This window comes from Panthera pardus, unplaced genomic scaffold (genome assembly GCF_024362965.1).
Source record: "Panthera pardus isolate Hobbes unplaced genomic scaffold, ASM2436296v1 HiC_scaffold_10, whole genome shotgun sequence".
Taxonomy (NCBI): Eukaryota; Metazoa; Chordata; class Mammalia; order Carnivora; family Felidae; genus Panthera; species Panthera pardus.
In genome coordinates, this window is record NW_026526655.1 from 22,207,904 (window position 1) to 22,352,082 (window position 144,179).

Below are 144,179 nucleotides of genomic sequence, written 5' to 3' on the forward strand. Positions count from 1 at the left end.
TCTGAGCTGGCAGCACAGAGCCTGACATGGGGCTCAAACTCAGGACTTGTGAGATCATGACCTGAGCTGAAGTTGGATGCTCAACCGATTGAGCCACCCAGGTGCCCCAAGGCTTAGTATTTAAAAAACAAATTCACAGGGTGCCTAGGTGGCTCAGTCGGTTAAGTGTCCAAGTCTTGGTTTCGGCTCAGGTCATAATCTCACGGTCAGTGGGTTCTAGCCCTGCATCGGGCTCCACACTGATGGCATGGAGCCTATTTGGAATTCTCTCTCCCTCTCCCGGTCTCTCTCTCCCTTCCCAGCTTGCACTCATGCTCTCTTTCCCTCAAAATAAGTAAGTAAATAAAACTAAAAAAAAATTAAAATAAAAACAAATTCACAGTTTTAAAGTTGTTCTTCCTGCACTTCTATTCCAGGGAATTAAAATACTGATTTTCACAAACATGAACATTTTTAACTTTCACTGTATTACAAAAAAAGAAAGAAAGAAAGAAAGAAAGAAAGAAAACATACCAAACCTTGCAAAATAATTTAGTATATTTTGATTCGAGATTTCTTCTTGGCAGTGTGATATACAAACCATTTGTACTAAGTAGTACATGGAGAAGGAGAGAACATGTTAAGGTACTTTAAAATACAGAGGCTGTAGTCACATCTACTTGGAATATGATTGTGCTTCTCTTCCAAGAAGCATGGTGCCATTTTTCACCTTAAGTTTTTCCTTTAAGGAGTGCATTGTTTGGAATTCATATTATTCCCTTAGCAAGGTCAGGTTCTTTGTTGTTTTGACAGGATATGGAGATCTTGATTCATGTTTGCATAGAACTAAACTATCACAGTATATCACACCACTACTGAAACTATTTTACTGGCTTTCTGTCACATTACAAATTGATTTTAAAATACATTTGCCTTATAAAGGCAAAAACTGCATTGCCTGTGTTTAAACACCGCATAAACCAAATTTAGTGATCTGTTTATTCTTCATGCTTGCATGGCCCAACTTGTTTGCACTTCCCAATGTCCAATCGTCTGCAATAATTTACTGCTGAAAAAACTCTTTCCTCTCTAGAATCTGTAACTCTTTTACCTTATGAATTTAAGAGTGAGTCAGTTTAAGCTTATATCTTACGACAATAATTTATTTAATGTATGTGCTGTTATATTCATAGACATTGGATCTTAGTTGTAATGTATAGAGGTTTGTTCTACGCTTACTTGGTTGTAAATTTAAGTACAGCACAACAGAGAAACGCATACACATCCTGATTTATTGACAGAGACTGTAAACATATTTCAGTTTAAAGAAGAGAAGATGATGTATTTTTCTATTTTATTGTCTTATGAGGTCTATATGGGTATCCTTTGTTTTCAAAACTTAATGGCAACTTTATTTAGGAAACCAATGGATCAAATACTGTTTTAAGTTGGTATTACCACGACTTCAAAATGGGTATGCTTATGAACAAACAATACTTGAAATACAAGAAATACTCATTTCAAGTAATACTTATGATTTTTGAATAATTATAAAACACTTAGCAAAGCTGAGTCAAGATTGCATGTCAAGATTGCTTGATCTGTGTGTTAGTGCTAGAATTTTATTGAAAGAGATAGAGGATTTAAATGAGAATAAGAGGAGATATAGGGCTGTGGTTGTGTTTGGTTTGATGTTAAATTTATTCTGAGTGAACAGATTAGTTAATTCAGTATGTAAAAATTAAAAAAAAATTTTTTTATTTACTTTTGAGAGAAGTGAGAGAATGAACAGGGGAGGGGCAGACAGAAGGAGAGACACAGAATCCAAAGCAGGCTCTAGGCTCTGAGCTGTCAGCACAGAGCCCCATGCAGGGCTTGAACCCACACACTGCGAGATCATGACCTGAGCCGAAGTTGGACACTTAATTGCCTGAGCCACCCAGGCACCATGTTAATTCAGTATTTTAAAAATTATCTTTAGGGGTGCCTGGGTGGTGAAGCTGGTTGAGCGTCTGACTCTTGATCTCGGTAGGGTCATGATCTCATGGTTCCTGGGTTCTGCGCTGATGATGCAGAGCCTGACTGGGATTCTCGTTCTCCTCTCTGCCCCTCCCCTGCTGTGTGCATGTGTGTGCTCCCCCGACCCCCCCCCCCAAACAGATAAATAAAGTTAAAGTTTTTAAAAAATTATCTTTAGGAATGCATTTATTCCTGTGTTATACTGTTGCATAATAAAAAATAACCTGAAGTCTGAGAATATCTCTATTCAAATGAGTTTTTTGTGTTTGTGTTTTGTTTTTGTTGTTGTTTTAGTCTGTGGTTCAGATTCAAAAACAAGAGTAAGTGAGATTTTGTGATTCTCACCCAATGTTTCAACTGTTTATTCTGGCACCCTATGATTCAAGAAAGGAAATTTACTACTTGGAAATGAAATATAGAGGAAAACTTTCAAAGCAAGCTGCATTGTCTACGATTGTAATTAGGAGTTGGACAAAACCTTGATAGGTTTTTTTTAAAGAAGGTATTTTCTTCTACAGAGGCAATTGTGCACTGACAATTGAAGTTAATGATTTTGTTTTTTTTTTTTTTTTTTTCAACATTTTTTATTTATTTTTGGGACAGAGAGAGACAGAGCATGAACGGGGGAGGGGCAGAGAGAGAGGGAGACACAGAATCGGAAACAGGCTCCAGGCTCCGAGCCATCAGCCCAGAGCCTGACGCGGGGCTCGAACTCACGGACCGCGAGATCGTGACCTGGCTGAAGTCGGACGCTTAACCGACTGCGCCACCCAGGCGCCCCAATGATTTTGTTTTAATGTTAACAAATGTGGGGTTGGCTGAGTACCTGTTAATTTGAGTTTGGACCAAGAGAAGTATAATAATAAGCTCTCACATGGATGGGTTACAAACTGCTTTTACATAAACTCTTCTCATTTGATCCTCATGGCAACATGAAGAGAAGGCAATTATTATTTCCTCATTTTAGAGTCGATAAAAGAGAAGCGCAGATTGTAAACTCTATGAGGACAGGGTCAGGTTGGTCTTATTCACCCCTTTATTTCCAGCACCTAAGATAGGGACTGGCATACGATAAGCTCTCAAGAACCACTTGATGCATGAGAATAATTGGAAGGGTGCATTAAATGGCTTCAGTAAGGTTTAAAAAAATGTAGTAAATGGAAGGCCAGGGCATGAACATATACCTTCTAGTTCCAAGGACACTGCCCTTTTTGTTTTTGATTTTGTTTGTCTATTCATTAGTAGTTATCCCTTCCCTCTTGTTTTCTCCTTCCTGCTCCCCGGCTCCCAATAGATGCTTATGAATTCTTTCAAAACTCTGTGTACATTAAAAATATATTTCTTCCTTTAGGTTTAAATACTTTTAGCCAATAAAAATAACTGGGAAACAAAGGGTACTTTTTCTTTTTCTGTTCTTTCTCAGTTTTGATAATTACTGCTATCACAGCATCCACATTCACCCAAAGCAATAAGGCTGAAAGATGTGAAAATCTTTGACATCAAGTCACTGAGTGTGAAAATAGAACTCTATTGAGAAGATAATATGATCAGAAAAAATTTCAGGCAATATATTTTACACACAAGGACTGTCATTTCTTGCTCTGGAAGGAAAAGCCTGCATTTCCTGGGTTATTTGGACACTTTTGAGATGATAGAAACCCGAAATACCTTCTAGCCCTTCTAGCCCCAAGGCCTTTGCCCATCCTGTTCTGGTAGCAAAATATTTCCCCTTGGGGGGCAGGAAGTAGCTCATGTAACAAAACACAACAAAACAAAACAAATAAAAAACCCAGAAGACTTTCTTACTTAGCCCTACAGAGGAACAACAAAAGATCAGATTTCAAACCAGACTTTCACAAATCTGAGCTCTTACCACCTTTGCTAATAATTCATACGTTTCTAATCATTTAAAGATCTGAGTTTGCTAACCCCCACCGCCGTACACTTTTTTTTTGTCCACATAATGATGTGCTCTGGCTCTGATATATAAACAACAGCGTGTACATGTACTTCACTGCATGTTCAGACAAGAGACACCTACCTGTTCAGACAAGAAATACCTTCTTCTTTACATTCAGTTGCAGAGCTTATGTGACGTGTTCGAGGGAGCCAGTCCCCATAAATCCACAGACTTCAGGTTTGTTTCCACAACAGTCCTACATCCAGCTAAAAGCAGTCCAGAGTTAAAGAGTTGTTCTTAAAGGTTCTCAACCACCCAACTCCTGAGACTTTTCACTGGCTGCATTTTCTTGTAAGTCCAATCTCACGACAATGTTGTTGGCTCCTCTCCCTGTCTCTTCTCCTTTTGTTCTTCCTTCCTCCTTTCCAGGCCCCAAATCTAACGTCTCTCTCCTTGTCCCATGGAAAGTAGTTTAAACATTGTCCATTGCTGCTCTGGCTTTTGCTAATACCCCTCTCAGCCAAACATCTCATCAAGAATTTTCTCAAACTCTTTCAGATGAAATCTGGTCTGAAAATGCATTTTTACATTTTGATTTTACATACTCAAAGGTTTTATTTTCCTTCAAACAGTTCTGTTATATTATAATGTTCTAGTCACCACTTTGGGTATGGTTGGGGGTTGGTGGGGGGGAGGGGAATCTAAATAGCACCCACAACAAAGAAGAATTTAGGAATAGAGAGCTTGTGAGGCACAATTGATTTAGAGATCTCTAGGGGGGAAAAAACAAACTATTTTAAGTTCAGAGAAAGTAGAGCAAGTTTGGTCCAGAAATAATGTCCCCCCATCAAAGGGTCAATCTGATACCGACTACAACACAAGTCTGACATTTTGTCCTCATTCATTCGTTCATTCATTCATTCATGTGAATACTTACTATGGTCCTGGGTGCTGTTCTGGATGCTGGGGATAGAGCAAAAAATAGACAAAAATCCCTTGGAGCATGCATTCCATAAGGAAATACAGGTAATATATTAGATAAGTAAGTTAAATATATAATGTGTTAGCTAATGATACCCGCTAGAAAAACATAAAGGAAGTGAAGTAGGGTCGCAAGTGTTCCTCAGACAAGCTTCTCATGGACTTGTGATGTGAATTGTAAAAAGCACAGCAGAACAAAAAGAGCCAATTTCATACAATAATTCTGAGATACTTAGGGCACAAATCAACACCAATTAGTTCAGAGTAAGTACAGAAAAATAGGGGAATAGGAATTCTGTTTGAGTAGAGCAGTGTTGACATGGAGTGCGTTCCAAAGGCAGCAGCTAGAGTGAGTTTGGGACTTGGAAGTGTTGTGGAGCTCAAAGGCGTGAAGATCTTAAGACTTCAGAGTATGCCAGGCTTCTGAGTGAGGCAGCAGAGGTCACTGTGGGGCTCAGAATCAGAGCCTGGATGCCATATTGTAGCCAATGGCACTGGGTTTGTGAGTAAATGTCAGTCACAGCCTGTAGACTTCCACAGGGGAGCAGGCAGAAGAGACACCAGGTCTGATGTCTCGTAGATGCGTAGATGCACTGATGTGCTTGTATATGTTGAACAGCTGGCTTTTGAGTGTAGGTCTGACACACATGTTAGTTGATACAGGTGTTAAATTCATGAGTTAGACAAAAGTAACTTGTTTGCCAATGATGTGGGTGAATTGTTTGCTGAATAAGTTTTGAATATTGGAAGAATCAAATTTTTTGTGCTTCTTCACAATATAAAAGCTATGGACTTGACATAGTAATCTGCATTATTAGCATCTTCTTCATCTAAGTATAAAAAACCAGCAAAACAATATATCAAACCCTAATTTGTAGCATTGGCCAATATCCATGGTGTAAATACTTGTAAAAGTTCTCACCATGGTTGATTTCAAACTACCAAGGAACATGGAGTCAGCAAGAAATATGCAAAAACGCACTGCTATATACTATAGCATTTCCACCGTAGAGATGAAAAAATGTCAATCACATCAAGAGGATAGATAATAAAAGAAAGGTGGTAAAGTACTTAGGAGGTGATGAGTTTTTAATATTTACTACCTTTGCTTTAAGAAATAATATATTTAATTCTAAGCTTACACAATATGGTTGATTATTTATTTGTTTGTTTTTGAGAGAGAGAGAGAAAGAGAGACAGAGTAAGTGCATGAGAGCAAGGCATGAGAGCACAAGCAGGGGAGGTTCAGAGGAAAAGGGAGAGAGAGACTACCAAGCAGGCTTCATGCTTAGCATGGAACCTAACTTGGGGCTCAATCTTGTGACCATGAAATCATAACGTGAGCTGAAATCAAGAGTCTAACGCTCAACTGACTGAACCACTCAGACACCCCCACAATATGGTTTTTAATAGTGGCTATGTTTAACAAGCAGCTAATAAAATTTCTGCAGGGTTAATATTGGCTCTTGCAGGCCAATACAAGCCAGCTATCACATGCCACTCATAGATGGCAAACTATATAAATATAGGCTATTATTCATAATGTGACTTAATTTTTATTCTCAGGCTCAAAGTGCTCTGAAAAGGCAAGTTTAAAAAAAAATGCTTTAGGGGCGCCTGGGTGGCGCAGTCGGTTAAGCGTCCGACTTCAGCCAGGTCACGATCTCGCGGTCCGTGAGTTCGAGCCCCGCGTCAGGCTCTGGGCTGTTGGCTCAGAGCCTGGAGCCTGTTTCCAATTCTGTGTCTCCCTCTCTCTCTGCCCCTCCCCCATTCATGCTCTGTCTCTCTCTGTCCCAAAAATAAATAAAAAACGTTGAAAAAAAAATAAAAAAAAATGCTTTAGTCCTTTAATTTTACTCTGCTTGCTTTGATTGCACTGAGGCTTTTCTTTGAATATCTAAGCAACAGATTTCCAAATCTCTCTTAAGGTACATAAATGAGCAGATAATAATCTCAACCATTATTTGTTGTTTCCTGCTAGCTTTCCTCTCAAGAAGGTGACTTTTCACTGATGACTCCCCAAATTCTAGGAGCTCTTTATTGCATTCAGCTAGGTAGTATCTATAATCACTACTATCTAATATGTATTAGGTTGAGCCAGATGGAATCACTGTTATCCAACCATTTTTGACCTAGAAAAACAGTAATTTCATACGCCTCACTCTAATATCTTTGCTCCAGTCAAACCGGTGCCGATGTTCCCTGTCATTTGTGTCTGCGTTCACACGATTTTTCCCATCAGAAATAATCTTTCTTCTCCCTCCTACTACTTCAAACCTCTCATCTTCCGAGACTTATCTCCTACTTTCACCTCTCCCACAAACATAGCTATGATCACTCAAATCTTCATTAAGCAATTTTAAGCATTCTCTCCCCTGACCTTTTGTGATACTTCTATGTACACCACATAATTGAACACAATTATAATCTGTCTCATATTATTTGTATTGTTTCTCACATTAGTCTTGTCTGTAACTAGACAGTCAATTCTCTGAGGGGAGAAACTATAAGTTAAGCTTCTTCTGTAGCCTTTCAATGAATAATTGTGCTGAAAATCAATATGTGCTCTGGTATTTCAACTGATTTGGACTTAACATCCTTCAAAGTTGACCTTAATTAAACCTGGGTTTATGTAGGTGCTTAAAAGTTGAACTTTAGAGTTAGGTAGACTTGGGTCTATTTCCTTGCCCTTTCAATTATAAGATGTATGCCCTTGGGATAGTTACTAACAATATGAAGCCCCATTTGTTCCTCTGTCAAATGGAGAGATAATGATGTCAACACTGTTGGGTGATGTTAGGGCTATAGACTCTTTTTTGGAAATTTAATATAAATGCAATGTATTTTTAATATTTTGAGTGATTCCAGGAAAGGTAAGATTATCATTGTGTAATTCTGGGTTAAGAATGAAAAGTATTGTTATAGTTATTTTAAAGGTAATGCTTTTTGGTTTGACTCAACCTCCCAAGCTTCCAAATTGATACCTAAAAATGGCATAGATAGATGTATAGATAGATAGGTAGGTAGATAGATAGATAGATAGATAGATAGATAGATTTTGGGGGAGTGAGGGGCACAGACATTTTTAAAAGTTGAAACACACTGGATTCCTGTCTAGTTGAGTACACAGGATGATATTATGTCTCTTATTACCTAAGAATAAAACTCTCATCATTGTATCATTCTTGAACCTGGAGTTTTTTCTTTTGCTTTGATTTTGGAGAGAGAGTAGGCAAGCAGGGGAGAGGGGGAGAGAGAGAGAGAGAGAGAGAGAGAGAGAGAGAGAGAGAGAGAGAGAGAATCCCAAGCAGGCTCCCTGCCCAGTAAGGCTCCGGATGCTGGGCTTGATCCCACGACTCTGGGGTCATGACCTGAGCCTGAAATCAAGAAACCGACACTCAACTGACTGAGCCACCCAGGCACACAAACATTGAGGCTTTTGTACAGTAATAAGTGCCAGCATTTATTAAGAATTTACTATGTTCTAAGGACTTTACTAAGTGTATTAGCTTATTGTATTCATACAACAGCAATAAAATATTTTCTATTATCCTTATTTCACAGATGAAAAAATATCTATCTTTTGCTATAGTGAGAAAAGTAACTAAATGAAGGGATTTGCAAAAATATGAGGAGAGATTTAATGAACTATCTCTCACAGAGAGTGACTTTACAACAGTAACTAAATTTTAATTCAGCTTTCTAAAACTCTAGAATGTATTGCTGAAGGGCTATTAAGGGTTATTACCAATACTAGTAAAGTGAATCCAATATGAACAAGGCATAATTTCTAAAGCAGTATATATAGATGGAAAAAAATAAAACTTTGTAATGACCATTGCTTTCAGGGATAATAGTATATAGTCATTCACTCATTTATTCTTCTTTTTATTGAACACATACTGTATACGAGGCATACTTAAACATACTAGTTACCTCTTACTTGTCCATTGAAAGAAATTTAAATTATTGTATGGATGTTGATTAAGCTGATTACAAAATTTTGAAACACAATAGAACCCAAACTAAGGCCAATGCTCATTTCCTAAATGAACATTTTATGTGCAAACAAACAGCTGCTGGAATTCAACAGAATTTAAAACAAGCTGTTTGTAAATTTTACTGACAGCTGTTTTTGGTGATTTTTGTCAACAGAATTTTCCTGCTTTGCATCGCAGCATTTTTTTATTATCATGTCCCCTCGAAGAATAACTTGCTTGCTTTAATCACGTTTACAGAGATTTATGACTTGATGCTTATTCAGTGGTAGAGCTTCTCAACACAAAATGTCAGTGAGCCTGTTATAAATTGCTTCTGGCATTCCTACTCTATCTTTTATTTGGCTGGGAGTATTTCCACCTGAAAGTGATAAATTCCTGCTATAACCACTTTATGTGCTTCAGTAATTACACTGTACAGAAAAAGGGGGTTTCTACTGAGGTGTCTCCTTAAAAATAGCAAGCAATAAAAGGCAGTGGAATGGGCTGAACTCTGAAGTCTATTGAACAAAAAACAATGACCAGTGAAATATCTGTGTCAGGCTAAATTTGATAAATGGTCAGGAAACACAGAAGATACCAAAACCTTTAAAACCACTGCTATAGGGACACATTAATGTAACTATGTCCTTAGACTAGTTACTTTTGAGCCTGTGACAGAAATTTGGCAGATGCCCACAAGAATGGAGCTAACACTCTTTCAAACACCATCTCAGAATATCTAGATGCTTCTAGAGACTTGAGTAATTTTTCAGTAAATGTCAAGGTCTATGTGACATTCAGACTCTGTCCTTAAGTGCAAGTCTGAGACGGCAGCATGTCAGAAAAGTTCGGTATAATCCATTGCAACCAATAACTCGATCATATGCACAATTGTGCCAATCCAGAAGAGATCCACATCGGTCATGATGGCATGTATGAGTGGTGGGTCCTGATTAGTTTTGGCCACACTTTTTTGTTTGGTTCATATAAGCTATCTATAGCACACAGAACAAAGTTACTGTTTTTAGTTGCTGAGGATGTTTTGCTCTTAGAGGATGAACAAAATGTTGTAAACAATTTCCAACTTAATAGAACAAACACTATAAAGATTTTTTTATTATCTAGTACTAACATCATTCCATGGATGGTGTTAGAAATCCAGTGGACACTTCGAGATGATACTGAAAGAGATTAGTATCGTTAAAATTCAAGCTTCCTTTCAGAGTTATTGAGTCATATTTGCAAAGCAATTACTCCAGCAAGTATCTCTGATCCAACAGTCATGAAATGAGTGGCTCCTTCTTACTCAGAATATGCACTCTTAAGAGAATTTAAATTTTTTAATTGTTTATTTATTTTTGAGAGAGAGAGAGAGAGAGAGAGAGAGAGAGCATGAGCAGGGGAGGGGCAGAGAGAGAGGTAGGCACAGAATCCGAAAGCGGGCTCCAGTCTCTGAGCTGACAGCACAGAGCCAAATGCGGGGCTTGAACCCACAAACCGCAAGATCAAGACCTGAGCCGAAGCTGGACGCTTCACCGACTGAGCCACCCAGGCACCCCTCTTAAGAGGATTTTAAAGCAAGTATAACTGGCTTAGTGCAGCTCAACAATGCCAGAACTAGTCCTATAATTGGGAAAATGTATTCCATGCCTATTGTGAATTAAGCTTTGATGTATTATTAAAGCTCAGTCCAGTCCATCATGAAGGGATTTCCATTGGTTGAGCTACACTACTGGTTTAGAACATTTTCACAATTTGTAATTCCTTTCTCACCACAACCCTACCAGTGTGAGGTTGGGAGACGTCAATCCTAAATTTACAAGAGATGAAACAAAGTTCCAAAATAGGTTAACACAACGGGCCCCTGGGTACAATCGTAGGAAATGGCAGGACTTGGTTTATAACCCAGTTTTGCTTCACTCCAGAGCTCTATGCACTTAATCATTATGCCACATTGGATTCCAGAAAAAATAGCACAGAGCTTATGACTTTAACTTAGGTTAAGAGCACTTTCACGCAGGAAGGCCAGGTGAGTCAAATGTAGAGAGCACAGACCACACTCCCGGATGCTGTGGAGGTTTGTTCCATTCAAGTGTTCCTTATCGATTGTTCTCAAACTGCATTTTTTGCAGGGACGGGGGGAGGGTCTAGGTTTCACAGAGGTCCTTGCAAACCAAATTTATATCTGAAAAAGAGAATGCATTCAAAAGAGTCAAAGCAGTTGATTCCACTGTGTGACACCATAATTCAACGAGAAGAATTTGGGTACATGCTGAATTTGTGAGGTAGCTTCGCATTCCACGGGAGGAGAGCCTTGGCATTATGTCTGTCCCATTTTGCTTGTTAAATATGTTTATCCAAGTGCATAGGAGGGAGATTTACTATGTGAAATCCTTCACAACACAACAGAAGAAAGAAATTAGCATTTAGACAGTTTGTTTTCAACAAACTGTTATATTGAGCCTGAAGATCAGGAAAGAGACCAGACCGAGATGCCTTTGGAGTATAAACAGCACTACAGATGGTAATCAATGCAGTTAGGAAGGGCATGAAGAGAGAAGGATATATAAACAGGCTAAAGCAAACCAATTTGTCTGCCTCACAATGCCCGTAGGACCCAAATGTTGCACTGGGTGGGCTGAATAATTTTGGAAGAGTCTAAGGTACTGCTTAGCTGGAAGAGAACAGACTAGGAGCAAAATGGAGCAACGAACCTAAACTCTGATGTACTCGGGAGGTCCTTGCAGGGACACAAAAAGGGAATTAAGACATTTTAGTCCCTTTTAAACTGAAGACAGGATATTGCTAATACACTAAGCTAAGGCTTTACCAAGACCCCATAGATGGAATGGATTTTCCTGGGAAGTTTTTCCCTGGAAGCAGAGTTACAGGATCTTAGGCATTCTTGGTGTATCTCATCCTGGATTGGCCCGTCTTTTGTACACATAAACGCACATGGGAGAAAGGACTGGCTTTTATTTTTTATGTTTAAAAATTGTTTTAACGTTTATTTATTATTAAGAGACAGAACGGGAACAGGGGAGGGGCAAAGAGAGAGGGAGACACAGAATCAGAAGCAGGCTCCAGGCTCTGAGGTATCAGCACACTGCCCGATGAGGGGCTCGAACTCACAAACCGCAAGATCATGACCTGAGCCGAAGTCAGACACTTAATCAACTGAGCCACCCAGGCACCCCTAAAGGACTAGCTTTTAAAATTCAGGATCTAAGCCTGGGAGGAAAGGTTGATTAAAAAACACATATCCCATACCATCTCACACCTGTCAGAATAGCTAAAATCAAAAATAGAAGAAAGCATAAGTGTTGGTAAGGATGTGGAGAAAAAGGAATTCTCATGCACTGTTGGTGGGAATGCAAACTGGTGCAGTCACTATGGAATACAGTATGAATTTTTCTCAAAAAATTAAAAACAGAATTATCATATGATCCAGTAAGTCCACTACAGGATATTTAACCCAAAGAGTACCAAAACACTAATTAGAAAAGATATATGTACCCCTATGTTTATTGCTGCATTATTTGCAGTTGCCAAAATAGCCAAGTGTCCATCCATAGATGAATGTATAAAGAAGACTGATCTATCATCTATCTATCTACGTGTCTATCTCTATCTACACACACACACGCGCGCGCACGCGCACACACACACGCGCGCGCACGCGCACACACACACACACACACACACACACACAGTATAATACTACTCAGCTATAAAAAAAGAATGAAATCTTGCCATTTGCAACAGCATGGATCAATCTAGAGGGTATGCTGCTAAGTGAAATAAGTAAGTCAGAGAAAGATAAACAGCATATTATTTTAGTCATATGCAGAATTTAAGAAACAGAACAAATGAACGCAGAAAAAAAGAGAGAAACTGAGAAATAGTCTTATTAATAGAGAACTGGTGGTTGCCAGAGGGGAGGTGGGTGGGTGGGTGAAATAAATGAAGGAGATTAAGAGTACACTGTGATGAGCATTGAATAATGTGTAGAATTGTTGAATCACTATATTGCACATCTGGAACTAATATAACACTGTGCTAATTATACTAGAATTAAAAAGGAAAGGTAGGGGCACCTGGGTGGCTCGGTCGCTTAAGCATCCGACTTCGGCTCAGGTCATGATCTCACAGTCCGTGAGTTCAAGCCCCGCATCGGGCTCTGTGCTGACAGCTCAGAGCCTGGAGCCTGCTTCCGATCCTGTGTCTCCCTCTCTCTCTGACCCTCTCCCGTTCATGCTCTGTCTCTCTGTCTCAAAAATAAACAAACATTAAAAAAAATTTAAAAGGAAAGGTAAAGTGGGATGCCTGGGTAGCTCAGTTGGTTGAGTGTCTGAGTCTTAATTTTGGCTCAGGTCATGATCCCAGCATCCTGGGATTGAGCCCTGAGTCAGGCTCTGCGCTGAGTGTGGAGCCTGCTTGGCGTTCTCTCTTCTTCTTTCTCCCTCCGCCCCTCTTTTCTGCTTGTGTGCTCTCTCTTTAAAAAAAATTTTTGGGGGGAGCACCTGGGCAGCTCAGTTGGTTAAGCGGCCTACTTCAAGTCATGATCTTGCAGTCTGTGAGTTCAAGCCCCACATCGGGCTCTGTGATGACAGCTCAAATCCTGGAGCCTGCTTTGGATTCTGTGCCTGCCCCTCCTCTGCTTGCACTCTGTCTCTGTCTCTCAAAAATAGTGACAGAGCAGCACCAGAGGAAGGCAATGGAAGGGGAAGCTGCAGATGAGAGAGTAACCTTGCTTATTCTCTTGATGAGTTTACTATGGCTGCCATCAACCAGCTGCTGAGAATTTCATGAGATGTAGTGAGAGGTGATGGGGCAATGGCAGAGGGAAAGAAGAGGAAACTAACAGCAGGAAAACCTCACTGCCCCTGCACCACAACTCATTTAACAGCACTGTACAGATAGTTCAGTAACAACTGTTTGGTCCAAAGTGTGAAATTTGCATTTACTCTGCTCAGTTACATTATGTCCTAATTACAAAAGCATCTGATAAAAATATTCAGTGTTATTCTGTGGTAAGTAAACCATTAACAGTACTAGTTATGTATGTCTCCCTCTCTCTCGCTCAAAAATAAGTAAACATTTAAAAAAAAAGTACTGGTTATATACGTAAGCATCTTCATATTACCTACCATATATTGACCACTTATGATGCAGGTGATTTTACATTTATCTCATTATAATCCTCCAGATCTACAAAATAAATATTCCCACTTTACAGATAGGGAAACTAATGTTCAGAGGACTTAAGACTTGATTTAAATCACACAATTATTTAGCAGAGGAAGTGGGATTAGAAGTAGGGATGTCTGGCTCCTGAAATCCCCAATTTACTCCATTATATACCATAGCATCTCTAAGTGTATTTAATGTTTTAACTTTTCTAGAATTTGATTTCTCTGAGGCTCCGCAAAGAGTAAGCAATGGCTCAACAGGGTTAATAATCAAAATCAATTTCTTGACTGCCTGTGAGTTTAAGAAAATATTTGGTTAGTTTAATATGCTAATATAGGTCAGTTAAAACACCCTTTAAGATCTTCCTTAGTTTTACCTATTCTGTTTCCACTAACCAAGTGGTTATTTGGCAATGTTTTAGATGGCTACAGTGTAGCCTAAGGATTGGAGGGGACTTGGGTGGACACAGGGATATCAGCCAGAAGGCTACAGCAACAATCTAAGTAAAAAATGAGACAAGGGGCCTGTGGTGGAGTAAAGACAGAGAAGTGGGTAGATTTGAGAATAAGTCAGAGGGGCAAATGCAATGATTTGGCAGCGGATTGGATGGAGAGGGTGAAGGTGCTCAGTAGGTGTTATCCATAAAATATGGTGAGCAATGAGAGATCATTGTGCGGATCTGATGAAGTTTTGGGGTGATGGTGGGGTGGTTCGAAGCCGAAGGCCAAGTAAGGATTCTTGAAGATGTCTTTGGTGCAAAAATGGGATTTTATTAAAGCATGGGGACAAGACCCATGGGCAGGAAGAGCTGCACTGGAGTACTGACAGGTAGCTCATTATATATCCTCAGGTTGGGAGGGGGTCAGGGATAGAGTAAGAGTTTAAGGAATTTTGGAAACAAGGTTTCCAGGACCTTGAGGGGCTAGCTGTTGCTAGGGAAACACTATTTATTACCATTTAATAAAACTTCAGCCATGAGACCCTTTAGATATATATCTAAAGGAGGGCACAAACTTGGAGTATGATTGCCAGCATGTATCTTGGGGTAGCTGAGATAAAGGAAGTTGACTTACAGGATCCTGGAGTTTGGGACAATGTTAATTTTCTCTTTTGCCCCCCAAAGTGTCATCCTTGAAGCAGCTGAGCTCCTAGAAGGAGGTCACTGCTTGTTTCAAGACTTGTCAATGGGCACTAAAGGAATTTAATTTTTCATTTCCTTAGTTTCCCACATTACGGCGGGGCAAGCACCTAAACCCCTTTCCTTTGTTCTGGGTAGCCAGGAAGTGTCTGAAGATTATCACGTTTTCCACCTGCGCCTGGGGGTGGGTGGTGGCCAGCCTGTATTTTGCCTTTAGCTTTCCCCAAGCTCCCTCATCATATCTTTAACAAAACAAAAAAAAACCTGGAAGGGGGAGGGGAAGGAGAAAGTTAACTTTGTTAGGAGTGAAGAAGGTGGCACATTCAGTGTCAGGACCAAAACTTTTCCAAGTTCTATGGTAGTCAAAACAGCACTCCTTAGAGATTAGTCTCTACTAAAAGTTCCTCGCTTTGAGGTCCCTAAAACCCACGGTTCAGAAAAGTCAAGGACTCGCTTTTTCGCATCTTCTTCCCTCTAGGTGGCCTGGACCCGTCCCCTTTCCCGCCAACTGCAAGCCCCACCCCTCCGGCCCCGCGCGCGGGACTTTTGGCGCGTTTCCGGGGCTCCGCCTCCCAGGGCCCCGCCCTCCCAGCGTCCCGGCCGGCCCAGAAACTGGGACCGTTCGGGCTGGGGTCGGGTCGGAGGTTGGTCGCGTCTCGGTCGTTGCCCGAGCCCGCCGAACCCGCCGAGCCCGCCGCGTCTCCAGCTCTGGGAAGAGCCCTTCCGGCGAAGGCGGGGCGATGCCGGGGAACCGGCAGCCGAGGGTCCGGTCCGGGAACGAGCCTCGTCCCGCGCCCGCCATGGAGCCGGAGGGGCGCGGGGCCTGGGCCCACAGCCGCGCCGCGTTCGACCGGTTGGAGAAGCTGCTGCGCTGCTCGCGTTGGTAAAGATGGACCCTCGGGCGAGTTGCCGCGAGGGCGGGGGGAGGGGATCTTTTCAAACTCCAGGTTCTCTCCTTCCATTCCCGCCCCGCAGTCGGGTCGGCGAGCAGACTTTGTACTTGCCCAGGGATCTGGTGTTAGTTGTCCCCTCCCTCGCTCCCATCCCCTTCCTTTCCGCGCTGCTTGCTTGTCTTTTCGTCGTCAAACCCGACTAAGGTGGTAGTTGTCGAACTTTAGCGGGCCGAAGACTCGTCTGGAGGTGTGGTTAAAAAAAATGCAGATTTCAGGCCCCGCCTCCATACTTTGAATCTGTAGGGCTGGGGTGGGGCTAAGGCATCGGGACTTTTTACTGGGCCTGGAATCCCTCCTGCCCCGGGCTGCGCAAGTTTGAAGGGGCCCGCTAAGCTTCAAGCAGCTGTCACTCATTGCTGAGCTGATCCTTTGACCATTACTCCGTAGCAGCGCTTTCTTGGGAGAGGAGAGTTTGGGGGACCCTTGCTGGAGGTAGATTGAAGATGGCAGTGTGATGGACACCGCCATTCTATTTCTCACTCAGTTTCTCATTTCCTTGGTTTAGTCAAAAGGCTGTATGGCTTGGGGTTCCGGCTCTTAGAGATGCTATTTATTATCATTTTTTGCTTCTTATTTTCCTTCATGCTGTTGCACCATGGGAGCCCTCTCACTTCAAGGTTTTCATTATATCTGAAGACATCATGTTCATGACTGGTACTCCATGCTTTTCCTGTAGCTCTTCCTAGTATACAAACCAACAAGGGCTTGTCACCCTTATCATTTCTTCCAAGAGCATTGATTGAGCCCCTGCTGTGTGCGCAGCTCTGTATTTCTGCATGGATATAACTCAGGTTTTCTCTCTGCTTGTAGCTGGCCTGACTTTTTTGGACTTTGTTTTGACTCCCCCCCCTCCATTTCCAACCCGCAGAACTTACATAAAGCACAAGTTACCGCAGCTGTTTATTTAAAAATGAGGACTTAACTATCACCGAGTTTTGCACTTATATTTGGTTTTACAAAAACTTAAAAAAATCACCGCGCTCCTTAGAAAAGCGGCACTTTTGCTAGAATACATGGAGACATTCTGAGTTGTGTGTGTTTTTTAATAACACAGGGGTCCTCCATCTGAGAATAAGAAATTTAAAACTAGCTCTGCTAGTTGCTATAATAGAAGCAATTATAATAACACCTTAGTAGTTAAACAAAAGTTAGACATTCAGATGGGACATTTCTGTATGGAAGGCACTAAGGCAACATCATAGTGCTTCACTTAGAGTGTAGAGTCAGGATGCCTGAGTTCAGGTTGCAGCTTTGACATTATGGCCCAAGTCATTTATTTATTTATTAAAAAAAAAATTTTTTTCTTAAATTTATTTTGAGAGAGAGAGAATGCATGAGGTGGGGAGAAGGGCAGAGAGAGAGAGAGAGGGACAGAGAATCCCAAGCAGGCTTGTGCTGTCAGCACAGAGCCCTATGGCGGGGGGCTTGCTCCCAACAACCCTTTGATCATGACCTGAGCTGAAATCAAGATTCTGACGCTTAACCGACTGAGCCATCCAGGCATCCATGTCTCAAGTAATTTAATTTCTGTGCCTCAGTTTCCCCACCTGAGTGATAATAGTGCTCTGCTCATCCACCTATGGGGATTCATTACTAATAAAAGATACTATTGAACACCTGCAAAGTGCTATTTTGGCGTTGGGGATTCGTTAGTGAACAGAGCAGGCAAAAACCTCAGTCTTTAGGAAGCTAACATTCTGTGGGGGGGGGGGGGGGAACTAAATGAAATTATATGTGTAAAGTGTTGAGTATGGTGGTTGTTATAGAATAAGTGATAAGTAATAAGTGTCTTATAAAAATACAAAAAAAGCATAGCCTGCTTGCTGAATGGTTTGGTGAAGGCAAAATAGGTGCTTTATAAAAAGAAGAGTAATCCGTAGGTTGTCCTGAACTATAATACAGCCAATTTCACTTAAAAAATTTTTTTTAATGTTTATTTTTATTTATTTTTAAATTGTTTTTAAATTTTTTATTTTTTTTAATTTTATTTATTTTGAGAAAGAGAGAGCACAGGTGGGGGAGGGTCAAAGAGAAGTAGAGAGAGAATCCCAAGCAGGCTCTGCAACATCAGTGCAGAGCCAGATGCAGGGCTTGAACTCAAACTGTGAGACCATGACATGAGTGGAGACCAAGAATCCGGATGCTTACCCGACTGCGCCACCCAGGTGCCCCGTAATGTTTGTTTGTTTTTAAGAGAGAGACAGAGTGTGAGCGGGCAGGGTCAGAGAGAGAGCGAGATACAGAATCCAAAGCAGGCTTCAGGCTCCAAGCTCCTATCTGTCAGCACAGAGTCCGATGCGGGGCTCGAACCCACGAACCGTGAGATCGTGACCTGAACTGAAGTCAGACGTTTAACCAACTGAGCCATCCATGCATCCTGCCAGTTTCAGTTTTTATCCCTGCCAAATATTTTTCTAGTTTCTAACAAAAGTGAGCAGACAATAAGAGCCAGAGGACTGAAAGTAGACATCAGTAACTAGGTCTAGACTTTTATTACAACTTATCCTGTTGGGTGGAGAATAATACTGAACTCTAGTGAATTTTCTTAAAAAGTTAATATATGAACCACTGATGGAATAACAACTAAATCTCATGGTGTCTTTGCAGATTTTAACCAGGGCTTGGCAAACTTCTGTAAAGAGTCATATAATAACTGATGCTGACCACCATCTGTGTTCTTACTATTTTTTGTCTTTTACAACCCTTAACAACATAAAAAGCATTCTTAGCTCAAGGCTGTACAGAAACAGTCTACTGACTTGATTTGGTGCATAAGCTATAGTTTGCTGAACTGTTTTAATAGGTAGAATGTCTTAAGTTTAAAAATCCTCAGTGTAAAATTTTATATGACACGGGATTTAATATTTAGAAGTGATTTTGCATTCCTGTTGGTGTCTCTATATGTCTTGGCACTGTCTACAGTGTATAAAGCGTGGCCCGTTTCTTCTTACCCAGGGAAGATATATCCCTTTTTTCCCACCCACGCCTTTCCCTGTAGCTGCCTGACGCCATTGCTTCAAAGAACAACTCAGGATGGTCTGCTTCTTGCTTTGCTACCTACCATTCCTGGCAGTGTCCTGTTACTTGAAATTGTGTGTCAGTATGCCCTTTTACAGAGTTTCAAAGTTCTACCCAGTGGACTAGTGATTACCCCGATTACCCTCACATTCAGCTTGCAGCTGTCATCTATATTGTGTTCCCAGGTGTCACCTGTCTTATACAGCATATTGCATCTGTTTTACGGGAAGCATTGCTTGTGGGTGAGGGTGGATTGGCTACATTACAGGGCATCGTTTCTTGACCTTTAACATAAGTAGGACTCCAAGGTGAAGCTGATGAAATTTTTTCAAGAGGCCAGATGTGACATTTGTGTTAGGTCCAAGCCCCACAACCAGATAGAAGCTATTTAAAGATTTGGAAAAATGAGACAGGAAGACCGTATCATTTGAGAGGCTGACAGAAAGCATAGTAATAATGTGTTCCTAAAGGAAGTAGGAAAAAATAATAAAGGCTGTAATGTAAACCCCAAGTGTCATATGACACTATTTTGTGAGTTAAAATTAGGTACCTCTTGACATTTTTAGGTGTGTGCAGGTTGACCTCTACTATAGTGTAATTTGGAGTTATAGCACTTTTTTTAAAAATTTTTTTTACATTTGTTTATTTTTGAGAGACGGAGTGAGACAAAGTGAGAGTGGGGGAGGGGCAGAGAGAGAGGGAGACACAGAATCCGAAGCAGGCTACAGGCTCTGAGCTGTCAGCACAGAGCCCAACACCGGGCTCGAACCCACAGACCATGAGGTCATGACCTGAGCTGAAGTTGGACGCTCAACTGACTGAGCCACTCAGGCGCCCCTGGAGTTCTAGCACTTTTTAAATCAACTTTTAGTAAAAAGTAAAAAAGCAATCTTGTGATTTTTGGCATAGATGATTTTATTTTTCTAAATTATTTTTTGTCATTTTAAAGGCGATAAAGATTATTTTCTCTTATAGCATCACTTAGTGATTAAGAACATTAATTTTGAACCCTGGCTTGAAAGCCTGCTTCAGTGATTTTTGGGTAAATTAGTTTATCTTGTATGCTTCCTTTTCTCATTTGTGAAAATGAATTAGTAGTAGTTTCTATCTTATGAGGTTACCAGAATTAAATGAGTTAATATTTATAAGATTCTTAGAGCAGTGCCTATTATGTTTTATGTGCTATATGGATGTTTGTAAAATAAAGGATAGATTTCTTGACCCCAGCATTAAGCTTTTGTCTTCATTAGCTTTGCTCAGAAGCACTTTACTAGGCCAGTGATCCTTAAGTGGGATGATTACTCCTTTAGCTTGCTCTGATGCTGGTTCTTCTTTAGGACCATAAGTGATCACTGATGGACCACATTAGTGGTGACATGGTGAGACATTTTTTACCTTTAAGGAGCACACGCTTAACTATAAGGGGTAAAATGCACACAGAGTTCAGGGTAAATTATGATGAAGGCCAAGGAGATGTAGAGAAGTGTACTTGGATGGTGCCAGTGGAGGAAAGCTTCATGGCTTTTGAATTGGGCCTCGGAAAGAGTTTCATAGATGGAGACTGGTGGAGTATGCTAATCACAATATGCTAAAAGGTACTGTAGAATAAAGGGGAAGTGAGTCAGATGGGCAGAGAGTAATTGGTAGCCTAACAACTGACTATTCAGTTGGTTCACATAATTCCTAAGTAGAGCAATTTGTGTAACTTTCCTGTCACTCTGATGTCCTCATCTATAAAATGAGGAAAATGGACAAAGGGCTTTCTAAGACTCCCTCTAGTTCTGCAGATTCCATAATTATGAGTTTCCTTTGGGTACAAATTATTGTTTAAAACTTTCTATTGACTTTTAACATACATCCAGAAAAGGGCACAAATCATTGGTGTTCAGCATGTATCCTATATCTCTTCTAAACGTAGAATGTATTTACTTATGTGGTATTTTGATTCTTTGATACACATTTCATAAAGACAGGTTCACATTTGTGGCCACAGTGTTGAATTCATGGTTTCTTAGCGTTTGTTAAATTAGTGCATTAAAGAATTTAGGTTAAGTTAGGATCACATTTAAGGAGTCTTTGCAAGTGGGAATACCATAAGGACCTGGTTAATTTCACTTGACTCACCTAGAATCCTCTGTAGGTTCCTGGGGTTAGTTACCTATAGTAAACAATGACTAGGGTCTTGAGCAGATGTAGAAGCCAAGGTCTTTCGCCCTGGGAGGTAAAGGTAGAACCATGAGTTACACAGACCCATTATAGGCCTCCACATACCTGGTGTTCTATAGTGCTTGTGTCTGCCAGAGAAACTTACCAGAGACATTGAGCACCTGTTCCCCATAGCATTGGGGATGGTCTTACAAGTGAAGTTCTTGTTAATATGAGCCTGGAACTTTGAGGAGAGATTTTATAGGCTGGGAGTGCACTCTTGACAGTCATCTGCATTAGATGGTTTGAAAGCACACTTCTGGAAGTGAGCAGGGAAGAGAATATAAAGAGCCTTAAAATCAACATTTGAGCATTAGGTGGAAGAGGTAAAGCTTTAAGGACAGTTACTTAGATACTGTTTTGCTTTGGAAGAAAAGAAATAAAGGACAAAATAACCAGAAGTATTTGAGGCAGGTATGCATAATATTCTCTGTGCTCATCTGTCTCATAACAATAGATCCCATTATAATCAGTCATTAATAGACAGGAGTCTATTGCCCATTTGGCTTTTGGGATATTGGCTCCTTGATTTATTCAGTATTTGTCAACACTAAATAATTAGACATGATTAAAAATTTTTTTTTTCCGTGATTTACTTGAATCTGGCATACAAAATACATAGAATAAGATGCCTTTGTGTCATTATTCATATCCCTTGTTAACAATTTTGTTTATTCTGAAGACAAATACAACAGATTGTTTAATTGGCTTGAAGAGCCTGTGCATTTTGGTGTTAAATGTGTTGGTCCACACTTAAAAATAACTTGGCGATTTTCTAAAATGTAAGAGCATTGTGGTAGCTATCTTGCCTAATGTTAAGTAGCAGTTTATCTCAGTAAGCTTAGGGAGCCATTCTGTTAAGAAATAGGTCTGCCTCAGTATTGTAATCTCAACTGAATTTACTTTCCTTTTCTTCTTTGCAAAGAAATTTTTATATCAATAGGCCCTTTTTAAAAAAAAAAAATTGTTTGTTCTCCCTACTTAGTTCTTCCCCAAGTTATAATCCTCTGACTGCGCTGATCTTTCCAAATCAACTACATGTGAAGTAACAGAAGTATGACTGCAGATTGGAAAAAGTAGAGTAGCTGAATTTTCAAGGTACAAAAATCCTGTTACCATGCAAATGTCTTTTCTTATTCTTCTGGACTTTTTTCTTTCTAATATATATGTATATCAAACAAAGAATAGGGTAAAGATAAAATAGAATTCTTAATATAAATTCATTTTTGCATGTACTCTTCCATTTGCTTCATTCACTAAGGATTTATCGAAATTCTGCTGTTCGTATAGCACCATGCTAGGGAGGTAGTGGTGGGGAGCTCAGAAAAAATGAAAGTCAAGATCTCTTGTTTGTAGGGCTAGAATCTATTTGGAGACCAGGGGGAAAAATAAGGAATCAAGCAGATAAAATACAAAATAATTTAGCTTTCAGCATTGATTTCCAGGGCTCCAACTAGAAGCCATATCTCTGGAACTTGAGAACATTTTGTAATTCTCTTAAATCATACACTAACTTGGCTTATCAGATTACCTAGTTAGATTATAAGCTCCTTAATATAGATTGTATTGCAGTCAACCTTGTGTTCTTTACATGTATGGTGCAAGGTACAGATTTTGCATGAGTGATGGTATGGAAACTAAAATTCAAGAATTTCTGTGCTTTGTTTAGTGTCATTTTTATTATATCATCCTGTATAATATTTGGATAATGTGTTGGGCTTGAATAGTTTTGGGAGTTGTGAGGAGGAAGTGTATTCTAGGATGGGAGAACAGCCTGAGCAATCTGGTTTTGGATCTTGGGTATTATTTGAGAAATGTTACAGACACTGGCCTGCTGAGAGCAGAGGTTTTTTTTTGTGGAGGAGCAGTGCAAGAAAATGTTGCTTGCTTTGGAGTTAACTGGATTGTGAAGAACTTTCTAATATTAAGTTTTTAAAAATTGAAATAATACATGCATTAAAATATTAAGGTATATGGTGATTAAGTATTTAAGGGAATGACAGGTGGGCCTGAATCCTTTTCTTTAAGAACCCACTATGATCAATTTATTATGTGTCCTTTAAGAGGTTCTCTGTGTTTGTATAAGCATTGTAAGCCTCAGATGAGAAGATACTATACGTCAGGGAGATGTATCATGATTTATTTAACCATTTTCTTGTTGGTTAAAATTTAGATTGTTTCTGGTCTTTGGCTTTAATAAGCTGTGCTGGAGTGAATATCCTTGTCCATGGCCTTTACAAAGTTTTAGTTGAAATTATTTGTGAACAGGGTGCCTGGCTGGCTCTGTCAGTGGAGCCTGCAACTCTTGATCTCAGGGTTGTGAGTTCAAGCCCCATGTTGGGTGTAGAGAGTACTTAAAAAAAATCTTAAAAAAATAAAATAAAATTATGCATGACTATAATCAACAGTCATTAAGTCAGAGACATAATAAAAATATTCATTTGCTTCATCTGTACTCCAGATACAACTTCTTTCATCTCTTAGTTCTTCATGGTTTACATCTACATTTCCAAATAATAGGTTTCTATTGCTACCTCTTGATTTTTTCCATTTTAGACATTATTTATTAACTTTCTAACTTCCTGCACTAAAAGATCAGTTTTCTTACTATTATCTGTTCACTTTCTACTGTGGGAGATGACTGGGTATAAAATTTGAAGGACAAAATAATTTTCAATCATTATTTTGAAGGCTGGGTATCCCTTGTCACCCTTGGGATGTCATATGCTGTTCTGGATCCTTAAAACAAGAAATATTTATATGCATATATGTATATATATGTGTATATGTATATATATGTGTATATGTATATATGTGTATGTATGTATGTATATGTGTATATGTATGTGTGTGTGTGTATACAGACATATATATATGACGTTTTATTTCTTAATCTCTGGAATCTCTTTATTATCCTGTCTAGATAGACATCTTTGGTATTTTAGAGTTTCAGTTTTGCAAGCACCTGAGTATCTCTGAAGGATAAATTCCTGACACGGGAATAGTTGAATTAAAAGTGGATGCATTTAGGGGCGCCTGGGTGGCTCAGTCGTTAAGCGACCGACTTCGGCTCAGGTCATGATCTCGCGGTCTGTGAGTTCGAGCCCCGCATCGGGCTCTGTGCTGACAGCTCGGAGCCTGGAGCCTGCTTCAGATTCTGTGTCTCCCTCTCTCTGCCCCTCCCCTGCTCATGCTCTGTCTCTCTGTCTGTCAAAAATAAATAAATATAAAAAAAAAATTAAAAAAAAAAAGTGGATGCATTTAAAATTTTGATACTTATTGTCTGGTTGTAATAAAAATTGTTTTATTGCAGAGTATCTTCTCCTCTAAGCTCTAGCCATTGTCTGAAAGCCTGGCTTTGACAGAGATCAGTGCCACTCTTTATCTGCTCTGTGAGCTCTTCATTAACAATTTTTTGAACTTGACACCACACCTCCCTCTCCCAGTGTTGGGTATAACACCCTTCTCCCTGCTCCTTCCACTATGCATGCATACATACTTTTCTGCACATGCATATACTTCTCTGTCAGTCTTCCAGTGTCCTTCCTCATCTGTTAACAGCAACAAAAAATATATTCTAGCTCACTAATTAGAATTAGTATAATTTATCAATTATTCATAGATACTAGAATCATTGCTAATCACACTATAGCATCTCATTGCTAGGGTGAAGGGTCAGAACCAGAGATAAAGGGTTCAGAGTCATCGTAAAAAGGAAATTTAAGTTTAGAAATAGAATCAAGGCATTGAGTCGAGTACTGCCATAGAAAGCCAGAAGACTGTGAACTGCGTCCTGGGGATAAGCCTACAATTGAGAGACAGGAAAAGAAGCAGCTAACGAAATGGTGGAATAGGCGGATAAATGTGCTATAAGAAAATTAAAACTCAACAGAAGGAAAGGTTTCAGGAAAGAATGTGAGATCAGTGTTGCCTCACAGAGAAGTCAGGGAGAACGAGGCCTAAAAATGCTTTAGGGAATAGTTTTCAGCAGAGTTGGGAGTTCAAGCTAGGGAGATAAGGAGATGGAGAGAACCATGTAGAGCACTTTCTGAGGACTTTACATCCACAGAGAGGGGAAGAGCTGGGGCTGAAGGTAGAGTGAGGCAGGAGCTGAAGAAAGGGCTACTTTTTAGGGTGGAGGAGGGAGTACCTGTGCGTGTTTAGTTGCAGATAGAAGAAGAAATTTTGCTGAGTATAATGATGAGAATCGACTACTTTACGAGACAGGGAAGATACTGGATCTAGGGACAGGGAGAACAACACATTTTAAGAAGGAAGAATGACTTCAGGACATCTTTCCCCCTGAGCCCAGAGGGAGGGACAGGGTTATGGGTGAAGAGGAGGGAATAGGCCCAGGTGGTGAAAAGCTCACAGTCAGGTTAATGGGATTTAGGAGCATGGAGATTGTTTTGAATAGCCATCTATTCAAGCATTTGTTGTACAAAGGTGAAGAAAGTACCAACTGAATGTATAGAGACACGTGTATATATCTGTCTGTATATATCTGTCTTTTTATCATTGTTATTCATCCCCTGAGAGTAGGCAAGGAAGGAGTGGACTGTGGGGCCTATCTGGTATTCCTGGCATCTGTGAGTGTCCAAAAGGTCAGTGCAAATAGGGTGGTGGTGGAGATGTCCGTGAAGTAGTAATTGTGGCCTGGGAATCCAAGGAGCTAATGAACTGAATGGCCTTGTCTGAAGGCAGAGAGCAACTGAAGGTGGAGGTTTGGTCAGAGTGGTGGAATAAAAAAAATATAGGGAGTATATAATGATAGGAGGAAGTGAGATACATCACTTCTGAGATCTTAGAGCCAAACTTGTGATGAAGTAGAATTCAACACACTTGATCAGGAGAGATCAGATTAGATTTGGTGGGTGAAATAGTGAGCAGAAATTATAGGAGGAGCGTGAGCATTGTAGCAGAGATCATCTTCATTGCCAGAGTCACAAAAGTGCCTGGCACTTCACAAGTCATATTTTTACACTGTGATCTGTGTGGTGGGATAGAAAAATCAGACATTGTGAGTTTTTAAAAAGCAATGGGTTTTATAATGTCAGTGAGCACCATTTTTGGTATCTTGAGGATAACATTATAGGTGTGTACTCTGTTTTTAGCATTCTTTCTGAAAGCTCAATTTCACTTTAATGTTCACATCTATTAAATGTGCTATTTGATACTTTTGATCTTTCAAGAAATGTGGAAAACTGTTTTTATTGATATGTGGTACATATACAGAGGTAATTGGATAATAATGCTGTAAATACCTAAAGGTCCTAAGGTTAGTGTAATAAACCAAGCACAAAAAATATTCATCCTTCAAAAGCTTTATTTTCTCCTGTTTGCTCTTGCTGCATTACGCTCTCTGAATACAATGACTTGATGTGTTTATTAATAAGTACGTACTGTTACTTTCTGAGGATTATCAAATGTAGCACGTATTTTGATGGACAGTAATTGTGTTTCTCTCTCTCTTTCCCCAATGCCATGACTCTCATTCAGTCTGTAGAATGTCAACCTGATGATTCCTGTTTGCAGTTGCTTAACGAACAAAACAGTCAGTTAATTGTGAACTGAAAGAATGGCTGTATTTTTGACAAGGCATCTATGTAAAATAAATTGCCTCTTAACAATAGCCAGAAACCAGTGTATTCCTATGGGAAACCATGAATGCTTATGGTCAAGGTGGTCAGATGTTCTGATTTTCCTGGGTCGGTTCTGGTTTACACCTGCTATCCCAGTGTCCTGTTTAGTTGTCATGCCCTGTCACTCCCAGAAATGTTCTCATTTGGACAATATGTTATATGGTCATTCTGCCTTTTAGGCCTTATTTTGAAATTTATGGTCTATACTTTGAATCATTAAGCGAAGATGTATCTTAGTAATTGAAAGAAGCAGTCAGTGGTCGGTTTTGCCATCCTGTATAAAGGTATAGGGATACTTACACAAAGTTCCTTCTTTCTGAATTCCCACTATATGCGTTATAAAAAATGTTACAGTTTGCACTGAGTTTGCTAGTAGCTATTTGAATTCAGCAGATGTGTGATGATACAATATTTAATCAGTGAGTAACAGCCTTTCAAATAAATATATCCTAATCTTCTGCTTTGGAAAGAGAAATACAGAATCCCTTGGATTTATGAAATGTTGGGTAATAAGTGTTTATCTCACAATGACCTAAGTCTTGATTGTCTTCCTTTCTTCAAACAGCACTAATATTCTGAGGGAGCCTGTGTGTTTAGGGGGATGTGAGCACATCTTCTGTAGGTAAGTAATTATGACTTGATCCATAGTGTAACTATATTTTTTACTAGGTCATTACTAATAATTACCATATTAGTAATATGTTGTGTGTTATGTTTGTGTAACTCTCATAGGCTACAAATAACTTACTGTACATTGTCTCATTTTGATGCATAAAACTGTCTTACTTTACAAATAAGAGCATCAAAGCTCAAAGGGGGTGACTTGTTCAGAGTTGCATAGCTTAGCAAGTAGCTTGGGGAGAAAAATCTGTTATGTAATTGAAATACAGCTCTTTTTTTTTTCCCCCCTTCTGGTTACTTTGGAGTCTAGACCTTCCAGATTGTGAAAATTTTGCTCTGGATTAATTTTCTGGGGCTTCTGTAACAAAGTCCCAAAGACTGAGTGGTTTGGAATGACAGAAATGTATTGTCTCACAGCTGTGGAGGCTAGAAGTCCAACAGCAAGGTGTCAGCAGGGTGGTTGTTTCTGAGGGCTGTGAGGAAAAACCTGTCCCGTGATTCTGTCCTACCTTCTGGTGGTGGAGAACCTTTGTCTTCTGGCAATCTTTGTCCTTCCTTGGATTGTAGGTCTATCACTGATTTTGACCTTCATGTTCACACAGCCTTCTCTTTAGTGTGCATGTTTGTCTCTGTGTCCAAACCTGCCCTTTTTGTAAGAATGGCAGCTTTCCTGGAGTAAGGCTCACCTCGATAATCTCATGTTAATTTGATCTCGAGAAAGACCCTATTTCCAAATAAGATTAGGTACCGGGGGTTAGGACTTCAACATCTTTTTGGGGGACACAGTTCAAGCCATAATAGTTACTATGGAATTATGTCCATGTTATAGTATGAAAGCCCTGGCATATAGATTAGAATATTAGATTTTCATCTCATTCTATTTCTTATTCTGGAGAAATCAATTAAAGGACTGAATGTCTTGGTTTAATTGTCTCTGAGACAGGGTCCACGTAGCCTCCTTTGCATCAGTTTTTTAATGACTTCAGTAATGACGCATGACTATCTGGCATGAACGACTTCGGCATGAAGTTTAAGCACACAAGAAAATAATTTACTGTGTGACTGCTGTGGGCTGATGTGTGGGAAGTGACTATGCTTGGGGTCCCAGTTTTCCTTCTGGAAACATGGATTTGATATATGGGGCATATCCAGCTGGAGGCTGGGATAGGGAATAGTACACGTTGCCCATCCGCTCTCCGTTTGGATGATGACAAGGACTTCACATGGGCAGGGCACGTGCGTCAGTCATCCTCCTTTCCCCTGTGCCCACGTCAGAGATCTTCATGGCAATAAAGCGGACTGCCGACTACAGAGCTGCTCAAGGCAGAAACCACAAGTAATGCCCAACTGCTCTTCCTTGTCACATCATTAAGTTCTGTCACTTCCACCTCACAATGTGCCTTGAATCTTGAATTTTCCCACTCTTCTCTGTATTTACTACTGTTTATTTGATCCAAGCCACCATTGTATTATCTCTCCTCAGACTAGTATAATAAGTTCTTAACTGCTCCCCTTCCTCATTTTCTACATTCTTAATAGTGATCTTTTAAAAATGTAAATCACATCCATATCCTTACCCTCCTTAAAATCCTCCAGTGGCTTCTTTTACAGTTAGAATAAAATCCTTACTCTTCACTATAAGGTCTGGAAGACCTGTACAGGACCCAATTCCTGCCTGTCTCTCCAGCCACACTTCCTTCTAGCTCACCCTGTCTAGCTACCTTCTCCTTTTAGTTCATTAGACACACCAAAGTCATTCCCGCCTCAGAACTTTTGCACTTGCTATTTCCTCCTTCTAGAATGTACTGCCAAATTTTTGTGAGGCTAACTTTTCATCAGTTACATTTCAACTCAGATGTCACCACCTCCAAAAGACCTCCCATGATGCCCTTATGAAATATGCCCACTTCCTATCCTTACTTGGTAGTAAGCAGATTTATTTTGTTTCAGCTGATGTACTTGCTGTATGTAATAGATCGGTGACAAATTTTGATTATGTGATGCCAAGAATTGGGTAACTGTATTCTTTGCAGATTTGCAGCTGTGTAAAACTGCTAGGAAATGTTGTAAATACCATGCAGTTTTCTAATGTTTATTTACTTTTGAGAGAGAGAGACGGAGGGAGGGAGGGAGGACCAGAGAGAGAGAGGGAAACAAAGAATCTGAAGCAGGCTCTAGGCTCTGAGATGTTAGCACAGAGCCCAACATGGGACTCAAACTCACAAACCGTGAGATCGTGACCTGAGTCGAAGTTGGACACTTAACCGACTGAGCCACCCAGGCACCCCGTAAATACCATGCAGTTTTAAAAGATGGTTTGATATATACCAGTCTAGTTGAAGCATTGAAGTGGAGGGGTGCTGGTTGGAGGGGCACAGATTTTTATGTCATTGACAGTGTTATGGTAGTTCCAAGGTACTTTCGTGTCAATCCCTGATAAAAGTAGTCCATGTATTCTCTTTAAGGTAGAAATCATTTAAAACATATGGCAGACATATGCAGACTTTTTGGCTTTGGATCATTTTACACCTTTAAAAATTGAGGATCCCAAAGCAGTTTTGTTTGTATGTGTGTATTTACCATGTAAAACTGAGACATTTAAAAAATACCATTCACTTAAAAATAACAGTAATAAACTCATTACGTAGTAACATAAGTCACACTGTTTTAAGGAAAAGTAACCATTTTATAAACCAAAGAAAAACTAGTGAGAGTGACACTGTGTTATATTTGTGCAAATCTCTTCATTGTTTTGATGAATAGAAGACTGTAGATTCTCGTATCTACTTATGTAATCATTCTGTTGTGATCTAATGTTTTGATTGCAGTATGTGAGTGAGGAAGATATTGTATTATACATATGCATAGTTGGAAAAAAGAAGGATTTTTAAATAGCCTTTTTAGATCATTATGGATATTCTTCTTTGATACGACACCATTACTTAGCAAGTGCTAGTTTCTTTAGATTTGTTACAGTGTGGACTTGGAAAGGATACCAGTGAACTTTTTGTATTCTGTTCCAATAAATTTCATTGACTTATCCTATGCTGTGAATGGATCTTTCACCCAGTATGATTTCCTGACCACATCTGTCGGTCATTTGGAAAATACTGGCTTACTGAGTTATACAGATCTATTGAGAAGTGATATCTTTCCCCAGAATTCTAGATTAATGTTTACAAAATAATTTGAGAACATTTGTAAGATGAACATTATAGAATGTGTAAAATAGACTGAGTACTGGTGTGGTGCTGGGTAAGTGTCTCACCTATTTGGATCTCATTTTCTTTATCTGAAAATAAGGTAATGATTTCCTGATGAGTGGATTGTGACTCTTGTCAATCGTGTTCCTCAAATACTTAAGTATTACGTAACAATTGATGATTTCAGTTCCCTGTACAATCAGTTTCCCTATTTTCTCTGTTGGAGTTTTAAGTTAAGGGTTCTTAAGTACAAGCAAAGAAACTCAAAGAAGTCCCTTTCTTTGCTAAAGAAATTTGACATTCATCTGGAAACTCTCTCTTAGCCCAGGTATGGATTACAGATTTGTTTTATAACATATTATTGAGTTACTTTGTATCAGAAATCATGCCAGAATCTAAGATACAAATAATAGAACTAACCACAGGCTTTTTCTGGAAGGATCTCATAAGAATCCTCTGTGCCTACAAATGAGTGGGTCACATGAAAAGGAATGTGGTATTTGGGAGAGATGTGGTTTTTATCAGTTAGGTTACCCAGTCTTGTTGGAGCTCCTTTGGTGAGGCTAAGGGAAGAGTGGATTGTTAGGTTTCTTATTTCTGAATCCACAGATAAGCTTTGGAGGGGGATTGTGACCCCCCCCCTTTTTTTCTACAAGAGCTTATGTATATCTTCAGATTTGCAAAGGGTTTGTAACCCCTAAAGTTAAGAAAATCCCCCTAACTGTGAGACTTTAACTCCTAGACAGATAACCTGAGATGATTTAATTGAGTCTACAGGTTATAAAAATGTCTGAAAGAATCAAGTATCTTTTCTCAGAAACTACTTTAAAACCTTTAGACACTTGTCTGCAAACAAAACAAAAATTACCTTTCCCAGTCTCTTTGCAGTAATTTTCCATGAAACATAGTGTTAAGATTTAGGATAGAAAAGGTTGAAATGCATGGCTGTTATGCATTTGGTACTAAATATGTTTATTTATGTCCCTCTCTGTACTCTTACCCCTTAGAAGCTATAGATTTATTTGCATGAAAAAGATTTGCAGAGTAATGTCTAAGTAAAATCTCTTCATATCAAATGGCCTAAGCGACTTTAGGTACAGATTTTGTATGTGTGTATCATAATCTTTCAAAAACATCATTGTAACAAATATTATATGATTGCCCATTGCTTGTTAAAACAACCTTTATTTACTTCTGTTCAAACTGTTTATGTTTATTTTTTGGAATTAAAATTCTGCTGAATGCATTGATATGTATATATATGTGTATATATTTTAACATTTTTAAAGTAATTGTGTAAGTGACTGCATTGGAACCGGATGTCCAGTGTGTTACACCCCAGCCTGGATACAAGATGTGAAGATAAATAGACAGTTGGACAGCATGATCCAGCTTTGTAGTAAGCTCCGGAATTTGCTGCATGACAATAAGCTATCAGGTGAGAAAGATCACTCTCTCTCTTCATGAAATATCTGATGATGAATTCATATTGATCACAGAAAGTATGTAAAGATCCGTCAGGAATTCTGATGGCATATTTCAGATTTGAAGATTGACAGCGTTTGCAATTATTTTGAGAAGTGACAGATAACTTAGAGATCACTTAGAGAAAGCAGGGTCCAAAGAGGTTAAATGATCTCACCTAACATCACATGTGTAGTTAGTACTGGAAATGAGAAATAGAGCCCATTTCTTCTGATTGTCAGTCCAGACACTTTGCACCACCTACATTGCCTGCTTTTTACACTTATAATAATTTCTGAATAATATACATGGAAAAGTGATTTTGTCCTTAAATTCACTTAAATACACTTTTACAAGATAGAATACAACCTTCTGTGCATCGCTTTTCTAGACTGAATTAATTAGATGAGCACATTTTGAAAGAGCAAAAATCTAATATTCATTTTCTTTTCTATTTAAATGGGGGTTAATGTTTTTCAAATTGTTCTTAGACTCTGTGTATTAACTATATATCTTCCCATTGTGCTTTCTGCTGAGAACTAATTAGCTGTGGAAAGAAAGTAAAAGGTTTTGAATCTTCATAATTAGATACTGGAATTGTCTTTTTATTGATCAGATCATGTCATTTTAGCTTATGTTTATAGGATAACCTTTTCTTGATTGGCAGGATGCTGTGAATGATTGATAATGCTCACATAAAATGGTTGAATTTCCATTTCTAAATCTTCTGATCTTAGATTTCTGACAAGCTGTGTTATTGTCAGCTACTAAAGGTGAAGTTGATTAGACAAATTAAAGAAACAAGGCAAATACTTTGTCTTATTGACTAGGTCCATATTTTTAAGAAGAATTTAAATCATAGTCTACCTATGAAAAGTTTTCTTCATCTCATCATTGTATTAGACTCTATTCTTTTAGGATATAATATGCTACGTGATAAAGTTTTACATGTTTTCAGATGTAATTATATACTCATATACATTTCAAAAAGTATTTACCTTTTTGAAAAAATAATACTGCATTATAAATCTCTTTAAGAGCATAATGAAGAAACTTCATTATTATCATCTGTATTTTTTTCCTTCTTACTCAGAGGTAGGGCTGATAGTGTTTAATTTTGTAATTAAAATGATTAGTGTATGATATGCCCCCCCCCCCCCCCATACAGATACCATTGATTAAAGAGAGTTCATGCATCTTTGGAGGGAGTTGAGGGGGAGGATTAAAATTTTTTTTTTTTTTTTTAAGATTTGCTAATTTTTAAGTAATCTCTGCACCCACTGTGGGGCTCAAACTTACAACCCTGAGATCAAGAGTTGCATTCTCTACAGACTGAGTCTTCCAGGTGCCCTTAAACTCTTGATTTAAGTGTACAATATGAAAAATGTTCATGTCTGCCTGAAAGTGGCTTTTGTCAGAATCTTCAAGATGTGTGGTCTCTTAGGAACATTGGCCATGCATTGACACCTGAGGTGCTATTCTGAGAATTCTGTCTGTCGTGATGGTTTGATGTGATTCTTCTCCAGTTTCTGTGCAGTAATATATTAGCTTGCTCAGACTGCTGTAACAAAACACCACAAACTGTGTGGCTTAAATAACACAAATTTATGATCTCACAGTTCTGGAGGCTAGGAGTTCTAGATTGAGGTGTTGGTATAGTTAGTGCCATCATAGTCTGTGAGGGAAGGATGTCTGTCAGGGAAGGATGTCTGTCAGGGAGGTCTGTGAGAGGAGGGCCTCTCTGCCTGGTTTGTAGATAGCAGTCTTCGTGTTACATGGTGTTCTCCCTGCATGCGTGTTTATGTTAAATTTCCCCATATTTATAAAGACACCAGTCTTTTTGCACTATAGAGTCCCACTCTACTAGTTTTTACTAATTATATCTGTAATGACCCTGTTTCCTGAGGTCACATCCTGAGGTACTGGGAGTAGGACTTGGATAGATGAATTTTATGAGGAACACAGTTTAACCCATAACAATGTAATGTGTAATGTGACTTTTTTAATGCTAATAAAAAGGGAGCAGAGTAACTCTTGATGGGTAGTGAATTATAGCATAGTGGGGTACGGGTATAGTGCCTTGGGGTGCAAAGAAGAATAAGGTAGGGGACTTCTCCAGAAATTCTATTGGCGTTAATGATGGTTGAGTCTTTAGTATGGTTTTCATATTTTGTGGACCATGTATGAAATGTCTCCATATTTCATCACTGCTAAGGATATTTATAAAAAAATTATCAGGTTTAGAATAAGTTTTTGCATGGGGCCAGAGGCCTTTTAGAATGTTGTCTTTGTCATGTAAAAATAGATTGGGAGTTTGAGGAGAGGATTATGGTGATTCATTTTTCGAAAGCCGTTTTGTGTTCATTTTCCTTATTATAGTGAGTACTAACTACTTTTGTCTGACCAGACTTCAGCAGTGCTGGCTTTATCATTACTTATTTTAGCATGAATTGAAATTTCACAGTTTGGATAACATACAGTCAAAATTTTAGGAGCAGGAAGGTCATCCTAAATCACTTATTCTGTAGGTGAGGAAATTGAGGACTTAGGTTATGCAGGAAGGTCACAGTGTAAGTTTGTTTACTTACTTACACCGCACATTTATTTAGCACAATGCTTTGGTTAGGTGTATAGGTGTTCATTATACTTGTTGAATTGGAGACAAATTGGCAGTGGTAAGGGTTAATTCATACCCCAGAGACTAAACTTAATTAAAGCTATTTTATTTAAAAAACTTTTTTTAATGTTTATTTATTTTTGAGAGAGAGAGCATGTGCATGAGTGCACATGAGCGGGGGAGGGGCAGAGAGAGAGAGAGAGAGAGAGAGAGAGAGAGAAGAGAACAGGATCTGATGTGGGCTCTGGGCTGACAGCAGAGAGCCCTGTGTAGGGCTTGAACTCATGAACCATGAGATCATGACCCGAGCCGAATTTGGACGCTTAACTGACTCAGCCACCCAGGCATCCCCAAAACAATTTTAAAACAAATTCTCAGGTTTTGATTTCAACAATTCATTTTATAATGGTAGCATCTTCCTTTTCTCCTTTTACAGAAGATGGTAAATCTAGGGTGTAAACATATTGAAATACAAATCTCTGTCCAGAGCTATAATTTACATGGTGCCAAACTTATTCTGCTGATTAGTGGCATCGCATTAACTTTTCCTCCTGAGGTTCTGCCAAAACAAACTAGCCTCAAAGGGCATTGGAGTTTTTTTGAGGGTATTTCTCTGTTTCTTTATAGTGTATTCGATATTTTATGTAGTACCTTATGTTAGTTTACGTAGCAAGTACCTCTAAAATTAAAGTGGTATAAGGTGTACTAGGTTACTAGGTAGAGGGAACTAACAGTTGGGGACAAATTATGTTTTATCCTCTTTTTTTTTTAATGTTTATTTATTTGGGGAGAGAGAACACAGGTGTGTGGGGTGGGGAGGGGCAGAGAGAGGGAGAGGGAGAGGGAGAGAGAGAGAATCCCAAGTAGGCCCACGCTGTCAGTGCAGAGCCCAACACAGGGCTTGATGCCCCAAACCATGAGATCATGACCCGAGCCAAAACCAAGAATTGGATGCTTAACCTGCCGAGCCATCCAGGCATCCTGGTTTATCCTCTTTATAATGAGGAAATTGGAAACAGATCTCATAAAATAAGGGTGTTAGATTAAGTGATCCCAAGGTGTAGCTTGAAAATCATCTAGTTCTGTTAAATGGGTGTTGACGGTGATGAATTAAGTGGGATGGTCAGATATCTACATCTCTATTTTTTTTAAGCTCTGTAGTTCACAATTTATCTTTCAAAAGAACCTTGTTAGTTGCATTTACTATGAAATATATAATTACTGTAATTAAGGTGGGTAATTAAGAAGAACTTGTCAAATCATGGACATGGTATATGATATACTAGAGATAAAGAAGCCTGATTTATAGTAATGCTTTTTAAAATGAGCTTCTAAATACTTGAACAGGTTTTCCTCAGTTCAGTGTACTTTCAAGAGAAAAGATTGTCACAAATTTTTCTGAAAACCATTTATGGATAATTTTACCTTATTCTTTATAACATAATCTGTTTTCTACTAATGGAGTTAAATTTAAAAGTTTGTATTTTATATTGCTTCCCATCATATTAAATCAGACCTTGCAGGTGCTGGTCAGGCTCTGTGAAGCATTTGTTGGTATTGGTGGTGACGTCTAACAAAAAAAACAAAAAAAAACACATTTTGATTATGCTTTCATGGGATCACAATTTCCTTTTCTGTTTTCTGGCTTCCAAAGAGATGCTTGTCTTTCTATAGTGAATTACATAGTGTTTCATATATGTTATGACTTTCTTATAATAGATGAAGATGAACATTTGAATAGTTGTGTTGCTGTTGTTTTTTTAAAATAGAACTGAATACTTCTTAACTTACAAAATAATCATTCTTGCGGTTGAAGGCGTTAATGTTGCACAGATGGTAGCAAAGTACTTTCCTTTGATTTTTAATAAGGGACTAGTTTGTCAAAGAGATTTCTCAACTTCTGTTGTGAAACCTATAATAGAGAATAATTTGAAAGGCACACAATGTACATCATTATAATCCTTTGATGTAGATTAATGATAGCTAAATCACGTTTTCTAATTGCCTCCTTTTTCTATAGTTTATTATTAAATTTTAAGAAAAAACTTGGCAAAGCTTCTTCTTAGCAACATGTGCATCTCTGTTCCTCGATATCTTGTGGGTGTCCTCAGAAATATTTATACTCAGGGATAGAATTTTTAAAAATGTCATCATGAAGAAATTTACTATGTGGAGGAAGGACCAATATTTTTCTTCATGAAATGAATATGACAGTTTATAATGCTTAGAAGCATTCACTCATAAAAATTGTTGTAGCTGTTAATATTGTGATTTATGTTCCAGCAAGGTGGGGGTTTTGCTTTTTACAGGTTAAACTTAGAAATGCTGTGTAAAATGCAGAATTTACAATCATGTTTGCTGCTGTGGTCCTTGCTTAGTTAGGACAAGATGCCTAATTTCAAAAACAAGTCATTTCTGATACAATTGCAAGTCTAGAAAAAAGGTCAAAATGAAATCTTCCTGAGAGTATTTATTGCTACTGGATGATTAGTGAGATTATTGTGTATGTATAAATTACATGAATATATGCTCTTTTCATTCACTTCTTTGTAATTTAAGGGATACATAGACCTGAGTATGACATCCGTGTTTTGTTTGTTTTGTAAAGATTTTGTTTTTAAGTAATCTCTATACCCAACATGGGACTCTAACTGACAATCTCAAGATCAATAGTCGCACACTCCACTGACCAAGCTAGCCAGGCACCCTGAAATTCTACATTTTGTAAATTTTATAAGCATTAAGGACTTTAGCACTTGACTTGTTTTTAAAAAAAAAAAAAAAAAAATTTAATGTATTTATTTTGACACCCAGAGAGACAGTGTGCCTGTGGGGGAGGGGCAGAGAGAGGGAGGGAGACAGAAACCCAAGCAAACTCCGTACTGTCAGCACAGAGCCCACGCAGGGCTTGAACTCATGAACCTTGAGATCATGACCTGAGCTGAAACCAAGAGTTGGACACTTAACCGACTGAGCCACCCGAGGGTCCTAGCATTTGACTTGTTTTTAATTGAAAATGTCATCATCTATCTTTAAAAGAAATTTTGGAAAATCAAATACAAGTTTTTACAGACTACCAGAGGATTAACCGTTAAGTCTTTGTAATCTAGATTCTTAAAAAGTAACACTGGTAACATTTCGTGTTGACCTTTCCTCTAGATGTGAAATTATATCAGAAATGACTTGTTTTTGAAATCTACCAATCACTGCAGAGGAAAGACCTTGTTAGAAATTAGACATTAAGTCTTCTGTGTGAATGGATACCTCACTCTGATTGTTTTTATTTCCAAGATACCTCATCTTGATTGTTTTTATTTCCAAGATCCTAATCTAGTAACACTTTGTGGACCAAGTGATGTTCAGCTAGGATGTAAGAAGGATGCCAGAGAGTCTGATGTTACTCAGCTACACACTCCTGGCTTCAGCTGGGTTTGTTGTCTTACTCTCTGGCCAGTATAATGCTACCATTTGCACCAGGAGGAAGGGATGGCTTCTTTGGAATAGAATGGAGTTTGACTGAATTCCTTCGCTAGAGATCATGTCTGTGAACTTTCTACAGAGCTAAATACGAATTATTTGTTTTTTAAAATCTATTTTTCATTTTTCTTACCTGTTTAAAGTGCTGTCTTTACGGATCTCTTTATAAACATAGGAGCTTTATGCCCACGAAATAGGAGGTGAAAGAGGAATCGAAAAATCAGTTTTGAACTAAAGAGATTGGAGATTTTAGTTTACTCATCCTCTGGTGTATTAATAATTTTAAATGATAAAATAAAAAAAATGTTCTGTGTGAATAAAAATAAAAGGAATTTAAAAATAACTTCTTTCATAATTTCCTTTTCTCTTGTTAATATTTTAAGGCATGAGAATGTTGAGAAGAAATCTATTCCCAGAAACAAATAAGAAAAATGAAACTAAAATTACGTTGTATCTCTTAAGTATTCAAACTTTTTAGGAATAAGCACACTTGGCAATTTTATATAACACCTTAGTAGCATCAGACACATTTATTTCCTACATAGCAGATGTTACCAGTTCTTAGGAAAAAAGATACCACTGGTTTTCTTTTTAAAGTAGCATAGTGTTAGAACTAAGTTTGTTAAAATTTTGCTTTAGAGTCTGTAATGGAAGAAAAGTCTTATAAATAAAGAGTTCTCTTCATCTTGAATGAGGAGTGACTTCTCAGGAAAAAAACATTAATATGATAGCTTGCTCTTTCTTTTCTTGCTTTTCTTCCTTTTCTTTCTTAGGACAAATAAAACATACTCTAAGTACCTTTGTTGGTCAAAGGAGATTACTAATTCTGCCAATTTGGAGAATGAGTTCAGGCAGTAGGAAATTATTTGTTAGGCATTGTTAACCTTGTCAGGTGGTGGTGGTAGTTTTTCCAGTTTCCCTGCCTTTCCTGGGTTCTTTCCTATACCTGAAACAGCATCTTGGTAATCCATTTCCTGTGGAGAGGAATGCTGGATTGGGTGACCTCCCTGCCTCTCCTCTCTTTTTAACTTTAATTCTTCAAGTGAGAGAATTGAGTGACTCTCAAGTTTTCTTCTAGCCTTTAAAATGTAACCTCTCTTATATAAATGCTTCTCAAGATTTAAGAGCAGATATCAAATAATTTATTTGCCAGTATTTTTTGAGCACCACTGATTGTGTTCACCACTGTGCTGGGCTGACCTGGGTTGGTTTTACCACCCCTGTGTGGGGTGGGAGGAAAGAATTTTGAGGGAATATATATATATATTTTAAACATTTATTTATTTTTGAGAGAAAAGGGGAACACAAATTGGGGAGGGGCAGAGAGAGAGGGAGAGAGAATCCCAAGCAGGCTTCTCGCTGTCAGCTTAGAGCCCAATGTGGGGCTTGATGTTGCAAACCTGTGAGGTCATGACCTGAGCTGAAACCAAGAGTTGGAGGCTTAACCAACTGAGCCACCCAGGTGCCCTGGGAATATTTTTTAAAGAAAAACAAATGGGCTGAAAGGCAAAAACTAAATAAGACAACTTGAAGGAGGATCACTGACAGAATCCGAAAGTAGATCACTATACAACTCATTCACTGACTATTTCTTACTCATCTGTTAATGGGCAAGATTGGTAGGTCTAAAAAAATACAATACATATAGAGATGATAATATATAGAGAGGAAAGAAAAGCTCACTTTTCCTGTGTGCCTCCTCTACTTCACTACTCCTCTACTTCACCAGATGTGTGGGTTTTCCACACATTAAGTTGTTCTGTGACACTGGCTGGGTGTCCTACAGTTTCACTCTGTTCTGACACTGCCTGTCTGGAGATAGCATTAAGAGCCAACACAGGTTAAGAGCTCAGTCCCACAAGTCTGCCCCCCACCGCCCTTCAGATGCTACCTGGCTTTATCTTGGAGGTTCCCAGGACCTCCTTGAGTTTGATTAATTTGCTAGAGTGACTCAGAGAACTCAGGAAAATGTTTTACTTACTAGATTACTGTTCCCTATTCAGTGGTTGTAACTCAGGAACAGCCAAAGAGAGGAGATTCATAGGGCAAGGAGTGTGGGAAGGGGTGTGAAGCTTTATTGCCCTCTCTGGGTGTGCTGCTCTCCCAAGACCTCCATATATTCATCAACTTGGAAGCTTCCTAAACCCTTCCTTTTGGGCATAATTGATTAAATCATTGGCTTCCAGTGATTAGTTCAACTTGCAGCTCCTCTCTCCTCTTGAAGGTTGGGGGTGGGACTGAAAGCTTTAACTTTCTCATCTTGATTGGTTCCCCAGGCAACCAGCCTTTATCCTTAGAGGGACTCCAAGAAGTCACCTCATTAATGTAAGCTTAGGTGTGGTTGAAAGAAGCAGTTATGAAGAAGAGAAGACACCCATTTCCTCTTTATCACTCATACTATTTTAGAAACTGGAAACATAACTAAATATTTATAACAAAAGATGCCCCTATAGGTTCTCTTGGGAAATTACAAAGGTTTTTGGACCTTTGTACCAGGAACTGTAGATGAAGACCTAATATATTTTATTACTATAAATTACAATATCACATGTAGTGATACTTGGTGAAAAGTTTTAATGTTTTGTGAAAATAGGTATGAGCTCAAATGCTAGCCCTTTCAGCAACTAGTTGTATGACCTTAAACAAGTTTTGTTTTCTGTTTAATTTATATAAGAAATATAAGAGAGCATTCTTTTTACAACAGATTAAGCCATATAAAAGTGTAAAGTGTGAAAGTCCTCCTCTACCATTTTCCCTCAACTGAAAAGTAGAAATTGCTTTCTTTTACAGAGGTGCTGTTTTCATTGTTTAGTTTTCTAGTTCCATGAATTTATGAAGATATTTGGACATAAATGCAATAGAATTTTTAGAACATAAATGAGATTGTGCTACACTTAACAAGTGTCTTGAAGTGGCCACATAAGATCTTGTAGTGTAAATGATCCATAGTTAATTCATTGCTGATTGATGAACACTGATTCTCCCCCCTGATTTATGCTATTAGGAATATTGCTGCAGTTAACATTCTTACACATTTATGTTTGCAGGTACATGCATGGATATTTTCTATATTTGGTAAGATAGATGACTAGAGGCCAAATTGCTTTGTGAAAGGGTGTATACATTTAAAATTTGCAAGTATTTTACCATATTGCCTTTGAAATTCCTGGATTTGATTTGCTGATGTTTTATTTGGCAGTTTTGCAACTTTGATTGTAATTGGCAAAAGGTCCATTGTGGATTCCTGCATACACAGAGTGGGTTGCGATACAGGACATGAACTCTAAGCTTAGGGAATTGACTTTTTGTGGTAAGCCCAAATGGGCTTGCTTTTTTTTTTTTCCTGCTGGGAGACACTGCCCAGTCCCTCAGATATGCACGCTGCAAACACAGTCCTGAGAAGTGTCTGGGTACAGAGCAGCCAGGGCCTTGCCTTCTTGGCACACCTTGCAGATGCATGCAGGACACTCAGAACCCCTGGCAGCTCGTGTTCCTCCCCTTCCCCCCATCAGCGTTTTTTCTCTAGTTGCCTTCAGTGGTGTAAGCCAGAAGCACGTGGCTCATCCTTGTCACCGCCGCCTTCTTGTATTCACTTCATCACCAAATTCTATAAATTTTATCTCCTAAATACTTTTCAGAGACTTCTTTTTTTTCCCCTCCTACCACCTCTCCAGTCTTGTTACCTTCTACTTACACTCCTATTCTGGCCTCTTAACGATTGCCTTCTTCCAATCTCTTTTCTCTCGCTCCACTTAAGACTGATTTTGTAAAACACAGATGCACTCATGCCATCTGACTTACATAAAACATTTTATTGGTTTGAAGAGCAGCGAGGAGGTCCAGTGGCTGGAATGGCAAGTAAGGACAGAACAGGAGATCAGGAAGGTAGTGGAAGATCAGGTTGTTTTTGGCCTGTTAGGTGGCTACTAAGATTTTGGCTCTTTTTCAGAGCCAGAGTGGAAGTCTGGAGGGTTTTAGTGACATAATTTGACGAGTTATAAAGGGATCGCTGACTGCTCTGTTGAGAATAGACTTATGGGGGAGGAAGCAAGTACAGAATCAGGGAGATGATTTAGGAGGTTATTATTACTAATCTAGTGCACGATGATGGTGTCCTATACCATGCTGGCAGGAATGGAGGCAGTAAGAAGTAGTCAGATTTTGGATGTATTTTGCAGTTGGAGCTATAGAACTTGCATTTTGCATATAAGGCATGAAAGAGATAGGAGAGGCAAGTTTGATTCTAAGGTTTTTGCCCTAGGCTACTGGATTGATGATATGCCATTTACTGAAATGGGGACAGCTATAAGAGGAGCAGGTTTGGGAAGATGTGGATCAGGAACTCAGTTTTGGTCATGTTCAGTGTGAGATACTTATTAGGAGTAGACGTGCATGTTAAGAGTTGTTGAGTAGGCAGTTGAATGTTAGTCTGAAGTTGAGGGGAGAGGTCTGGGTGGCACATACACATTTGAAGTTGTCCCTGTATATAAGCAGATATATATATATATCTGTGAACATATATGTTCACAGATATATATATATATGTATATAAACAGATATATATGTATATCTGTTCACATATATATATATATATATATAAACAGATATATCTGTTCACATATATATATCTCTCACATATATATGTATGTATATGTGTGTGTATGTATATATATAAGATTACCAAGGAGGTGATTGCAGGTGAAGAAGTCTCAAGCCCTCCCACTTCAGAGATTGATGGAATGAGGAATACCAGAAGTAATACTTGTGGCTGAGCTCTTTACATGCTTTATATGCTGAGCTCTTTATATGCTAAGCTCTAGCCACGTTGCTTTTTATCCATTGAATATGCTAAACTCATTTCTACCTTAAGACCTTGGCACTTGTTCTACCTTCTACTTGGGAACCACTTTCCTAGATATTTATGTGACTGCTTCCCTTTTGTAGTTTGTCATGAGGTCTCAACTCAAAAGTGAGTTTTACAGAGAGGCCTTCCTTGATGACCTTAGCTAACGCAGCAAAGTGTTTGTACGAGAGTACTCACCCACAAATTGTGGCACCTTATCTACTTGGGGACAGTGATTCTTTTCTTTTTTAAAGTCTACTGATTCTTTGTGTTTTAATTTCTGATTATTTATTTTTACTTTTTAAAATTATCTTTATTTATTTTTAAGTTTATTTATTTTGAGAGAGAGAAAGAGAGTGCAAGCTGGGAGGGGCAGAGAGAGGAGAGAGAGAATCCCAAGCAGGGCTTGCAGGGCTCAACTCATGCAGGGCTCAAACTCATTTACCGTGAAGTCATGACCTGAGCTGAAATAAAGGGTTTGGGTGTTTAACCGACTGAGCCACCCAGATGCCCCTAATTTCTGATTATTAGTAAAAAGTTGAAGAAATTCTTACAGTACGTATATTGTAACTGTATAGCTTAATGAATTTTCATAAACTGAACTCACCAATAAACAATACAAGTATCCTAGAAGAATAAACACTATTCTAGAAGCCTCTTGTTGCCCCTTTTTAGTCACTAACTCCTTTCCCCATAGTTATCGGATAGTCAGTATTTTGACTTAACACATCATATTAGTTTCAGCTGGTTTTATGTATTGTTTTGTATCTGGCTTCTTTTGCTCAAGCGTATATTTCAGTATGTACTTAAAGTTCATTCATTCACATTAGTTTCTTGTTTACATAGTTTAAGATTATATGAGATGACACCTAAAGAGTTGTGACTATCTTCAATCCCCTAGATTCATTTTGTTTGAAATAAATTGAAGTCATGTTGTGTGAGTCCTCCAATTTTGTTTTTCTTCATTATTGATTTGGCTATTCTAGGTCTTGTGCCTTTCCATATTATAGCTCCTTTGCTTTCTTATGTAAATTTTAGAATCAGCTTGTCTATTTTTACAAAAAAAAACAAACTAAGATTTTTATTGGATTATATTACAGTCTGTAGTTCTATTGGAGAGAATCAATGTCTCAATATTGAGTCTTACTATTCATGAGCATGGAATGTCTTTCCATTTGTATGGATTTCTTTCATAAATATTTTATAATTTTCAGAACTTGTATGTATTTTGTGAGATGTATGTTAAGTATTTTATGGGTTTTTTTTGGTACTTTTATAAATGGTACTAATGTTTTTTAATTTATTCTGCATTTTTTTGTTATATATCATATAGAAACATAGTTGAAGTTGAATTTGGTATATTGACCTTGTATTCTGAGGCTTTGTTAAGTTAAAGTTACCTGTTAGTTTCATTAATTTTTTAAAAAAAGTTTTCCTTGAGATATTCTATGTAGTGATTCAGGTTAATTATAAATAGATGGTTTTATATTGGTGTGCCTTTTATATCTGTTCCTTGGGGTGCTATCTAGGAATTTCAGTATATGTTGACTAGGAGTGGTGAGAACAGACATCTTTGCCTTGTTCTTGATAATAGGAACAAAATGGTAGTTGCGGTATTTTACCATTTAGCATGATATTAGCTGTGTGTATTTTTGCCCTTCATCAGGTTGAAGAAGTTCCTTTTTATCCCTTGTTAGTTGGTCTTTTTATAAAGTCATAAATGAATGTTAGATTTTGTCATTTTTTTTCTGTATCTGTTCACAAAATCACATGGTTTTCCTTTAGTTTGTTGATGTAGTGAATTATTGTTGTAATGAATTGTTGGTTATTGATTGGTTTTCAGAAGTCTCAATGAACAAGTGTTAATTTTTTTTTACTACTGCTTATTAAATCCCATATCTGCCTGCCTGCCTGTCTGTCTATCTATCTGGCATATCTTTTCTCCATGGCTCTTATCGCCACCAGCATGCTGTATGTTCTACTAATTTACTTGTATGTTCTGCCCATCCTCAGTAGAATAGAAGTTCCATATTTTGTTCTCTGCTGTATCTCCAGTCCCTAGAATGTTGTCTGGAATTGTAGGATTCTGTAAATATTTGTTGAATGAGTGAATATCTCCTCTCAAGGAGTTCATAGCCTAGGACAAGGGAAAGGTACACAAATGAAGTGTGATACACCTTAGGAGAACTATGAACAAAATCCTTTGGGAGCTCAAGATGGGGGAGATTAAGTTCGTGTAACAGATTTCTTTTCCTTTTTTCTATCAGATTTGAAAGAAGACACATCTAGGCAAAATGTATTCAGTGATGCAGAAAATAAGAAGAATTCAATAAAAATGTGGTTTAGTCCTCGAAGTAAGAAGGTCAGATATGTTGTGACTAAAGTTTCAGTGCAAACCCAGCCTCAAGTGATAGATGATGGGAACGCTCAGCAGGCCTCAATGTACAAATTTGTCTCTACAAGTCCTCCAACAAGTGTTCCTGAGAGGGCTAAAAAGGCTTCCACGAGGTCTGGAAAAAAACAAAAAAAGAAAACTTTAGCTGAAATCAACCAAGAATGGAATTTCGAGGCAGAAAAAGAAGATGGTGAACCTGACTCCAAAGAGGAATTTAAGGAAAAGCTGGTGTCTTTCTGTAGCCAGCCATCTGTTATTGCTAGTCCTCAGACAAATGGTGGCATAGACTTACTAGCAAGTGACTCTGTAACCGAATCGGAGTGTTCTAGAAGCTTAACTGAAGTCTCTTTACCATTGGCTGAGCAAATAGAGTCTCCAGAAACAGAGAGCAGGAATGAAGACGCGACTCCCGAGAACAATGCCTGTGCGAATCATCTTACATCTAAGCAGTCCTTGCCATCGGGTCATAATGGGCGACCTGGACGTCGCAGCAGACGGTCCAGTCCCATTTCTAAGAGATGCAGAAGCAGCATTCCTGGCACGAGTGGGCAGCAAATGCTGCTTTCAGAAAACAAACCACTGCCTGGCTGCTTTTCACCACCTCCAAGCAAACGTAAAGTTGGTGACACATTAAGGAGGAAAAACAGTAATATATCAGACGAATCCATGAGCCTTTCACCAGGTACACCACCTTCTACACTGAATAGTCCAAGTTACAGACGGATGATGTTCAGCCCTTCAGCAATGAAGCTGTCTCCCGGTAGCCTTACAGCTGTGAAAAGAAATCATAGAGGAGAGACTTTGCTTCATATTGCTTCAATTAAGGTAGGATGCTTGCTGTGAGATACAATTTTAGAATGAGACCGACTATAAGAAACAATTTCTGTGGGGCCTGTGAACAGTGACATGAGATTACTAGGATAATTAACCTACTCATGTGATACCTCCTTTGAACCAGAGAAGCAGAATTTGTAGGGACTGTGTCCCTACCTCAGAGCAGTGGCCCCTGGGCCTGAGGAACATAATCTTATAAGAGAAAACCAGTATTTCAATATTTCAGCTTCTCTTTTGCCAAGGGCTTTCATTTCTCTATTCCATAATGATTTTGTTCAGTTTTCACTAGTTTCTCATGCTTTAGGAATATAGACAGGGGCCAAGTTACTGCTGGCAACACATTGTTACCCAGCCAAAGAGCTAGGGACAGTGTGGGAGATGACAGACTTCTGTATGTTTGACACTTGTAGTGGGCACTGCCAGAATTTGCAAGGTTGAAAGATGTGGTCTGTACATTTTTCCAATGACCTGGAAATTTGATTATCAAAAATGGCTCCTGTGGTTGACCCTGAAGGAACGTGTCTGTATCCCACAGCCAGACATTTCTTTTAATAGTGTGTTCATTAAAGTTACCTCTCTTTATTTACTGCCTCAACCCTAGGGCTATGGCAGTGTTAGTTTTTTTTGAAACTAGCCCATTTGTCAAGCATGAGGTATACGTGCAAGGGTTAACCTTTGGAACTGACTCAAGAACTGCACATAGAGGGGAGCAGTTAGCACCACAGCTTTACAGACTTTGTGATTTCATGCAAGTGTTATACGAATCAAATACAGGTGAGCTTAGTACTAAATTAGGATAGCTTTTATGATCTTTTAATAAGTTCATCAGGAGATCCTTGGGTGTTTTGCACAGATAGAGATCTTTGGAAGATCTGGAAGGAACCCATTGGAGGCCCCCGCATATAAGGCTGATGAGCATCAGGAAACATCTGGGAAGAATATGGAATAGACATTGAGTCCAGACATTCCTGTATTTTTGTATGGAGAAAGGGAAAAGCAAAAAAACGAGCTTCCCCAACTGTTAGGGCTTTAATTTTATTTTTTTCCTTGCTTTATCTTCCAATAAATGATGAATATAGAGTACTCTATATCTGATACCAGTGAGGAGGGAAACTGCAACATGACTACATGCCAGTTTCTGCACACATATCTTTTGAACAACTTGAATTTTCAGTTGGTCCCTGTTATATTTTAGTTTATTTATTTATTTTTTTTGCAAAGCATTGATTTAAAAAACCAGACTATATTTTTGTCCTATTTGTTATGTAAATAATAGATATGTGAATAAGCTATTATAATCTTAACTTTATATTGCTATAAATGCTTCATAGACATAAGTAGCTAGCATAATAATGATGTTTTCATTTCTGACTAATATATAAGAATGTAGACTGCTTTAGTTTCTACGTTTTCCTTTCTGGGAATTATTTTCAGACTACCAGGCAGGATTCTATTTACATGGGTAGAGAATTTTTCTTTTAACCATATCTTTACTAATGAAGATCTCTAAGACCTAGGCCATGGTTTGACAAACTGTTTCTTAAAGGGGCAAGTATTTTTAGCTTCCCAGGCCATGTAGTCTCTACAACTATTCATGTCTGCCCATAGTTCAAAAGCAGCCATAGACAATATATAAACCAGTAAAAGTTGACATACAAAATCATGCATCTGGTCTACAGGCCATAGTTTGCCTACCCTTGGCCTCAGCAGTGGAAAAAAGACAAAGAATCTTAAGACAGGAAAAATAAGATGTGTCTTGTGAATTTTCTCCAGTGAAGATTGCTTCATACAAGTTTTGTCATATAACTAGTTTACCTAGGAAGAGTCTTCTTGCCAGCATTAAAGTTACCCATTTGATTCTTTTGCACTTATCAAATACTGTTATTGTCATTAGTTGGCAGATTCTGATACAGTACATTTAAGACAAGGTAATTGATTTCTATTGTTTTTTTTTTTTAAATCACTGTTTAATAAGAGTGCTCTCTTTTAAAAATATGTTATGAGTTGAACGTAAACCCCCACCCAGGTTGATTTTCGTAGAACAAATACGTGCGAAAAAACAGTTGATTTGTCAGTATATTTGTCTTTTTATAAGTAGTATTCATTTCATTTTCTGCTCTAATTTTCTCATTTGCGGCTGCAAATGTGTACTAGAAAACCAAATATTGTGATTCTGCTATTTTATTTTTTGTGTCCACCTACTTTAGAAAAAGATTTGAGGTGGCTCTGAAGTTAAAATACTAAAAATGGAACAAGAAACAGGGAAATAAAAGTTACTGCTGCTGAACAGAATGTAGATTTGATGACCTTTCAGGCAGCCAAGCCTAGCCAACTGAAAATAAAATCCACAGTCCTTCCTATGGTCTACACAGCCCTGTATGATCCTCCTCCTTCAGGCTTCTACTCAAATGCCACGTCTTCAGAGAGACTTTCTCGCTTACCTAACCAAGCAGTCCTGCTTGTTTTGTTTTCTTTCAGTTATTTCCTGACATGTTTTATTTTTTTAAGATTTATTTTATTTATTGAGTGCAAGTAAGGGAGAGGGGTGGGGGGAGAGAGACAGAATCCCAGATAGGCTCCACTCTGTGTGGGGCTCAGTCCCTTGATCTGGGATCATGACTTGAGCCAAAATCAAGAATTGGACACTTAACTGAGCCATCTGGGTCCCTCTATTTCCTGACATTATTATTATAGCTCTCTTAGTTTCTTGCTTCTCTCTTTAGAATGAGAGCAAGAATTCTGTTTCTTCACTGTTAGATCTTCAGGATCTAGAACATTGCCTAGAACATAGCAGATGAATTTGATGAATAAATGAGCAAATTTTCCACTCAGTCATGATCTGAACCCCATTCTCCTGTCACACTCAACTTTATTTAGCCTTATGAACTATTCAGTACGTTCATTAATGCTACCAATACTTTGCACATGTTCTTTTCTCTGATTTATATTCTTTCCTCTACATGCTTCCCTTTTCCTTCCTGGCTCTTTGTATGTAACCTTAAAAATCCAGTTTACATCCTACCTTCTTAATAAGTCTTTCTCAGGATTCCTAGAGTTAGTTTCTCCTCTATGGTGACATTACTTTGTTTGCATTTATATTCATTTAGCTTTCTGTGGTTATCCAGAATATATTCTTCATTTAAAATTTAATTTCAAAATGAGTAATAACTGCAGGTTTCAAAAATACAAATAAAAGTATTTATAGTAGAAAACCTCACTCCTGTTTCTGCCCCTAGCTGCACTATTACTGACAAGCCCTTTTTGCTTAACCACCTTACTTGTGTGTCCTTTGTGAATTTCTTTATGTAAATATAAGCAAATCTATTCCATATTGGTACACAGCTTTCTGTATGTTTTTATAGTAGCGTTGCCTTCTATACATTTTTATTATTTGACTAGTCCTTACTAATGGATGTCTGTTTGTTTCCCTTCTTTTGCTTTTATAAACAGTGCTGTGGCAAGGAATCTTTGTTTCATATGTGACCAGGTGTATTTTTAGGATAAATTCCTAGAAGTCGACTTCTGGGTTAATGTAGAGCATCCCTTACCTTATTTACCCTGATAACCTCCATTCCTGGCAATAGAAGGGTCTTGGTAAATATCCAGACTGCCTAAATTCAGGCTGCTGAATGTTAGACCACTACTATGTCACCAGCAGATACTGTTTGTACTGTCAGTTCTCAAATCCTTTTTTCCCTCAGGATCCTGGATTTACAGGTGAGCCATTCTACTTTTTGGACATTCAGCCCCGTATGAATACAAACCCTACAGACCCTACAGGATTCTTCTTGAATTCCTTATTTATACTTTCATTTTATTACACTGCAGAATTTCAAGCAGAATATTCATTAATATGATGTCTGGGATATTGTGTGTATTCTCATGTAACCAGAACAAATTTGAGATTCAGTTGACTCTTTTTATTGCCCGTGTTTCTATTTGAATGTGGATGTCACCTATGGTTAAAATGCTACTGAGAACATTTTGTTATAAATGAGAGATTTTATGAGAAAGTGTTACTGTGCCTAGGTAGAAACTAAGATAAACACTCATTTATTCTTCTGATTTAATTTTTGAAAACTTAGTATTTGATATTTCTCTAGACATAAAGAAAATTTTGATTTGTTATTTTATCATGTAGGATTTGTGGTTGCTGGAATTAGCCTCAGATTTCTAGCACAGATTCTTCAAATGGTAATGATTGCTCATAATTCATGCCACAGCATTGAATGTATTATGATATAGAAGGCTTGACGTTGGCATGTCATGATATATTTTTGATGCAGACAGAACGAATCATATTTTTCAGGCAACTTATAAGGCATGATACACTTAACATAGCAAAGATGATGAGGATCTCCTAGGTGGAAAAAACATCCCTTGTGAAGAGTCTCCTTCAGGGTCTGACTTTGTCATTCATCGTATTTTAAGGCAGTCACATTGTGTGAACCCCGTTTACTGCTCGTCCTTCATACCAGCTTCCTGAGAAAGTTGCAGAGGACTCCCAAGCAAACTGGCATCTATGATATTTTCAAGATTGTAATTTCTAGAACATCTCTTGGAGGCAGTATCCATTTTTCCCTCTGTCAACCACCACCTTTATAATACTGAACCTCCTTAATACCAGTAGCTTAACATTACACAGACTAGGTTGTCAGAAGCTTCTGTGAAGTTATTTTATTCAGTAAACTCTTGAAAAGCTAGGGAAATGTTTAATATATTTTAGAGCTTCATTCTGGATGACAAAAAAAAAAAAAAAATTTAAACAATATCTACTTGCCAAAGGAAAAGTTCTAGGTAACTGATTAGTTCATATATGTGGAAAAGCTTAACCATTTGGGATAAGTCATCGTCATTGTAATGCCCTATACCTTTTTTATCAAGATATTTATTCTTAATTGTATTTTAGAAGAGCTAACCTTTATAATAAGGAAAAAAAAAGTGTGTGTTGGAAAGTTAATTTATATTGCTGTAATATGAACGGATGTGTGAAGAATCTGTTTTTGAATGAAAGGTTAGCAATTAGAAAATTCATTGTGGCACACACGTTCCGTTTGTTTTCAGCCTTTAAGGTATTACTTGAAAATACCAAATCCATTTAAAATTTCTTGTAAGCCTTGGTAAATACTTTACTTGGATGATTTTTTTTTTTTTTTCTTGCTGTGGTTTAAGAAACTCTCAGTTACTCTTTTAAGTTGTGGAGAGTCTGAAAGTGAGTGCTTATTACTCAGAAAGTATTCTTTTAGTGAAGAAAGTAATTTAAAGAAATTAGAAGCAAAAGTTCATTTATTTCCCAGAAACTCCATATTGGTTCAAGCTTACTCCGTTACTGTGAACTCTATTTAATTTTCATAATTTTATTTATGTGCATGACATTAAATTTACATAAAGTAGAACAATGAAAATGTGACAAACTTTAAGTACTAGGGAAGAGAAAGCATATTGAGTATGAAAAACAAGCAGTTTGCAAATGGGCTATATGTTCTGGGGAAGTCTAGGGGTGCTTTGTAATAGAAGACCCTTTGATAGTTTGACAAGGTTACAAGAAAGAAAAATACCACTGTGTAGCATCTTTCCAAGAGAATCTGCTTTTAGTTTCTAAATGTCTCTGTTTCTATGTGAGTGTTCTCATGTGACTTTTCATTCCACAGTTGTATTTATATTTATGGGCTTTGTTAGGTTAATATGTTTTTGTGATTCCTATGCAGAATTAGAATGGGGAAATCTTTCAGAAGGCTTTTTGTGTAGTTTTGTGTGTGGATACTTTCATGTTGAAGGTTGGAAGTGTGTGTGGTTCTGGCAGTTCATCTGCCCCAATAATCATGGGATTGTTTAAAAAAATTCAAGTATCTTGACAGATATTCCTAGTTTCATTGGGAATGGACTTAAATATAGAGCAAAGGTTGCTAAATAAATGGTAATTTGTACTACTAATATAGAATTTGCACCCCTAAGAAACTGTGGGAAAATATGTTTTTATTGGAACTGGGATAATTGATTTGAAACATATATAATGTTTATTTTTTAGATCCATTAAATATTTAGGGTCATTTTGGTAATTTAGGAACTTAAAAAAGTATGTTGCAAATGAATTTTTTCTTAGTTTATTTTGAGAGAGAGAGAGAGCATGTGTGGTGGGAGGAGCAGAGAGAGAGAAGGTGAGAAAAAATCCCAGGCAGGCTCTGTGCTGTTGGTGCAGAACTCAACATGGGACTCTATCCCACAACCCTGGGATCATGACCTGAGCCCGGCTGGATCAAGTCATAATGCTTAACTGAGCCACCAAGGTGCCCAAGCAAATGGATTTATTTTTATTTTTAATTTTTAGAAAACTAAGTAAGCTACCATCTTAAGATTTGTTGTGCTTGAGAGGCAGCAGCCCAAAACAATCAAATAAAAGCAAATGTTACTGTTTTTAGGAGACTTAGTGACTTCTACATATAATCAAACCAATAGGGGAAAAACTCATTTTAGAATATTGAGGATGGGGGTGAGAGAGGAGAGATTTCCTTCTCCCTAAAGAAGCTCTTCACAAAACCAGTTGAACACCTATGTGTCATAGGTAACTTTTGCTATATGTAATTTTTTTAAAAAAAATTTTTAAAGTTTATTTCGAGAGAGGGCACAAAAAGGAGAGGGGCAGAGAGAGGGGGGTAGAGAGAGAATCCTGAGCAGGCTCCTCCCTGTCAGCGCAGAGCCTGATGCGGGGCTTGCGAGATCATGACCTGAGCGGAAACCAAGACTTGGACACTTAACCGACTGAGCCACCCAGGTGCCCCATTCGCCATATGTAACTTATTTATTCAGCCTTTTTCAGAGTAAACTCTGTCAGTAATATTTGGAGAAAATAGCCTTGCTTTTACCTAGAAAAATATCTTTTAGGAAATAAGGCGAATATAAACTAAATTAATGTATTAAGGATAAATGGAGTAACTGTCAATAAAAAAACAATTTGGAAGTTTCAACTGAGTGGCCTTCTTGACCTTGATTTTGTTTTAAACAGTACTTGGAAATCATTTTAATGCATGCTCAAAAAGGATGTTTTTCACAAATGAAGTGATGAGTTTAAATACTTCATTATCATCCGTTGATTTTTGGTTAGTGCCCTTTATTTGGTATTTTGAAATGACTTTTGATAAGGGTTGCTAATCTCAGAGATTTTGAACTTGATATTCAAGGATGGACCATATGACTTCATGACTTCTTGGTACCTTAGAACAGTTCATCTATACATGACTTATTATTTATTACTCATGAGCAGTAGGCATTAGAGAAGAGATTTAAATTTGATTCTATCTTTAAGAAGACAAAATTTAAAAAATAAAACAGAACTCAAATCTCAATATCTTCTTTTTTTATTGATGATTTTTAATTTCTTTTTATTTTTTCATTCTATTAGGGCGACCTACCTTCTGTGGAATACCTCTTACAAAATGGAAGTGACCCAAATGTTAAAGACCATGCTGGATGGACACCATTGGTAGTTTTCTATTTGTTTTTTTATTCTCGTTTTATGTCTTATAGTTATTACACTGTATGCAGTTGTCTATACACTCTCTTTTTAATCTGAAGAACATACATTTCACTATGCAAGAGAAAATGATTACTTTTCATCTAGCTTTTCAATTGTGACAGGGAAGAAATTGGCTGCCTTTTCACTGACTACCTTTAGATTTAGGAATCCAGTTACACCACATTGCTGAATGTAGCTAATAACATGGAGGTAACTATTGGAGCCGACATCAGGCCTCATTTTGCCACATTCCAAATTATTGGAACCAGATTTCTTGGAACAAAGAGGTCAGAGGGACTGGGTATAGGATTATATCATAAGGCAGTGATTCTTACTGAAGATCTATTGTAGCCTCATTTATACCCTACCCAATCGCAAATATATAGAGGCAGTAGAAATCTTTGCTTACAGTGAACATTTTTAAAAATCTGCTTATTATTACTAAAACTGCAATGTGGAGTATAGTCTGGAAAACGAATAGCACAAATACATGGGAACAAGTGCTGTGTGAGCTAATTGCATGCAATTTGAAGACAGCTATAGCAGTGTCAACAGAGGAGGTAGAAGCCCTTACCCTGTAAGCTGGAAATTTATCATAAAATTGAGAGAGTCTTATTAAGCCAGGTGTAAAAAAGGTTTAAAGTTGTAGAGAATGACTTCTCCTTGCCAAATTTTTAAGCTGGGAGGGTTTAGTCTGGATCAGAGTCACTTTGTTGTTTTTGACTCTGCAGGCTAGTTAACCTTTTCAAAGAAAGGTCAATTTTTTTTTTTTTTTTTTTTTTAAAGCCAGTAAGGCAAGTTGTAAAAAAGATTGGTGAGTGATTTATTCGAGCACCTGATGTCTAATTTCTGTTATTTTCTCCTGGAAATAGACCTACAGATATTTGGTGGGGTATTGCCCATTATGAATTGAATAGATGTTCTTAAAAAGCACAGTATGTCAGTGGTTTATTAGAATATAGTATAGTGGCATTTTAATATGCCATTTTAGACATAAGGAAAGATTTGCACACGAGGCATCTTTGAATGCCTTGAATGAATGCCCTGTTACGTCAGTAAGCTCTTTTTACTCTATGTTATTTGTGTTATCATCGACACCAGCCATACAGTAATCTGTAGCTTCAGCAAATAGTCTTGTCTTGTAAATACTCTCTCCAGGATACTCACTTTGTGGGGTGGTTATGTATACATGCGGGTGCACCACTTAGGGTATGGCTAGGTACCTGATTTAGTAGATTCTATTCAGCCTTGGAGAATTTCACCTTTTATGCATGATCTAGTTGTTAAATACTTTCTATGTTTCTTGTTTTTAATTTTTTACTGTGGAACAGTTGAGGAGCTAGAGTTGGTTTATAGCTACATTTTCTTCTTAAAAAATGAGCAGTTGACTGAAGGCTCAAATGAATACCATCTTTTTCCATGAATTGCATACATCTTGATCATCATGTATGTCATCACTAAGATTAGTAATAGGGCTTTTACTCCGGGCCGACACTTACGGTCTGTATGAATATTTAGGTTAGACCAATTTACTGACTGAAGTTCACATTTATTTTTCTAAAGTGCAATTTTATTATGATATGATGCATTATTCTTCCTCATCACTTTTTTCACTTATTTAATTAGCACGAAGCCTGCAACCATGGGCACCTGAAGGTGGTGGAATTGTTGCTACAGCACAAGGCGTTGGTGAACTCCACTGGGTATCAGAATGATTCACCACTTCATGACGCTGCCAAGAATGGGCACATGGATATAGTCAAGCTCTTACTTTCTTATGGAGCCTCCAGGAACGCCATGTAAGTTGTTCAACTTAAAACCTGGTTTTTAGTTGACTTGTGTTCTTGAGTGAAGGCTGTGAGGAACAAAGGACTTGAATACCGAAGTTGGTGGCTGTCTTTCTTGTCTTTCACAACTGAGGTTAGACATGACCATTACATTCTGTATTTAAAATCAGCACTCATGCTCTTTTCCTTTGTGATACTTACATATTTGAGGGTGATTTGCTCCTTTAATTCAGAAATAATTGCCAAGTTAATTTTGGACAAATTCACTTACTTAGAGTCTGTAGATTGAGTCATACTTATTAATAAGAAAAGAATTAGAAGCACAGAAATAACTGTTTTGTATGCTTCCCAGTATTTCAGAATTTGTTTTAAATATTCTATTTTTTTTATGATTTTCCTGCATATTTAGTTAAAATATGGAAGAATTCTGATGTTGGGCAAGTGCTATTGAGTTATTTCTTAGATTTTTCACATCATTCAAATGAAGCTGTGGGTAAATTGTTTTGCAATGTCAGGGCACAGAGATGCATTAGTGAATGCTGGCGGCTGCATTTTAAAATCGCTATTGTCAACAGTGTCACAAGCAATTGCCATATGTGGATTTTATATCTTTAATCTATAACTTGGTTCATGTCTCCCTATATATTATTTTAGTCTTTTCAGTTAATGAGGTAGTGGAAATGGAAATAGAATTGCCTCTTCATGTCCCGGTTGCTTCAATAGGTTTAGAAAGAGCACCCGAAAATCAGGCTTACTGTGGTTACAGAGGCAAATAAGAATTACAAAATGCAAAACTTCTGGGTTGTAATTTTTTTATAGCATAATTGAAAAACAAATTAATAAATAATGCAGGAATGTACCATATTTTGGTGCTGTTAGTTTTGGTAAGTGTGTCTAATATCCTTTATGTCTATCACATGTGATGAGATAGTTGGGGCAAACTCAAGGGATACGTATTTTTATGTATTTTTATTTTTCTGGTTTGTGAGTGTGTGTGCTCATGCGTGTGCATGCACACACGCACACACACACACACACACACATTACATATATATATACACATGGACCTAACAGATATGACCCTCCTGGGGGGATAGCCAGCCATTTGATAAAGCAAATGGTTACTTGGGTCAGGTGAAACTGAATAGTTTCCATCCGTGGGTTCTTAAATCAGCCATGACTACTTTAATGAATGGAGCACTGGTCAGGGCGTTAGGGAATTCAGCTTTTATTTGTGACTCCATTATTGACTTTATAGCCTCAGGCAGGTTAATTTCTGTGCCTTGGTGTCCTCACCTATAAAACATGGGTGATGCCTGCTGCTTTTCTGTTTTTTTTCAGAGTATAGTGAGGATTAATGAGCCAAAACACAGGGCCTGTCTTGTGGTTTGTACACCATGATTCTTCACTATACTGTGAAGCTTATTAATATACAAGGTGTGGGCATGAGACAGTGAGCCTAGTCTGCCTTCACAGGTGCCCCTCAGATAAATATGTTGTTTTTAAATAGGCTTACCTAGCGAAGTGGCAGATTTAGGTATATCTGTAGCCCAGCACCATCCAGTAGATCTTTCTGTATTGATGGAAATGCTGTATATGTGTGCTGAGCACTCAGTAGCCACTAGCCATCTGCTGCTGTTGAAGACTTAAAATGGGGCTGTTGCTACTGAGGAACTAAATTTGGAAATGTATTTTATTTTAATTGAATAGCCACATGTGCCAAGTGACCACTGAATTGGACAGCTGGTTGATATAGTTAGGATAGTGGGGAAGAAGGATTTATTTGGGGAAAGGCTGGGAATAACATTAGGTAGAGGACGGTTAGGGAACCATGGAGAGAATGCAGCAGTAGATTGAATCTAGGGTTTAAGAGTGTGATAGCTGTTTCTAAATATTGTTATTCCTTTTTTTCCAGACTGGTTGGTGGTCATCATCCTTAAGTATTTGCTGTGTTTTTTGCTGTTTTATTTCCTAGTAGTGGTTGTTCACCTAATTGACTTCACCTGTTTCCTAACTGGTCTCCTTCTTTTCAGATGGCTTTTCTTTTGTTCATTCCCCATTACTGCAACCCAAGAACTTCAAAAAATAAATAAATAAATAAATAAATAAATAAATAAATAAATAAATAAATAAATAACACAAGTCTGGTCAAATCACTTACTAGCTTAAAACCCTTCATTGGCACCTCTTATTGTTTTTCAAAACTTCCAGACATTCATTTGTGGTGCAAGTTAGTAAGTATTTGAATGCATGAAAAGATGGTATATTTTTTCCTCTCTTTTGAAAAAGGGTCCTATGAGATGACAACAGGAATTGCTTCCCTCTGCTCCCTAATTCACTATAAGTGTGGAGTGAAAGTCTAAAGCCATGTCTCCATAAGCTGCACCTTTGCTAGGATGGTAGAACTGGTTTCCTACGTGCTCCCCGGGCAGAATTGTTAGTCTCTTGTCCACTGGGCATCCATAATCCATAGCATGTTACCTTCTGTGGGTTCATGGCTTTCCAAAGTAATTCCTATAGCCTTGGTGTTTTTTAGATCTGTTTTTCTGCCAGAGTTCTATATATTGTCTTTTTGAATTAAGTACTGACAAGTGACTGTAGATGAAATTCATTCCTTGACTTCCTCCATTTAAGAGGAGCATTGGGAGGGGCATGGGAACTGTATGGGCTTCTTAGTACTCTTTTTTTTCCCCCTTTCTCCTGAAGCTCTTGTCTGGTAAGATGGCTCCTTAATGCCACCTTATAAGCCATTAATATCTCAGACTCTGGAATCTGAGTTGGCAAGCATAATACTTTCTGTTGTTTTTTTAATTTAAATTTTAGTTAATTAACATACTGTGCAGTATTGGTTTCAGGAGTGCAATTCAGCGATTCATCACTCACAAGTATATTACTTTTATTTTCTCTGCTTATTATATCTCTTTTACTCTTTTTTTTTTTTTTTTTTTTGAGGAATAGTTGACATACCACGTTACTTTAGTTTCGGGTGTACAACATACGGATTCAACTAGTTTGCATATTACACTACGCTCACCACAAGTCTAGCTGCCATCTGTCACCATATAGTGCTACTGCAGTGCCACTGACTGTATTCCCTGTGCTGTTTCCCATGTTCCCATGACTTACTCGTTCCATAACTGGCAGCCTGTGTGTCCCACTCCCCAAACGTCAGTTTGCTTGTATCTCTTTTACACGGAATGGAACTTTTCTCTCAATAACCAGGACTAGGAAGAAGGTTTGGAACTGGAAAGGGCAAAGGCTGTTCTTTGTCCTTTGCTTTTTATGGCTTAGTTCTTTGCTCGAAGTTGTAGGTGGGTAGGGTCTTTCTGCTTCATCTGTGTTTCTAAATGGCAGTCTTCAGCTCCGTAACATTTTGGCAGTCTTCTTCATTCCTTCAAGGTTCAAGTAGTCTGTTTTACTTAGATACCTTCATTTCCTGGTTCTTCAGTGACATCCTGTTAGGTTTTCTCCTACTCTTGCCCTGCTCCTTTACTTCCTCACCCCCCAGTTGGTTATCTGCTCCTTCTGTTCTAGTGGAGTAAACTGATTACAGAGCCATGTGACACATGCCTTCATAGGCCAGTGCACAAGATTGTGTGAAAATCTAGAGTAGGGACTGTAAGTGAGACTAGAGGAAGTCATGAAAGACTTTTTAGGGGAAGGAGCACTTCTACTGAATTTTGAAGAATAGGGGGATGGGCTTTTCAGAAAGAGATGGTGGGTGGTACGGCCAAGACTGCTTGTCTATTCAGTTCTAGGAGCTTCGATTAGTGTCGGTAAGACTGGTATTAAAGGGACAATGATAAGAGGCTGGAGAAGGTGGCAGAGGCAGACAGAGGCATAGTATGCCACAGGGTTCAAATGTTACATTGGAAAGTTCTTCCTGCACATGGGCCAGGACCTCAGTGAAGAGGTGTGTCCAATAACCTGGAGAGGTGAGTCTGAGCTGAGGTAGTGACAGTGAGCAGTGTTGGGGGTGGGGGGGGGGGGAGGGAGAGAATTCACTCTTTTCATCAGCTTCTTCCTTCACGTGAAGTCTGATAAGTTAAGAAATATCTTACTAGGGTTGTGATTAAAATTGGGTAAGGGTGTGGATTATAGTGGAATTTGATTTTTCATTGAGAAACAGTATGTTTTTCCATTTATTTGAGCCTTCTGTTACACATCTTAGTAAAGTTTTTCATCTATTATATGTATCTGCATTTATGCATGCACTTAACTATTAGATTTTTCTAGGCATTTGATTCTTTTGTTGCTCTGGTTAACTGGATATTCTGTTAATAAATACAACTTGTCATTCCTGATGTATAGGGAAGCTGTTGATTTTAGTACATTTCTCTTATATCTAGCCAACACCTAATTCTAAGGATCTGATTATCATTTATCAATTCTAACTTTTTATTGCATTTGCCAGTGTTTCTGGAACAATATTATAAAATAATGGTGATAGTTGGCATACTTGTTTTATTCTCATTTTTCAAAAATATTGACTCTAGGTTTACAGTCAGTATTAAAATCAATATTAAAAAATAAAGATCTTCTATTTATTTTGCTATTTTTTAAGAAGACTATACCTTATTAAATGATTTTTTAGCTTATAATGAGGTGATCTTAGACCTTTTGCCTGTTGGTATCATTAATACATTTTAAAATATCTTTTTAAGTTTTATTTTATTTCGAGAGAGAGAGAGAGAGGGAGAATGCCAGCATGAGTTGGGGAGATGCAGAGAGAGGAGAGAGAATCCCAAGAGGGCTCCTCACTGTCAGCACAGAGCCTGATGCGGGGCTTGAACTCAGGAACCATGAGATCATGACCTGAGCTGAAGTCAGATTCTTAACTGACTGAGCCACCTAGGCACCCCTGCATTTTAAAATATTAAACCATGTTGTATTTCTGTGATAAACTTAAATATACTGTGCTATTCTTTAAGCAAATACTTTACATCAGTTTGCTAGGATTTTATTTAGTATTTTTGCATTTCTAGTTATAAGTTGAAATTATCTGTTTTTTTATTTTTAATTTTTTTGCCTGCAGATTTTTATATTAAAATTATATTCATAGTTTCTTTTTAAAAATTTATTTAAAAATGTTTAATTCAGTATGGTTAACATACTGTTATATTAGTATCAGGTGTACAAGATAATGATTTAGCAATTCCATACATTACTCAGTGCTCATCAAGGTAAGTGTACTCTTAATCCTTTTCACCTATTTCACCCATCTCCACACATCCCCTCCAGTAATCGTCTGTTTGTTCTCTACAGTTGAGAGTCGATTTTTGGTTTGTGTCTCTTCCCCCTTTTTTTCTTCCTTTGTTCATTTGTTTTGTTTCTTAAATTTTATATATGAGTGAAATCATTTGTTATTTGTCTTTCTTTGACTGGCTTGCTTCACATAGCATTTTACTCTCTAGATCCATCCATGTTGTTGCAAATGGCAAAATTATATTCTTTTTTATGGCCGAATAATACTCCACTGTGTGTGTGTGTGTGTGTGTGTGTGTGTGTGTGTGTGTGTACGTGTACACATACATATACTGCATCATTATTCATTCATCAAATGACGGACCTTTGGACTGCTTCCCATAGTTTGGCTATTGTAAATAATGCTGCAATAAACATCGGGGTGTATGTATCCCTTCAACTTGGTGTTTTTGTATTCTTTGGGTAAATACCCAGTAGTGCAATTAGTGGATCCATAGTGGATCATTCTACTTTTAATTAAAAAAATTTTTTTTTAATGTTTGTTTTTGAGAGAGAGAGGGAGACACCAGAGCTTGAGCAGGGGAGGGGCAGAGAGCTAGGGAGACACAGAATCTGAAGCAGGCGCCAGGCTCTGAGCTGTCAGCACAGAGCCCGACATGGGGCTTGAACTCATGGACCACGAGATCATGATCTGAGCCGAAGTCAGATACTTAACTGACTGAGCCACTCAGGAGCCCTTCTATTTTTAACTTTTTGAGGAACCTCCATACTGTTTTCCACAGGGGCTGCACCAGTTTGCATTTCTACCATCAATGCAAGAGGGTTCCTTTTTCTCCACATCCTCCTCAACATGTGTGTGTCTTGTGTTGTTGATTTTAGCCATTCTGACAGGAGTGATAGCTCATTGTGGTTTTGATTTCCATTTCCCTGATGATTAGTGATGTCAAACATCTTTTCATATGTGTGTTTGCCATCTGGATGTCTTTGCAGAAATGTCTGTTCATGTCTTCTGCCCATTTTTAATTGGATTATTTGTGGGTGTTTTTTGGTGTTGAGTTGTAGAAGTTCTTTATATATTTTGGATACTAACCTTTTGTTGCTATGTCCTTTGTAAATATCTTCTCCCATTCTGTAGGTTGTCTTTTAGTTTTGTTGGTTGTTTCTTTCAATATGCAGAAGCTTTTTATTTTGGTGTAGTCACAATAGTTTATTTTTCTTTTGTTTCCCTTGCCTCAGGAGATACATCTAGAAAGATGTTGCTATGGCTGATGTCTGACATAGTACTGCCTATGCTCTCTTAGAGGATTTTTATGGTTTCAGGTCTCATATTTAGACCTTTATCTATTTTGAGATTATTTTTGTGTGTGATGTAAGAAAGTGGTCCAGTTTCATTCTTTTGCATGTTGCTGTCTAGTTTTCTCAACACCATTTGTTGAAAAGATTGTCTCTTTTCACTGGATATTCTTCCCTGCTTTGTCAAAGATTGACCATATAATTGTGGGTTTATTTCTGAGGTTTATATTCTGTTCCAGTGATTTATGTGGCTGTTTTTGTGCCAGTACCATATTCTTTTGATGACTATAGCTTTGCAATATAACTTGAAGTCTGAAATTGTGATGCCTCCAGCTTTGTTTTCCTTTTCAAAGTTGCTTTGGCTCTTTGAGTCTTCTATGATTTCATACAAATTTTAGGATTGTTTATTCTAGTTTTGTGAAAAATGCTGTTGGTATTTTGATAGGGGTTGCATTAAATCTATAGATTGCTGGGGCTCCTGGGTGGCTCAGTCAGTTGAGTGTCAATTTCGGCTCAGGTCATGATCTCACCACTTGTGGGTTTGAGCCCAGTGTCAGGCTCTGTACTGACAGCTCAGAACCTGGAGCCTGCTTCAAATTCTGTGTCTCCTTCTCTCTCTGCCCCTCCCCTGTTCATGCTCTTTCTCTCTCAAAAATAAATAAATTTAAAAAAAATATTTAAAAAAATCTGTAGATTGCTTTGGGTAGCTAGTACAGACATTTTAACAATATTTGTTCTTCCAGTCAGTGAGCAGGGAATGCCTTCTTATTTTCCATTTGTGTTGTCTTCAATTTCTTTCATCAGTATTTTATACTTTTCAAAGTACATGTCTTTCACCTGTTTGGTGAGGTTTATTCCTAGGTATCTTACTATTTTTGGTGCAGTTGTGAATGGGATTGTTGTCTTAATTTCTCTTTATGCTGTTTAATTATTAGTGCTATAGACGTGCAATAGATTTGTGCACATTGATTTTATATCCTCTGACCTTACTGAATTCATTTTTCAGTTCTAGTAGTTTTTTGGTTGAGTCTTTCGGGTTTTCTTTATATGGTATCATGTCATCTGCAAATAGTGAAAGTTACCAATTTGCATGCCTTTTATTTCTTTTTGTTGTCTGATTGCTGTGGCTAGGGCTTCTAGTGCTACGTTGAATAAACATGGTGAGATTGGACATCCTTGACTTGTTCCTGACTTTAGGGGAAAGCTCTGTTTTTCCCCATTAAGTATAATGTTAGCTGTGTTTTTCATGTAAAGCTTTTATTATGTTGAGGTATGTTTCCTTGAAACCTACTTTGTTGAGGATTTTTATCAGAATGGATGTTGTACTTTTTCACATGCTTTTTCTGCATCTATTGAAATGTTTTTTATCTTTTTTGTTTTGATATGATGTATCAAATTGATTTACTTGTGAACATTGAACTACCCTTGCATCCCAGGAATAAATCCTCCTTGATTGTAGGAATTGATTTTTTTTAATGTATTGTTGGATTCAGTTTGCTGATACTTTGTCAGTGTTCTTAACAGATACTGGCCTGTATTTCTCTTGATGTCTTTATGTGGTTTTGCTATCATGGTAATGCTGGCCTCATAGAATGAAAATGGAAGTTTTTCTTTCTCTTTTATGTTTTGGAGAACTTTGAAAATAATAGGTATTAACTCTTTTAAATGTTTGGTAGAGTTCATCTGTGAATCTGTCTAGTCATGGACTTTTGTTTGGTGGGAGTTTTTTGATTACTCGTTCAACCTCATTGTTGGTAATTGGTCTATTCAGGTTTTGTATTTCCCCCTGCTTCAGTTTTGGTATGTTACATGTTTCTAGGAACTTATCCATGACTTCCAGTTTGTCCAGTTTGTTTCATAATATTCTCTTACAGTCCTTTGTATTTCTGTGGTGTTGATTGCTATTTATCCTCTTTCATTTGTGATTTTTTTTTTTTTTTTCTTTGAGTACTGTCTTGTTTTTTGATGAGTCTGGCTAGAGGCTTATCAACTTTGTTGATCTTTTCAAAGAGCCATCTTTTGGTTTCATTGATTTGCTTGTTCATTTACGTATTCATTTTTAGTTTCTGTATCATTTCTTTCTGCTCTCGTCTTTATGATTTCTCGTTTGGGGTTTTATTTGTTTTTCTTTTTCTAGCTCCTTAGGTATAAGATTAAGTTGTTTATTTGAGATTTTTCTTTTTTCTTGAGGTAGGCATGTATTGCTATAATCTTCCCTCTTAGAACCCCTTTTGATGCATTCCAAAGATTTTGGACCTTTGTGTTTTTGTTTTGTTTTTTTTTAAATGTTTACTTATTTTTGGAAGAGCCCAAGTGAGGGAGGGACAGAAAGGGAGAGAGGGGGACAGAGGATCTGAAGGGGGCTCTGTGCTGACAGCAGTGAGCCCATTGTGGGACTCAGATTTAACTGTGAGATTATGACCTGAGTTGAAGTCAGATGCTCAACCGACTGAGCCATCCAGGTCCTCAGACCATTGTGTTTTCATTGTCGTTTGTCTCCATGCATTTTTTGCTTTCTTCTTTGATTTCTTCTTTGATTCCCAGTCATTGTTTAGTAACATGTTATTTAATCTCCTTATATTTGTGCTCTTTCCAGATTTTTTCTTGTGGTTGATTTTTAGTTTCATTGTGTTATTGTCTGAAAAGATGAATGGTATGACTTTGATCTTTTTTAATTTGTTGAGACTTGTATTGTGACCTATGTGATCTATTTGGGACAATGTTCTGTGTGCACTTGAAAGAAATGTGTATTCTGCTGTTTTTGGATGGAATATTTTGAATATATGTGTTAAATCCATCTGACCAGTATGTCATTCAAGGCCCCTGTTTTCTTGTTGATTTTCTCTTTTGATATGGGTCAATTTATGTAAGTGGGGTATTAAAGTCCCCTACTATTGTATCACTATTGATTGTTTCCTTTATGTTTGTTATTAACTGTTTTATGTACTCCCATGTTGAATGCATAAATATTTATATTCTATCTTTTAAAAAAAATTTTTTTCTTTACATTTGTTTATTTTTGAGATACAGAGTGAGACAAAGCATGAGCAGGGGAGGGGCAGAGAGAGGGGGGGACACAAAATCTGAAGCAGGCTCCAGGCTCTGAGCAAGTGGTCAGCACAGAGCCTGATGCGGGCTTGAACCCACGAACTGTGAGATCATAACCTGAGCCAAAGTCGGACGCTCAACCGACTGAGCCACCCAGGTGCCCCTATATTTGTTCTGTCTTCTTGTTGGATTGTCCTCTTACTAATTATATAGTGTTCTTTGTCTTGTGTTACAGTCTTTGTTTTAAAGTCTGTTTTGTCCTATGTAAGTATTGCTACCTAGGCTTTCTGTTGACATCCATTTGCATGATAAATGTTTCTTCATTCTCTCACTTTCTATCTGCATGTGTCTTTAGGTCTGAAGTGAATCTCTTGTAGTCAGCATATGGATGGCTCTTGTTTCTTTAGCCTTGCCATCATGTCATCCTGTGTCTTTTGATTTGAATGTTTAGTCCATTTGCTTTCGAAGTAATTATAGCTAGGTATGTATTATTGCCATTTTGTTACTTATTTTGCTGTTGTTTTTATAATTCTCTGATCTTTTCTTGCTCTCTTCTCACAGTTTTCTGTCTTTCTTTAGTGATACATTTGGACACCTTTGTTTTTATTTTTTGCATGTCACTGGTTTTTGATTTGTGGTTACCATTAGTTTTGTATATAATGTCTTCTGCATATAGCAGTCTATATTAAATTGATAGTCGTTTAAGTCTGAATCTATTCTCTACTTATCTTGCCCCATGTTTTAGGTATATGGTGTCATACTTTACATCCTTTTATTTTGTGAATCCCTTGACTTTTATAGACATGCATATTTTTACTGCTTTTGTGCTTCCTACTTTTCTTACCCTCACTTATGGTCTTTTCTTCCCACTTAGTTCCATTTAATGTTTCTTGCAGGGCTGGTTTAATGGTTATGTATTCCTTTAGCTTTTATTTGTCTAGGAAACTTTTTTTTCCCCCTCCTATTCTGAATAATAGCCTTGCTGTGTAGAGTATTCTTGGCTGCAGATTTTTCCTTTCAGCACTGTGCATATATCATGCCATTCCCTTCTGACCTGCGAAGTTTCTGCTGAAAAATCTGCTGATAGTTGTATGGAGTTTCTTATGTGTAACTATCTTCTTTTCTCTTGCTGCTTTTCAAATTCTGTCTTTATCATTACTTTTTGCTGTTTTAGTTACTATGTACCTTGGTGTGGACCTTCCTGGCTTGATTTTGTTGTAGGAATCTCTGTGCCTCCTGGATCTAGATATCTTTTTACTTCCCCAGATTAGGAAAGTTTTTAGCAGTTATTTCTTCAATTAAATTTTCTGCCTCATTTTTTCTCTTTTTTCTTCTTCTAGGGTCTCTCTAATATTTGCATTATATTACACTTGATGGAGTCCCTGAGTTCTTTTAGTCTGTTTTCAATTTGTATAATTTTTTTCTCGCCTCTGGTCACTTGATTACTTTCCATTACTCTGTACTCTCAGTCACTAATTCATTTTTCTGCTTCCTGTAGCTTACTATTTATTCTGTGTACTTTATTTTTAATTTTTATTTCATTTATTTTATTCTTCTTCTCTGGCTCTTTTTGAGGGTCTCACTGATGTCCTCCACCTTTTCCTCAAGTCCAGTGAATGTCTTTATTATCATTACTTTAAATTCTTTATTAGGCATTTTTTTTTTATCTCCATTTTATTGAGCTCTCTTGCTGTGATTTTGTCCTGTTCTTTCATTTGAGACATATTCCTCTGTTTCATCATTTTGTCTCTGTTTCTTTCTTTTTTTTTTTTTTTTTAATGTTTATTTTTGAGAGAGGGAGACAGAGACAGAGTGTGAGTGGGGAAAGGACAGAGAGAGAGAGACAGAATCCAAAGCATTGGGCTCGAACCCATGAACTGTGAGATCATGACCTGAGCCAAAGTTGGATGCTTAACCATCTGAACCACCCAGGTGTCCTTCTCTGTGTCTGTTTCTGTGTGTTAGGAAAGTCAGCCAAGTCTCCTGCCTTGTGAAGTGATGGCCTTATGAAGAAGAGGTCCTGTAGTGTCTTGCAGTGCAGTGTCCCCTGTTCACCAGAACATGGCACTTCATGGGTGTCTCCTGTGTGTGTTGTGTGAGCCCGTTTATTGTGTCTTGACTGCTTTTTCCTTCAATCTAGTCATCTGCAGTGGTTCTCTTTGCCAGTTGTGGCCAGTGTTAGGTCCCTGGCAAGGGTGGGGTGCACAGTTTTAACAGGATGCGTGATATTCCATGAGGGCCCTCTACCACTACCACGACCAAGGCCCTGTGAAGTATGCAGGTAGGGAGATGTGGTATTAGCAAGGCTTGCACGGGTCTTCTGGGGGTGGGGACCCACAGCGCTGGAACTGAGGCCGGCTCGACTGGCGGGAGCAGGGCTTGCTACAGACAAGTTAATAAATGTTGGCGCTGCACCGTTGCCCACAGGTGGCTGTGTGTTCATGCCTGGCAACAGGGGAGGGAAATGTTCTCGGTGTAGTCTCCCTGCAAAACCTACCCCTTGCTCTGAGATGAGTAAATAACTCTCCCATATCCCCCAGGTGTTTCCAAACTGCTGCTGCAAGATGCTGCTGCATCTCCCCAGGCTGTATGTTGAACTTTCTTTAAGGCCTGAATTCTACTTCCTAATGCCCTCTGGGGTCTCCCAGAGGGAGAGTATTCAAATTTCAGGCTTTAAGTCCTGCTGGTTGTAAGAACTGTGAAGCTTCTTTCACTTTCAAAGCCAAATGTTTTGGGGATTTGTCTTACCTGTGTAGGCTCCCATGATAGTCCTTCTCTGTGCCTGTGGCTCCCTCCCTCCCAGGGAGGCTGTGGTCCAATTAGCTTCCTACCACTTGTATGCCCTTCCTACCTTCTTCAGTGTGACCTCTACTCTTCTCTCTCATTGTGGGGTTTGTTCTGCCAAGGTTTGGGTTGTTTTCTGGGTTATTTACACTGATATGAGTGTTATCTAGTTGTATCCGTGGGGCAGGGTGATCTTAGGGTCCTCTTACTCCTCCATTTTACCAGCCTCTTCTCTTCCACTTCCTAGAAAGATACTCAAGGATGCTTTCTGCCTTCTCTGGTCTCTGGAACACGCGTGGAGTATCTTACAGAAATAAGCTCTTCCTCCATTCGGCACATCATTATCTATTTTGATAATTTGTATAGTATATAATATTTGAAAATCTCTCCAGTTTTGTTACTAGTAGTTGCCACTCTGAAATAGTAACGTATTGATAGTAGAGTACAGGAACTAGAGTGAAGATGGACTTTTTGTTGTCTCATTACTTTATCTTTACATATATTTTATATTTTATTTTTTTAATGTTTATTTATTTTGAGAGAGAGAGAGAGAGTGCCAGTAGGAGAGGGGCAGAGGTAGAGGGAGAGAGAGAGAATCCTAAGCGGGCTCTGCACTGTAAGCAAGGAGCCTGACATGTGGCTTGAACCCACAAATGGCAAGATCATGACCTCAGCCAAAATCAAGAGTCAGATGCTTAACAACTGAGCCACCCAGATGCCCTTTAAATTTATCTTTATATATTCCCTGTATGCTATAAAAATAAAGTTTACTTATTTTTCAGTTTTATCTGAGACTGATTTTTAGGAGGATGCCCATGAAGATCATCTTACTGATGCTTTGCATAGGGCATACCAGTGAGACAGGGTCTGTGGGGAAATACTGTATTTATTATATTTCTTATATGTATAGCAGAGTATCGCAAACCCATAAAGGTTTGGATCTGCCTTTATATGATTTAGTCAAATGCTGTGATCGTTCTTGAGTACTGAATGTTAAAAAATACTATCTTTATTTCCACATACTTCAGGGCCCTTTAAGCTAAGGAGGCATGTAAGCCAGCCTTGGGTCCACTGATTTGCACTGTAGTATAGACACAAGGAATTGGTGGTTAATATAGTTCCTATTGAAAGCATGTTTAATAGACGACTTATGTCCTTGACACCAAACATAGATTCTTTTTACTCGACATTTGACATATTTTGATTGATTTTATACCTTTTCTGCTACTGTAGGAATTTAACTTGAATTATTTCAATTGGGTGTAAAGCAAACTTGTAGAGAAGAGTAAAGATTTTTATAATTTAGTCTTGGGAGGGAGAAGAAAACCTGAGACAAAATCCAGCCTCAGACTAAGGGTATTTTTGGATGTCTTTGGAATGTAGCAAAGCTTGTATATGAGGACTAAGGGATCCATGTTAGAAAGTTCTGTATTCGGATATGTTCTGCTATTAAGTTGTCATAAATGGTGCTAAGACCATGTGACTTGGCGTGCCTGGGTGGCTCAGTCAGTTAAGCATCTGACTTCGGCTCAGGTCATGGTCTCACAGTTTGCGAGTTCGAGCCCTGTGTTGGGCTCTGTGCTGACAGCTCAGAGCCTGGAGCCTGCTTCAGCTTCTGTGTCTCCCTCTCTTTCTGCCCCTCCCTTACTCACACTGTCTCTCTCAAAAATAAACAAACATTAAAAAAAAAAAATTAACCAAAAAGACCATGTAACTTAAAATTTTGGAGAGAAGGCTCAAGAACCATTTTTTTTTAGTATTGCTTATAACGTGTGAAAATAACAGTCTTTTTATAGCCCAGGCGGTGGAAAGAGTCAACAACTCAGAAATATAATTAGGAATTGAATATTTATGGAAGGCCAGGTATGAGAAAAGAAAGAATGGAATATGGTTTATCACAAAGCTAAATGAATTTAAAAGCAATTTGTTGAATACTGGTGGAAGAAATCTTGAAACCTTATAAGGTAAGACTTGGTAACTAGGAATTAACTACGTATAGTACTATCATTGATATTCTTTATCTACTGTCTTCATTGTTTAATTTAAAAAATCCAGGGACTTTTAAAAGTTCACCAGTGAAGTCTTCTAGTCCTGTATTTTCTCATGGAAGCTGTGATCCTCAGCTGTGAACTTCCTACTGTAAGGTTTTGGGGCCCTAAGTCTTTATGATAATGGAGGGAATATGTGTATACTAGATGGTCATATATATCTACTTCAAACTTTATCTTTTGTTTAGACTTAATGTTATTCTAATACCTTACTGTTTTTTAAATCACAATTTACTTACAGTACTTTCTTATTTGCTTTGGCCTTTTGCTATGTGAACTTTGCCACTTTTAAAAATACATTTTACATTTAAATATATTAATTCATTTAACTCTGATTTTACTTCTGTTTTGCATGAGAAGTTACCTCTTATGTACTAAAATAAGAGTCCATTACCCAAGAGGGAAAATTACTTCTGTTTTAACCTCAGGTAAAAAGTTTCATATCTTCTATGCTTCTTCTTTGTCTGTGAATATTTATATTGGTGACTGGTCAAAACTATCTGTCTATCTTCCCTACTGCCTTCAGTGCATCCAATGTGAACCTAAAACAAAGCTCTTACATCCCATCAGAACTATTTTGACTGTATGGAGAATAGCATTTTTTTTTTTTTTTAAGAGATATATAAAGTTTAGGATTTGGCACATGGTCTGCCATTAGCATAGTTTCCCTTGCAAGCATGTAGAATTCGTAATTAGAAAATATTATATGGACCATTGGACCTATTAATTGTCCCATTGCCCTAGTTAATTTTTTAAAAAATTAATCTCCTATAACAGATAATTTATGTTTTACAGCTTAAAAAATAAATGTTGCTCTTTTGAATTTCTGTGCTGTTTCCTGCTTCACAGCAAGCCAAGTGACTTGAAAAATTAAAATCTATGTGTTTGTAATTTTATAGGATTCATAAAGGATTTCATTCATGGACTGTCTTGGTAGCCTGTCATGCATGATAGGTTTAGTATTAGCAAAAATGCCTTTTTGCATGAGTATCTGGGACTGAATGATCTGTGTATGCAAATGGAAGTCTAAATTTGCCCATCTCTCCTTCTCCCCTTTTAAAAGTGGTGAGACTTCTCTTGGGAATAGTCGTGGGCAGTTTCCACCATATTCTTGGACAGAAAGGACATGAAAGGGTTAATGTTGTGACCTGAACTGTTGCCTTTGGGGTGAAGCTGAATAGTTAAACACAGCAGTTCAACTCTTTAGTAAGAACTTACTTCTCATCAGTCTTAGTGATCAAAAAGAATCCTAGTGAGGAGAGTTATTCTGTCTTCAATTAATAATCAGTCACAGTGATAGTCTCCTGTACGTGTGACGTGTCACTTTTCTTCAAGTATTACCTTTTTTTCAAATTTTATTTATTTATTTATTTATTTATTTATTTATTTATTTTCTTTAATGTTTGTTCTTTTTTGAGATAGCGCGAGCAAAGTAGGGGAAGAGAGAGACAGGGAGAGAGAGAATCCCAAGCAGGCTCTGCGCTGTCAGCACATAGCCCAACTTAGGGCTTGATCTCCCAAACCATGAGATCACTGCCTGAGCTGAAACCAAGAGTTGGATGGATGCTTAACCGACGGAGCCACCTAGGTGCCCTGCAATTATGTACATTTTAAACTGATTTTTTTTACACTAAGTCTGTAAAGAAAATGTTAGTCCATTCAAATATATCATTATGGGGAAAAAGGTGTGGCTTTCTCGTACCCATGTGATAAAGGAGAAATCTTAACCTATGCTGTCTCCTCTTGCTCTGGTTTTTTGAAGGTGCCGTATAAAAACTTGTCTCTAATTTCAGATTTCAGTAGTCCACGACAAAGGCGAAACATGACAGGATTTAATAGGCTCTGTCTCCTGTGATGCAGGACTGAGGCTTAACTGATTATCTTTCAATCTGTAGCATTTGTATGTGCCATTCTCCAGTTCATTAGCAATACAGGAGGGCTCAGGGTTTAGTGAACTGTGTATAAGCAGAAGCTGTCCATAATCCAAGTGCATGTTTAAAGACCATATGAGATAGTAAGCTTTGTGTAGTAAGGACTCTAAATGTAAATTAGAATCCTGCCTGTCATTTATGACGGAAAACTTCAGTACAAGCATCTTACTTGTGCAGACAATTGTTTTACTGGTTACTTTTTGTTTGAAGCCCACAAGCTGATGGTGGTGCTTTGAGAAGTACTTTCATTAATATTATTCTGTGTTGTCGTAATGGACTTTTATTCATACCTGTGTAAAAACAACTATGCTATAGTTACTACTTATTAAAGTACACTTGATTGGGCTCTTACCTTTTATGTCTGTGAAGTGTGAAATTTTCAGTTGTTAAAAAAGTCTTTTTGTGTACAGTGATTTTTTTGATGGCCTATAGTATGACGTGGTTTTTTGTTGTTTATTCATTTTTGCACTTGGTGGTTTAAGACCCAGAATAATGGATTCATTATCTCAGATTTCTGTTTTTTGATTGTCATACTTACAGAATATATGTGTGAGGAGATTGTTTATTTGGTATGTGAGCACAGTATTTTAAGAGAATGAAACTGAGAAGTATCAAGTATAGTGGATGAAATTAATTGCCTTTTGAAATAAACTGAGATTGCTCTAAGTGTATGGGAATTTGGAAAGACCCCAAATGTAGCACAATGACTTGTCACTTTGTTGTAAATCAGAGAGCCAAAACACAATGCAGTTCTTGTAGAGAAAGACTGTTGTCAGAGGAAGGTTACAAGTTATTGAACCTAGGCCTAAAGGGAAATCTGAGAGTACAAATTTATCCATATTTACCAGTGCTAATCCAAAAAGAAAGAGTGACTGAACCTGATAGTGATAAGTAACAGTGATTAGAGAAATGTTTGCTGTGGTTCATTTCTTTTCTTGATCACTAGCTTTCTTTTCCTGCTATGCCATCAAAACATCTTTCCCCTTGGTCATTAATGACCTTGTCTCCAAACTGGTGCTTTTGTCCCTCATTTATGTGCCCTTCATGCAGCATCTGAGTTGACAGCTTCCTCCTCCCTCTTCCTTCCACTCTGTTTCCTTCCAGATCTTTCTCTATACATTCAGTGCAATTTTAAAAGCTGGTATTGTACCATGTTCGCCATTTTATATCTAGTTGAACACATTGCATTTTCATGGCTCACTTTAACGGCCATTACATGGACATACCATAATCTTAAAAACTATGAAGTCTTATAAAAGAAATGCTCATTTTAGGACACTTTTCTGGGGGGCTCCTGGGTGGCCCAGTCAGTTGGGTGTCCAGCTTCGGCTCAGGTCATGATCTCACAGTTCGTGGGTTCAAGCCCTGTGTCAGGCTCTGTGCTGACAGCTCAGAACCTGGAGCCTGCTTCGGATTCTGTGTGTGTCTCTCTTGCCCCTCTCCCACTTGTGCTCTGTCTCTCTCTGTCTCTCAAAAATAAATAAATATTAAATTTTGTTTTTAAAAAGAAAACTTTTTTTATGTTGGCATATTACTTTTTTTTTTAATTTATTTTTAAAAATTTATTTATTTTAAATTCAAGTTAGTTAACATGCAGTGTTTATGGGTTTCAGGAATAGAGCCCAGTGATTCATCACTTCCATATACCACCCAGTGCTCATCCCAAGTGCTCTCCTTAATGCCAATCACGCATTTAGCCCATCCCCCCACCCACCTCCCCTCAATTTGTTCTCTGTATTTAAGTTTCGTATGGTTTGCCTCCCTTTCCGTTTTTATCTTGATTTTCCTTCCCTTCCCCTATGTTCATCTGTTATGTTTCTTAAATTCCACATATGAATGAAATCATATAATATTTACCTTTCTCTGACTTTACATAGCATAATACACTCTAGTTCGATCCATGTTGTTGCAAATGGCAAAATTTCATTCTTTTTTGTTAATGTTTTTTGTTTTTAGTTTATTTTTGAGAGAGAGAGAGAGTGAGAGAGAGAGAGGGAGGCAGTGCATTAGTGAGGGAGGAGCAGAGAGAGAGGGAGAGACAGAATCTGAAGCAGATTTCAGGCTCTGAGCCATCAGCCCAGAGCCTGATGTGGGGCTTGAACTCATGAACCGTGAGATCATGACCTGAGCCGAAGTCAGACACTTAACTGACTGAGCCACCCTGGCACCCCAAGATTTCATTCTTTTTGATCACTGAGTAGTATTCCATTATATATATATTCCACATCTTCTTTAACCATTTATCAGTCAATGAACATTTGGGCTCTTTCCATAATTTGGCTATTGATAGCACTGCTGTAAACATTGGGGTGCATGTGCCCGTTCAAATCAGCATTTTTGTATCCTTTGGATAAATACCTACTAGTGCAATTGCTGGGCCGTAGGATAGTTCTATTTTTAATTTTTTGAGGAACCTCCATACTGTTTTCTAGAGCTGCTGCACCAGTTTGCTTTCCCACCAGCAGTGCAAGAGGGTTCCCCTTTCTCCACACCCTTGCCAACATCTGTTTCCTGAGTTATTTCAGCCATTCTGATAGGTGTGAGATGGTATCTCATTGTGGTTTTCATTTGTATTTCTCTGATGGTGAGTGATGTTGAGCATCTTTACATGTGTTTGTTAGTCATCCGAATGTCTTCTTTGGAAAAATGTCTGTTCGTGTCATCTGCCCATTTCTTCACTGGATTATTTGTTTTTTGAGTGTTGAATTTGATAAGTTCTTTATAGATTTTGGATACTAACCCTTTATCTGATATGTCATTAGCAAATATCTTCTTCCATTCCGTCGGTTGCCTTTTAGTTTTGTTGATTGTTTCCTCCCAGAATAGCTAGGGCAGTCAAATTGCCCTGCATCATAACTCTCCTGTGTTTTTTCTTTGGCGCACAGCTGGGATTCAAAACCCAAAGTCTTAAAGGACCTGGCATCACTCAGACTCACTCCCTTCCTCCTCCAGAGCAGAGCCTCTCTGCTGAAGAAAGACCCTTGGCTGGCACCTGCAAGGTCTTTTGTCCTTAGGGAGGCAGTAAACCCCCTTCCAAAAGTACTCCAGGAAGGGGACTGTTCCCTCCCAGTGTATCCCAAAGATCACTACACGACACTATGCACTCCAGGACCTCGTCCCTTCTCTCCAGGAGCATGCTCCACAGTTCTGCTCCAAAGAGAGTTGTGCACGTCCACAACCTCAGAGTTTGAGCTCCATCAGCTGTTTGCAAAAAAGAACTGAGACCTCAGTACTTCTCGTTCCCCTGTCCATGGGCCAGGGAGGTTTTCTTCTTGTGCTGTCTCAATGCTGCACTATCTCAACACCTCTCTGTTCTGTCTCTTCATGGAAAGGTTCCCTTTTCCTCCACAGCTAAGCTGTTTTTCTCTCTGCTGATTCACATCCATGCACCTCGTACTTGCCAAGCTGTCTCCCTACAGCTGTGAAGGTCCTTTGCCACTCTGCAGATCAATTTCCTGGGTGTTCCAAGTACTCTGACTTCAAAGCAGCTGTGTTTGAGGGGCAAGGAAAGCCCAGGGTCCCCTCTACTTCTCCACCATCTTAACTCTATCATTTTAGAAAACTTTTTATCATAATACAATATATTAAAATTATTTTGAAACCATGTGTAAGGAAGTGGAATAGTAGACAAAAGTTGTACAGTTTTACCAATTTACTTATAAATAAAAAATGAATGATGGGCAGTATTGAATATTATTGGAATAAACAAGGAAAAACACAACCTTAGTTAAGTCATTGGAACCTTTTTGTTTTCTTATCTATGAAATAACAGATTTCTACACGTCTCTGAATTCCCTTCCAGTGTAATATTCAGTGACTTATGAATTAGCACATGCTGAGAAGTCTGCATCAACTTATTCCCTAAACCACAGTTGGTTTTCTTGATGGCTGTGATTACTATATAATGTACATACATATTAAAATTAATTTTAAAAGTGCCCTGTCCACTACTTTATTCATTTGTTTGTCATGTGGCACGGTTTTCTTTCTAGTGGATCTGAATGCTTGTCCTGTGTATTTATCTAATTTCTGTATTTGTTGACATAGAATACAGAGACTATAATAAGTATGGTAAATTATTTTTATTTGCATTTGAAAGCATCCTACCCTTGGTGATTAATGATTATAAAGCTATATTAAAAATGTGAATTTGAATACAGAAGAATACAGAGTTGTGAAAAAATTCATGTGTAAGTAACAATATATCCAATTAAAAATACTCCCTAGAATGGTCTGATATCAAATTGAAATTTCACATGTTTTTTTCCATTGAATTCAACAGCTTGTGATACTTGATTCTTATGCTTTGTATGAATTCTGAGTCATTTATTTTAGTATAAAAGTTGTGTATTATTAAGGAAGTTGAAAAAATTTATCCCCTGGTGCATCCATTTAGTTAAATATCAAGTCACACATTCTATTTACTTAAACCCATCTGCACTTATTTTACCAGGAACATATTTGGTTTGCGGCCTGTGGATTATGCAGACGGTGAAAATATGAAGTCACTATTGCTGCTACCAGAGGAGAATGAATCATCATCAACTCGCCATTGCTCAGTAGTAAGTATGGATTAGGCTTTGGGAAATTTAGGTCTTTTATTGAAATTGATTATGGAAGGAACATAATACATAAATTTCCAGTTAGCAAATTGCTTTCAATCACCAAAAAATTATTGAACATTTTCTTTGTATTAGCTACTGTGAGTTCAAAGACTATTATAATCAGAATAAATCCATCAACAAATATTTATTGACTCCCATATATATTTTAGGGAGCATTCATACTGCAATCAGTGTGACAGATAGAACTCTTATTCTCAAGGAACTCACATTCTAATATAGATGTCTGTAAGACAGAGATGTCTGTAAGACAGATGTCTCTTACAGAGACACTCTGTAAATATGTAAACTAATGTAAATGAAATAATTTCAGGAACTTAAATTGTGTGGTTTGAAGATTTTGTAGAGTATAATTGAGTGGAGCTTGAGGGCTCCAGAAAAGGCACTGCATTAGCTGGAGTCATTGGAGGGCCTTTAGAGAACTGATGTTTGATTTGAAACCTGAATGAGGAGGAGGAGGTATCCAGGTGAACATCTGGAGGACAGGTGTTCCAAGCAAGTGTATAGGGTCCCTTAGTGGATGAGTGTGGCATATTTGAAGGTTAGAGAGAAGGTCCTACTTGACGGTGACTAGTCAGTGTCTAAGAGTACTGGAAACCGCTGAAAGGATTTAAAGCAAGGGAATGACGATTTGGTTTATGTTTTAGGAAGTTCACTCTGGCTACTTTGTAATAAAGAGACTGAGGTGGGGCAAGAGTGGAGGCAGGGAGATCACTGAGGACTGTTTCATTGTGACAGGATGAGCTATCATGACCTCCTGGGTTAAGGTAATAGTGGAAATTACGAGAAGTATGAAGTTGAGTGTCTATTTTTGAGTTAATGGTACCATACTTTCTGATGGATTATATGTGAAGTGTGGATAAAGTAGAATTAATATGACTAGCAAAGGGGTAGTAGATGGTGGGGCCGTTTCCTGCTGTGGGGGAAGGAAATCAATAATTCTCTTGACCAATTTTATGTCTCTAAGGCAGCAAGTGGAGATCTTGAACAGGCACGTGAGTCTGTAGTTCAGGAAAGAGCTACAAGCTAGAGAAAGTGAAAAGAATGCTTATTCCATAGGAATTTACAGTTTAATGGTGAATATAGATATAAAAAGAGTTCATTACATACTGTAATGAATTTATAATAGAAGCCATAAAAATGTACAGGAGATCCACAGAGAAGGAAGAAGCTGATTCCAGAAGGGATCAGAAGAGCTTCACAGAGAAGGTAACAAGAAAGCTTGTAAACTTTTAAAGGTAAAAGTTTTAGCAAGGTATCTAATAGAATGCTGTTGGCTGCAGATAACAAAACATTTACTCAAATGCCTAAAGGCAGTATATTCTTTTATATAAAGGTAATCCCAATTTAGAATAGCTTTCTTTGGTGAGTTCAGCAATTAAATGGCTGCGCTAGAGACCCAAATTCTTTGTCTTTCTGCTTTGCCATCCTCAGGTTGGTGGCTTTGTCCTCACCAATCTCCCTCCAGTGGTTATAGGGTGATAGCCACAACTGCACATGTGACTGTGTCCACCATTAAAAGAAGGACTAAAACCCTTCCTAGAATCCTTCCACTGGACTTCCCCTTATGTCTTACTGGTCAGAACTGGTCACGCGGTTCGTGTTGACATACTTCATGGTTGGAGGCAGGGAAGGTTCTTGAAGAGTGGATATCTGGAAAAATGGGATTCTGTTAGCATGGAGGAAGTGAGCATTGCCGCACTGCAGTCAGGTATACAAAGTGGGGATGGCAGTCCAAATCTGAGGAAACAGAACTCATAGACAAGGAAGCATAAAGAATCTTTGAAATCTGAGAAACTAGTTAGTGTGAGAGGAGCACAAGGTATATTATCAGAGAAGAACCAGAGGTCAAGAGTGAAGTTGAGATCAGAATGTAAAAGGCTTTGGCTCCCCCCAGGAGGAGTTTAGACATTACTACGCAACAGGGCACTCTTTGTGCATTTTCAGTGTATTGGGACCGCAGAGGACAGCTGAGAGTGGGCCAAGACCAAAACCTGGTTAGGAGGCTGTGTGGTAAACAGAACTCTGATGGGAAATGGTGGTGTGATGTGGGCAGGGAGAGAAGAAGAGGGTTTTTCAAGAGAGGGGTGTGGTGGGTGCACTCAGCTGCTCAGATAGGGGAAGAGGAGAGAAAGGGATGAGTTCAGGTCAAAGATGTGGTCATAGCTGCTGTCGCAGGCTGGTTACCTTTGTGCTCTGACAACTGTTTATCTCCTGCCTTCTCCTGGACGTCAGCCCTGCAAGTGTGCACCAAGGTGGTTTTCATAATGAACTGCAGGAGAAAGTAGAAATCTTTCTACTTTACTAGTAGAAATTTACTAGTTTACAAAGAAGAAAGCTGAAACCTAATATGATTTGCTCATGGTTAACGAGCCATTAAAAAAAACGGAAGAAAGAAAGTAGGGTTTTTTTGAATGGACTAGTGAGAACTTGAATTTCTTAAATCTTAGGTCAGTACTCATTCAGTTCCACCATACTTAATAGGTGTAAATTGGCATGTATTTATTCATTTGGACTTGAACTCTACTGGCAGAACATAGCATGACTGAGTTGTCATTTGCCAATGTTCCTTTTATGAAAAGCTGGAGAAGAATTACATCAAATGTGTCAAAAACAAAGATACCTTTACGGTGGTCTTGGAGTGTGAACATGGCGATGTCCTCAGAAAAGAGGAAGTTGTTTACCCCCCCTCAGTTCTACCCAGTTACTGCTGTGTTTTTATAAAGTGTAAGAAGCCTGTACCTTCTGCATGTCTCATGGACATGGCCTCACAGTATCATTATTACTATCTTCATGGTAGATTTCTGGTGAAGGAAAAGATAATGGTTATATGGTAAGTCCTAAGGTGAAAGGGTTGTGTCCTTCTGGAATCTGTCTTCCCTCAGCTGCTGCCAGACCCCCTTTCACTCATCATTTTTCAGCCACGTTGCACCGCCTCACTGTTTCTAGAATCCACCAACATGCTCCCATTTCAAGTCCTCAGCACCAGCTGTTTTCTCTGACAGGGACAATTGTAGGGAACTGGACATAGATGTGGCACTCTGCATCACTCCCTTTAAATCCCACTCGGGTGTCGTCCTATCCAAGAGGGTTCTGTACTACTGTTTCTCAAGTAGCAGCCTCCCAGGGCTTTGTATCCTCCCAACCCTGCTTTATTTTCCCTTACCACTGATCATTTGACAAAATACATTTTTATTTTATTGGGTTTCTACCCTCCCTTCCAGTTAGACTATAACCTGCATGAGGTCAAGGACTTGCCTCTTTTGTTAATGTAGCAACCCCAGTACTGAGAACAGTGTCTGGCAAATAGTAGGTGCTCTCAATAAATGTATGTTAAATGCATGAGAGAGTACTAGAGGGCCCTCCCTGATACATGCTTGCTCCTAAAACCAGGACAAGTGCTTAATAGCTGAGTCTGAATTCCTTCAGATTTGTGATTTCCAAGTCCTGGGAGCTGCTTCAGGAAGAGCATCATGTGGAAGGAATTGGGTGATAAGTGTGTGGGGTTTGAGTGTCTTTACTTCCAATCTAGAATTTTTGTTTCATGGTTGTTGGAAGGCATTGTTTGAAATCTGAGAAGCTATCTCTAGTGACTTAAAAGGCTGTTGCTGTGTTCATTTTGTTACTTCTCTGCCCATGCTCCTTTTGAGTAGCATTTTTATCCTTTTTCTTTTCATAATTTCAAACCCTATTTTTTATAAACATTAATTAAGAATTTAAGAAAAATTTTCATAAGAGTTTAATGCCATGTACATAGCAACTAATATCTATAAAATCAGGGTATTGAACCCTTGGATGTGTTCTGAACATCTTTTGAACCTCATGGTGAATAACCTCTGCTTATTCAAACCACGTGCCTCCTCACCCACAGCTCCTGCCCCCAACAGTTGTGTGGCTTTGGTGGCTGTTTGCTTTATGTTGTTGTTGTTGTTGTTGTTGTTGTTAATAGTATTCCTTAACTATGAGAAATTAGTGTCGTTTTCTATTTTTTGTTCAGACTTACAAACGATGATAGGAAAATGCTTGACCCACTTTGGTGCTCTTCTCAGGCTGATGGAGATAGTATCATATGCTATATATATAGAATTGATATCTTTTCACTCTTGTATTTTGTACAGAGAACTCATTTAGCTGAAGTGGAGTTACATAAACTGGAAAGTAACGTGTTCCATTTAGAGCTATTTTTATGGCACATATTTGTATAACTGACAATTATTGAATCACTATTTTTTACTATTATTTAGTAATTGAATGATCCATCAAGTGCACTACACTATTTTCATCTTAGGGAATGTTTACAGTGTTTAGGTTAGACATGGTAAAAGCACCTGATAACTTAGTGAATAGGAAAGATAACATATACAGAAATGTGATGTCAATATGTGTGTGATGTGTATAGCATGTCCAGTCAGACCTTTGCAACTTGAACCTCAGATGAATAATTCAGGAAACAACATTTTTTTGAGAAAGAGAGCGAGCATGTGTATGCGAGTCAGGGAGAAGCAGAGCAAGAGGGAGAGAGACTCTTAAGCAGCCTACATGCTCAGCAATGTGGGACTCAGTCTCATGAATATGAGATCATGACCTGAGCAGAAATCAAGAGTGACACGTTTAACCAACTGAGCCACCCAGGTGCACTTAGGAAACGGAACTTTTTTTTTTTTTCTTTAATTTTTTAAAAAATGTTTATTTATTTTGAGAGAGAGGGGACAGAGTGCAAGTCGGGGAGGGGCAGAGTGAGAGGGAGACACAGAATCCGAAGCAGGCTCTAGGCTCCAAGCTGTCAGCACAGATCCCAACGCGGGGCTCGAACCCACAGACCATGAGATCATGAACTGAGCTGAAGTTGGATGCCCAACTGACTGAGCCACCCAGGCGCCCCAGGAAACTGGACATCAACTTTAGTTTTCAAATAGTTTTCAAGTTTCAAGACTCAAGTGCTGAATATCGCCATTAGAAAAACCTTTCATAGAAATTTTTTTAAAATGTTGTGTATGTACTTACTTAATACATGGCAGAATTTCATTGAATATATTTTGAGCGAATGAATGATTAGAATCGATCTGTTTATAGATGTAGGTAACAACTTAGTGTTATAGGGTACGGCATTAGACTATGAATTATCACTACATTGATATGTGAATATTTAAACACTAACTTTCTCTAATCTAGTTGTTGAACTGCACTGGTGATCAGACCATACTGTTTCACTTTGTTCTTCAGAGCTTTTGAGAACCCCAAAATCCCATGCATACAAAGTCACACACGTTGGAGGGCCTTCTGTCTTGTATTTGACAATTACAGTACTGTGTTTGGCTTTTTATTCTTTAACACAATAGTGCTGATTTACTTTTTGTTTTCTTCTTTGCCGGGACATTGCTTGTCTTTTATCAGGTAGCTTTTGGCTGACTCTCCAATTCCATTTGTTAAATTCTCTTGGCTGCTGTTGAAGACATTAGCTCATTGTTTCTTTGAATCTTTCACTTGATGCTATCCATTGGTGTTTTCTCTTTATACTTGTTGTTTTTGTCTCCTGGAAGTTCTACTTCTTTCTGTACAACTGAAAATATTGGTCTTTGTTAGAGCAATTCTTTTTCATAGCTGCATTGAGTTATTACTGTTGGTGGATCTAGTCTATCTTCTGTATTTTCTTGTCTGTTTTAATTGTCTTGGTTTTGATAGGTAACTGTTTTGATGTTAAGAATTTGTTTTCTTGGGACACCTGGGTGGCTCAGTCGGTTGAGCGTCCAACTTCGGCTCAGGTCATGATCTCGTGGTCTGTGAGTTTGAGCCCCGTGGCGGGCTCTGTGCTGACAGCTCGGAGCCTGGAGCCTGCTTCGGATTGTGTCCCCCGCTCTGTCTGCCCCTCCCCCACTCATCCTCTGTCTCTCTCTCTCTCAGAAATAAACATTTAAAAAAATTAAAAAAAAAAAAAAGAATTTGTTTTCTGTTTTTGAGCTCAGTGTTGTTAGACGCTTTACTGTTCTTTGATTTATTTTTTATTTTTTTTAACATTAATTATTATTGAGAGATAGGGAGATACAGAGCATGAGGAGGCAAGGGGCTGAGAAATGGAGAGACACAGACTCTGAAGCAGACTCCAGGCTCTGAGCTGTCAATACAGAGCCTGACATGGGGCTCGAACTCACAAACAGCGAGATCATGACCTGAGCCGAAGTCGGACGCTTAACTGACTGAACCACCCAGGCGCCTCTAGTGTTCTTTGATTTTTTTACATAATCTCAGTTTAAAATGAAAAGACCAGGGGTGCCTTGGGTGGCTTAGTCGGTTAAGCCCCTGACTTTTGGTTTCAGCCCAGGTCATGATCTCATGGTTTGTGAGTTTGTGCCTGGCATCAGGCTTCATGCTTGCAGTGCAGAGCCTGCTTTGGATTCTCTGTCCCCCTCTCTGTGCCCCTCCCCTGCTTGCACACACTCTCTCAAAATTAAAAAAAAAAAAAAAAAAAGACCAAACCAAGTTTAACTTTAGTAGAATAAGTTAGTGGAGGGGAGATAGGGAATTAATAATTTTAAGTGGGTGTTTTGGGTTACTTAAGAAAAGAAGGTGGAACTCCTCACTGGCTTAGTCGGTAAATATGCAACTCTTGATCTCAGGGTCGTGAGTTCGAGCCTCACGTTGGGTGCAGAGATTATAAATAATTTTTTTAAGAAAGGCTTACTGGTGACAGAATGAAGTTATAAAATTCTGGAGAGATCCAGTTTAGAATCAAGGAAACAAGATGCCCTGCGTTTACATTACTATTTAGCATATTATTCTGGGGTGAGGTGGGGAGGAAGGACTATAAATTATTCAAATGCATTGAGCATTAGGTTCTGAGCCACAATTCGATGGAAATTATGGGGAATTACTAGATAGAGGAAGATAAATACTGAGATTCAAACTTCTATCAAGTGAAAGTTAATAGGTTTCTTTAGTTTTTAAATGATTTTAACACTGTGGTATCTCCCCTTTCATTAATAGACAAACACTGGTCAGCGTAGGGATGGACCTCTCGTGCTTATAGGCAGCGGGCTTTCTTCAGAACAGCAAAAAATGCTCAGTGAGCTTGCAGTGATTCTTAAGGCTAAAAAATGTGCTGAATTCGACAGTACAGGTGAGGATTTTTATATACTTACTTATTTTTGTCTGAAAAAAATTTTAAATAGGCAATCCTATTTTATTTGTAGAATTCCCCTCATCAATTATATGTTTTAATCATTGGGGAATGGCAGTATACTTTGAATCTTATAATCTAAAATGTTTTTACAGACCTAATTTAGTCAGGAAATGTAAAGTTTAAAGCTTTGCACATATTTTAGGACAGAACAGTGTGTCAGAAGGGCAAACTTATGTGTTTGCTAATGACAAATAAATTGTGTGCAATGTAATACTTTAATTCTTTAATTACAATTTGAAAATAAAAGAAAAATATATGTTAATGTGGCTTTAAGATACATGGTTTATGATCTGGTTTTTCATGTTGTTGGTCAGGATGGAGAGTGATACTTAGTTTAAAAAGTCTTATATCTAAGTATACAAATGGTTGCTTTTGAAGAAAATTCAGATTATGAAGCACAGACTAGTTATAATCATTGAAGAATTTTTTTGGTATATATTTGTTTCTGTTACTTCTTTTTTTGTATTCTAGTAACTCATGTCATTGTTCCTGGAGATACAGTTCAAAGTACCCTAAAATGTATGCTTGGGATTCTCAATGGATGTTGGATCTTAAAATTTGAATGTAAGTATTAGATTTGGGAGAACTACAAAATGAATTGAGTAGATTAATTTCATTTAAAAAAAAATTTTTTTTTAATGTTTATTTATTTTTGAGAGAGAGACAGAATGTGAGTGGGTTAGGGGCAGAGAGAGAGGGAGACACAGAAGCAGAAGCAGGCTCCAGGCTCTGAGCTGTCAGCACAGAGCCCGATGCGGGGCTCGAACTCACGAGCTGTGAGATCATGACCTGAGCTGAAGTCAGATGCTCAACTGACTGAGCCACCCGGGCACCCCAATTAATTTCATTTTTTATGGTGTACTACTGCCAGTAATTATTCAAGGAACTTAACGCTAATTTTTCTTACCTCTGGTTAGTCGCTGCAGTTTGAAAAAGCTTCCTTCCTATGTTGGTGGTATTGTTTAGATGTTCTTGATGAGTGTCCACAGAATTTTTTAGTCTTTTTTAAAGTCTTCTTTTTCACAATAGGAACTATTTTAATAAAGAGTAAATGGGTTTTAAGCTTCCAGCAATCCAACAATATATGTAACTTAAACACATTTTAAATATACTACCATGACGTGAAATAATTTGTTGCTTTTGCCTTATGATTTCTAAAAACTGTGTATGCTTTCTTAGTGATCCAGTATATTCTAGGAAGCTGTTAGGAGTTAGACTGCCTTGTACTCCCTGATTTGGGGCGATTGCACCAGACATTATCCAAACTCTTACCTGCTTCTGGTTGGTCCAGCACCACCACCTGCAGAGCTGCCTTCTACCTCCCCTGCTCTCACTTGTTTGCTTTTCCTGACCTTGGATTCACTTAGGACTTCAGACAGAAAGAAAGCTCCTATGGAGTTACTTCCTATTCTTCAGTAGCTAAAGTATCTACTTTTGATACGATGGCTGAAGTAGGACAATGTGTATACCTCTTCTGTTAACTAATTTTTTAGAAAAGAGTAATGGCTGTAAAGAGGTTGCCCAGGGAGTCTTGTGATGATGCAGCTGAGCGTCTGGACCCCAGTGGTGGGTACATCACACAGGGCTACACATGTGATTAAATTGTATAGACCTGCACACACTCGTGTGCACGCATGTAGCTGAGTGCGTGTATAACTATGAAATCAGAATAAGCCCTATAGGTTGTATCAGTGTCAGATTCTTCTGTAGTGTGTGGGGTGTTAACATTGGACACTGGAGGAAGGGCGCATGGGACATCTCTGCATCCTCCTATGAATCTGTAATTATTTCAGGTTAAAAAGTTAAAAAAGAGTAGTATTTTAGATGAAACTTTCTTTGTAAGAAGCGAATGATGGATTAGAATTAGCTTTAAGAAACTTTATGTTATGGCTTTGTGCTTTGAAGGTTTTATGATAGAAATGCTTGATTTACCAATATCTTAATTGTGTTATTAATTTAATCTCAGTTTGAAATTAATTTGGTTTGTAGAACAGTTTCCCTTTAGCAGTTGGTATCCGTGTCCTTTTTAAAGGCAGCCGCCACTCTCCTTGCAATGCCCGTGTCCACCCAGGGGTCAGACCCAGCTGAGGCTACGACTAGCACTGCCACTCATCTGTTCTCGTCCCTAACTGTTACTAGTCTCTCCTTTAGTCTCTCCTGGTCATGGCCAATTTAAGAAGTATAATAAGCAATTGGACTGGGTTATTACGTACATAGAAAAAAAATTTCTGCTTTACTCTTATTTTTGAACCTCTTTTTACCTTTCAAATCTGTGGCAAGTTTTATTGGGCTTCAGTCATTTTAAAACATTGATTTAAAATGGTTCCATGATGGTAGATGCTGTTTTACTGAACCTGCTGCAGAAATTTTGCCAGTGGTTATCAGAAGGAGTGGGTTTTCATAATAATAAGGTCTTAACAATGAAGAAGTCGTGTGAAATTTTGAATGTTAAGGCATTGCCGGTTAAGTCTAGTTCTTGTGAATATGTTCAACTTGCATCTGGTTAAATATACAGGCTACGTGATTGGTTTCCATAAAATCTGCCTTTAAGAAATGGAAGTTTTGTCAGTTTAATGGCTTAGCCATGTCATTTTTATAGAATCACCATGGACTCAAACTGACTCAATAGTGTGCCATTTGGTGATTCTCAGTCGTGAATAACACTCCAGTGTCAGTGCTTCTGTGGGATAAGGGTTGCATGGGATCTCTTACTGATTTTAAGACAGTTACTGTAAATAGTCACTGGGTGTATCAACAGAAGGCAAGAAACTGCAAATACCTTCTCTTCTAGTCTTTATTTCTCACTACATTGATCTTAGTGTCAGACGTGTCAGTTTGATTTTTAAAAATGTTCAAGTCTATTCAAAACTGTCTGAAAACATCCACATTGAAGAAAGATGAGGTGGACCAAAGCTTTCAAAATTAATTGTAAAGATTTATGACTTATTAAAACTAGGTCTTGTGTTTGAAGATATCCATTAGCTTGCTGGTAGACAAAATCTTTATTGGCTTAACTATACAGAAATGTCACTATTATCTTTTTTTTTTTTTTTTTTTCAACGTTTATTTATTTTTGGGACAGAGAGAGACAGAGCATGAACGGGGGAGGGACAGAGAGAGAGGGAGACACAGAATCGGAAACAGGCTCCAGGCTCTGAGCCATCAGCCCAGAGCCTGACGCGGGGCTCGAACTCACGGACCGTGAGATCGTGACCTGGCTGAAGTCGGACGCTTAACCGACTGCGCCACCCAGGCGCCCCGTCACTATTATCTTTTTATGGGATTTTCCATAAACCAAGAAGATTCAAGTGGGATTTTTTTGTTTTTTGTTTTTGAGGGGAAGTGGCACAAGGGCGGGAGGGAGAGAAGAGAAAGAGAAAGAGAAAGAAAGAGAAAGAAAAAAGCAAGCAGGGCTCACCTGAAGTAGGGCTCATGTACACCTGAAGCAGGCCTCAAGCTTATCCAAAACAGGGCTTGAGCTCTCCCAATGTGAGACTCGAACTCATGAACCATGAGATCATGACCTGAGCCGAAGTCAGATGCTTAACAACTGAACTACCCAAGAGTCGTCAAGAGGAAATTTTATCTAAACTTTTCTCTGTGGATAATTGACTCATTTAACAAATTAAACAAATTTGAACACACGAACACTAGAGAATTACTGCTAAATTTAATTATTGGATATTTTCTGTTTAACCATGTTTTGTCTTACGTGGTCCATCTCTTATTTTTTCCATGTGATATGTGAGAGTATATTACAGTGTCGTAGTTAATGCATATACCAACAAAGATTCTGAGATTAAGCCATAGTGATACTGTTGTACCAGCCATCTGTTTTGTAGTTTTTATTTCGTAGAAATGGGAAATAGAGATAGGAAAAGTTCCTTAAGATTAAATTTTAGGGCTTATGCCCTGGTCTGGTGCCAGTTCCTCACAGGCAACGTAGAACCATCATTGTCCAAAGGTTGTTAAAACATGTCTAGAATGAAAAAAATAGAAGATGCATGAATACGTAATTTTTATCGCCCTTCTAGACTGTGAGTAAGGTGGCACTGCGTGCTAAAGATGTAACCTAGCCTTCAAAAGGGGGAAACCTCTTTTACTGACCTGTCCTTGTAGTACCCTGCTTTCAAAATTTCCTCCAGCCTAACCTTTAAAAAAAAATTTCTTTTGCCTTTTCATTTCTCATCTCAGTGTGAAGAGGAGAGCAGATGGCTGTCATCTTTTCTTTAGTAATCTCTCTCTCTTGCCCACTCTCATCTCAGTTTAAATACAGTTGCTGCTGGAGAAGGTTTGAAATTCCTTAGCACCAGAGGGCATTGCTGGGGGAACGTGCCCAACATTTTACATTGGGCTGGCGTCTGTGAGGTGAGGAGGCACCACATAGGGTACTTTGTTTGTGCTTTTGTTTTTGTTTTAGTTGAGGACAATGGAGCCTAAAAGACAATCGTTATACAATCATATAACCTCGTAGTCAGGTTAACAGACTCACACTTTTCCATTACAATGTTTCTTCAAATTGTATTCACTTCAATAAAATAGAATCTGTTCAGTTCTATTTAAACTTTGCTAATTACCAAAAAGTAAATATACCAAAGCATTCTATCAACTAAGATTGATAGGCAACTTCATGCTTACAGAAATCCTTCACCAAAAATACTCTGAGGATTATTTTTTTGAAGTAACATCTTTTGGGGCACCTGTGTGGTCCAGTTAGGTAAGCCTTTGACTTCGGCTCAGGTCATGACCTCACAGCTCGTGAGTTCGAGCCCCGCACCGGGCTCTCTGTGCTGACAGCTCGGAGCCTGGAGCCTGCTTCGGTTTTTGTGTCCTCCTCTCCCTGTCTGCCCCTCCCTCATTCATGCTCTGTCTCTCTGTCTCTCAAAAATAAATAAACATTAAAAAAAAAACAAAAAAAAAACATCTTTTGATCTAATAGCCCCACTTCTGAGAATTTGTCCTAAGCCAGAAATACGGAAGAAATACGGAAAATAACATTTTCATTGTTATTTCTAATAGCAGGACATAGGGGGAATAAATATGAAAGAATTAAGAAAAGTTTAAAGATAGTTTCTGAAAAAAAATCATGTTATTGTACGATAATGGTTACATTTGAAGTATTATAAAAAAGGATTGTTTACATTTTAAAAAAGCATAAAACAATTATATCTTCACTTTTAACCCTAGATAAATGTGTGAAAGCATACAGGCAAAGGAACAATCAAAAGAAAACTGGTGGATTAATAGGCAGAGTCCTATTTGTAACACTTTTGAAAACAATGTGTGTCGGTTGAGTGAAATCCATGCTCTCTGGAAGAAATTTAGCTTCTCAAATTTGAATAACAATTAGAAAGTATATCTTCTTTTTCAACTTTCCAAAGATTAATTGTATAGGTAAGAGCTTCAGTGTTTATCAGGAAAGTTAGAACCTGTGTGTACATTTCTGTAGTCTAACATGCCAGATCTTTTACACCTGTTCTCTAGACTACCAAGGACATTTTGTTATGGTGATTGTCCTGCCAATCAAAGAGGAAATTCCTACATACATAAACTTTTTTTTTTTTTTTTTTTTTTTTTTTTTCAACGTTTATTTTATTTTTGGGACAGAGAGAGACAGAGCATGAATGGGGGAGGGACAGAGAGAGAGGGAGACACATAATCGGAAACAGGCTCCAGGCTCCGAGCCATCAGCCCAGAGCCCGACGCGGGGCTCGAACTCACCGACCGTGAGATCGTGACCTGGCTGAAGTCGGACGCTTAACCGACTGCGCCACCCAGGCGCCCCTACATAAACTTTAAATATATGACTAAAAAAGAATACCAAGTACGAATTTTTAAATTATTTTATTAAGAAGAGGTTTTGGATATTAGACTGAGTTTGATCTTTAACCACAACTCTAAAAAGGGAATTATTTTGATATTATGAATAATACAGGGTTTTAGAATTGATACCCATATTTTGCCTAAGAAAATTTTATGATACAGCCTATAATACATTTTTAAGATAGAATTTGACCTGCTTCTCAATATACGTTAAGTAAAATAAATAAATTCAGCATACTACCCCATGAAGAAATCTGTTTTTATATATAAATATGTTTGTAGTTAGAATACTGGCCTAAAAAGTAGCCAGAAATAGCCAGTTGTTAACTGGTATTTATATAGAATTACAAAACCTAATGATCTGCAGTTGTGTTTCCTGTGATATCCCAAGTCTAGATGTTGATGATGGCCTGAGTGGAACACTGAGCTTTTATTTTATATTTTCAGCCTTCATTTCATTGTCCTTCCACTCTTTTCTGTGGCATTTTGTAATATGGGACTTATTTCTTCTTGTACTGGCCACCCAGGTTTTCAGAAATTGCAGGGAGAGCATAAGTTGTTTTTCCATTTTTTTGTCACAGTTGTGTAAGGTTTCCTGTGATGATTTCCTTTTTTCTAAAGTTTAGTGATATCATAGGCTCTTTGCTTAAAAAGCGCAACTGAAAAGCATTTGAAAAATAAATTATTTTGTTTGTACAATTTGGATATTCATTTTTAATAGAGTCAGAGGGTAAATTCTTCAATATTTATTTTACTAATATTTTGAGTTCCATAAGTGTCCACTTTGGATATAATGACGTATTTATTAGGACTTAATTTTGACATAGAATGATGTTTGATTCTGTATTTTATTTGTTTATTTTTTTAGGACATTACATGTTGGCTGAGAGTGATCTTTAATTCTGAAATTTTCAGTGCTATTTCAGCTATGGATAGCTCCAGAAAAATAGGAGTTCTTTAAAATAAGGGTTTATTTACTGCTCTAGGTTTTGAAGAAAAAGAGCAGATTCTATAGCCCTTCATGGAGGGGTAGTTTCCCCCTCTGGACATTTAACAGATCTCCATGTGAAAGCTTTATTCCATCTTCATTGTATTCTGTAATCATTTGTGTATAGCTGTGGTTTCAAGGACCTCTTTTTTCCTACTCCTTCCCATTTCCATGATGTAAAACTAGATTTTTTCCCCCTTCTAAAACTAGATTAAGATAAAGCTGATTAAGCTTAGTATAGATTCACAAACATCACCAGCGGTTTGTGAAAATACACATTCATTGATATATGTGATGTTATGAGATGTAGGAGGTTAAGAGTGGTTACTAGAGATTTAGAATGAAGGAATATTTTTCTGTATAGTACAAGCTTCTCTTAAAGCCATTGTAGCCCAGAATCCATAGGCTGCATTACTATGCAAAGATTCCAGGCTTTACTAAGGTAGCCAGAGCTCCCTTAATGACTGAGTTAATGACTTTGAGTTAAGCAGCACTTGGGGAATTGAGCTGCTTTCCCATATATAAAAAAGTAATAAGATCGGGGCCAAAGGAAAGCTTACCTGAAATAGTAGACATGATCAGGAATATATCTGGGTTAAAAGAATTTCTGAGTTTTAAAAAACCGGTACTTCATTCCTATATTTCTGAAAATGGTAGTTTCAGTCAAAATCCCAAAACAATGAACATGTGAAAAGGAAGAAAGGATCTAAACTTTTTATAAGGATAGTGGCTGGACACATTATAAAGTATCTATCATTCCGGCATATGTAGAAATCTGTGTTTACATAAATAACATAGCTTATTTACCTAGTTATTTCAGTTTGGAAATTATTAGCTGAGAAAGCTAATAAGTGGTCTTGTATATGCTGCTTATTTCTTCAAAAGAGAGGATAAAGGATAAGTTCTTTCTGCTGAACTATTTTAGTGACGGATGATGAAATAATGACGACTTTGCCAAGTACATGGTATAAACATAACACATTTTTTGGTTAAATTTTAAGAAGTATCTTTTAATTGGAGGAAAGTGGCCTATTTTTAAAGTTTTTTTTAATGTTTATTATTTTTGAGATAGATAGCAAACAGGGAAGGGGCAGAGAGAGTGAGAGAGAGAATCCCAAGCAGGCTTCTCGATATCGGCACAGAGACCAACACAGGGCTAGAACCCACAAACTGCGAGATCATGACCAGAGCGGAAATCAAGAGTCAGATGCTCAACCGACTGAGCCACCCATGTGCCCCAGAAAGTGGTCTATTTTTAAATTTTGACATACATATAGAGAGAATAAGCATTACAGTATATATTGTATTTTGGATGATTTTATGTCAGTGGCTGTTATGAAAGTTCTGATACTTTGTTTAACACAGAAGATGGGTTTAAGAATTTTTGCTGCAGTTTGCTTAACTTTTTATTGAATAAATAAAAATTTGTAAATACTATCCATTGTTTTGACTTGTTAATTAGGTCATATTTTGCCTGGTAGATTCTTCCATTTCATTGATGATGTTAATGTCTCACTTTAAATTGCTGAAAGTTTCTTTTTTTTTTTTTTTTTTTTACTTTTAGTAAATCTTGGTTTACCTCAAAAGAGGTTCACTAGAAAATTGATACAAATTTGTAATTTTTGTAAATGTTGAGAAGAGTAGCAACTTAGGCATCAGATTAAGTAAAATCATTGATTCACTAAAAACAAAGCCAAATGCATTGTTCGCCCCATACCCCCTCCCCCAGGATAGTCGGCACTTTTTGCCATTTGTTATACTTTTTGCTAATCTCTTAAAAAATATGGATCCTCCTACTTAGTCATCTACTAAGTGGTTATATGACTTATTGTAAGAGAGGTACAATACCTTAAATCTGTGTAGAAAATGCCTGGCATTTCCTTAGATGCTTCATTTTTTTTTTTTTTTTTTTTTTTAAACAAAGAGTAAAGCTTAAAGAAGAAAAAAGATTAAAAAAACTGCTCTAGGAATTGGAAGATATCAGAGTTCTCATCTCCATTGTGTCACTGAGAAAACTGCTTAAATCTCTTAAGACTTCAGTCTCTATCTGAAATGAAGAGGTCGATTAGACAAAGCATCAAGAGTTTCAAATTGGCAGCCTGAGGACCAGAGCAGATACGACTTATGTGGACCAGCTCTGTCCCATGTAGCCATTCAAGTTTCAAGTTTCAAGTTTCCTGTACATTTCCTAGTGGTTGCAGTCTCCCCAGCTTCCTACCACTTAACATGATGTTCCTCACACATTTACCTAATCTGAGGGCCCTCGGAGACACTCGAGTTGCAACCCTTGGACTAGATGTCACTCCTGACTTTCAAAAATTGATGTTTTCTGTGCTGTGACAGCAATTAACAATACTTAGTCATCATTCAAACATGTTATTAAAGACCTGGACACTATTCTTTAATTTTCAGGGGGAAAATGCTTTATTTTGTTCTTTAACTTGATATAAGTGGCACAGAGAGTTGGCAGATTGTTGCTTAGAATAAGAGTACATCAGAGGAATGTATTCTTAATTCAACTCACTAATTAGAGCAATGGATTTTCCTGTCTTACCCTATAGAACTGTACGAGCATCTGCTATAAAGCTGTAAGTTTTATGATTTGGGGCACCTTCCCACTACAGAAGCACTGAAACAGCCATGCTGCCCTGTTTGTGACTGCCCTGGGCAGTTTGTGACATTCTTGTCTGCTGATTGATACTAATGCCAGCACGGTGCCAGGATCAAAAGATACCAGTGTAATAAATAGGCTTTTTTGACAGTTTAAATAATCAACCAAATAAATTTGCAAAATGGGTAAGCAGCCGGCATAGGCACAGCCCATTTATTTATCCTTGTAGTTAGACATTTGCCATTCACTTGTTACAGTAGTTACCATGGGAGTATTCAGTCCTTGACTTTATATGCTGGCATGTTCATCTAAAGATACTGATAGGAATGTTCTGCAGAGCTATAGGAAAGGAGGTTTAGGAAGGCGGGGCGGGGGGCGGGGGGTGGCTCATGCTGAAGAGATAAGAAGTAAAAAAAAATATTCACATGTAAAATAATGAGTTTAAGGTAAGTCCACGATTTAGATTGCTAATGTTTTTTAGGTTGGTTTTTAATATAGAAACAGTATATGATGTAAGCACACTGGCAGTGTCTCTGGTATGATACTTTGACCTAGTCAAAATTTTTGAGACTCCTTTTCAATAGACAGTACATATTTTAATATTAGCTCCATTAGAAAGATAGTTTTTTACTCAGTGGGCAATTATTAAAAAATTACAGTATTTTTAAAATGCAATTTTTATGCAATGCAGAACCCAACAGTTTTTATAGAACCATTATATTTATGATAAGTTAGTGAGAATAATAAGATTCAGAAATTCATCATAACAAACCTTGGCTAAATATGAATTTTGTATTAAAAACATTGGGAGAAGGCACACCAAAGCATAAGCAAAACTAACAAATTAATAATCACATGATAGGGAATTATAGATATCCCAGAGTTGAATGTTGAATTTGAATATACGTTAATAGTCCCAGGTTAAGAAAAAAGTTCAGTCTCTTGACAGAGCTCTGCTTTTGGAGAGATGGAGAATTCGGTTGTTAAAATCTTCTGACTTTTATATATTAAAGCAGCATCTTGGATCATCTCTATTGAAACATCTCTAAAGCATTTGGCATATTCTCCAAGTTGTCCGTGGACGGGAGACTTCAATTGTGTACCTGTCAAATCCCAGACCTGTCCCAGGCTCTGGGACAAGCACTGTAGTGTCCCTACTGGGTGCCCAGCTGAGCTAGGTGTGTAGACCCACTGAAGAATCTAACAGGAGGGTAGACCTAGGACTGGAAATGAGAGGTGCTGCTGGTAGGCCCTCAGGTTCAAACCATTGTGGGCTGCACTACATGAGGGACTTTTTATTCACCTTCATTTTGGTAATTGGTATAAATAAAAATTTAGATTTGTATAATTGCTGTGAACAGCGTATTGATTTAGGTTTCTCAGAAAAGAAACTAAAATTAGTGTTCAGTACTACTTCATTGTTCAGTCCTCTGAAGGAAAGATTTTTTTATATTTTCTTTACGTGGAAAACATTTTTAATCATATTTTGTTTTTAACATAAATAAGGTGTCTGTTTCTGTTTCAGAACAATACTTAAAACAGTGATGGAGAAGAAAAGTCATCTAGGTAAATTGTTTCAGTAAGAAACAAATACTTGATATTTATTTTCCTCTTATCCTTTTTTTTTTGTTGTTGTTGTTAGGGGTGAAAGCATGTCTACAAAGAAAAGCATGTGAACAGGAGGAAAAGTATGAGATTCCTGAAGGACCACAGCGAAGCAGGCTCAACAAAGAACAGCTGGTATTTTTCTTTTGTTACTACTTTCATTGTTCTTATTATAACTTTATATCATCACCATCAGGAAAAACTTCTCTTGCCCTTTCAACAAGTACAGGTGACTGATTAAAATTTTAATTGTGCTTATTTCAAGCACTTGATTCTGAGAGATGATCACAATGAGCAGTAAAATCCAGAAGGTGATAATTTCATACTGTTAATGGATTGTTGGCATCTTGAACATTCCCATAAACCTTTCAGAATCTGGGGAGAAGTCTCAGATGCAGAAAGTCACTTGAAAGAAGACTTATGGCTGCTGCTTGTATTGAGTTCCCATATGTCTTTATTGCCACATACTGCAGGTTTAATGGATGCTATTCCATTATCCTGTGTACATATATATATTAGAAATGACGAAGAAGAATTTTCGCAGAAGACAACTGTGAAACTTTTTTATTCAATAGAACACAAAGAAATGTGTTTCATAGCTAATTGGATCCCTAGCCATGGCATCATAACATACTCTACCCCAAGGAATATGTATCTGGAACCCTGGAGGCCACCCTCCCGCCAGGACTGTCCTGGAGACCTGAGGTTGGTAACATATAGAGACCTGAGTAAGGATGGGCAGAACTGGATAAAGATCCAGAGAAATGATGTTACTCCTATAATTTTATTAAATGTAGCCCAGGATCCCTGAAGTACATTTCAGATACCCTAGGAATTCTTGAGGCTTTAAGTCCCACCAAATATGAATAACATTCTGTTAAAAGAAGTGTGATGAGCAGTGTTTGTTTGCTTTTTAAAATACATACCCGCACACACTCATTCCCACATGCATACGCAAAGCACACCTAAAATCTGAAGGGGGGAAAGTACCTGAGATGGCGACTCAAGGAAGCAATCATAAATAGGAAATCTATAAAGCGAAGTCTTTTTCCTGACCCAGTAGTGTACTTGAAATGCAGCTTATCCCAGCACTTCTTTGAAGCAGCTTCTTAACTGCTCATGACTATTTATCTTTATTTTCCTCATTCCTATGCAGTGTTTTTAAATGTTTTCATCTGCTTTTAACAAGTTTTTTCTTGTTATTTCAGTTGCCAAAGCTGTTTGATGGCTGCTACTTCTATTTTGGGGGAGCCTTCAAACACCATCCAAAGGACAACCTTGTTAAGCTTGTCACTGCAGCTGGGGGCCAGGTTCTCAGTAGAAAGCCCAAGCCGGACAGCGACGTGACTCAGACCATCAATACTGTCGCGTACCATGCGAAAGCTGACTCCGATCAGCGCTTCTGCACGCAGTATATCATCTATGAGGATCTGTCTAACCATCGCCCAGAGAGGGTGCGGCAGGGCAAAGTCTGGATGGCTCCTTCCAGCTGGTTTATAGATTGTGTGATGTCCTTTGAGTTGCTCCCTCTTGACAGCTAAATATCGCACCAGATTAATGTTTCAAATTGAACTTACACAGTGTGAGAACCAGCCATTGCACTGTTTTCATCATATACATGTTTACAAATAGGTAGACTCATTCATGCACGTTTTTTCCTTGAATTAAAAAAGAAAAAAAAAAACTTATGCCAGATTAGGAATTCATTCTGTGTTTGCCATTTAGATGCTGAGATTGCTTTGAAGGATGTTTCTTTTTAAAACTGGTGTATGTTTTGATTCATCATGTCTTTTTATTCAGATCATCAGCTATTAAAGATTAAGGAGAGAGTTTCAGAACTATGGGTTAAATATACAAGTAGTATCATTATCATCTCAGCCTTTTAATGTTCTTTGATGAAAAAAAATCCACACTTGCTGCCACCAGCAAAAATACTTCCCATCCTTTGGTGAACAAGGAATATTGTCAAATAATTGATTCTGGCTTTATTGTAATGAAAGTAGAGTACCTGGTCCTAATGTACCACCACAGGTGTTAAATTCTTCTGTCTACAATTGTCGTCATCTTACGTTGTGTTTAGTTTCTTATAATGTACGTGGATGTCAGTTCCTACATTTTTATCCCTTTTTATCTATTCATCAAGAAATCATGACTTAAACCATAACATTATTCTTAGGTGGTGAAAACATCGGGCTTATGGTACATATTTTTATTGTATATACTTGCTTATTGTTAGCTATCACTTTGTAACTGTGTTTCTCTACAGTATATGTATGTATAGATACACTTAGAGTATATGTATATATATATATACACTTATAAATACATATACACACTTAGAGCATTTTCTTTAACACATTTTAGTATCAATATTGCTTAGAAGGTCTTACTAGACTAGCAAATTGTCAATCAAATATTAACAATTTAGGAACCAGTCTTTCTCTGGTAGACCTTGCTATATATGCTAAAATAATTGTTTTTGAAGGTCTTAATTTCTTTTTTTGTAAAGGTTTTTTTTTTTTTTTTTTTTCCGCTTTAGATTGCTGTGGAGGCAGAAGTTGGGGATTACTTGATTTAGAACAGATTTTTGTCCATGTGATACATAAGGCTCTAACAGTAAGTCTAAGGGTAGGAGTGGGAAGGACTTACTTCTAATACCAAGACAGTTAAGGTTTGATGAGAAGAGTGGACAGGACACCACCTGAGAATGGGAGGCCTGGGGGAGGTTCCTCTGATTGAAGTGTTCTCATTTGTGAATGAATCGACAAGGTAAATGAGATCATTTAAAAATATTCTTTAAGAAGCAGAATTCTTGAGTAAGTCTCCCTAGAAATTGAATCTAGTGCTAATATTAAAGACATAGGAAGGGAGACACTGTGGGCCCGGCCAGGTTTGGTCCCTGGTGGGCTAGAGAACAGTTTAAGTCCTGGATGAGAATACTGAGAGTGTGAAGTTAATAAGCCTATTAAAGTTCATTTATTTGTAAGTTTGAGATTCTGCGGATTATTTAAAAATAAATTTTATTGTAATTCCTCTTTTGACATGTTACTTTTCCATATCAAGAAATGCACTATGTAAATGCAGTGATAAACTGTGGACCCTGACCTTCAAGGATGAATCGGCTCTGAAAAAGCTCTCCAACCAGTAATGTGTTTGTCCCACATTTCATCCTAATGGAGAATGATGAACACCATAGCACCAAACAAATCTGAGGGGTTAGATAATGTCTGGATTACATAATTTAAGACTCTCTGGGATTTGGGTTGTCATTTTTGACTTATAACTGACTTTTAGTCACTTTCTATTGCCTCATCGGTCACATTTCCTAGACAGGTTTGTGTGTGTTCCTCTGATTTGAATCCCTGTTTGTGAAACAGCTTTGAGGGTTGCCGCTCACTCTCCTTCAGTCATTTTCTGTGTTTATCCTCCCTCTCCCTTCGTTGTACTGTGTCTACCACTATTAAGCAGTTGTTTTGTAGTTTTTCTTTGGTTTCTTTAAATATATTTTGACAGCAGTTGGTTGATGTTAAGCTGTTAAATCTTGTGATTTCCGTATAGATACACTTGTAACTGTTTCCATTTTTTGATCATAGATTCCAGCTTCTTTTTTGTTTACTACAAATCATTAAAGTTACTTGTGTTTCTATATCTCTGTATCTTCTATAGAAGTAGCTCATTCTGCACCGTTGAAGAACAACACAGGTTAGCAAGACCTGTGCTAACAAAAGCTTATCTTTTGGGACATTAATGCATTGCAATTAATTTTGGATAGAAATATTTCTAAAGTATATTAGGCACTTTATTACGTTACATAAATTTGTCTGAATACAATGTAACCTTGATAGTTGGAATCCTCATTAAGGGCATCAGTTATTACAGGATGATTCCTTCATGGTTCCGTTAAAGCCAGAGGGTAGGTGGCTTGGCCACAGTATTACACATGGCTGCTTTCTAGTTCTGCCTGCGTTTTGTAGTTTTTTTCCCCCTTGGCAGCCGCTACTTTGTCACTACTTATCTGTTCCCCTTAATACTTTACCCTATCTAACTTTTTTTTTCTTTTGACTTGCTAAGGAATGAAAACCAGGTGGGAAGTATATTAGAATTATGAGCAAAATGGGGATAAAGAATGTGTGAGGGTTTTGGTGATTCACCCATGAGTTAGATACTTCAATTTTGTAGATAAGATTTACCATTTATTCTGCCTGTCTTGACTTCTTTAGAGACTGCTTTGTGAATTTGGTGATTAGGTGACCTCTGCATGTTTTGGGAGGTTTGATGTTTCTTTGGGACTAAGAAGATTCAGGGAGGGGCAGTCACGTTGCACATTACCTGTAATTATCTCCTTGGGTTGGGGCAAAAACAGTGCCCGTTGTGATTTGAAAGTTCGTGGACCTCATCACAGTCACAGATGTATATTCTCTTCTATAACCAGAACACATTAAAATGACAGGAAATAATATTTAAGAACTGTAAGCCACTTTTTTGTTTGAAGATGGACTGCCCTACAAATTGTGAACTTAACATATGATTTTATCATCAAATCACCCAATAAGTAAAAACTAAGCAATTACAATCTTTTTTCAGTCAGCTAATACATATTATGTTTGGCTACTTAGTTGCATACTGTCTTATGAATTAAGGATTGCTGATTATTTGTGTGCCTTTCTAAGGCACATACTGCACCTTTTGATAACTGGAAGTTGTTAATTAGGATGGCATTGTGGGAGAAGTGGGGAAGGCACCAGACTGTTCTGTGACCTGGCTTAGAAGGTTGATGACTAACTCTCCAGACCCAAGGAGGATTCCTTTGGCCCTCAGTGCTCCCATATGCCTGTGCAGGCCACTTCCAGAAGGTCAGTAAGCCTCCTGTCAGGCTTGGAGATTGGATTAAAGATACTGGTGGGGGGGGGGGGGGGGGGTTGTGGATGGGGGGAGGGGTGGTGAGAGGGCATGACTCCTGTGCAGGCTTTGAAGTCTGTTAGACCTGGATTTGTGTATCATCCCTTTACTAGTTTAGCTAACCTGTGTCTGCGTTTATGAAGTGGGAAAGATGCTCCCCATCTCACGTAGATGTAAAGATGGAAAAAGCATTGAGCACCTTGTTTGTTGCACTCACAGGATCAACCTCCTGAAACCTTGGTGAGCAATATACGTCAGAGACTGCTCTAAAAGCTCATTAAAAGGTGGCTTTGGGTAGCAAGGCTCATCTCAGTCCTCAGTAGTCCTGCCTGTTGTCCCCAGCCTCTGCTCTACTGTTTGCTGTCCTGTCTTCACGTTGCTGGGGTTAGTCTTAACAATGAGGACCTGGCCTGTCTAATTTCTCACCTCTGACCTCTCTCCCCATCTCTGAAGTGTCCCCATCTGTGTGGCCTATCCTGCCCATTCAGCGAACACTTGATTCAGCTTTCATCCCATGGATGCATCTATTTTGGGTACCAGGATTGCTTGGGTCTCCACACTTGAGATAAACACCCCTTTATTCATTTACTTGGGTTTTGGACATACTAAGTTAATCTACAACCCAGAAAAATCGCTGTTACCATTCTTACCTTTTTTTTTTTTCCCCTCTTCAAGTGTACACAGAGCTTTTATAACTAAGGAATAAAACCCTGAATATACTTTGACTTCCCATATTTTTCCACGTGATTAAATATTCTTGTATGTAATTTCCAATAGTTGTAGCCTATCAACAGGATGATGATAATTTAACTAAATCCCTGCTATTGTATATTTGGGTTATTTCAGCTATAGGTAAGTCTGTATAAACATTGTTGTGATAAACATTGGTCCTGGGGGAAGGAGGAGGTTTTCTTTACAATGTCAAGCTAAGTTACCACCTGTCGTTACTATCTCTAAAAAATGCAGTGCGCACCCTACACAATTAAATTAAGACCTGTAGTTACACTTAAAATACAAAAATTAGAAAATGAGCCTTAATTGATTGCTATGATTTTCATGAATTGCTGAGACTTTACACATAAGGTTCAAAACACTCCCACTCTTACGGTTTAGAAACTAACCAGAAGGGACGCCTGGGTGGCTCAGTCACTTGAGCGTCTGAGTCCGGCTCAGGTCATGATCTTGCGGTTCGTGGGTTGGAGCCCCAGATCAGGCTCTGTGCTGACAGCTCAGAGCCTGAAGCCTGCTTTGGATTCTGTGTCTACCTCTCTCTCTGCCCCTCCCTCCCTCCCTCCCTCCCTCCCTCCCTCCCTCCCTCCCTCTCTCTCTCTCTCTCTCAAAAATGAATAAATGTTAAAAAACCTAAAAAAAAAAAAAAAAAAAAAAAAAAAAACCAGAAAAAGGAAGGGGGAAAAAAAAAAAAAAGAGGAATCTTAGGCCTTTCGGTAGAGACCTCAGAGATCACCTTGCCTATGTTAAGATGAGGAAACAGGCCTGGGGAACTCAAGAACCTTTCATTGGCAGGGCCCAGATTAAGTGTGTGTGTTCCCTTTATTGTGCCAAACCACCTCCCAAGCTACATTGCTTTAAGTAAATTGAAGTGTTTGCTATTACAGAAGCCTGTCATCTTGTACTTAAGTGAGCTTATTGGGCTGGTCTGGACATCCAGAAGGTGAGATGGCATCTACCCCAAATGGGCTGCAGCCCCACTTTTACCTCAGCAAACATTATTAATTACTACATCTGTTTTGAGAACAAAAAGAGTCTTAAAATCTTTTTCAGCTTGTGTTTCAGGCAGCCACAACCAATTGGTGAAGTTGGTTTATCAGAGGAGATTTTTGCCATCACTAAACAGAACCATGCCTTAAAAATTGAAGTGATCTTCATGTGTTTATTACTTTCCCCACAGCATGCCAAAAGTATAGGGACATATTGCAGTCAATAATTGTGGCTCGGTACAGAAATGGTTCTCAACTGGCAGGGCATGTCCTCTTAGTTGGGAGTTAAAAGGGTTAAAACAAAAACAAAAACAAAAACAAAAAAATGCTCCAAGATAAGGAAAGAGTAGGAAGGAGAAATATATTTGAAAAAGCTTTCTAGGTGATTTTTATGCCATCATTTACCACAGCTGCAAGTCATTGCCTGGCACAATTTATTGTTGGAAAATTCCTTTCAAAATTGTATTTCTGATTCAGGCACCTAGTGCAATGCAAAACGTGTGTGTGTATGTCCAAACGTGACCATATATTTTGTATGTAATGTGTCTGATTCCCTAAGACAAGCATTTCTGAAATTGAGGTATGTAGACTTTGATGGAGAATACAGTGATGCATATGCCTCATCATCGCTACTGTTCCCATCGTAATAATGACTTCTTTTCCTGTGAGTGCTGATGTTCTGACACCTGGTGGTAAATTGGGATTATTTTTCTGGGTGGTGGAGGTAATGGTTAGCAAGGGTGATATTTAATTTATTTTAAAAGGGAATTAATACATTCTTAAAAGTAAACCAAGTCTGAAGGTTTTCTTCTACTAACCTTTCTTTTGCAGCTATGTGACAGAAGCATGAAGAGTAGGCAGTTGACTTTCAGTAAGTATCCTCTTATTTAAAGGGCTATGCAAAGATTCACTGGTATTATGCATAGGAGTTTTCTCTTTTTTTGAAAAAATATACATCTGGCTTTAAATTTTCAAAAGAGGTTGAAAAAGAGTCTGATACTGGTCTACTCGCTAATGTGTACATTGATTCATTGGATATTTATTGGGAAGCTACTGGATATCAGGCTCTGTTCACTTCGAACAACTAAGATGAATAAGACATGGCCACAACCCTTAAGGGGCTTATGCTCTAGCAGGAGAGCCAAACAAGTAAAGGAGTAAAGTAGAAAGTAAAGATTGCACAGGCATTGCTCTTGGGGAAGCAGGACCCTGAGACCTATGCAGGAGAAACGCCTTGGTGGAGTCCTGCACACCAATGGGCGTGTCTATGTCAGGACATACTTCTGTTTTTTTTTTCTTTAATGTTTGTTTGTTTATTTATAGTTTTTACTTTTGAGAGAGAGAGAGAGAGAGAGAGTGCGCGCGCGAGCGAGCACGAGCAGGAGAGGGGCAGAGAGAGAGGGAGACACAGAATCCCAAACGGGCTCCAGGTTCTGAGCTGTCAGCACAGAGCCCTATGCAGGCTTGAACTCACGAACTGCAAGATCATGACCTGAGCTGAAGTCTGATGCTCAACTCACTGAGCCACCCAGGCGCCCCAATGTTTATTTATTTTTGAGAGAGAGAGACAGAGCGTAAGCAGGGGAGAGGCAGAGAGAGAGAGGGAGACACAGAATCTGAAGCAGGCTCCAGGCTCGGAGCTGTCAGCACAGAGCCCGATGCGGGGCTCAAACTCACTAACCGCGAGATCATGACCTGGGCAGAAGTCGGAAGCTTAACTGACTGAGTCACCCAGACGCCCCAGGACATACTTCTAAAAGTCTACCTCACCTACTTGGCAGAAGAAACAACCAGTGCTTGTTCTGGACATAATCAAGTATTTTTTGAAAGGGTACTGAGGACTCGTTCTTAGGATCAGATGACTTAATATTTGCCATGATATTCACTAAGAATTTTTTGATTCCCCTTGAGTGATATGTCTTGTCTTTTGCAGAAGAGAATGACATTTTATCCATATTTTATTAGAGGGATTTTTTAAATTATTTTTTCCTTTAATTAGGAAGACAAGTCAGAAATAGGAAATGCAGCTTGCTGAAGCCATGAATAGGAAATGAGTTTTTTGCTCTCAGTGTTTAATTTGCTAAGTTAGCAAGTTTAATCTCAAGATAATTTAAAGAGTAGTTGAAGCTCTCTAGATTTCATCTACCTTTTTGAAAAAAAATGCATCATTTTAATATTCATACTGGTTTTCTCTGAATTCAGATGTAGTCATTAGAAGGAAGATTTTCTCTTTTTTAATGTAAAAAACATTTTTAAATGAATTGTTGCTATTTTGAAATTTTCCATTTTATAGGGAATTAATTTGTGTACATAGTTTAAAAAGTGAAGTAGTGTTAAAAGGTTTAGACTAAAATGCGTCAGTCTCCTATATTAGTTTCTACTCAGAAACAATCACTTTGTACTCTTTTAGTTAGAAGTTTATATTGGCATTTACCTTCTACATGAGTAAGTACGTATGTACTGCATTCTTGTGATTAATCTATTTTAGACACCTGTGATCTATTATGGTATCTGATTCATTCATTCATTCATTCATTCATTCATTCATTTATTTTTGTGCTCCAAGATTCTTCTTTCCTTTCCAAATCTTTCCAAACAGGTAACTTAAATTTCTTCTTGGACTTTCACAATGATGGCTATGGGACATATTCCCTGATCTTCCAAGTTTTGTTTTGTTTTTTAATAGTGATTGCATTTCCTTTTTATAAATATTTTTTGTTTCTCTTAAATTTTTGTAAGTTTTTTTTTTTTAATTTTTAAGGTTTATTTATTTTTGAGAAAGAGAGAGAATGCAAGTGGGGGAGGGCAGAGAGAGAGGGAGAGACAGAATCTGAAGCAGGCTTCAGGCTCTGAGCTGTCAGCACAGAGCTGGACATGGGGCTCAAACTCACGAGCCGTGACATCATGACCCGAGCTGAAGTTGGATGCTTAACCGACTGAGCCACCCAGGCGCCCCAAATTTTATAAGTTTTTAAATGTCTGTCTAAAGGTTTGAACCTATGTCCACATCTTCAATTACTTTCTGACATCTTTGAAAAAAGTCTCACAATATAACTTTTCTCTGAGACAAAAACTTGTTTGGGTAACAGACTAGCTTCAGTTCTTCCCAGAAGCATTCCTCGTGAAGGCTTCTGTCTTCTCTCTTCAGTGTGGACTGGACTCCTTGCCAGTGAAATCTACTGCAAAGCTTTTATCTTGCGACTTACCTGCCTTCCCAGGTCCTAGAAAACCCCTTTGCTTCTCTTCTCTATTGGGCGGGGGGTGGGGTGGGGTGGTTCCTGTTCACTGCTTTACACATTTATCATGATAAAGCATATCCTCCAGCAGCTTCATGAGAAAGAATACAATCTGCACATATTTTGACTGAAAATGTTTTCATTCTGCTATCCCTCGTGATTTTGACTTTGGTTTGGCAAGTAATTCTTATGTGGCAATTGTTTTCCCTCAGAGTAAGGTTTTGAGAAGTGAATTAGCATCTCTTGTCTATGCCTGTCTGCAGGCACTTGGTTTTGACCTTTGTTATCTATGAAGCCATTTTCACCTACCATATGTTGTGTCCAGGGGTCAGATTACTCAGTGGATTTTAGCCAGAGGTAGCTGCAGGCACATTTGTACTCATTCTTCTGAAAACGTTTTATATATAATTATATATAACTCTACCTTTTACATAAAGTTAACAAAATGATGCTTCGGTTTACTTATGCCATTTGGAAATAATTGGACATACTCCTGTCTTAAATGATATAATGTGATCCTTTGAGATAATGTTTGACGAAAAAAAAAAAAGGCAGGTTAGTCATGTGGGGCTTAGGACAACTTACTAACATAACTTATAAACAGTTTCTTTTCTGAATGCAATTTGGGCCCTTGAATGATAATTTTAAATGGTTGAATCGTTTCCTGCCCTGATAAGCCCACTGATTCTATTCATAGTACTCTATATACAAAATATCAGTACTTCGTGGATAATCTTTTTAGCCTTTCAATCTAATGTCTCTTGGCCAGGGACTTTTTTCTTTAGGTAGAACTGTTGGGATTTATAACTCTTATAACCTAAAAGTAAAAGCAGTATTGATAGGAGATCTAAAAGATCTATCTAAAAGTTAGGAGATCTTCTAAAAGAAAGTCATCTAGATGTAGGGGAGGTAATGGGAGTTTTTAAAAAGTATAAGAGAAAGAGCTATCAATGATAACACAAAAAGATAAGGTCAACTGATGATGACCAATTGGGCATTTTGGCTGGTGGAATATCAAGTGGAAACCGTATTAATCTCCTATAACCATGGTTGAGGAAGAAGAAAGGACAAATTAAAATATTTAGAATAATTGTTTTTTGTCTTTTTATATTACACTATAATAATTTCTTAAGAATTGGCAAGTATCCAGGGGTGGCTGGGTGGCTCAGACAGCTAAGTGTCCAACTTCGGCCCAGGTCATGATCCTGTGCTTCGTGCATTCAAGCCCACGTCAGGCTCTGAGCTGTCAGTACAGAGCCTGGAGTCTGCTTCAGATTCTGTGTCTCCCTCTCTCTCTGCCCCTCCCCTGCTTGCACTCTGTCTCTCTGTCTCCCAAAGATAAATAAACATAAAAAAAAAAAAAAAAAAAAAAGGCAAGTATCCAGAATGTGGAGGGGGTGGTCCAAGATGGCAGCCTAGCAAGGTTCTGAACACACTGAATCTACAGCTATGTATGGGACAGTTCCCTCTGAAAAAGACCTGAAAACTAGCTGAGCAGCTCCCTCATAAAAACTAAGTTACAATTGACTTAAAAAGAGACGGTTGTATAGATAGGTTCATAATTACCACAAAGCAAAAACCTATCGCAGATACACAAAATATAATGAGAAAGGAACCTAAGCATAGAACTAAAGAAAGTCATCAAACCACAAGGGAAGAGAGCAAGAGAAGAAGAAAGGAAAAGGGAGGAACTATAAAAGAGCCAGAAAATGAACAAAATGGCAATAAGTATGTACCTGTCAATAATTACTTAAAAAAATTTTGTTTAATAATTATTTATTTTTGAGAGAGACATGGGGCTCTAACTCACTAACCACGAGATCATGACCTGAGCTGAAGTCAGAAGCTCAAGCAAATGAGCCACCCAGGTGCCCCTATCAATAATTACTTTTAATGTAAATGGTCTAAATTCTCCAATCCAAAGACACAGAATATCTGAATGGATTAAAAAACAAAAACAAACAAACAAAAACAAGACTCGTGTATATGTGCCTATAAAAGACTCACATCAGATGTAAGGAAACACAGACAAAGTGAAGGGATAGAAAAAAGTATTCCATACAAATGGACAAAGTGAAGGGATAGAAAAAAGTATTCCATACAAATGGAAACAAAAAGAGAGCTGGGGTAGCTATACGTGTATCAGACAAGTGGACTTTAAAACAAAGACTGTAATAAAAGACAAAGAAGGGCATTACTTAATGATAACGGGGTCAATCCAACAAGAGGAAATGACATTTGTAACTATAAGTATTCAAACATAAGAATACTAAATAAATCAAATATTAACAGACTTACAGGGAGAAATTGACAGCAGTACAATAATAATAGGGGACTTGAATACCCAACTTACATCAATGGATAGGTCATACAGGCAGAAAATCAATAAATAAGCATTTGCCTTAAGTGACACATTAGATGGATCTAATAGATACAAAGAGAACATTCCATCTAGAAGCAGCAGGACACACCCTCCTCTCAAGTGCATGTGGAACATTCTCTAGGATAGATCCTACGTTAGGCCACAAAACAATCCTCAATAAATTTAAGACTGAAATCATATCAAGCATTTATCTGACCACAGTAGTATAAAACTAGAAATCAATTAGAAGAAGAAAACTGGAAACATCACACATATGTGGAAATTAAACAACATGCTACTGAATAACCAATGGGTCAATGAAGAAATCAAAGGAGAAATCAGAAAAATACCTTAAGACAAATGAAAATGGAAATACAACATACCAAAATGTATGAGATGCAGATACTCAAAAGATTTTTTTTTTTTGAGAATCTATACAAAATCAGTTCTAAGAGGAAAGTTCACAGGATGCAAGTCTACCTCAAAAATAAATAAATATATAAATAAATAACTTTATACCTAATGGAACTTAAAAAAAGAACAAAGGAAGCCCAAAATTAGTTGAAGGAAGGAAATAACAAAGATCAAAGTGGAAATAAATGAAATAGAGACTAAAAAGACAATAGATCAATGAAGCTAAGAGTTGGTTCTTTGAAAAGATAAAATTAATAAACCTTTAGCTAGACTCCTCAAGAAAAAAAGAGGATTCAAATAAATAAATGAGGAAAAGATACAACTGATACCACAGAAATACAAAAGATCACAAAAGACTACTTTCAACAATTATATACCAACAAATTGGACAACCTAGAAGAAATGAATTCCTAGAAACATAATCTTCCAAGACTGAATCATGAAGAAATATAAACTATGAATAGACCAATTACCCATCAGGAGATTGAACCAGTAATCAAAAACCTCCCAACGAACAGATGTCCAGGAACAGACAGCTTCACTGTTAAATTCTACCAAACATTCAAAGATTTAAATCCCTATCCTCAAATTCTTCCAAAAAATTGAAGAGAAGAGAATACTCCCGAACTCATTTTACAAGACCAGCATTATCCTTATACCAAAACCATACAAGCATACAACAAAAGGAAAATTACAGGCCAATGTCTCTGATGAACAAAGGCACAAAGAGTCTTAACAAAATGTTAGCAAACTGAGTTCAACAATACATTACAAGGATCATACATCATGATCAAGTGAGATTTATTCTAAGGATGCAAGGATGATTCAACATCCACAAATCAATGAAGGTCATGCACCACATTAACACACTGAAGGATAAATATTATATACATGTAAAAAAGGTTGACAAAATTCAACACTTATTTATGATAAAAATTCAACAAAGGGGTATACAGAGAATGTACCTCAACATAATAAAGGCCATATGTGACAAACCGACACCTGACATCACACTTAGTGGTGAAAAACTGAAAACATTTCCTCTCAGATCAGCAACTAGGCAAGAATGCCCACTCTCACCACTTTCATTCAGCACAGTATTGAAAGTCCTAACCAGAGCACTTAGTCAACAAAAAGAAAGAAAAGACATCCAAATTGGAAAGTAAAACTGTCACTGTTTGCAGGTGACATGATTTTATATACAGAAAACCCTAAAGACTCCCCCCAAAAGTGTGAGAACTGATAAACAAATTCAGTAAAGTTTCCAGGTACAAAATCATTATGCAAGAATCAAGAAAACAATCTCATTTATAATTATTTGAAAAAGAATAAAATGCCTAGGAATAAATTTAACTAAGGAGGTGAAAGACCTATACACTGTAAACTATAAAGCAGTGACAAAAGAAACAAGAAGACACAAGAAATTGAAGAAATGGAAAGATATTCTGTGCTCATGGATTGGAGGAATTGATACTGTTAAAGTATCCATATTAGTTAAAGCTATCTACAGATTTAGTGCCATCCCATTTGAAATTCCAAAGGCATTTTTCACAGACACAATAAATAATCCTAAAATTTGGGTGGAACCATGAAGCATCTCAAATACTCAAAGCAATCTTGAGAATGAAAAAGCTGAAGGCATCATGCTCTCTGATTTCAAACGATACTAGAAAGCTGGAGTAATCTAACAGTATGATATCGGCATAAAAACAGACACATAGATCAGTGGAAAAGAATAGAGTCCAGAAATGAACCCATCCATATATGGTTACTAATTTATGACAGAAGCCAAGAACGTACACTGGGGAAATGGCAGTCTCTTTAATAAATGATGTTGGGAAAACTAGACAACCACATGCAGAAAGAAGAATAAAACTAGACTACTATCTTATACACAGAAATCAACTCAAAATGGATTAGGGACTTGAATGTAAGACCTGTAAATATAAAACTTCTCAAAAGAAACCTCTTTGACATTGACCTTGACAGTGATTTTTTTGGATATGACTCTAAAGGCAAAGGCAACAAAAGCAAAAATAAACAAGCAGGACAACATCAAAGCCTTCTGCACAACAAAGGAAACCTACTGAATGAGAGAAAATATTTACAACTCATATATCTGATGAAGGGTTAATTTCCAAAATATATAAAGAACTCATACGACTCAATAGCAAAAACCAAAAAAAAATATTAAAAAAAATTTTTAATGTTTATTCATTTTTGAGACAGAGACAGAACACGAGTGGAGGAGTGGCAGAGAGAGAGGGAGACACAGAATCTGAAGCAGGCTCCAGGCTCTGAGCTGTCAGCACAGAGCCCTATGTGGGGCTCCAACCCATGAACCGTGAGATCATGACCTGAACTGAAGTCAGACGCTTAACCGACTGAGCCACCCAGGTGCCCCCCCCCCAACAAAAAAAATAAATAAAAAATATTTTAAAGAAGGCAGAGGCTCTGAGTAGACATTTTTCCAAAGAAGACCTACAGATGGCCAACATTACTAATTATCAGGGAAATGCAAATCAAAACCACAGTGAGATATCACTTCACATCTGTTAGGATGGCTATTATCAAAAAGAGAAGAAATAACAATTGTGGAGAAAAGGGAACCCTTGTGCATCATTGGTAGGAATGCAAATTAGTATACCACTATGGAAAACAGTATGGGGATTCCTCAAAATTAAAAATGGAACTACTATATGATACAGCAATTCCACTTCTGGCTATTTATCTGAAGAAAATGAAAACATTACTTTGAAAAGATACATGCACCCCAAAGTTCATTGCAGCATTGTTTATGATAGCCTAGATATGGAAAGAATGACATCTTGCAATTTGCTACAACATGGATGGACCTTGAGGGTATTATGCTAAGTGAAATAAGCCAGAAAGACAAATACTGTATGATTTCACTTACATATGAAATCTAAAAACAAATAAACAAACAGAACAAAATGGTGGTTGCCAGAGGGGAGGAGGGTTGGGGGTATATGAAATGGGTGAAGATGTATAAACTTCCAGTTATAAAATAAATGAGTCATGGGGTTGTAATGTACAGCATGGTGACTATAGTCAATAACATCATAGTGCATATTTGTAAGTTGCCCAGAGAGTAAATCTTAAAAATTCTCATCACAAGAAAAAAGTATATAACCATATAAAGGTGGATGGTAATTACATTTATTGTGGTAATCATTTCTCAGTGTGTATATCGAATCATGTTGTATACCTAAAACTAAGACAGCATTTCATGTCAATTAACCTCCTTTTTTAAAACTTTGTGTGTGTGTGTGTGTGTGTGTGTGTGTGTGTGTGTGTGTGTGTGTGGAGAGAGAGAGCATGAGCACTGAGCACAAGCTGGGGAGGGGCAGAGGCAGAGAATCTTAAAGACTCCACTCAGCACACAGCCCAATGCGGGGCTTGATCTCAACGACTGTGAAATCATGATCTCAGCCAAAATCAGGACTCAGAAGCTTAACCAACTGAGCCATCCAGGAGCCCCTCAATTATACCTCTTTAAAAAGATAGAATTGGCAGGTAAGATAAGCTTATTCACTGTCATCTTATGGCTTTTCATCTATAAGAGAATACATTCATTCAATTTCAAAATATCCCTACATCGTGGAAGTTAGGGGCAATAAGCCAGTGATCCTACTATGGGTAGTAAATAATCTTTAGAAATACCATATTCAGGTAGTTACGTCTGTGGAATATCTTAAATAATATACAATAATTTTTGAAGGAAAGGAATCTATAGAAAAAAAAATTCAAGAGTTGAATATGTCTTTCATGGGACTATCCCTACTAAAATTGTTAGCATGTGCTGAGTGTCAGGAAATTGTGAATTAGAATCTTGATCCTGAGCCATTAACTTCTTTTGCTTTGAACCTTTTCCAAAATTTTGTTCCTTTATAAATCATTTCCATTTGTAGGTGATCTTCAGGACCTCTAAAAATAGCACACTGCTTCAGTTGTCTTGTTTAAAATGTTGCATCACATCTGAGCAAAAACGTTACAGAACCGGAGTTCAGAGTCTTTGATTAGTAGATTTTCCTTTTTCTTCTGCATTTTATATTTGGGTGTTTTCTTCTTTCTAATTCTGTCACCAGATATTTTTAATAGGTTTTTTCTTATAGTAAGTTATGTGCTTCCATCTCTGTCCTACATCTTGAACAGAAGACTGATCGTGTTGTCCTTTGCTTACTGTTTTTTGTTTTTTGTTCTTTTTTTGCTTCTGCCAGACTTCCATTGACTTTGATACTACCATTCTCCTGCTTTGCTCCGTGTTGAGATCCTTTTGTTGTCTGTTCAGTGGCATTCAGTGTCAAAAATTCTGACCTTCACTACTCTGCAGTTATTTTCTAGCTTTGTCATCCAAGAGGAAAATATGTTTCTCAGGATTCTTGGAATTATCTACTTTTAGGAAGCCATCAGAAGTTCATCCACCTGAGTCAATGGAACACTACTCTCCACCCCCCTCCCATCCATTATTGGTTTTCTTTTCCTGTACCCTCCACCCCAGAATATGGCTTTTACTTCAACATTCACTCAATGTAGCTATCAAAAAATTACCAAATTTTAATTTTGTTATTGGTGAAAGTCAACAATCCTTTGGCTTTTATTACAGAAACTGTGATCTGACTTCTACAGACTCCTTAAAGCTAGGACTACATGGTCACCATAGCCATGAATGCTTTCTTGCTGCATGCTCTACAAGGACTGGACACCATTTTCATTGCTTTATATGTGCTAAATAATTCTTGCAACAGCCTTCATTGCCTCAGGACTATTTTTGTCCCATTTTAAAAATGAGAGAGGCTCTGAGAGGTTAAGTAGTAAAAGAATCTTCAAGAGGTCCAATGCAAGATGGATGAAACAGATAGAAATATAACCCATGTAGAATAATGTCCAGGTTCACTGCTAATGGCAAATTTCCTATAATGCTGGGAAATGGCCTGGCTGAAAAAGATAACTATGATGTCTCCCCATCTGCTTTAAAATATGAAAGTAATGTGATTTTAATATGCCGGCATTTGAGAGAGGACAGTGGCCTGTATACATTTCTTTTGCCTCAGATCTGATAAAATTGATTTTTTATCCTCTCATAGGTCATTTCAGAGAAGGTTCTTGCTTATTAGGTAAAAAATATTTTAGTAATGAAAGAACACATAAAAGAGGCAGACTTGTCCCATCTAGTGAAAAAAGTACATTAACATTTTTGGAGAAATATTTAAGGGCTGAGCTGTCTGGATTTTACCAAAAATCCAGAACCAAGTCTTTAATGTTGTAGGCTTGAGTTGTCATTGCCCTTGTTGGAAGATAGGCATATTTGTTTTCTGCATTTATGAGTACAGCCAGTTTCACTGTGGCATTGATGAGTCTGCTGGCTTCAGCTGCTGGGTTTTTGCTATTATACAGATAAGAGCTGATGCAATCGTACAGAAGCTCCTGGTATTTATGTAGATGTACTCTATGGCTTGAAGGATTCTGCTCTGCCTAATTTCAAATCACTGCCAGGCATGGTTGGGCCAGTACAATGTTTCTCAATTTCTTAAAGCTTTGCTACATATTTCTGCCACATAAAAGTCAAGGATGTATTAAATTAAATCACCCACCTCCTGATAATAAGATTGGTGACTGCCACTCTTATATCAGAGCACACTCATATCCACGACTGAAGATGTCAAGCATTTCTGTCTCTATCAGAACAAACTTAAGTATTTCTGATACAGGGTTCAAATATAACATTTTGCCAAATATTTATGTTTATTTTATATATTAAGAACATAGCATGGAAAACATTATATTTTTTCCTTAACAAAGAAGGATTCCTCTTGGCTTATATATCAGTGCCAACCTGTGGTGACTCTGAACTCAGAATTTAATAATATTTTTGATTCATGAGAGAGAATAGCATGTGTTTTGCCCTTCTGTAGCAATATTGGTTCTGCACAGGAGGTGGTAGTAAAAAATTTATTTTTTTCTGAGTACACTAAGCATATGTGAATCAGAAGACACATGGGAAGGAAATATATGTTCTTCTGAGCACTGTTTTTGCAAAGGCTCTTCTTGACAATAACCACACTTTATGTTCCTGTCCTTTACAATATTCTGTAATTTCTAACACCACATAAAATAAATTTACACTTTCCTCTTTAAGTCAGCAGTTGTAGGTTCTGCTATCAATCCCTCAAGTTAAAGTATATTGTGTGTGGTTTGAAGCAGCATAATATAGTAGCAAGAGCATTAGACCAGGAGACGGAAGTTCTGGATTGAGTTCCCACTGGGCCATTTACTGTCAACCAAGACAAGGCCTTTCAAAGTCTGTTTTTTGTTTTTGTTTTTGTTTTTGACCTGTGTCAAAAAATAATCTTTCACTATCCCAGGGTGGCTTCATATATCAAGTAATAATGCATGTGTAAATTTTTAGATCCTCTGCAGACATAAGGAATTATAATTTAGGAGGCTTTCGACAACATACTAGCCTTTGTAAATTCAGGGCTCGCTTATTCTCTCACGGGGAGTAAACATCTGATAGATGTACTTGACCAAAGCAGACAAAGTTATTGGCCGTCAAGAGAAATGAGGAGAGTTTTTGACATCAAATAGGTCTGATATTTTAGAGAATGGCATCTCCAGAAGCTTTCCACTTCCAAGACAGATTTGTAATAATTGTCATATTATTATCAGAATATTTACAACCTATCTAAATTTGAAATATTTTATAGATGCCATGTAATCACAGATAAATCGAATGAATCTTTAATAAATGCCATATACTCTGTTAAAATTATAGAATGCTTTGTTGTACACCAAGATACAACTATGATGTAGTTCTGGTAATAGATTATTTATTATGCTTCCTTCATATGATTTTAAGGCAGTGAGTTATTTCTTAAAAGAGGCTATTTACATTTTTAAATAAGGAGATATTATTAGATGAAAATATTTTTATTTTTAAGCCTCAAAATTAAAAAAAAATTAATGTTTATTTTTGAGAGAGAAAGAGCATGAGCAGGTGAGGAGTAGAGAGGGAGACACAGAATCCAAAGCAAGCTCTAGGCTCTGAGCTGTCAGCACAGAGCCCAACACTGGGCTCAAACCCATGAACTGTGAGATCATGACCTGAGCCAAAGTCGGACCCTCAACCAACTGAGCCACCCAGGCACCCCTTAAACCTCAATTTTTAAAGACAGAATATAAAGGATATTTTCTTGAGCTAGTCATAATTACATACTCTCAATGGCATAGGAGAATCATAAATTCTAATCAAGATTAATCTTTACACTGGATTCTCAATCACGCATAGATTCAGTATTTCCTTCAAAAATTAGAAAAGGAGACTTTAAGTGGCATGGACTATTAAATTCACAAAATAATCACATGAAAGTGATCTAAAAAAATGTCTGTAGTCTGAAGTTTTGTTCTTAAGAGTGTAGTAAAAATATGTGAAATTGAAATTGGGCTCTGAACTTGTAAACTTGCAAAATTCTACATAACATTTCAGGAAATATGGTTTGAAAAGTAGTAAGAAATCCAAGGTTAATTCAATATGACTAACAAAATAAATTATCAAGAATGTGTTTCTTTTCTTCCTTCCTGTTGTGTGTGTGTGTGTGGGGGGGGGGATTTTTCATTGAAGGAAAACATTCTACCTCTAAATGCATTCTTCTTAAAATGCTCAAAATAATTTCCAAAAGAGTAAGTCCTTCATTGAAAATTTTACACTGCTTATCAAAAAGTCTTTACTCTTTACACCCCATTTACTTTTCATATTATAAATATGTATCTGTCCAAAAGCATTGGTTTTTAAAAAAAATTTTTTTTAATGTTTACTTTTGAGAAAGAGGGAGAGAGGGGGAGGGAGAGAGAGACAAAGTGGGGGCAGGAAAGGGACAGAGAAAGAGGGAGACACAGAATCTGAAACAGGCTTCAGGCTCTGAGCTGTCAGCACAGAGCCTGACACGGGGTTCAAACTCATGAGCTATGAGATCATGACCTGAGCCAACGTTGGACGCTCAACTGACTGAGCCACCCAGATGCCCCCAAAAGCATTGTTTCTTAAGTAAGTATTTACCTGTTGACAAGTTCTACTGTTAGTCATATACAGGCACTATAGAATTAAAGATGAGAAGACATAGTTTCGTGTTTTTTTTAACAGCTATGATTTTCTAAAAAAGGTTTTATTTATTTATTTTGAGAGAGAGAGAAAGCACAAGTAGGGGAGGGGCAGAGAGAGAGAGGAGAGAGCAAGAATCCCAAGCAGGCTCTGCACTGCCAGCACGGAGCCCAATGTGGGGCTCGAACTCTCAAACTGTGAGATCATAACCTGAGCTGAAAGCAGATGTTTAAGCAACTGAGCCACTCAGTTTCCCTCAGAAGACGTAGTTTCAGATTCATGAGGATAAATTTTCTTGATGATTTAAACAAGTTTAAAAATGATTATTTTGAAAGGCAACAAAACTTTTAAATCTAAGTCAGACAAATTGTATTTTATCACTTATCTAACATGGAAGGGTATATGTGTGTCATTTACGTATTGATATAACAAAATTTAGTGACTTAAAAAATGGGTCCTATTTCACGAAACTGGTTTGACTAGATTCACCTGGTTGGTTCTGCTCAGCATGGTATCAGCTGAGATTGCAGACAAATGTAGATTTGACTCATTTAATATGTGTTGCTCATGTGACTGGCAGTATTGGCTACACCACCCCTTTGTGTGTTGGTTCTTCTCCATACGGCTCTCAACTTAGACTTGGATTAGACCTCTAAGAATATGTCAACTGCCTTTCAAAAAAAAGCGGGGGGGGGGGGGGGGGGGAGTAGTATTTCAAGCAGTGAAGGAAGAAACTGCTCTTGAAACAAAATCTCTTGAGGCCTACCCTCAGAAGTTACACATTATCACTTGTGCTGTATTCTATGAATGGAAGCATACCATAGGGTCAGCCCAAGTCCAGGGGAGTGGTAATAAAGCCCACATCTCAATGGAAGGAGAGATTGAAGAATTTACAGCCATCTTTAATCCACGACAGGGAGATAGTTCTCCATGTCTGGTGAGAAATTATCATGGCATCCTAAAAATTGTTTCAGATTCTGCCATTACTTAGACGATTAGTTGCTTTTTCTTAACATCCTTCTTCATTGCTTCTGAATTCAAAATAAAGTTCATTTGTATACATAGAACATTGTGATTTTTTGATCTGGCACACATCTTTGGGAAAATATGTGCAAAATGGCTGCAGAATAGTTACCACCAGCCCATAAAAATAGACAAAAAAACCTTACATTGTTTATGCTCATTATTTGTTTAGACTTGATTGGACCAACAAATTTTGATCATTGTTACAAATAGCTGAGATTTCTAGCTGTTGCCTCTTACTACTCATTCTCCCTTCCTTCCTTAGTATAGATATAAAATCTTTTAGCCCAACTAAAAGACTACATTTCCAGGTATCCATTGTAGTTAGCTGTGTGATTAAATGCCAATGGTCAGTCACAAGAAGTGTTGGATGACCACTTGTCTTTTTTCATCATTGTGGAGAGCCTATATCAGCCCAGGACTGGCAACCTCATAGTCTCTTTTATGAGAGATATAGTTGTGCCTTCTTGTATAAGCTACTTCTGTTTTGGGTTTTTGTTATTGTTGTTATAAGGAGCCAAGCTTAATCCCACTTAATTTATCTGCTAAGCAAATCTGCCATCTCGGATTTAAATTTAACGAAAATGTAGTCAATGGTGATAAATAGCTTCTCTATGGGTGATGTTAAACACGATTCTTGTTTTTTTGTTTCCTTTTGGGTCTGGAACTTGTTTGGTGACTTCAGTGAAAGAAACATTGTGTACACACATGCTCATTTACAGGCAAGGAACATTAAGAAAACTTTAAAGCTGACCTCAGATAATATTCTGACTGTTGTTTGCCAACTTATAATTTTCCAAAGACTACACCAAAGAAAGTCGATTCTTTTATGTTTATTGATTATCAGAGCACTACTGAGTCACAAGCAGAAAATGAGTAAATTTAATTAAAATCAAATAAAAAGTAAAATACAATTAATATATAATCAATGTTTGATACAAAGAAAATTATGCAATATTTTTATGTAAATAGAATTTTTTTAGGCAATGTTTAAATTTTATTTTTCTTTCTATAAGGTGGCACCATTCCTCAAAGAAGTGATGCAATTTTGCACATTACTTTATAGTGAAAGGAATTCCATTTGTCTCTGCTTGTGTTTTGGTTTGTTTTTCAATAGATGAACCAGTGCCCATGCCTCCTCACCCAGTAAACAGTCCCTGCAGGGTTCCTTGATGACACCCTTGGTCTTGAACCACAGGGTAAGCTGCAGTTTGGTCAGGAGGTGGATGGGGAGAAGCAAGGCCACTGTGGCCATGCCATGTTGGGCTTTGCACCAACAGACCTGCAGCTGAAGGGGTCCTAGAAGGAGAGTGGAGAGTGTGCAGAGGGTAGGGGGGACGGGTTGGAGAAGGTTGGCAGGGGTGTTGGGTGGTTCACTGGGAAATGATTTTGATGGAGCAGAAGGTTCAGGGCAGACAGCATCATTTTCCTTACAAACACAGTTGCCGTGTTGTGACTGAATCTGGGAAGAGGGTGTCCTGGAAGGCTGGCAGTGCCTCACATGCACTTCCTAAATAAAAATATTTCAATATAATCCTGAAAATTTATTTTCTTCAATTGTGTTTTTATGTTCATGGTGCCTACTTTTTTTTTTTTAAGTAACAGATTTATTGAGGCATAATTAATTTGTATGTCATAGAAGTCACCCTTTTAAACTACAATTCACTGGGTTTTAGTATATTCATGGTTGTGGAACCATCACCACCATCTAATTTCAAAACAGTTTCATAACCCTAGATAGAAACTTCACAGTTGTTAGCAAGCATTTCCTATTTAGCCCTACATCCTGTCCCTGGGGAACATTAATCTACTCTTTGTATCTATAGATTTGCCTATTCTGATAGTTTCATATATGTGGAATTATACAATACGTGGCCTTTTGTGACTTGTTTCTTTCACTTAGCATAATGCTTTCAAGGTTTATCCATACTGTAGCATTTATGGGTACTTCACTTCTTCATGACTGAATAATTTCCATTATTCAGATCTGTGTTTTGTTTATCAATCCATCAGCACATGGATATTTGAGTTGTTTCCACATTTGTGCTATTATGAATAATGCTGTGAAAAATATCTGTATACAAATTTTTGTGTAGATATATGTTTTCATTTCTCTTGGGTATATACATAGGAGAGAAATGGCTGGTTCACGTGGTGAACCATGTTTAATCATTTTCGGAACTTATAGACTGTTTCTCAAGTAGGTTGTACCATTTTACATTGCTAGCAGCAGTATCTTAGGGTTCTGAGTCTCCACATTCTCCATAACACATATTATTATCTGACTTTTTGATTCTAGACATCCTAGGAACTGTAAGGTAGCAACTCATTTGGGCTTTGATTTGCATTTCCCTGATTACTAAGGATACTGAACATTTTTTCATGTGCTTATTGGCTATTTGTACATTGCCCTTGGAAAAATATCTGTTCATTACCTCTGCCTATTTTTAAATGGGGTTGTCTTTTTATTATTGAGTTGTAAGAATTCTTTACAACCTAAAGATACAAGTCCCTTATCAAATATATGATTTGCAAATATTTTCTCCCATTCTGTAAGTTGTCTTTTTATCATTGGTATCTTTTGAAAAAAAAAAAAAAACCTTAAATTTTGATGATATCTGATTTATTTTTTCTCCTGTCACTTGTGTTTGTAGTGTCATGTCTAAGAAACTGTTGCCTAATCCAAGGTTATGAAGATTTATTCCTACATTACCTTTTAAGAGTTTTACACTTTTTGCTCTTACATTTAGGTCTTTGATCCGTTGAGTTAATTTTTATGTATGGTATTAGGTAAGTTCCCTGCTTCATTCTTTTGTGTGTGAAATGGTCCCAGCACCCTTGTCAAAAATTCGTTGGTACCCTTGTCAAAAATCAACTGATCATAGGGGTGCCTGGGTGGCTCAGTTGGGTAAGCCTCTGACTTCAGCTCAGGTCATGATCTGGTTCATGGGTTGGAGCACTGCTGATGGCTCAGAGCCTGGAGACTGCTTCAGATTCTGTCTCCCTGCCTCTCTACCTCTCCCCTGCTTATGCTCTGTCTCTTTCTCTCTCTCAAGAATAAATAAACATTAAAAAAGAAAATTAAAAAAAAACAACTGATCATAAACATACAGGTTTATTTTTGGACTCTTAATTCTATTCCTTAATCTAGAAGACTAGCCTTTGCTAGTCTCTGTCTACTACAGTCTCAATTACTGTGGAATTCTAGTAAGTTTTGAAATTTCTCAGGGTGAAGTCTCCAACTTAGCTTTTCTTTTTCAGGATTGCTTTAGCTATTTTGTGTCTCATATATTTCTACATAAATTTTAGGATCAGCTTGTCTATTTATGCAAAAAAAAGGCAGCTGAAATTTTGGTAAGAATTGTTTCAATTCTTCAGATAAATTTGAGAAGTATTCCCATCTTAACAATATTAAGTCTTCCAATTCACAAACATACATGGGATATGTCTTCTTTTAGTTCTTCTTTAACTTATTTCAGTTAAAAAGACAGAATCTGAAGCAGGCTCCAGGCTCTGAGCTGTCAGCACAGAGCCTGATGTGGGGCTCAAACTCACAAACCGATCATGACCTGAACCGAAGTCAGTTGCTTAACCAACTGAGCCACTCAGGTGCCCCATAGAAAATGGAATTGTTTTCTAAACTTCATTTTCTGATTTTTTATTGTTAATATATAGAAATACAACTGATGTCTGTATATTGCTCTTGTATCCTACAACCTCACTGAACGAAGTTATTAGTTTTAGTAGTTTTTCTCTGGATTTGTTATGATTTTCTATACACAAGATAATGCCATATGGGAGTAGAGATAGTTTCACTTATTCCTTTCCATCTGGATGCTTTCCATATGGGAATAGAGATAGTTTCACTTATTCCTTTCCATCTGGGTGCTTTTCATTTTTATAATATATGATTGATTGATTGATTGATTGATTGCCTAATTGCCCTGGCTACAGCCTCCATTACAGTGTTGAATTGAAGTGGCTAGAGTGGACATCCTTATCTTGATCTTAGAGGTTTGCACCTCTAAGTGTGATGTTAGTTACAGGTATGTAATAGATGTTCTTTATCAAGTTGATGAAAGTCCCTTCTATTCCTAGTTTTCTGTTTTTGTAATGAAAGGATTTTGATTTTGTCAATTTTTTTCCGTCTATTGAGATGATCATGTGTTTATTCTTATTCTATTAATATTGTGTATTACATTGATAAATTTTAGTATATTGTAAGACCCATTCATTTCTGGAATAAATCCCACTAATCATAGTAAATAATCTTTTTGTATATATTATCAGATACTTTTTGCTAATATTGTGTTGATTAATTTTATGACTATTTTCATAAAGGATATTTGCCTGAAATTTTATTTTCTTGTGATGTCTTTGTTTGATTTTGGTATCAGGGTAATCCTGGCCTTATAGAAAGAATTGGAAAAATTTCTCTCTTCTATTTTTTTGGAAGTGTTGATGAAAGATTGGTATTAATCCTCCTTTAAATATATGGTAGAATTCATCAGTAAAGCCATCTGTCCCTGGGCTTTTTCTGTGTCCCTGGGTTGTTGTTGTTTTGGGTTTTTTTGTTTTTATTTTTGTTTTTTTTATTATTAATTCAATCTTTTTCTTTCTCTGGGTCTGTTCAGAGTTTTAAAATTTTTCTTCATGAGTTAGTTTAAATTTGTGTTTTTCTAGGAACTTGTCCATTTCATTTAGGTTGTCATTTTTTTTTTTTTTTTTTTTTTTGGCGTACAATTGTTCCTAGTGTTCTTTTTCAATCCTTTTTATTTCTATAAACTCAATAGTAATGTTCTCGCTTTCATTTCTGATTTTAATAATTTGAGTCTTCTCTCTCTCTCTCTCTCTTTTTTTTTTTTTTTTTTTGGTTAGTCTAAGCAAAGTTTTGCCAATTTTTGTTGATCTTTTCAAAGAACCAGCCTTTAGTTTTATTGATTTACTATCTTATTTTTCTATTCTCTCACTTATACCCTATTCTAGTATTTATTGCTTGCTTTTGGTTTAGTTTGCTTTCCTTTTTCTAGTTTCTTATGGTGTAAGGTTACATTATTGATTCAAAAATTTTTTTTTTTAATATAGAAAGTATGAGCTATACCTTTCCTTCTAAGCTCTGACTTAGTTGTATCCTTCAAAATTTTGGTACATTGTGTTTTCACTTTTATTAATATAAAAGTATTTTCTAATTTCCCTTGTGATTTCTTTATTGATCCATTAGTTATTTAGGAGTATGTCTACTCTTTATTTTATTTTTTATTTTTTAAAATTTACATCCAAATTAGTTAGCATATAGTGAAACGATTTCAGGACTAGATTCCTTAGTGCCCCTTACCCATTTAGCCCATCCCCCCCACAACCCCTCCAGCAACCCTCAATTTTTTTCTCCATATTTATGATTCTCTTCTGTTTTGTCCCCCTCCCTGTTTTTATATTATTTTTGTTCCCTCCCCTTATGTTCATCTGTTTTGTCTCTTAAAGTCCTCATATGAGTGAAGTCATATGATTTTTGTCTTTCTCTGACTTAATTTTATTTTTTATTTTTTAAAGTGTACATCCAAATTAGTTAGCATATAGTGAAACAATGATTTCAGGAGTAGATTCCTTAAGGAGTATGTCTACTCTTGATGTCAGATTATGAGATAAGGATCAGGAAAATAAATACTGAATAAAAAATTTAATAATTTATTGTATGGAGGGGCGCCCGGTGGCTCAGTCATTTGGGCGTCTGACTGTGAGGTCATGATCTCACCGTCTGTGAATTCGAGCCCCACATTGGGCTCTGTGCTGACAGCTCGGAGCCTGGAGCTTGCTTCAGATTCTGTGTCTCCCTCTCTCTGACCCTCCCTCATTCGTGCTCTCTCTCTGTCTCAAAAATAAATAAAAATTAAAAAAAGAATAATTTATTGTATGGAGCAGATCCTACTCTAAATACACATTACTTGCAATTAATTAATAGAACATGCCATTGCTCATATTCATCTTACATCTGTGTTCCTTTTATATTATGTATTCTAAGATGGTATGGATAGATCTTCCCAAGGTTTTATCATTTTTTCACTACCTACAATAATCTATATTTCTTCTAATTTGATCCCAATTTTCCCAACTGTTCAGTAATCAGTGAAACAACTGTTTTTGTCTTTTCTACCTTGAGGGAGCAATAGGACAGCAAAGAAGTCATATGTTTATTCTATCTTCTACTTTCAGCATAACAAGAGATTCAGTACAAAAGAACTGAAATTTAATGGGTTTGTTATGTTTCTTATGTGTTATTTTATTTTTTAATGTTATTTTTTTTTATTTTTGAGAGAGACAGACAGCATGAGTGGGGGAGGGCCAGAGAGAGAGAGAGATTGGGAGAGAGAGAATCCCAAGGAGGCTCTATGCTGACAGCGATGTAGGGCTTGAACTCACGAACCACGACATGATGACCTGAACTGAAATCAACAGCCAGATGCTTAACTGACTGAGCCACCCAGGTACCATTATGTGTTATTTTAAGTTATTGAAGTACCACGTGGTAAGGAAAATTGTTTCCATTTTACTTATGAGACTTGGAAAAATTAAGTAATTTTGAATAAAGTTACAGTAATAGATGATATATCAGGGATTTGAACCCACTTTTGTGCCATGTCTAAGCCCATATCCTTTCCACTACATCTTCCTCCCAAGAGACAAAGAGAATGGCCTTATGCTGACTACATTTTGGTAGTTTTACAGTGAGCATTAGGAATATACCAGCCATATCCAGGCTGTACAACATGTTCTCTACTTTCTCAAAACTCTCATTTGTTTTTCCTTTAATTCTTACCAGGATGTTCTCATTTAAATGATCCCACTCTCAAATATGTTGATTTTTGAAGTGTTTGATATCTTCTTTACATATAGCTCTTTATTTGATCTGATTGATACCTAAAATAATTTGCATAATTTTGCTGTACAGTTCTATCTCCATTTTCCCCATGTTTTGTTCCAGTATGCTTGAAGTTAAGATGATTGTTCTTATCACTTATCCTTTTCATTTTTTTTTTTTTTTTGTTCTTTTCGCCACAGCCATTGACCTCCCTATCATCTCTCATTGTCATGTTATGACAATGTTATCTTCTATATTGCCATTGTCAGCTTAAGACTTCTAAGTTTAGTGGTTAAGAGGATGGATTTTGAAGCTGTTAGCTTGAAATTCTTACTCGGCCTCTGATCCCAACTGTGAGAACAGGAGGAAGTCACTTCACCTCTTAAAACCTAACACACCAGGTTATTGTGAGCTTCAATAAGTGGACACATGTAGAGTGCTTGGACACTAGAGTGCCTAGTATAAAGTGTTCAAAAGCATAAACTCTTATTTTTGTTATTAATATTATTTGCCAATATTGATCCAAATATATATAATTTTTTTCCAATAAAAATATAAGCTGACACCTAGCATTGTAATATTTTTATAAAAGAATTTCTACATGGGTAGACAGTAACTTCCTATAGTTTCTTCACTTTTTCAGTATTGAATTTATAGCTTGTGTTTTCTTTTTTTTTTTTAAGTTTATTCATTTTGAGAGAGAGACAGAGCAGAGAAGGGGCAGGAAGAGAGGGAGAGAGAATCCCAAGCAGGCTCCACACTACCAGTGCACAGCTTGGTGTGGGGCTCGAACCCACGAACCATGAAATCATGACCTGAGTGGAAGTCAAGGGCCGGATACTTAACTGACTGAGCCACCCAGGTGCCCCACATTTGTAGCTTTTCCTGAAAAAAATACATATATATATATGAGTTTGTTTGAAGTGGTAGCATACCATAATGGAAGAAGCTAGAATTTATGGTCTTGAAAAGAGTTTTGTAAACTTCGTAGGGCCTGATTCCTCTTTATCTCTCAAGCGCAGGACAATCAGTGGTCCAGTGGTTTGGGTTAACTTTAATGGAAGGGATGCATCCTTGTATAGTTCTGGGAGGGCCCACTTCCTCTGATCGTTCCACTAGAACCAGTATCTTCACAGTATTTTGATGTTCTCATTATTATCTTGGAACTCTTTTCTTATAACTCTGCATCTTCTCCAATACGTATTTCTCAAGTCTTGTTCTTTTACGAAGAGATATTTGTCAGAAAGTCAAAGCATAGAGTCTGCATTGGACCTTCTGTTCAGGCTTGAGGTAAAACATAAGCATGTATGTTCCCCCATGGATACAACTTTATAGCCTTTAAGAATGGAAGATAGGAGAAATGCTTTTGGTAAGAGAGCTCATTAGCTCTTCTGGCTTATAAATTTCCTTCTTTTCTCTGCATTTACTTCTACCCAACCTTTCAAATGAAGGTAATTCAATTCCACTAAAATAAAAATCATCTGAGGCACTTAAAAATTATAGTTGCGGGGATGAGACCCTTGATATCCTGAATCGGAATCTGTTCGTATAAGGTTTTACAGATAAGTATTTTTTAAAATAACAGCCAGAATGTATACATTTTGTATATATCCCCCCCCCTTTTTGATATGCTTATTAGTCCAAATAATTGTACTTCTGGGTTCGTCTGTCCTTCCTACCCTCCTACCTTCCTCCTTCCCTCCTCTTGTCTTCTCTTCTCTTCTCTTCTCTTCTCTTTTCTTCTCTCTCTCTCTCTCTCTCTCCTGAGAATTTTCATACTCTTATCTTTTAGTCTGCCTTCTGGGAGATTTCCTTGCCTTATTTCCAATTATCTATTGAAATATTTATTTCAAAAACATATTAATTTTTGAGTGCTCTTGTTTTCTAAATATCACCAATTTATGTTCTTTCTCCCCCCTTGATGTCTTCCCAAGGGGTGCATTAGATTTTTTTTGGAATTAACATGGCAATAGCTTATCTAGATCTGGGAATATTCCTAGATCTAGGAATATTCCTAGAAGTTGTAGGATATTTAAAATAATGATGAGGAAAATAAGTAAATTTGGAACCCTAGAGAATATTCTTGCCTTTAAAATTGTAGTGAAAATTTCTTTGCAGTTTTATTACTAAAAATGCTAAGACTTAAAAATCATCATTCCAATTTTGTTCATGTTCTCTGCCTGCAATATCCCCTTGAATATCTCTGAAGATACAAAAATAGCTTCCCTTTTATCCGGGGTCATTTGTCTTGGTTTTTATCTTTAATGTTACAGGTTTTTCTTAGCTTCTGGATATTGACCTTGGATATTCAGTCAAATTCTAGAAAGAAGAATTGATGGGTGAGAGCTCTATGTATATGGGCTAGGTTAGTAACAATATGCTTTTGATTTGTTTTTCTAGGTGTGTGTATGTGTGTGTGTGTGTGTGTGTGTGTGTGTGTGTGTGTGTGTGTGTATTATAAAATACTATATTGAAGGAGCAATCACAGTGTCAGAATCAGAATGGATACACTCAAGGACATTAAAACATATTCACTAGCTATCCTAGTTATTATTCCAAGGTCTTAAAAACAACTGTTTAGAAATGGTTTATTTACTTTTTCTTTTTTGTTCCTGGGAAATTCATGTCAGTTACCAATACTCTACATGCAAGTATGGGGATGTGAGGGTAGAGTGGGAAGGGAATAGACTTTTCTGTAGTGTACACAGACTTACAGTACCCTATTTTCTGCCCCACCCCCTCCCTTCAGTCCTTTGTCTTACCTGCTCTTTGTCTTAAGTCTGGAGACTCAATTAGTGCTCTGTGGTATTGAATCCCATTTTGTTTAAACTCTAGGCTACAGCTTCCACAGTGTTGTCTCATTTGTCATTTTTCCATATTTTTTTCTCTTCTATAAATATTTTGAAATAGCTCATGTGCTGAGGACCTACATCTAATCTTAGAGGTCTTTTATCCTTTGCTGTCTTTTGAATGAGATTTAGTAGAGAGGAGACAATGCATATTCTCCGTCAAGCTACAATCGTGGACATCTAATCTATTGTTGTGCTGCAGTGATTTCAAGTGATGTTTTCAATTACTTCCCTAGACTCAGCCATGAATTCAGGTTTGACTTTAAGTTATATTGATAATTAGGTTGATAATGTGATATTCCAAGGGTCTTTTTACTCTTGAGATGCTCTCTCACTGGTAAGAGCTATGGGTAGCATCTTGGAATCTTCCTTTGCTCTGACCAAGGTGTGCTATAGCTGCCAAAATTTTTCTAGTTTCTGGCATATCTACACAACTTTTTACACAATTGATTATTTGAAAGGAATCTGGTGGAATGGAGTTAAATACTGTTTAACTTGGAAATCCTTTCTAAGTCTTGATTTTCAAATAAAACTTTAAGGTACATTAAAGTATATTAAGGTAGTAACATAGCTAATAAGTGACAAAAATGGACTTAGATGTAGATTTTCTGACTCTTTCCCTAATGCTCTTTCTTTCGTACTACATCACTGCTACCAACTGGTTTCTTTCAGCTGATTGGTTCCTGAGGAATGAATTATTCCAGAGCAACTAATATCATGGACCACAGGTACCAATAATTCATTGTATCTTTGTGTCTTAAATTCTGACTGTCAAATTATTCATATTTATATTGAGCTAAAATATGTAGCCAGTAGCTAATACTAGTTGGTGTTGGCTTTGTCTTGAAGTCACAAGAATAAGTTTATTTATTTTCCAAATAGTGATTCTTCATTAAAAGATATGCCCTCTTTTTTCTTTTTATCTTTTGCACCACGAGTCTTTGTCTTTTCCTTTTCCTTTCTCTTTTCTTTCAGCAGATTTCTTTTTGATATTTTAATTATGGTAAAATGCACATAACATAAAATTTACCATCTTAACCATTTTTAAGTGAACAGTTCAGTAGTGTTAAGGACATGCACGTTATCGTGAAACCAATATCCAGAACTCTTTTCATCTTGCAAAACTGAAACTCTATGCCTAATCAACAACTCCCCATTGCCCCTTCCCCCAAGCCCCTGGCAACCTTTCTACTTTCTGTCTCAATGAATTTGACTGCTCTAAGAACCTCATGTAAATGGAGTCATAAGATATTTGTCTTTTTGTGAAGGGCTGTGTCACCTAGCATAATGGCCTCAAGCAGTTCTTTTATAACATGATTTCAAGCCCCCTAACAACTCCACTCACTCCTCTTAATTCTCTTCTGTTTGTCCATATTCCACTTAATAAGGTGAGTTCCAAACAGCACATATTAATCCAGGCATAGTCTGAGAGGCAGAGAAGAGAACTCATTGTGAACATTACATTTCTAATAAAGAATGTGCGAGATTTTTTGATGGCCTCCTGCCCCACTGTTGACTCATACTGAGCTTTGCTATCACTCAAAACTGCTAAATCTTTTCAGCCACTTTTTCCCTGCCACCTCTGCCCATCCCACCGCCCCCCCCCCCCCCCACCAATGTGTATCATCAGGCACGAAAAACATTAGAAATTGCATATTAAGGTCATAATGAGATTTTTAAAATCTGCATAGGGTCTGCATGGTGAATGAATTTTCGTATGCAGTTTCTTCTATAATAACATTTCATATTTTCATTAAACTCTGGTCCATAGGTAGAATGAATACAGTGACTTTAGGAGATAGAAAATAGTAAAAATTATTAATATGCACTGACCCTGCTCTCCAAATGCATGTTATGTGATGATTCAGAGTTACTATGCTGGGCACGTTTTTTTATGCTCCCACTTAAAGCACAAACATATGAAATTGAATTTTTTCTTTGCAAACATACATTAGTTTGCATTTAACAGGCTAGCAGTTCTCAAAATGATGTCAAGCCACATTCATATAGCTATGATAAAATGGGTGGTGAACTTCAATATAGGTCATTTGTTACTAACAAAAGTACCAGAGTTTATAAATGAGTTACCTTCTGTTAAAAATTAAGGTGGACCCAAGCCTATCTCTCTCACCTACTTTCTGGTATGGGAGAAAATGGTTGAGTTGTAATTCATTATCTGGGTGAAAATCGTACATAATTCCCAGCCTTGTCCTTGGAATGTAACTGTTATTAATGTGCTTATAGTAAGTGAGGGATTATGAATCTTTTAAATACGTGAAAGTTGCACATATTAAAAAAAATTACCAACTAAGTTTATAACAAGGAAGAAAGTGAAAAAATGTGAATAAGATTGTGAATCTTAAGTTTATATTACATGCATTCAAGTTTACATTACATTACATTCATTGCATACATTCATTGACAAGCGTTGGTCAAAAATGCTTCAGGTTCCACCCAGTTATATCTTTGTTTCAGCAAGATCTGTGTAACCATGGAAATGTAAACATGTGAACATCACCTATCATATCTGTTGAAGCTGAAAAAAAGATTGAGAACCACTAATCCATTAGGATTATACATATCTGAGAATACAAATACAATTTTTTTACACTATAAAAAAACTTACACATATATACTATGTTTTATGAGACACTCGAAACGTTGGTATTTCAGCAAACAACTACATCATACTGGTCAAATTCCCTAAGGATATAACTCACTAAGCCCTGCTAGGGTAGGATTTTTAGAAAGTACTCATTAAATAGATTGCATTTTAACCTGTGGAATAGTATTAAGTATTCATAGTCTTAAGTTTATTTTTAAGTTTGAAAATTATTCAGCAGTTAATAGTAGTATTTCCCTCTAAATACATGTAGCTTCTTAAAACTATATTGGATTTTCAAACAGTATGAGCATTCTCAGAAAATACATATTACAGGATGATCAGTTGATCATTTGCTAATAAAAAACAATTTATATATTTATCAATAAATAGGGACAGAATTCTACACTTTTATGTTCAGAATCATGCATAAGAAATGGAGTCGAGCTGAATTCCTTTACAACTAAATAATACAAATATTGTTTAAATGAAATTGTAAAAAAAAAGAAAGACAAAATGGAACAAAACAAAATGTAGTCAAGATGCCACGTAGATAGCAGAGACTGGCTTTGCTTACTAGGTGAGGCTGGCTGGCTGGTCTTATCTTCCCCTAATGGTTGCAAACTGCCAGCTGTGGGCTGTATTGAGTTCACAGATATGCTTTTGATATTACAATGTTTAAAAATTTTTTAAATACTTATTGGTATTGAGCTGTTACATAAAATTCTGATTCTTCTTTTGAAAAATCTAATGTTGTGATGCTAATGAACCTTCATTCTCTGGGCCAGCAGTTGGCTTGGGCTGCCCAGTGCTGGCCTTTTTAGAATGGAGCCTATGCCCTCCTGTTCTCCTTAGTGCTCCCAGGGCCATGTTCTCTTTATGCTAAGAGTATCTCATGCATTAAGGTACCTGGTTGGCTACTGTAGCATTTATATTTGAGACTTCTATTCCAAATAACTCTGTACATTGCTGCCACGTTAATTTTTTTTAAATATTCTTCTTCATACTTTTGACTGATTCTAGTTGTCTTTAAATAAAGTTTTCTGCCTCCTTAGTAGCACTTTGTCCTCCATTTACGTGGAGATTCCCTATCTCCATTGCATAAACCCTTCACCTTTCCATTTTTCAAATGGTGATATCCCTACCTGCTTCTACACCTTTAATTAGAAAACTTCTATGACCTACAGCTGAATGATGGTTGACTGAATGATGTCCTCTCAGGCATGGCTGAATGATGTCCTCTCTTGGGCATAGCCATGTCCTAATCCCTGGAATCTGTGAATATGTTACTTTATATGGCATAAAGGGGACTTTGTAGCTGTGATTTAGTTAAAGATATTGAGAATGGGAGATTAGATTATTCTGCTTATTATTACCCAGATGTAATCATAAGGATCCTTGTAAGAGACACAGGAGATCAGACTGGGAAAAGGTGATATAAAAGCAGAAACAGAAATTGGAATGAAGTGGTTATGAGTTACGGAATGCCAAGGTAGCATTCAGAAGCTGAAAGACACAAGGAATGGTTTCTCCTCCAAGCCTCCAGAAGGTACCAGCTCTGTTGATACCTTTATTTTTCTCTTTAAGACTTAAGTTAGACTTTTGACTTCCAGAATTGTAGGAGAGTAAATTTGTGTTGTTTAAGCCACAAAGTTTGTGGTAATTTGTTATAGTGGCCACAAGAAAATTACTATAATCTTCTTTCTCTATCTTTGCTTATAAATGTTACCTTCTTCTTGAAACATTTCTGGTCATCAAAACAGTACATGATCTCCCACTGATTTTATGTCTTAGTTCTGCTAGGATGGAGGATCATTGAGAACTGGTCCTTGGTGATTTAAGGACTGAATTTTTCCCAGGACTTCTTAAGTGTTCAAAAACAGTTAATAGTTAAGAAATATTTTTTGAGTGCAGTGAAGAAGGAATAAAGGGGAAGACTAGGGATGTTGGTAGCTAAAATGGCCGTGATGAGCAATTGTAGGGAATGACGATAGTTTATATGCCCTGCTGTCTTGCAATGTTTGTGTATCTCGATTTCTTGCAATTGCCTGATAAACCTAAGGGAGAGGAGAATAGAGAAGAGAGGAGAGTGGAGTTAGTTAAAGTGGGAAAAGTGGATTTCCTTGGTTTCCTTTTCTATTTGGATGTAGTATGGATCATGAAAAGCCTACATTGCCTACTGGAGTACCAGAAGAGGCAATTTTGCTCAATGAATTTTAAACTCTAATTCTATCAAGCGCTCCTCCTAGATGGCTTGGGTTACAGTATTTCAAAGCATTTTTTCTTTATGGGACTTTTGGTCTTGGGTTACTACTGCACTCTACAAATTACAGATTTCCTTAGCAGATGAGATCAAGGTAAGTTTTCTTTGTTTTTCTGACACATATTAGAGTAGGTTACAGCTGTCTAAATGGACAATGTGTTATTTCAGTGCAACCTAAGTACTGGCATCCAGGCAGAAAGTCTCCAGGGAAGGGTATACATTTGCATAATGTCACCGAAAGTTTGTGTTCCTGTATTAACTGACAGAGATGGGCAGTGACAGGATGCCAGACAGCTGCATTAATGACAGAGCCTCTGAAAATAGAGAGTGCATGTTCTTTCAAGATGACATCAGCCTTCAATTATAGGAAGGTGGGAGGACACCCTAAGGAAGGAGAAATGGAAAGATGGGAAAAGAGCCGATGAAGAGTTGACAGGGTAGAGTGTAGTGTTTGATCACTGAAAGAAGGAGGGAAGCAAAGGTTTTAATTATGTTAGACTTTTGATAACAGGATGTGAAACTTAGTACAAATGGATTAAGCATTTTGAAATGTTTATATATCTAGATTACTTGTGTTGGCCAGATGAAGGTAAAAGGACAAGAATGGAACTTGGTTAAAATGGGAAGAGTGGATTTTTAAAGGGCTAATGACAGAACAACTAGATTTGCTAATAGTATTACTATTATTTTTCCGTTCTATGTTGTTGTTCACACCTTAAAATATTATCTTTTATATGTGTAACCAGAGCGAAATGTGCCCTAATTCTGCCCTGTGGAGGCACAAAAGGACGATTTCTGTTTTTGCTTCTTGCTCATCCCAGTGAAGACCTCAGAACTTGGTCCCATTCTTTAAAGAATCTACTTGTGTGTAAACATCATAGAGTGTGACACAGACATTACTTGGGATTTTATAGAGATGATTTGTATAGTGTATGTGTAGTTATAGTGGGGAGTAGTTCTGTCACATGAGTCACCAGTTCTGTCTCAGCCACTACTACTAAATTTATATTCTCAAACCCACTGAAACAAAGGGCTGATTAATAGGACCCATCAATTGTAGAAGGCAGATAGCAATTATCTTTTGTTACTTATGCTTGCTTTTGGGGTTGTAACCAGTACCTAACTGGCTCATTGTCTTATGTTGGGTTCCCAGAGGCAAACCCTTGGGTGAGAATTTTAGTGTAAGTAATTTATTTAAGGTGTTCCCAGGAGAAACTAGGAAAGGAGTGAGAGGAGTAGAACACAGAAATGGAAGAAACCAAGCAAAGTTGACACTTTAGATGAAGTCCTAGACTTGATCTAGTCCTATGCAGTAAAAATTATACCCATAGTTTGTGCCTTGAGGCAAGAAGGCTAGGCTTCCAAGCTGTGGCACAATCATTGGCAAAGGGCCAACCCAAAGGGTAATAAGCTCATATGTATTTGAGGCTCTGTGTTTGTGCAGGCTAAGGGCTTCCATTGCCTAAGGTCAGTCCATCAAAGAAAAGATACCACTGTGAGCCCTGAGAGGCAAGTGCACATTAAGGCTGCACAGAAGGGCACAAAGAAACAGGGAGGTGGGATCCAAGAAGATTTAGGCTGAACATGAACCATGTCTGCTACCCTTATCAAAATATCCTTTCCAAAATGAATGCTCTCTTCAAGAGGAGTTCTGGGGCACAGAATTGCTCTCTCCCATTTTATTTTTATTACCCCCTCATCAAAATGATTTCCCTGCTCTTGAATATTATAGTGGGAATTAATCAAGGCAAATTGCCCTTTCAAAATGTCAGAGAGGTGGAACAAGCTGTACAAGTCAAAAATTTGCTATCTCTATAAGTCCTTCATCCTCTTGACTCTATTTGAATACTTGGCCTAACCTGACTTTCTGGGTTCTGGTCTGGTACCTCCAAGTGACTTAGTCATGGTTATTTCTAGTGTTTTTCTAGATAATCTATAACTTCACTGGTTTTGGAGTGACATCTTGACAAAAGGCTATCTTTACATGGTCTCTTGAGGTTTTAACCATGTTTTGAATTACTGAGATTCATCCTCTCTTATTACTGATGGTGATGATGGTAGTAATAAAAGGGACAGTTACCATTTATTGAGTATTTCTCAGGCAACTTAGATATAAATTCTCACACTAGCCCTAAGAATGGGTATTGTTATCTTCCTTTCATGGATGAGGAAATGGAGGTTAAGTAGAGAACAAAAACAAAAACAACTTTCTCCATGACCTTTCTACTCTTACCATACACTACAATGCACTTAGGATATGTAATTCTACCCCCACTTCTCCTCACATCATTACTTGGCTCTTTCCTGGACAATTATGAATTTTACATAATCGAGACAAATTAAAAGCAAACGCATGTTTATTTTATTCAAGGTCAGTAGTAGGTTGCCTTGTGTAGAGGGGCCTACTGACGAATGACAATCCATTGTTTGACCTCCATATGTGGACTGTCAACTAACAGCAAAAAAGATAGTTAGCTGTTGTTTTTGCAGCCTAGTGGGTTTTTTTTTGAATTGATGGTTTCTGTCCTCATTAGAGGCTCTTAGCATATCAAAAAGGTGTTTTAAAAATCACTCTGAGAATCCAAAGAGCAAACACAAGCACATTTTGGTGTATTCATAATGAGGCTAGCTACTTCAGTTAACAAATAGGCCATAACACTATGAACACTGTGAAACCGCTCCCCCACCCCCAAATGGTTCACACAAATGAGTCTAGTGATGTGCAAGACCCCTGGGAGCTCGACATTTCTCTTATGCCATGACTCCTATGACACCATTGAGAGGTTAGAGCCTGGAAGAGATCATCTGCCATGGGGACCAGTCTGGGCTGGCTTTTATTTTCTTTTTAAAGTCTATATTAAACAAGTTTTAGGTTATTTTAATTTTCTTATCAAAATCTTCATCTGTCTCTCATGGTAACAACTTTACCACCATCTCATGATGAGCTCGTTATCAATTATGTAACAAAATGTGACAGACTAATGACATCTTTAAGAAAATATTATCTCACAATTTTGTGCATCAGGAATTTGGGCAGAGATCACCTGGGTGATTCTTTTACTCCATGTGGGTTACTCAGTGGACTTCAGTTAATCTTTGGGTTGTTGAAGTAACTCAATGGATGGGTTAAAGTGAAGAATGAATGCAGCTGAGGTAAGAACAGTAAAGTGGAATATCAGATTGAAGGACTCTGTGAAGGAATCAGAAGAGGGTAATAAAAAATGTGAAGAATGAAAGAAAAATTAAGAAATATGAAAGTTAGAGGTAAAAATGTTAATGACTTTTTAATATTAATCACAGAAAGAGAAAAAGGAATTAATGGAAGGGAAAAAATACCTAAATCAATAATGGTGGGTACAGGTTTCATATATAGAAATCTATATGCATTCTCTTGCAAAATATAATACAAACTAAAAATATAAGAAAATAAGATATCTTTCATAATAGCAACAGAAACTATAAAATGTTCAAGAATGATCCTAATAGAATGTACGAGATCTTCAAGCAGAAAATTTTTTTAAAGTTATAAGTTATAAAATAAAACTTAATAAATTAAGTCAAGAGACACAGTATATTCAAGGATGAGGTCATATAACATAGTCAAGATGCATATCTCCACCTAACCCCCAAATTATTATTATTTTTTTTACATTTTTTAAAATTTATTTTTGAGAGACAGGGAGAGACAGAGCATGAGCAGGGGAGGGGCAGAGAGAGAGGGACACACAGAATCCAAAGCAGGCTCCAGACTCTGAGCTGTCAGCACAGAGCCTGACACGGGGCTTAACCAACTGAGCCACCCAGGTGCCCCAATCCCCAAATTAATCTTAAACTCAGTGCAATTCCAGCTAGAATTCATAAAAGATTCTTTCATGAAATTTGAGAATATGGTTTTCTAAAATTTAGATGGAAAAATAAAAATCTATGAATAAACATAAACTCTTATCAAACACTGGGATGTATTACAAAGAAATAAAAACAAGATAGTACTGGAACAGTGTAAGAGAATTGATTAATGGAAAGTATGGTCCACACATATGGGAATTTGGGTTAGGATAGTCGTAGCATTACAAATCAGTAGGTATAGGATAGATTATTCATAGATGGTCTTGGATAAACTGTTTCTCTATGGAGAGAAAAAAATAAAATTAGATCACTGATACCATATGGACCTCAGATGAATTAAAGATTTAGACTGATAATGATAAAATTATAAAGCTAAATATAATAAGAGAATATCTTTATTAACTTGGATTGTGGAAGAATTAAAAAAAAAAAACAGATTCCTGAAAGCAGAAACCATCAGGTAAAATTTTATGTGTTTGAATTTTACCAAAATTAACTTTTTTTGTTAAACAAAATTTACCATAAACCAGTTAAAATGGGATGTTATATTGAGACAAAGATATTTGTAATTTCTAAAATATAAGAAGGTATGAATACCTAGAACGTAGAGGAAATGTCTGCAAATTTCACAAAGAAAAAAAACGAAAACCCAATAGAAATTGGAGAAAGACAAGGAATAGGTAATTCAGAGAAAAAGAAGTTAAATGGCTAAGAAGCATATAAAGAATGTTAAATTTTTTAACAATTGGAGAAATGCAAATTAAGTTTATGAACAGCATTAATTTTGCCAAACATCCAACGTGAGAAAATCATGGTGAGGGTGAAGAGCTCATACTGGCAGGAATTTATATATGTAGTTGTTTGAGGAGTATCCATCCTGACAGTGCTTCATGACATTAAATACGGATGTACCTTTAGACCTCACACAGCCATCCCTGTGTATATACCTCAGAGAAACTGGCATAGACCCATAAGGAGATGTGTTTGAGGAAGGTCACAGCAGCATTTTCATTGGGCAAAATTTGGTCCTTGATAAATGATAGTCTCTCCGGGAATGGAATCTAAAGTGGGTATAACCACATGGTGAATTACTCTGTTGCTTTTGAAATTAATCAGCTACATTAGCAAATAACAGTGTGGTTAGAACTCAAAAATAGTATGAGTTTAAAAAAAACTAATACATAATTATATTTAAGTCTAATAGCGTTTATGAAGTTTTGTAAAACAATAATTTTAATTTTATTTTTTAACTTTTAATTTTAAATGTTTATTAAAATTTGTTTTAATGTTTATTTTATTTTATATAGAGAGACAGAGTGTGAGAAGGCAAGGGGCAGAGAGAGACATACACACATACACACAGAATCTGAGGCAAACTCCAGGCTCTGAGCTCTCAGTACAGAGCCCGAGGTGGGGCTCAAACTCATGAACTGCGAGATCATGACCTCAACGGAAGTCGGATGCTTAACTGAATGAGCCACCCAGGTGCCCCATTTTTTTTTTTCATTATAGAGAAAGCTTGAGTAGGGGAGAGGGCAGAGGAAGAGAGAGAGAGAGAGAGAGAATCTCGAGCAGGCTCTGCACCCAGTATGGATCCCAACTCAGGGCTCGAACCCACAATCCTGGGATCATGACCTGAGCTGCAATCAATAGTCGGACGCTCCACTGACTGAGCCACCCAGGCACCCCAACACAAAAATATTTTTGGGATACATATTAATACACATGAGGACAGCATACTAGGGGCCTACTTTAGATACAGTGAAGTAGGTGTTTAGAGATGGGGAAAGGGAATGTGATGGCAACAGAGAAACAAAGCAGACAGGTAATAAAATAAAAGAAAGCAAAAAGAATAAACTAGGGATAATGGTGTGCCATAGCAGAGCATAACTAACTTAATTCTGTGTACCTAAGATAAAGGAAATAAAGACAAAAAGAAAAAAGAAAAGTAAGAAAAGAGAACAGAATTGCAGAAGAGAGAGTGAAGCAGCACTAAGAGACCTCGTGGAGGAGGGAGGCCTGAGACCCTGCACTGACCTGCAGAGCCAATCAGCAGCTTTCAATTCCCTAAACTTCTGTGATCCTCCCATTCATTCATTCATTCATTCCATAGAAAATGTCCCTTCAGAGTTGTTGATGACAATGGGAACAATGACAACTACACTTGGTACAAACAATATTAGAAATATTGACAAACCAGGAAATCAAAAGAAAAATCAAACAATTCTGTTAACTGCATTCCAACTTCTATTAAAACAAACTTTTAAAATTTATTTTTCATGACAGCCATAGACAGAAGACTCTATTTTCTTTAAGATTTTATTTTTAAGTAATCTCCATACACACCGTGGGGTTTGAATTCACAACCTCAAGATCAAGAGTTGCATGTGCCATCGCCTGAACCAGACACCCCCAGCAGAATCTATTTTTTCAGAAAAATTGTTCTTAATCTAAATGTTGATTTAATCACAGTCACTTAAGATTGAGCAGTTTTGTTTTCTCCGTTGCACATCTTCACTTTTCACTGCCTAACATACTGTCAAACGAGAAACTGAAAGCCACTTGAATGTGAAGTCACACCAAGTGTATATTTTCTCCTAATGACTCTGCTGTCACCTTGCATTTGGAAACCTGCATTGACTGGCATGTGTGCTGAGAGCCTCTTCTTGTGAAAGCCAATTTGCAGCCGTTTTGGGAAATGTGAAATGATAGATTCCTTTCCAAATAGGAAATAGACACAGAGAATCAGTGATATCTGAGATTTTCAAAAACTTGGCCAAGATTTGATGATTTTGTATGGCAATGTCTGACTTCAAATTCTAGAGTCTAAGGAAACCATACCAGATATAGGATTGTGAGAATTCTAGCCATCTTTACTCACTTCATGAGATGCTGCTCATGAAGCATATATTCCTTCTGGGGGTAGTCGCATAGAAAGAAGAAGGGTTGGGGATGAAATACAAAGACAAAGATGCCCAGAAGAGCTACCTGATGTAGCTCTTGCCTTTAGAGCCCTTTAAGTATCTCCCTTATCACCCACTCTCACCTCTGACTTGACAGCGTTCTGAGAAAGCATTGACATCTGTAGTTTTCCTACTGTGCTAATAATGGAAACTGGATTCCCTAAGGAAGACAAATAATGCAAGTAATAGAATTCTTCTACCTAAAAAAAAGTCCCTCATTTTGTTCTTGGGTATCTGTATCTTTTGAGTACAAAGTGACACTAAAACCACATCTTAAATGGTTCCCAAAGAGAGTACATACCTGAAATGATGGTTCAGTTATTTAAAATTTTTTAAAATGTTTACTTATTTTTGAGGGAGACAGAGAGAGAGAGAGAGAGCATGTGCAAGCAGGGGAGGGGCAGAGAGAGAGTGAGACACAAAATCTGAAGCAGGCTCCAGGCTCTGAGCTGTCAGCACAGAGTCTGGGACGTGACTTGAACCCATGAACTGTGAGATCATGACCTGAGCCGAAGTCAGATGCTTAATCAACTGAGCCACCCAGGTGCCCCATGGTCAAGTTATAAAAAAAAAAAAATCAGATTTTGTTTTTATTTTGAAAAATCAAAATACATATACATGTGTGTATGTATATATGCACACATATATACATATATGTATATATGCACACATATATACATATATGTATATACACATGTATGTGTACATATACACACATAAACATATGCAAAACAGTTTGAATTCATGCATGTGCTATACACATACATGCACACACAAATATATACTTATAGATACACATGCATACATAGTATATATATAAGAATATGTGCACAGATATGTATATACACACGCACACATGTATACATATATGCACACATGTACCTACATATGTAAATTTATGTATATATACATACAGGTACAAATTCTAAATGTTACACACCGACCTAAGTCCATTTGGTCTTGTCAAAGTTCTTTTTTGGGGGTTTTCTATAGCATCCAGTAGTTAGAAGAGACAAGGGATGCTGGTTCAGTTTGCTTGGACCAGCCTCCATTTGTGCCTATTGTCCTAGTGTACCATTCAGTCAGTAGTTGAGCACTCTTTAAAAGTGTGCTTAATTAGGGGCGCCTGGGTGGCGCAGTCGGTTAAGCGTCCGACTTCAGCCAGGTCACGATCTCGCGGTCCGTGAGTTCGAGCCCCGCGTCAGGCTCTGGGCCGATGGCTCGGAGCCTGGAGCCTGTTTCCGATTCTGTGTCTCCCTCTCTCTCTGACCCTCCCCCGTTCATGCTCTGTCTCTCTCTGTCCCAAAAATAAATAAAAAACGTTGAAAAAAAAAAAAATTAAAAAAAAAAAAAAAGTGTGCTTAATTAGATGATAAATGACTACCCTGCTTTCAGTCTTCTCCCTAACAACCTCCTTACTGGGTAGTATAGTACTTTGGAAACAAGTTTTAGACCCCATTCTGTCACATATAAAAACAGCAAGCAGGCACAAAAAATAGCCTGTTCTGAAAGCATGAGGGAGAGCCATCTCTGTTCTTACAGGCCCTCTGAGTACTTTACCTACAGGTCTTATGTGGACTAAACCTTAAATAATTCTGAGAGCTCTTTTTAAGAAAAAAATAACACAAGTGGTGCCTGAGTGGCTCAGTCAGTTATGCATCCGACTCTTGATTTTGGCTCAGGTCACGATCTCATGGTTTGTGAATTCGAGCCCCACATCTGGGTCTGTGCTGCCAGTGTAGAGCCTGTTTGGGATTCTCTCTTTCTCTCTTCCTCCTTCCTTGCTCACATACAAACTCTCTCTAAAAATAAATAAATAAACTTGAAAAAAAGAAAAATATAACACCAAAATTCTAAATACAAAACTGGAGATAAAAATATGTATTTAGAAAAAAAAATCACAGGGGCCCCTGGGTGACTCAGTTAAGTGTCTGGCTTCCGCTCAGGTCATGATCTCACGGTTTGTGGGTTTGGGCCTTGCATCAGGCTCTGGGATGACAGGGCAGAGCCTGGTTTGGATCTTCTGTCTCTCTCTCTGTGTCCCTCCTCTGCTCTTTAAAAAAACAATTTTTTTTAATGTTTATTTATTTCTGAGAGAGAGAGAGCGTGAGCAGAGGAGGGGCAGAGTGGGAAGAAGACACAGAATCTGAAGCTGTCAGCACAGAGTGCAGAGCCCGAAGCAGGGCTCAAACTCACAAACCTTGAGATGATGACCTGAGCTGAAGTTGGATGCTTAACCAACTGAGCCACCCAGGTGCCCCTTCCCTGCTGTTTAAAAAAACAAGAAAAAAGAAAGAAGGAAGGAAGGAAGGAAGGAAGGAAGAAAGAAAGAAAGAAAGAAAGAAAGAAAGAAAGAAAGAAAAGAAATAGAAAAGAAAGAGAAATCACAAAAATATCACACATTTTTGTGGAGCTAACAGATACCACAAACAACACAAAATTCACATGCTGAATAAATATATAAAGTATAGATATTTTATTTTATTGTAGTTAGCTTTCTGGATTTACCTCTGTGTTGAATTTTTTATTGGCTATTACAGATTTATAATATCTGTATTTTAATTTACCAGATCTTAAAATAATATACCACTTCCTATAGAAGAACCTTAAACAGTGTATTTCCTCTTCTCCCTCCTGTTCTTTTTGCTATCATTGTTATTTCTTCATATGTTATAAACCCCACAATATATTGTTATTTTTAATAAGTAAGACAAATTAGAAAATACAAGCCATATATTAGTTTCATACTAGTCATGTCCAGCTGTCTTCATCCTATTACATAGATTTGAGTTTCTGTAAGTGTCCTTTTATTTCAATCTGAAGAACTTCCTTTAGTAGTGATAGCTCTCTCTTTCTCTCTCCCTTTTTGATAAAAGCCTTTATTTTGTCTTTATCTTTAGAGTATAATTTCACTGAGTATAGAATTTGTGATTGATAGTTTTTCCCTCCATCGTTGTAAAGGTGCCATCCTATTGTCTTTTTGGCTTCAGTTATTTCTGATGATTTATCAATGTAATCCCCCCTTTTTTTCCCTTTAAGTCATGTGTTTTCTTTTTCTGACTGCTTTTAAGACTGTTTTTAGCAGTCTTAAAGTCTTAAAGATGGTTTTCAGCAATTTGGCTATGATGTGCCTACTTGGGATTTGTTGAACATATTGGATTTCTGTAAGTTTACAGTTTTTGAAAAAATTTGTCCATTAATTCTTTTTTCTCTTCTTCCACCCCCTACTGAATTTCACTACTTTAATTTCACATATATGAGAGCTCTTGCTACTATTCCATAAGTAACTATATGCTAATTTTATTCAGTTTTTTTCTTTCTATGATTCCATGTGGATGGTTTCTTTTGCCATATTGATACTACGTACATTCTGTAAACTTATCATTTCAGAGACTGCACTTTTTTATTTTTAGAAGTTCCTATTTGTTATTGGTTTCATTTCTTCATTTTGTTTATGTTTTTCTTTAAATATAGAACATAATTATAATAGCTGTTTTAAAGTTTTTGTAATTCCCTTGTCTCTGACATTCTGTGACCTTTTGATTTTCTTTTTTTTTTTTTTTTTTGCTGGTTATGGATCACATTTTTCTGCCTTTTTTTTAATACATGTCTAGTAATTATTGATTGGATGCCAGACATTGTAATATTACATTATTGAGAATCAAGATTTTGCTGTCTCTAAAAAAAAAGGTTTATTCATTTTTATTCAATTTTAAGGGGGAGGAGGGGTATAGAGAGGGAGACAGAAGATCCTAAGCAGTCTGCACTGACAGCAGAGAGCCTGATGCAGGGCTGGAACTCATGAACCACGAGATCATGACCTGAGCTGAAGTTGGGCAATTAACTGACTGAGACACTCAGGTGCCCCAAGATTTTGTTGTCTTTTTTAGAAAGAATGTTAAAGTTTGTTTTGCAGGCAGATGAGATGGTGTGAACTATCACACCATTGAGGCTTGTTCTTAAGCTTTGTTAAAGTGAATCTTGTGTAGTCCTTACTGTAAGACCAGTTTAACATTGTTACTAAGGCATGGCCCTTCTGGGGTGTCTATTGAATGCACCTTTGCTTCAGTGAAGTCTCCACATTGTTTGTAGCTTGGATGTCTCCCAGCCCTGTGTGAGCATGGAAAAGTATTCAGATTACAGTCACCCTTAGTTTTTCTGACTCAGGAGACTGCCTGTGCATATTTCTTGAGTATTCCTCTGTATACACTCCTCTACTTTCTTGCCTGCAAATTTCAGCTGCCTCCATAGTTCTGATCAGCAAGACCACGGTGGTTTGTTTGGTGTCCCCATTTCTGTGCCACTTTCTGGAAAGTGCCTCGAGGCAGAAAACCAGGGCAGCAAGTAGGAATCACCTTATTTGCCTCCCTGGCCTCCCTGTTTTTCCTGGGCTCCCTGTTTTTTAGTGTCTGCAAACAATTGCTTAATTATTTGTGTTGAGGGGAAAGTCATATACTATTTCACCCATCATAGATGGAAAAGAAGTCAAACCCACTAATCTTATTAATGAAAACAGTCTTTTAAAAAATGTATTAGATTACTACAAGAATACAAATCTTTGTTTGTGTTCATTGATATAGAGAAAGTGCTAAAAACACTTGTTTTCACAGAGTGGCTTAATCAATATTTGTTAAATATGAATAAATCAATATAATCTATTTTTTAAACTAATATGACCTTTTCTATTGATCAGAAAACAAGAGTAATGATGTGATTATATTAACCTATTTATGCAGTGTGGGCTTTTGATTGGCACTTTTAAAAGATAATTATTATTAATAATTATTCAAATGTGTATTTCTGATTAAGGAACTTCAAATATTAACTAACACCCCCCCATCCCAGGTACAGGAATAAGGTAAAAATATTGGATGTACACATATATGTCATGTTATCTATGTTAAAGTCTTTTAAAGAAAGATACAGACAACATACAACACAGAACAAAAAGGTAAAAAATTCTCCTTCCTGCCCCTAGTTCTTACTCTTTCAATCCTCTTCTCTGTAGTAATTTTTTTTTCATTAGCCTATGTACATATAAGTTACATATACATGTCTAATCCTCTTTCAGTCCCACAGATCATTGCATATTATATGTACTAAACTGCACCTTTGACTTTCATATAACTGTATTTGTTAAAGAGAATTTCATCACTCATCACATTGTTTTAACACTGTTGAATATTTTACTGACCAGATATAACACAGTTTATTTAAAATATTCCTGTTGATGGATATTTAGTTTTTCCCCAGTTATTTGCAGTTACAAACAGTGCTATAATCAAAAGCCTTACATTGTGTCATTGTGCTTTTTTAAAAAAAGTTTATTTCTTTATTTTGAGAGAGAGACAGAACATATGAGTGGGAGAAGGGCAGAGAGAGAGAGAGAGAGAGAGAGAGAGAGAGAATCTCAAGCAGGCTTCACACTGCCAGCACAGGGCCCGATGCAGAGCTCGAATCCACGAATCGTGAGAGCATGACCTGTGCTGAAGTCAAGAGCCAGACACTTAACCGACCGAGCAACCAAGGTGCCCCTGTCATTGTGCTTTCATGTGCCATGGTTCCATCATACAGTTGCACAAAGCAGCAATAAAAATGTACCTGAAACCCAGGTAATGGACAAGTAAGCCTTCAATAACAATTGTCTTTTATTGCTACATAATAATTGCATCTCTCAGGTTCAAAGTATTATAGTAAGGAACTTCAGGCACACAAATTACCCCAAAACATTAACATTGCCGTGTAATACCTCCTTACCTCTTCTCAATGGGCTGTGTATAATGTGTGGTATTACTGTGGTGGAAGTCCTTTTTACTAAGAAAATAAATAACATCCTAGAACTTCTTTGGTCTCTGGATTAGAAAAGAAGAAAATTTGAAACTTTGAGCCTGTGTGTGTGTGTGTGTGTGTGTGTGTGTTCATGCACCCAAACAAATAACAAATAAATAAAATAAAGTTCTTCACATAAATGAGGAGCCAGTATCCTGTTTGCATTTTCCTCATTTTTTGTCTACTGTGTAATTCATTGAATTAGGTGTTTGCATTCACAAGAGAATTGCATTTCTCTTGCTTTATTTTCTCATTAAATTTTTTTTTGGAATGCTACCTCTGACAGAAGAAACTCTTGTTCAC

The 144,179-nt window shown here is 37.5% G+C and overlaps 1 protein-coding gene across 3 annotated transcripts; it reads left to right on the top strand.

Moving 5' to 3' along the window:
• The first annotated feature begins 15,802 nt into the window (after positions 1-15,802).
• BARD1 (BRCA1 associated RING domain 1) lies at positions 15,803-98,553 on the top strand. 3 transcript variants are annotated; one of them, XM_019446084.2, is made up of 12 exons: positions 15,976-16,073; positions 22,352-22,464; positions 27,574-27,630; positions 32,122-32,270; positions 45,501-46,453; positions 53,862-53,942; positions 55,602-55,774; positions 76,525-76,633; positions 83,675-83,807; positions 84,342-84,434; positions 94,935-95,032; positions 96,106-98,553. In XM_019446084.2, the coding sequence occupies exons 4-12, from the start codon at positions 32,216-32,218 to the stop codon at positions 96,436-96,438; spliced, it is 2,028 nt and encodes a 675-aa protein (XP_019301629.2). In that variant the 5' UTR covers positions 15,976-16,073; positions 22,352-22,464; positions 27,574-27,630; positions 32,122-32,215; the 3' UTR covers positions 96,439-98,553. The 3 variants fall into 3 exon arrangements, with proteins under 3 accessions (XP_019301628.2, XP_019301629.2, XP_019301630.2); XM_019446083.2 differs by lacking the exon at positions 22,352-22,464 and having other exon boundaries at positions 15,803-16,073; XM_019446085.2 differs by lacking the exons at positions 22,352-22,464; positions 32,122-32,270 and having other exon boundaries at positions 16,018-16,073.
• The last annotated feature ends 45,626 nt before the right edge of the window (positions 98,554-144,179 follow it).

Excerpts from the sequence above, each read along its gene's own strand:
- BARD1 (XM_019446083.2), top strand. The coding sequence starts at position 15,931 with ATGCCGGGGAACCGGCAGCCGAGGGTCCGGTCCGGGAACGAGCCTCGT. Across the intron at positions 46,454-53,861 it reads TTCATATTGCTTCAATTAAG|GGCGACCTACCTTCTGTGGA; the intron begins GTAGGATGCTTG and ends TCATTCTATTAG. Across the intron at positions 55,775-76,524 it reads GGAGCCTCCAGGAACGCCAT|GAACATATTTGGTTTGCGGC; the intron begins GTAAGTTGTTCA and ends TTATTTTACCAG.